This window comes from Anser anser, assembly GCF_964211835.1.
Source record: "Anser anser genome assembly, chromosome: 19".
NCBI lineage: Eukaryota > Metazoa > Chordata > Aves > Anseriformes > Anatidae > Anser > Anser anser.
This window is the reverse complement of record NC_139740.1, coordinates 12,836,203-12,978,049: the sequence shown is the minus strand read 5'-3', so window position 1 is coordinate 12,978,049 and position 141,847 is coordinate 12,836,203. Positions and strand designations below refer to the sequence as shown.

The window sequence follows — 141,847 nt, the reverse complement described above, 5'->3', positions numbered from 1 at the left end:
GAACCACGAGGGCGGTGTCCTGTACCCGTGTGCCAGCCCTGGGGGCACACCTCTGGCACACACCGGCTGTCAGCTGGATTTGGGCACCCAGAGCCACGGGGCTGCTGCAGGAGCTGAGCTTTAAAGCAGCTGCCAGCTAGGAGGGGGGCTGGCTGGGGTGCTGGGTGAGAACAAGAATATTAAATTAGGAATATTTTGTTATTGTTATCTACAGTGAAACAGCTACGCTCGCTGTTGTCATGCTGTAGCAGGAAGAGTATTGAATTATTAATTCCTGACAGCTAATTAATAGCAAGGATGCTAGAAAAGTCTGCAGCTAAAGCTTCAAAGCCTGCATGCCTGGAGCTGTGAACCACTGTCACCTGGCCTGGGCTCTCGGTCAGCCAGTTATGTTGTTTGGCATCGTATGCACATCCAAACAACACCTAAAATAATTACACAAACACACTAACCAGGCAGCAGAGAGCTTTTGCTAGCAGCAAAACACATCTGAAAGATTTTGATTTACAATCGATTACCAAAAAAATAAAAAAATAAAACAAAAGCCTCTTGCCAGCTGTTCCTTTTAACCAAGCCAATTCAGCACATGATACAAAGCAGATCACCCGAAGTGACACAGTCTGAATTTCTGATCCCTAGACTTGTCCTCTTCTTGACAAGTGCGACTGAAATCTAATTTAAAATGTTGTTATTTCTGTAAGGTAAAGATGTTGCTGTAATTAAACTGCTGCAGTTGTAAGTAACTGTTAACTTCCTTAACTTGCTGATTCACTGCCATGCCTTCTTCTGTAAGCAAGGTCCAGAGAAATGATGAGATTGCAAAACAGCATGTGCTACAAGAATGGAATTTGCCTTTTCTGCTCAACCAGCGCTGCTTCAGCCAGAGCTTTGGGTTGTGCTGGCTGCAGCTCCCCGTGTCCTGTAGGTACAGGATCCGGAGGGATCAGGAGCCGAGAGCAGTGGGAGGAGGCAGCAGGAGGTCCTCAAAACCGAGGCTGCTGCTTGCAGCCATCCACTCTTCCTCCTTCCCTGTGGGTATTTGCAACCCAGAGCCACTCTGCAGCAGCAGCAGCCTGTCTGGCACAGGGGGTCAGCTTCTGGATGGAGAAAACAAGCATCCCTGCTTGCTTGCAGCTCAGTCCCCACTGGAAGTCAACAGGCAGTGGGGTCCATGCCCCAGCTGCTGGTTCTGAGCCGTGCTGGAAGGAAGCAGGCTCACCAAGCGCAGGGTGACAACTGCCCTGCTCCCCGCTGCCCTGCCTAGCCCTGCTGCCCCGCACAGCTTCCATTTCAGTGCAACCACCCTAAAGCCACGTGCGTTCCTGGGAGCATTTCAAGGGTTCAAGGAACTCAGAAGAGCTCTTCATAGGGGAGAATATTGCCCTTTTTCATTCAGATCTGTTATCAAGCAATCACGCACAGCTTACAGTATCTACAGCTGATGATAACAAGGAGTCTGCATCAAAATCCATCAAGGACAGAAAAACGTTACCAAGGGTCAGAAAGTCATTTAGAGTCAAGGAATAAATGCTTCTTACCTGAATGAACAAAATGCTAGAGAAGGTGAGGAAATGGACTCAGGCAACTATAAAGCACAAGCTGGAGCTTGATCAGAATATACTCAAATCACCATTTCTCACCTTGTTGCTGCCTTTTGGGATGATCTTGTAAAACACCATCTCTGGCTTTGATGGAAGGGCGCGTAGAGCTGAGACAAAGTTATGAAAACTGAGACTGGGGGATTTGCCTTTTGGATAAACATACGCTTAGTATCAAAAGAATGAAACAAACTTCTTGGGTGGCAGAAGAAGGCATTAGCATCCCTTACTGCTGGAAATTGTAGCCACAGGGCACTGCCTGCGGCTCAGGAACTCCGTGCAGCGGGACTGCGGTACAGAACCAGAGCCCTATCTGGACTCAGAGATGCTAATGTTCAGCAGGTTATTTTCTTGATAACTTCAAAAATACACAGTGCAATAACCATGGGGAGCTACACGTACCTTGTGCCTGATTATCCTGGGGTCCCACAGCCACGATGCAGTGTGCAGGGAAGCCAGCCCTGGCCGTGAGCGGGAGCACGTGGGCTCCGAGCACTTTCCTGTGACTCCGATTCCCCTTACAGATGTGCCATATCATGTGTTCACACCTGCAGGTATCGAATCAATTTAAGAAGGAACCTAATCCATCCCTATCAAAACTGTGTAAGCAGTGGCAGCATCCGCAGTTAGAGCAGTTTAGCTTACATTTATTTTACATTGAGGAAATTTAAGACAGTAAAAGAACATATTTTGGCTAGCCTTAATCCTTAGCAACCTCCTAATGATTTACACAGCTGCTCATTTCTGAAGGACGAATGCATCTCACAGAGTAATGGTTAATATCTGTGAGAGAAACTTTTTTTTTCCCTAACAATATTTTCTTTGCCAGATTTTTTTTCCAGATGGAGACTGTTTGCTTGTTTGTTTGTTTGTTGCAAGTTGTACCCAAGGAAGAGGTTAAGAAGGTTCTTGATTTTTTTTTCTTATTTTTTTTAAGGAGGAGGGGAACTAACAAAGCTAAACCGAGGAAATCCAGGCAGCCAGAGATGTCTGGACTATCCTAAAATATGTCGTCCTGATTTCTGCAAAAACAATAAATTTCACAAAGCTGCATTCAGTTGACAGAACATATCCAAGGGATAGAAATTTCTTTATCTTGGGTTCAAGGATGCTTCAGCCGAAGGACTTGTTTGAGATTTATTCCAAACTCTGCTTGAATATAATCTACTTCACCACATATCATCTGATAACACAGCAGCTCAATAGAAGTATTAGATAGTGGTGATCTTCTGTTCTTGCTGCCCCCTCTTGGTATGTTTTTGATGCCCCATGGCTGGAGAGTTCAAACGCATGAGGCGTTTCAGGCCTACCTGTCTTGCCTTGGTTTCAGTCTGTGATATGGGATGAAATCAGAGCCTGAATGCTCCCGATGGAAGCTCCATGCGTTCGGACCAGCCCTTCTTTCCTTCTCCAGGACTCAGGAGCCAGGTTCCACACCAGAAAATCTTGTCACCCCTCTCCTTGGCAGTGTGACAAGGGCATTGCTCAACAGCTGTCACTGGCTGCTGCTGTTCTGGCTGGTTTTCCATGCAGAAGTTGCTGCTGCAGCACAGGCAGGACAAAGCCAGGAGCCCTTCCTACCTCGCTTCACTGCATACCCCCTGCCCGAGCTGCGGGCCACTCTGCTGGGATTCCCCTCAGCACAGCCCACAAGGCACTCCATGGTGCCTCACCAGCCTTTTCCCCTTCCTCTCCTTCCTTCAGGCTCCTTTCCCAACCCCACCGTATGTCTCCGTGCTATCTCACAAGTGAAGGTGCTGGAGAACTGGCTCCTCCACCCCATCAGGCACCACTCAGGAAAACCACAGCCACAACGCAGAAGGCAACGCCCATGGATGCAGCAGCTCCTTGGAAGGTCAGACCTTCACTCATCCAGTCGCAAAAATTATGGAATTTAGGCTGAAAAGCAACTGGTATAGTCATGGAAAGTAGCAGTGGGGATACGGGTTGGTAAATTGAAATGGTTAAAAATCTCCTTTGAAGTGAAATTACATCTTTTCTTTACAAGTACCCTAAAATAAAAAGAGAAGATCACCAGGGTGAAGGATCTTGCCTACTTGTTTGCACTGAATGAAATGAAAATGCACTATGAAAAATAGAGGTTTTCTCAAAGACAAAAAGCATCAGCAAGAGGCTGCCAGCACAAGTTTCGTAAATGCTGTATGAGAAACATTTGAAAAAATATCATGCAAAGGTACTAGAGGTGGAGGTGAGGCAAGCCTGTTTCCTGTCACTGGGAAGGCAAGTTGTATTTTCAAGGAGAAAATGGAAAATGTCCGATTGTGTATAAAAATTTCCTCATGTCAGGAATATTAGCAGCTTGGATAAGATTGGACATGCTGAGCTGATCTTTTTTCTCGGTTTTACTCCAGTCAAATCACTGGATGGATTTGAGGGGTTTTCACCACCAAAATGCAGAGCGTGGTCTGGCCCTCCAGCTCTGAGCCACTGCTGCTACTGAATCCAAAAAGAGGGGGGATGAAATGCCAGCAAAGCAGACCCCGCTTTGGATCGCGTGCTGTTACCTCCCCGTTGGAAAACAGTGCAGTGCACCTTGGCCTGAAGACATCAGCCCTTCGGAAATTTGAACAAGTAAAGAGACAAATTTGAGAGGAGAAAGGGGACCTTGAAAGCAAAGACTGCAACTTGGAAAAAATAAAGAATAAAATAAAACAAGAGAAAATTGATCTATGGATCCATCTGATCAATGGAAATAAGGAAAAAGTGAGATAATCAGGCACGTGATGGAAGAGGAGGCAGGTTGCTTGATAGCTCATCTGAGGAAGATCTTCTTGTATGTTATGCTCCATTCTGGAAGCTGGACGAGGGGAGATTGCTGCCAAAGGGGAGGATAGCTGGAGTAGAAAAACAAACAGAAAGCATAGGAAACATGTCAGGTTTGACTTGTGGAGCCAGGTCAGCAGAGGTACAGATGTCCTTGGCTGGGCAGTGACGAGGCTGCATGGAGCTGAGCAACCTCAGGAGAGTTACAGGGCACAGGGAGGGATGCTGAGGCCAGCAACCATCCTCATCCCATACAAAAACCCGCACTAACGCAGAGATCCTCGTGTAAGGCAAAGTGATGGTCTGGATGCAAACCAGCGAGGGCTCCAGTAGGACCATGAGAGGGAAAAACAGCCAGTATTTGGGACAGAAAAGAGGACAGAGACATGGGACTGGGCCACCAGGCTCCTCCCGACACGGCCCTCGCCCTGCTGCACGCGCTGCCGCCCGCCTCGCTGGTGGACAGGCTGATGGGATCCCCATTCCCACACTTTCCAACATACATCTGCAAATCCTAAGAGGGACAAATGCAGACCAGCTGCCAATTGGCCTTGCAGATTTGAGGGCTAACATCCAGTTGGCGGCCCGCGGGTTATTCACGCTGGAACAGGAAGCAAACTTCTTGCTGCAATTACCCTCCAATTTCTACTGTTTACCCCAGGAATAAACTAATTGCTGCTGTAAAACACCCCTCCCACCAGGTCCACGAGGAGAGCATGGAAGAAACGAATGTCAGCCAGTTGGTCAGTGGCCAAACGACTGGCCAGCAGCCAACTGGCATCCCATGTCTTGTTTGCAATGGAGGAGGGCTTGAGTGCCTCGCTGCCGATAACCTGCCTGGCATTTTCTCCTGCATGCACCAAACGTCACATGCTAAATCAGCGTTTCCCTGGCAGCTTGGCAGAAACACAGAAACCAGCACAGGTCTTCATTCTCCCACTGAACAAAGTGAATTCATGCGATAGCTATGCAGGGCGTCCGAAAGGGATGTGCAAGCAAGCTGGGAAAGGCTTAGATAATCCCCATGGAGATGTACAGTGGGCACCGCTCGGTGCTTCAGCCCTAAATGTCAGCTCCCACTGCATCCATCAAGTCTCTTCTTCTAGCAGCTTCGCAGAGTGCCCGTGCCAGCGGGGTGGCTGGCAGGAGAGCTGGCTGGCACGATGCTGCGTGCCCGGCTGAAACCCCTTTTACAGGGCTGCCTCCTAATTGCCGTGCACGCCATAATCACTCCTCTATTTCTGGCTTTCTAAATGCTGCTCGCAGTGGCAAAGCCAAATTTGGACACCGGGAGTAAATATCACTTGTTTTTCCCTTCAGTGTTGTTATCCCGGCAAAGCGGAACAACAAAAGTGAGTGAGTCACCGTGGCGTTTTGCAAAATATCCCAGGAAAAGTGTTTGTCTGAAAAAGTGAGAAATCCAGACCCAGGGGAGGCAACAGGATCCTCTGGGGCCTCTCAGAAATTATAGGGATGGAATATTCCAGAGCGGGTGGGCAGCGATAAGCAATAAAAAGCAGCGAAGGCCAGAGCTGAGTTTTGCCTGGTGGATATTAGCAGTTGTACAGGATCGCAGGCCTGGCTCTTCCTCAGTTTCCACAGGTCCCTGCACCAGCCCCTGCTGTGGGCTGAGATGCTCTGAGCACCCACACCCTGCTAGGAGAGGTGCTGGGGCTGCCCCTGTGCCGTATGAGTAGGGGCACAGAAACCTTGCAGGTGCGAAAAGGCTGCTAGAAAAAATAAATAAATAAATAAATAAAAATCCAAAGGAGGTTAAGGGTAAAAAATTACCCAACCCAGTTAACCCTAAAGCCAGCCTTGTGTCCTTTAAATGGTGCTTTGTGTCACTTGTTCTTAACACTGCAAGCACCTTAGCCTGGGGTTTTTTCTTCATCAGATGTATAAGTTCCCTTAAAACAAAAAAGAAAAACCCACAATAGAACCTATGTACATTGCTGCAAGACTGTAAAATTTAATAGCAAACAGATTACATACTTAGCAATAGACTAAGCACAATTAGGCCTCACATTCCTCTCACTCCTATAAATAACTCTCAGTTTCCTCTCCATGTCTGCAAATTTCATTAGTATGATGGAAAGAAAAGAAAAATACACACACACACACACACAAAAGCCCCAAGCTCCCTTTTCTTGCAAAGTCCAGAGCCGATCTCTCAATCCAGGGCTTTGTTCAGCCTGGGGGAGGGAGCGGGGGAGTTAAACGCCCACCCCACCGCCCTCGGGCCATGTGTTCCTGGCCACGAAGGGAAAATTTTCTGCAGATGGCTTAGGAATTCACCTGCAAGAAACAACAAAAAGAAATCCCCCTGCCTTGCTGGTCCATGCATGCAACCTGCAGCTCGGGCTCTGGGCATGGGGCAGTCCCTGCGGGGATGCTGCCTTGGCAGCATCCTCACCGCTGTCCTGGGGGCATCCTCACCACTGACTGTCCTCAACACCCTGGGGAATCGCAGCATTAGGGACAATGGATGACATTTCTACATCGAATTCATCCCCCAAAAACCCTGTGCTGTAACCGTGCCTTATTTGCAGTCCATGCCTAGGCTTCGGTGGGAAGGGAAAGGTTCCTGCAGCCCAGATTCAGCTGTGAATTTCATACCCGATGAAGGAGACAAGTCTGCAACTGTTCACTGATTATTCAAAGCCCAGAATTTGGTGCAAACCTGTGCACATCTTCAGCATCTGCATCTTATCGTCCCTGAGCTGAGAGCCACCAAACAGCCCATGCACTTGGTGAAAGTAACTATGGGCTGTAGGAGTATGGGGTGTGAGTGTGTAGTGCTGGCCTCTTCTATCCATCCTGTGCTGAAATGACCACAGCTTAGTTATTAAGAGAATAAATATCTAAAGGGTTCTCTTAACTGCAGGGAAAAGTAAATGATAATAATTAATAATAATAATAATAATAATAATAATAATAATAAAGATCCAGCCTAGACAAGACTGTACAAAGCTTTGGAAGCTTGATGTAGTCAGCACCATGACTCAGCTGACAGAAATTGGAGGTTTCCTCAGGTCCTCATGTTTCCAGTGCTGCTGTGTTGCACTGCCTGGCAATCTTCGTCCAGGGCCGTCTCACGCAGGTTGAAATTAGAGTGGCTGAGGTGCAGGGTAGCCAGGACTAATGGGCTTATGCCATGAAGAAATGGAGGCCGTGGCATCCCAACGTCCGCATGAGAACATGTGACTATTTCTTCCATTATAGGGTATCTGAAACTCTGTACCAGGGTAAATGTTGATTGTTAAAGCTCCTATCATGTTTTGCAGGAGAGAGCTTTGGAGAGTTACACCTATGAAAAGCTCTCAAAACCCAAAGCTGGTGTTTGCACAGTGCAGGACTCACATTGTGCAAGGCCGAGCTGCTGGGACACAGGGCTGAAGGAGCCCAGACAGACAGACAGCCTCGGCCCTGAGTCGTTTCAGCACAAAGCCCCTCTCTGCAGTGTTCGCAGTGCTGTTTGTGTGTCTCATCCTGCGCTGGCCCGGGGAGCTGGGACCACGGCTGCTGCCACCTTTACACCACCCGCTCGGCAGTGGCAGGATGCCCAGCTAGAGCTACCACCCCTTCACTCTGTGCTCAGCTAACCGGGCTCTGCTCCTCTGGGCATCCTTCTTGCTCCTTCGTAAACCATGTCAGAGGTAGGGGGAGAGAAACAGGGTGCTGAGAGGTTTTCTCCCTTGATAGCAGAGATGTCTTTATTTTCCCTTCTATATGTTCTCAGCTCACACGTTAGTACCTCAAAGTATGTTGCATAAATAATAAAACCCGTGCAGTTGAATGAATTATTTGCTCTTTTTGTAAGAAATAAAAGCAAGATTTCTTTCCCTTCCCTTTCCTTCCCACACCCTTCTCCTTTCATCTTTTGAAGAAAAATCCATATAAGAAATGATGGGCAGCCGTCCAGGAATAATGAGACAAAGATGATAATGTAAACCTCAGAAGAGAAAGAGCTGGCTATTGCAGTCAGACTTTTTGCATTTGCAGTGCTATATACAGCCAACAGAAAGAAACACGGCCTGTCAAGCATGTAAAGCAATCCAAGATACATTAAAAGAGCATGTATCAGCTGAATGTAAGGCATAGACACGCACCTAAGTCTCCATTTAGGTGCTAAAATGTAAGCACCCCAGCTCTCAGAAGAGCTGATCTGAGCATCTATAGGTAGGTTCAAAGTCAATAGGTAGACTCTCCTAAGAATTTTGGTGTTTGTCATTAAGACTTCTCATCAAAATCATTGCCAGCCTCAAAAGGGGAGCACTTACCAGCTCAGACTTTGCCACTTTTCCTCTTTTTCCTATGTCAGAACCTCAGCAACACCAATTTAAGCCTCGCACTGTTATCTTGCTCAGACTTTATGAATCCCATTAACTTTTTACCAAAGTGAAATAATTGCCTAGCTTTTTCCTGCCTCCAGTCCATTGTTGTTTTAGTCTCCAGTGGCTGGAGGATGCTGAGATTGAAAGATCCAGATGAATCTAAGGAGTTAAGGGCTGTAAAAGCTTATTGTTCTGCCTCAGCCTTTAATGAGTTCTTACCCAATCTATTACTTTGCCTCATCTCTCCACTCCTATCAGCCGACGAGCAACGCTGTGTGTCTGCAAATAATCAGGTCCCGGTCCTAAAGCCCATAATGAGTTCATCCCAATGCAAAAGACACGTTATCTCTAATGTGCTAAAAAGCCAAATTGCTGCGTACCTTTGAAGCAGTGTACAGTTCCAATCAACAGTATTGAGGAAATGAATCACTTGCGGAGCCACACGTTGGATGCCACGTCGTTATTATTAGAATGGGGAAGCAGAGCTGAAGATAAAGTTTGATTTGACACAATGGAAAAATACTGTACAGCGGGAGAGGCCTGCCTGCGAAATAGATAATGCTGAGTTTGATGAGAAAATGCTTTATATTTCCTCTCCCTTGAAATCCGAGTGTACATTTTCCAGGTCGATTGGAAAGAAGCAGGTTGTAAGATGTCACTCAACACTTGAGGACAGGAGACCTCCCTTTTCCAGATGCACTTACACAGAGGCAGCATGCGGCGCTCACCAATATTGTTTTACACGGTACTAAATGTTTCCATCTCTGGACTACCTGAAAAGTGAGGCTAACCAGGCAGGCTGGCATGGTTCTGACCCATGTTTCAGTCACGTAGCTTTCGATGATTTCTCCCTCCGTGGGGCCCTCTAGAAGAAGGACTTTGTTCTGATTTCACTGTATGCTCCCTTCCCTTGCTAGGTAAAGAAAGGTAAAGTGGCCCTGGCTTTGCCTGCCGTCCTCAGGAGTGAGTGAGCCCTGAGTTTTGGGGAACCCATGGATTACTCTGAACCAGACACAGACAGAGGCTGTGGTTTGCTAAGGTGTGATTTCTGCAGAGCAAATCACCTTTGCTTATACAGCAAGGAAAGCACAGTGGGCTTCTCTCCTTGCACTCAGTGAGCACGGAGCAGTGGCAGACAGGGGACAGAGCTTAGCAAAGTCCCTTTTACACTCATTTCCCTGCCCTGGAAACAATCACTTTTTTTTTTCTTTTTTTTTTCTTTTTTTTTTTAATGCACAGTTCTCAAACTGAACCTCCTTCCATAGCTTTGAAAGGATAATTTTGCACTTGATGTATAAAACATAACACACAAAATACTGTAGACAAATCTTTCCGTTAAATAAATGACTCCTTCTGAATAGGTTGTAAAACTTGGTTTCCTTCGTTCTGGACTCAGTTCTCCTCACCTCCTCGCCGCCCGTGGCAGCGGCTGCCGAGGGAGCAGAGCTAAGCAGAGATGTGCAAACTGTTTTCCCACTTTCTGGTCTTCTTACAAACGTAATGCTGACACCAGCTTCACGGATACACTGGCTGAGATCAGGGACACCTCTCAAACAACCTGACTGAGAGCCTGGATTTGCCACAAAGCACAGGAATTTTGACCAAATTCCCATGATCCAAGTCAAACGTAAGAAGTGAGAAGTGACCACTGAGCAATGCCAAATAACATTCCCCTGGGCTGAAACTCACCCAGAGCAGAAGAAGCTATCTCAGGGGCCGTTTACTAATTACACTGCTTTTCATCACAGGTGTTAGGAGGTGCTGGTGGGGTCTGTGAGCGCAGCCCCCTGTTGGGGAAAGCAGCAGGGTGAAATCCCGGTGCCTGTACACCACCTTGGACCGCGTCCTTCCAGTCCCAAACTTTACATCAGAAGGAACCCAGCTGATTCCTACAGCCAGCTCCTCCACAGCTGCAGTGCCGGCTCCACTGTTTTTGACAGGTTGAGCATCTGCTTTTCCTGATGTATCAGCAAGAGAACACTTGTTTCACAGATCTCCAAACACCGCTGTCTTTTAGACAGGAAGGCAGAGCAAACAGGTACAGTCTCTCCTGTGGCTAAAACATAGCCTTGTTTCTTCACTTGGCTTCTGCTTTGGCAGGACAAAGCTGGGTTTTTCGTTTTTGAACGTTCTCTTTTCACTCATGTGCTAAGTAATGTTCATGTCTTTTTCAACCAAGGGTAATTGAATCTCCAAAGCCCATCACCAGTATCAACGTTAAATCTCCCCTGACATATATCCACTTAATTGAATTTTATTAAAGTACATTGGTGCTTCACTAAAACCACAAAAAACCATCTCCTTGGAAAACTAAATCTTTCCCATGAAACTGAAAGTCTGTTTTGAGGAGCCCAGAGCAAATGGTGGCAAAGTCTCATTTTGCAGGATATAGGTGAAAAGATATTTCCCCTGTTCTGGGAAGATGCACAAGAAATGGAAATTTAATTTTCTTCATAGTGATTGCAGGCCCACATGGGCAGTTAGAAGGAAAAAGGCGAAGTAATTCATATCCAAATTAGGACCACAAAGGCCTTCTGGGCCACCCAGTCCATGCTGACCCTGTGCCCCATGACTGCAGGTGGGTGTTTCCCAAGATGGGCTCTGGAGTTTCCTAGTGGCAAATGATTGCTCTGGTCTTTGGCACGACCTTTGGGCTCCTCCTCACACACATATGGCTTTCCCATAACTTACACCCTGAGCTTAGCATGGTATAAATAATGCAGAAGAGCGTTCCTTCTGATCCCTGAAACATGTCGTCAGAGAGGCCAAGAGAAGAAACAGCTTCAGCCATGGCTGTCAACCTCTAATTAGAAGCAAGCAATCCGGCTGAAGCAACAAATGACTGGCATTTAAGTTCCTCTGCAATTAATAAAGTTTTAAAGGCATTGACCTCCCTAATGGGTTTCTTTACTCACTCTTTATGCACGGGGCTGGAAGGAGGCCATGCCAAGTGTCTATTGCATGTGAGCTTAATCAGCAGTGATGTAATGTGATTACACTGCTAGACGGGTGCATATTATATGAGGCAGAACGTGCTCAGTAACAGCAGACTGAAACCACAAAAAAAAAGAGCCTTGACAAAGCTTTTAGATTTGGGGTCTGAGACTTAATTCTTATCCATTTCTGCATGGCACCTAACAGTGTGAAGTCATCAAAAAACTATTTTATAGAGGAAGGAAAAATGCCCATTGTTGTTTGGATTTGTCCTAGACAATCTCAATAAAACCTGCTCCTTCCGATATTACACAATGGAACGTATTCTTAAATTTATATTTTTCTTTCTGTGAAGCTGCCTTAAAGATACAGTAAGTTCTGTAAAAAATAATAATAATAATAATAAATAAATGAAACAGAAAACTTTTTCCCTTTAGAAAGCCATAAACGGCAATATGTAATAAAATGCTGTCCTTGACAATGTGCCCATTCTGCAGAAATGAAGACCAAGGAGAAGAAAAGAATAAATGATCTGAATCAGTCACTGAGTTCTGGTGACTACAACAGCTCCATACTTAAATGGGAAAAGAGGGCTTTTCAAAGGCCCCCGACTGTCCCCATCAGTCTCTGGGAGCACTTTTCCCCTCACCTGGTTTTGAAAAGCTCAGACACCGGTATCTAGCCAAGGGTTTCTCTGCAAGCCATGGAGAGAAACGGGAAATTAGGGCTGTTTCTTCTAGAAGAGGATGAATTGCTCCTTTGAAGAGTAAGATGCAGATCACCTAACGGCCAGCATCATCATTGTCCATGTCCTGGAGTATCCCAAGGGCAGTGGCTGAGTGTGTGACACAGAGTGCAGTTGTCACCTCCAGCGAGGATGCTGTGACATCTCTGAGCACACAGATACTTTACAAATGCAAAATACTTACTTGTGAAGTATTAATCTGCTTTCGCCTCAAGCTCTCTTTCAAAAGAAAATATTACTTTTGCTTCACTAATCTTCTGTAGACTTGGTAAAATATATAATATATTCCATTAAGCTCAAGTTAGTTAATTACTAGTTAGGAAATCCAATATATTCTTAGGGTTATTTTCCAGTTGTCATTTTGCAAGAGAATTTTGCTTTGACGTCACTGAGAGACAAAAAACACTCTGTGGACAAAAGAAACCACAAATAGAGGAAAATACATCAATATTGTTTTTCTTATAGCCTGCCACTCATTGGGTGGATTTTTTTTAATATTGTGAGCCTGCCTCTGGCAAAGCTCTGTTTTCAACCCTAATGTGTGCAATAATAGAAGACAGCTTATGGAGCCATTCCTGGAAAAGTTTTGTGGATCATGCAAGTCCTCTAAGGGCTATCTTCAGGCTATTGACCTATATACCGAGGAAGAAACTCCTCTGGAGAAAATACATATACATATATAAATACGTGTTGAAAGTTAACACTATCAATTAATTTTGTTTTTCTTAAATTCTATTGTGTTCCCATTGAGGTGTAAATCTGTTCCATGACCTTCATCAGCAAACAGGAATATTAGCATTACCAAGATGCCATACTTCAGAAACAGAGAGATAATTATGCTCATTAATATTAATCTGATCATCCACTGAATCTATTAGTCCTGCTTCAACATCAGACAAGTGTTTTTTTTTTAAAAAAAAAAAGTTCATTATCAATTACAGATTGACTCTACCAAGGTTTCTAATCTCATTAATTACTATCTGATTTATTTACGTACAAAATCATAAAAGCATCTGTCAGGTCAAAATATATGGCCATTTGTTCTGTACATGATGCGTGTTTGTGTACAGAAGCGCTGACTGCAAAAGTTGCTACAAAAAAAACATATTCCTTTCGATTCTGCAAGGCTGAAGTGGAAGTTAAATAGAAATACACACACAAAAAATGATTTTTTTTCCTCTGGAATTTTGTTTTGGAAGAGAACCTGAGGGAAAAAATTCTGACAATGTCAAAATATTCTGTTTTGACTATTTCAGAACAAAATGTTTAGAGTTTCCTTTTTGCAATGGCTTTTGTTTTGGATTTTTTTGGTTTTGTTATATCTTTTCTAATATTTTTATATATTAAATGTATTATATTATAGAAATAAAAGTTAGAAAGCTAAAATGAAAATAATTATTTTTATCTACAGAAAACATTTTCTGGATTCCTCCTCTGGAAAATTTTACTTGGGAGCTTTGCACAGTCTCTGGATGGTAACAAAGGACTAAACACTGCCTTGGCCTTGAGGGATGCAGTGAGGAACAGCCACAACACTTTTCTTAATCCCGTGGTAGGACCTAGCAGACATACGGTACCTTTCCTAGTGTACATCCAGCCTGGTTTGAAAATACCAGGCACTGTTTTTTTGAAGGGTAAATCAAGGCAGACTGGCGCATGTGAACCTCGTCCTGGCTGCCCTTTGCTTCCCTGCCGCTCACCAGCAGATGCCTCCAGCCTTATCGGCCGCACTGCCAAATGAGGAGTTGAATGAATGACGAAAGAATAAAGGACATCTGTGGACCATTCTGCACCCCGATATGGATGTGACACTTTACCACCCCGTTATTCTGATGGCTGTGGCATGGCCCCAGGCGGTATTTCCCTCCAAAGGCTGCACCCAAGCTCTGTGCATCCAGCCGAGCAGGCTGGTTGCAAGCAGAACAACCCTCCGAGGAGCCTAAGCTTAATCCTCTTTTCTCTTGGCTTCTTGTTGCTCATTATTTTAAGGGTTCGGTGCCTGGTTTGGACATGCAGATTTGAAGGCCCAGGACTTCAGTGACAGAGCCCTGTCAATGTTCATTCTCTAAGGAGTCAGCAGGAACGAAATTAAAGGACAAATGGATGGTGAACTGCGTGCTGTAAGCCCGAATGAGTTGCACATTTACTCTACACAAACAGGAGCTTTTATTTTTAATGAGCCTTTAAAGGAAGAAAAATGGTGTACAGACATTTCTCTTTTGCAGGTTGAAATGCAGGCATGTCTTCCAGAAAGCAAATGCAGATCGGTTAAACTCCTTCCTTGCATGTTCCTCACAGTGCAGGGCTTCCTGGGACTCCCTCTGCTACTGGACAACAAAATACCAGCACTCTCTGTACCAAAAAAAAAATATATACATATGTACTGCATTAATAAAATTATTTTCCTAATCACTTTTGGGGGTGGAGGGAGTGGGGAGAAGAAAAAAGGAAAAACAGGGTTGGTTCACGGAGAGGGAATTTCATTTGTTATCATCTGCTGCTCTTACTTCACTTTGTAAAGCATCTGGAAGGTCGCAGGGAGGCTTCCCCTCCGAAAAGTTACAGCATAAAGGCCTGCAGGAGGTGGTAGCTCATTTTTAAGGTATTGAAGAGCAAGCACAGCGTGACTGTGCCCTGGCTCCCACCTCACAGCAGAAGAGGTCTCAGCGGCCCCGGGCTGATGCCCCAGGAGCCCCGCAGGGCTCCAAGGATCCTTCCCCATGGGGTCCCGGTGGGGGCTGGCCGTGCCCAGGGCTGAGCAGGGAGCAGCCACGCGGGGAGCAGCACCCTTGGCCGGAGCATGGAAATTTGGAAGCTCCTTGCTATAATCTGTGGTTACGATTTCCAGCCCTGCCAGCAGTGCCGGGAATCAAACCACAGTCTCCTGAGTGCAAAGAGCCTTTATTGTAATCCGATAAAACCTTAACAGCCAGTCGTCTTCTTTTTATGGTAAATTAAGGGCCTCATTTACTCTGCAGTGGCCTCCTTGCCCTTTTGTTTCAGCCTCAGTACGAGCGAGGCCGGGGAGCACGGGGAGGGAAAATGGATCCCAGATTCCCCCATTCAGCCTTGCGGCTTTGAGGAATACAAACAAAATGCTGTTTTCTCAAGCTATCTGATTTCCAAATGGCACTTTGGCACCTCGCTAGAGCACCTAGACGCCGTAAACACGGCCGGCCGTGAGGTAGCTCGGTGTGAACTCCAGTGCACCTACGGCACCGCCGTGGCCAAGTTTCCCTGTTTTGCTTCTTGGAAATGCAATCAGCTCTGAATCTTAGATTTCTCCCATACTGGCAACTGCGAGCTTTTGCCTCAAACGTCTTGACTGGAAGCCTTCCAGTGAAGCTGTGCTTTCAGCTGTCTTGGTTATTTCCATATTAAACGCTCCCACTCGCAGAGTACTGTCCGCGCAGATGGAGACGTACGAGCGCCGCGCGCATTTGTGATAAGTCATGGCACTAATTACAGGTATCCGCTGCTTTATGGGATACAGATGGGCTACCCAGGGACGCTGCTGCTCCCCTGGTCCCTCCACAAAAAGGATCTGCTTCCATAACTCTGGGGTAATTTATGAACTTCCTTCAGTTTTTTGGCAGACTGTCGTACTCAAGCTGATCAACTGCAACCCACACTTCCAACGTAATGCAGTCATGTAGCTGCAGCAAGGGATGCAGGTTCATCCATCAACCCTGCATCCATTTAAACACTCAACCTGTTCAAAGTCATCTCCTGACCCCTGGGGACAGCCTTTTCTTCTGAATTAGCTCGTGGTTGGGTTTCGCCTTCACAACAGCCTCTGTGCTCTCTGGTTAACTCCTCGGTTTCAGCCTGGCTCTAGCCAGAGTTTTCTGTCCATCACTGTGCTACCGTGATGGGACTGAAATCCGTGAGCAAAATATTTGGGAATGGTTATTTCTGGCTGCTTTATTCAGCTATCATGATGAGGCACATGAGTGTTAATGGACACTGGTTACAAACACCAAGACCCAGCTCAGAGTGATGCTGCCCACCAGGCGATCCCCCCTTATGTGCCCACCCCCTTATGTGCTTTAGAAGTAAAGGAGAAACATTTTCCAACAACGCTTTTTTCTTCATTATCAATTATGTTGAAAAAAAAAAAGGAAGAAAGAAAAAAAAAAGCAGTAGCTAACAATACTTTATGACACAAAATAAGATTATCAGTGCACAAAATTAGATTACGAGTTCATTCAGGGCAGTAAAAAAAGACAGAGGGAATTAAAACTTGAATTTTGTGCCCAACAAGACAAATTTGGGTCTGTTTTTAGGAGTACCTTCAGCTTGCAAGGAATTCAAGCACTGTCAAACATTTCTGACAATCAGGCCTGAGAGAGTTCAGTCCAGATTTCCAAAAGGGAAGATACATGTCAGGCACTGCAGCCTGGTGGCCTTGAGCCCTGTCCTCAGCTCCTTGCCCAGTCACCTCCTCTGCTTGCCCTGAGCACTGGTTAGGTTGGAGCTCGCGGTCATCCATAAGGTGTTTCCAGTGCAAAAGCTGAGCAGGGCTGGAGCAGAAGGGGGCAATCGCACCGAGCATCCTCCGGTGCTGGCTGCGCCTGCGGGATGAGCCAGCCCCAGGATCTCAGGCAGGAGAGGGATGCAGGAGAGTGTGAATCTCAGAGACTTCATAATAAAGCAAGAAACAAAATAACCTCTGGCTAAGAGAACTATTGGACTAAACGCCGATTGCCTAACAAATATCTCTGCAAATGGCTGCTTTTCGTCAGGTTTTTTCACTGCAGCAAGTAGATCTTGCTCACTTTGTGATTGGCTTCCAGGACAGCTTCAAAAGGCAGAAACAACAAACAAAAGAAGTTGGAATGGACAAGATTTCAGGCATCATAAAATGCTGAAAGCACCGATGGTTTTCAATAAAGCCATCTTGATTTACGATTTCTTTTTAAAGAACTGCAGATCTTGATTATTCCTAGGATATATTTTAAAAAAGAATAAAAAACTTGAAGGTATTTTTGTCAGATATTTTCATTCCTTTTCCAGAGGAAATAGTTGATTTTATAACTGCAGATGCTTCTTCGTGAGCTGTTCAAGAAAAATCCCATGATTTTCCATTCATTAGCCAACCCAGGCTCACTTGTGCATCTACAGGAGACAAAAGGTGTTGCCATGCTAAATCTGGAACACAGTGTTTACATTTTTATGATGTGCTCATAATTAGCAACTTTCTTCGATGTCCCTCTGGTTACTAATTAAGGAGCAGCTGACACTTGATGGAAACTTTGAGAACATTCTGTTTTGAGGTTATTTTGCTGGTATGTTGCTTATTTTCTGCTTTTTCTTAAGGTTAGAGGTAATCCGACAAAAATAGCTCATTATTGCTGGGGATGAGCTCTGCTGCTTCCGTATACATCCCAGCAGAAGTTGTCACGTTGCTGTATTATGTCATAACACTACCTACAGCAACAGCTCTGATGACAAAGTCGTAGAGATGTGATCTCGGGTGGGAAACAAACAGCTGTAGCAAATGAAATCTGAAATTCAGTGCAGCAAATAAATGAACACTTGAATATGCACGCATGCGCACATACCCAAAGGGAAGAAGCAAATAAACACCAAGCAAAAAAAAAAAAAATGTTTTCTCCTAGAAAGTCCCAAGAACATGGATTTAGAGGGCAGTTTTTCACCGGTCAGATTTCCCAGTGAACTTTCTCAGATGCAAAAATTTCTCTGTGCTCTTGCCATGCGCTTGTTTCCACGCTGCTCCCACAGTGCATGCACGAGCAGCTTGACTGTGGTTATTTCTGCACTCAGGGCATCTTCATGCACAAGAAAGCAAGGCAAACTGTTTCCAGGAGAGGAAAACACATCTCTGAAAACACCATGCACCCATCATGCTAAAATTAAGTCAGCTATTTTTCATATACCTTCATAAATGGAAATTAATGTAGAGCAAGGAGGGTATTTCCCGTATTTCCCTCACACGGGTGCTCCTTGTTTTCATTCCAGATCAAGCCTGTGACTCCAGCAGAGGCCCTGATCCTGCAAAGTACCAAGAACCCCAAAATCCCATGGGTTTCCACAGAGTGTGGACCAGCCTGCTCCTCACCATGATCCTGGTCACCAGAAGCAGAAGACCCTCTTGGCTCACGCAGACCTCTGCTGGACCCTATGGGCCCCAGTGGGTACTGGGGTTGGAGACCCTCGCTGGGTCTCTCAAGAAGCCTTTCTGATACCAGCAATTTGTCATCTCAGGTCTGCCACGCAAATCTGATGAAGTTTGTCCACCCCAAAATTTCGTGTCTGCAGAGAGGATCCCTGTTTGGCTAGAAACTAGTGAAATTTGTCATAAAGTTGGATCCCTTCCACATAAACACTCGCATGTGAAGAAGAGGAGGGCTGTTAAATCCATTTGCCCGTAGCATGGGGAATTTTGCTTTATGTGCTGACTGTGTTCGGGCTTCATGGCTCCGTTGCCTGCCAAAACAAAAACCAAGCCACCCTCAAAGAAGTCGTGTGATCGCTCCAGGGTCCCTGGTCCAGAACATAATTCAGAAGTAAATGATGAACCTTTCATTTACCAAAGGCTGGCAGTTGCTGCATCACAGCCTTTTGTCTTTCCTCTCCTGATGGATTATTCACTTCTAGCACGCTGATCTTGTTTCCAGGCTACACATGGTACAAAATTGCTCCAACGTAGTATTAGTGTCACCTTTTACCTTAGCAATTTTCTTGGAAATTCTCTCTTTTAAGTTGGTTTATCCGACTGTCTGCCAGACACCAGAGGTAGGGACAAAGCAAGGCGTAGGCAGAGTTGCTTTTTTTTCCACTAGTTGACAAACTGCAAGCTTCAGAAGGGCTCACTCTGGGCACAAACTCAACTCTCTGTACGGTTCAGAGTATAGAGCCTCCCTTCTCCTCAAGCTCCCTCAAAGGGGTTGGAGGTAGGGCCATCTTCCAGGGAGGCATCTCAGCCTGACAGAACAATATTGAGGGAATTTCAAAAGGCTCCGCCACTTCTCTTTCCCTTTTGCTCCCTCCTGCAGCTATTTTTGGCTTCACGGGTGTTGCTGTTACTGATTCTGGCCAGGGCTGCCTTGCAGGAGACTGTTTCCCTACGTATTTGCCGAGTGTAAACACAGTCTTGCAAAACAGAGTGTGTGCTTCCAGGAGGGCTGAGGAATAGCAGAGAAAAGGAGAGTTGCTCAGAGTGTGTCTGATGAGAGATCTTGTATTAAAAACAAAGAGTTTCTCCAGTAAAAAGTCTGGCTGCAAGACTGAAGCGTCTCTGGCTACCGGAGCAGTTAATGAGTGAGGAAATAAATAATGGATGGAGAGAATACGCCTTGCAAAACAAATCGGTGTTTTATGCAAAATTTAACTACTGCATTTAGCATCCTGCTATTACGCTTCCCGTCTTGCAGGTAAATTAAACATCAGTACCCCTCTGGTACCAGCATATCAGGGAGCTGTATCCCAAATTCACACGCCTGGGTTGCTGCTGAACAAGAAGAGCCCAGACAAGCCTCCAAGAAGCCGGTCAGTCCAGAGCAAACGTAGTCCTGCCCCGTGGCCAGCCTGAATTTTCTGAATGGTCCATCCAGGCTGTACAACACCAGAGCTACCCTTTGCTCAGCAAACATCTCGCCTTTCTTTTGTGAGGGCAAAGTTTATTCTCCTTTTTTTTTTTTTTTTTTTTTTTTTTTTGCCGTTGCAAGCACATTCAGCGACCACTTAAAATTTAAAAATAAAGCACAGGTTCTGCAAAGAAAACAGGTGTCCGCTCATTAATTCCTTATCACACGGATTTTGCGGCAAGTGAAGGGACAATGAACACATGGGAAAATATACGACTCTGATGGTGCATTGTTTCTTATATTTTTATATCGATAAACACTGACTCACCTTCAAAAACATAATACAAAGACAATAAAGGGAAGTACATAGGGATCTCATGGTCTTTGCTGACTTTGTATTGTTTATGACCCCAAAACACTCTAAAAGAAATATCCATAAGTGTCCCCTACGTCTGCAAAGTATGGGCTGCGGTGCTGAGTAAGAACTGAAAAATCATCTCCAGCCCCTGCTGCCTGGCACAGAGAGCTGCGAACATCGCAGTGTGATGGCTAATCGCTTTGACTTTGCACATACAGGGGATTTTTTCTAGCTATAACTTCTTTCAGAGAACGAAAAAGTACCATATTTTTCTCATTTGTCTTTTTCTTTCCCACCAAATGCTGCATTTCATAACATTTGAAATGTTGGTAAAATGTATTTCCGATTCTTAAAGGGGACCATGCATGAAATCAGCTCCAAATGGGGCCAGCAATGCTCACAACTAATAAACATCAAAGGGAAACATTCTTCTTCTTGCACTGCTTGCTGTAAAAGCACCAAAACTCCCACTTCAAAGTGGCTTTGCCATGCTGCAGTGGAGCACATTGGGAACACGTCCTGAACACGACGTACCAGAGCTTTGACGAAAGACAACGGAGAAGTGACCCTAAAAACACCGTGTAACCACATGGAGAGACAAAGCTGATCAGGTCTCGATTTGCGAGCCCTGATCTCTTCTGCAGGGTGTGGGGAAGGACGCCCAGACCTGTGTGACAAGGAGAGGGTTTGAAGCTCACTTCCTCGCGGTGCTGGTGCTTGGCAGAAGCATGAAGCCAGGCACCTGCATGCAGCAATGCTCTGCTTTGCTACGGCAAATCCTTCCCTGACAGAGTATTATTTGATGGGAAAACTGTTCTGCACCCCAGAAAGTCAGTGGGACTTTCGTGTTATTCCCACTGAGACCAGGGTATTACCTCGCCTGCCCTAAAGCTTACCAAAAACCATCCGAAGCTTTCTCGTTACAAAGACAGGAATGAAAAAGGCAAATCTTTTCCTATGGGTGTTATAGGCTTGCGGCACGACAAACCCATGCTGCTGGGATTTAAACATTCCCATTTAACAGCCTTTCTTGGAGCTCCTATTCCCGCATTCCCAGGGTAAGCGTGCAGCTCTGAGGGGGTTTGGCGCCACCACAGATGCTGGGGACAGTGGGAGGAGGTCCCCCACCAGCCCGTGCCTCTCGGTGCCTGGACAGGTTAGCCGGACACCTGGCTAGCAAAACCTTGAGGGATGCTGGGCTGGGGCAGCAGGGCTTGGGGCTGCACCCTCACAAAATAACCCAGCGGGGAAGCTGAGCCCCTCAGCCCCCCGGCAATAGCTGTCGATCTGTTGTTGCATTTACCTGCTGCTCCAAAAAAAAAAAAAAAAGCAGCTACTTCATTTTCCTTGATTTTCCTTTTATCAAGCATAAACATCCCGCCCCAGTTTCTCTACATTTTTCTCTGTCTTTTTTTTTTTTTCCTGGTTACCACATAACAAAAATGTTTCTCTTATATTAATTCTGTTACTCAGGCAAAGTAAACCATCGCTCCTCAGTATGCCGTACAAAAGCCAGAAACGGAGTGACTCAGTCATGCAGGATTTTATTTAAACCATTTGTCCTGTGGTCGGAGTAGATTAAAGGCAGATCAGGTTGCCCTCGGAGCAAGGCTGGGACAGTGAGAGTGAGAGATGTTGGCACTTGCTCCTGAAACCACATGCGGCTCGCGTGACTGCGGCTTCCTCTGGCCTCTTCTCGCCTCCTGGAAACTGGTCCCAGTGCGGGAGCACCTGTGTGTGCACAGGCAGAGGACTGGGACGTCCCCAGCTACCAGGGCACCGTGGCACGGGGACACCCAGCAGGGTCCCGGTGGGATGGGGCGGCGGAGATGGGGACGGAGGCGGTGGGAAGGTCCAGTCGGTGCCCCTCGTCCTGCCGAGGGACCTGCTGGAGCTGTGTCCTGAATCATCAGAGCTCAGAACAGGGATGCGAAGCCTCAAGGATCTGAAATAAAACACACGATAAACAGGCTGGTCCCTGCGGTGACATCCCCACCGGACCTACCACAAAAGGATCCAGGCTCGCTTCAAACAATTTCTTCCACTGTTATTGCAGTGTCACATCCATGTTCTCGGAACAGACTTGAGATAAGGTGAGAAAAGGTAAAAAGCAAATGCAATGAGGTGCCATCAGCTGCAAAGCGGCCGGGGATGATTTCGGGTCCTCTCCTCCCTGTGGCTGCGTCCGCCCGCCCTCCCGCCACCCCGCGCAAGGCTCTGCCCTGTGCCAGCACAGCTGGCTGCGCAGACCCGACCGGGAATTGATCTGGCTTTAAAATAATCCAAAATAACTACAGCAAAATAACATTTGGTTTAATTTTAAGGAGCATCATTTCCCTGATCTGGCTCGCAGAACGTGCCAGCGCTAGAGGAGCTGGAGCTGCGGGATGGGGAGGGAAGCAGCGAGGGATCCCCAAGCTCCAGTAACATTAGCAATTTAGTTAGAAATTTAATTTAGGGCTTTATTAGCTCTAAACAAAGCGTTTACAAACCTGAGCCTTTCTCCTTTCTCTGTCACATAGTGACTCTAATAGAGGGTGGCAAAGGGCTCTCTGTCTAAGGAAAATACTGAGAGGGTACCGTAAAAAGAGAGAATAAAACCAAACACGCAGTGCGGCGTGTTGCAGACTGTCCTTGTCATGGCTAGCGAGCTAGATTTCTACACGTAAATGTATATACATACACGTGCGTACATACATCACACATAAATAGCTGGAGAGCTCAGTCCATGCAGTGCCCATGCCATGCACTGTAGATTTTAGCAAACCTTTTCTCCCAAATGCATCAGCCACTTACATAAACAATAACAATCCTCTGTATTAAAAAATATGTCAAAGGCTTTGGTTAAGTGCCTGGCTTTCTGAATCCAGGTAACGGGGCTGCAGTCTGGGATGACTTCTGCTAATGCCAAATCGACTCGTTACCCTAATCCTCTGAGAAACAAAGCCTGGAAGCCTTGTGTGGATTTTTTTTTTTTTTTTTTTTACAGATTACAACTCTTGTGATCAGTTAATCCAAGAAATTACTCAGTTCTTCCAGTTTACTAAGTCAAAATATGATTGCTTTTCAAAGAATGCAAACTTGTATGAATTAATCTCTTTGTCTAGGGATAGAAAATTTTTTTTACTAATTTTATTCAAAAATATTGCCATGTGTGGGCTCCATAAATCTGTCTCACCCTGTTCCTAGTTACTTTCCCCAGATGCTTTGAACTTTTACAAAAAGTTGCCTAACCAAAAAAACACAGCTGCCACATGTTGTAATTTCCTCTTTGGGGGCATCTGTTACCGTCTTTACAAAGGTTTTGCCAACTTTCCCGAGGATTTTTCTCTATTCCTTGTATTTCTCAGTATCTGTTTAATTTTGTCACGGAAAGCAAAGCTGTTTGTTGTGTTTTCAGCACCTTGCATATAGTCTGAAGGATGCAGTGGCGAAAACTCCGTTATATTTACCGCTCGGTAAAGTAATTACATTCCCCAGCCCTTCGAACTCTATCAGCAAGCTTTCCATTGCTTGTCGAGTGTCTGACTTTTCATTTGACCAACTTCGGTGTCGAATTCAGGGGCAGGGAGGAAGAAGGGAAGAAAACCTACACTGAGGCAATAATTTAAAAAAAAATAAAAATGAAAAGGAAAATAAAAGAAAAGGATAAAGGTCACGGTGTGAAATTTACCTTTATGTTCTACTACCAAGTGCTTCCCCTTGTGACCGTGAGTGCTTCTCCTGACTTCGGAGGGGCTATTTTTGGAGAACGGGAGTAGGGCTTGCCCAACTTGTGGTAAAAAACACTGGTATTCCTCGGGTGGCCGCTCAGCCCACCACTTCAAAAGTTCAGCTTGAGCTGCACCTACAGGATATATCTGCAGAGGCTTAAACAGCTTCTCTATTGTAAAGCCAGCAGGCAGGTGCCAAAGTATAAAGAACCATAGAACCGTATAAATCTTATAAAGCAACAAGGAGAAGGCCGTGAAGATCTCTGCTCTTCCAAGGATGGGGTATTTGAGACGGGAATAAACGAACCGGAGGTGGGGCAGTGTGTGCCGTGAATCATCTTCATAGAATCAGCACAAAAAGGCTTGGGCTGGGAGGGACCTTGCAGACCACCTAGGGCTGAGCCCCCCGCCTTGGGCAGGGATGTCACCCACTGGATCAGGTTGCCCAGGGCCTCGTCCAACCTGGTCAAAGCAGTGTGGGAGCGGCCATCTGGAAGGTGCCTGGCCATGGCCGGGTGGTGGTGACGTGGTCCTGATGCTCTTAGGGTCTCTGCAGGATACTTGGGGTGCTGCAGGAGGTGGGGGAGGCACTGCGGGGATGCTCTCCAGCGATGCAGTGGCTGAGGATGCTCCTCAGATCATCACCACTCCTGTTCTTTCCAGCCCAGAAATTTGCCTGGTATTAGAAAACTAACCAAAGTTTGGCAGGCAGGGCACCGGCTGTCTTTCGGTAACCACCACGTGCTCCTCAGCCTTCCTGCTAGGTTCGCTCCTGCTCCTCCGCCACCGCCACGTGCGGAGGTGAGTCACGGTGGGTTTCCAAGCCCCACCGCAGCACGGAGCTTCGACAAAAACAACCGCACGCCCACGCACCAAATTGGCTCCATTACCCCATCCCTTCTGCAGTTCCCATTAACTTAAAGGGGCTAAATAACCGTGCCTGTTTCCGGACCTCGGGGGCATGGATGCTGCTCTGCAGCAACGTGCCGATTCCCAAGAAAATACAGAGCAGTTCGAGAAGCTCCAGCAAGGAGCTTGACTCACTGTTTTCTAACTATACTCATGGATTTGTTTTACTGTGTGGCCTTCTAAAAGTTTGTTTCTCTCCTGACTAATATGAGGAGTTAGTGAATGATTTTATTTGGCAAATATTGCTCATTTCTCCCATTGTTATTTTTTTTGCGGGGTTGGTTTTTTTCCTTTTTTTTTTTTTTGGTTTCTTTTTTAAACCACAGATAAAATTAGCTGAGCTTGAGTTTTGTTTTGCCTTTTGCAGCTTAATTTTAAGTGGAAACCTTGTCATCATTCCCCTCCCCTGAAGACGTGGAGCAGAGAGGAGTGTGAGTAAGCCAGCAGTGATCTCCTCCTTTCACGGAGATGTGCCCCAGGTTGTCAGAGCGCTGGGAACTCAGATGAAACACCAGCCAGAAAGTAAATGTTTGACTTTTCCTCCTGGCTTATTCTCAAAGAAACCTACCTTTTTCATCACGCGTAAAGTGAATTTGATGTACAAGGTGGCACGATTCGAGCATAATTGCCTGTAACAGGAAAGTGAGGGTGCTGAGCCTGAGTGATGCAGGAGGAGCCTCCCCAGCCACGGGGTCCCCAGCCTCCTGCCCGTGCCACTGTCAAGGGCTGTGGGCATGATTTGTGGCTGGTATTGCTCTTTAGAGCTTGGGCGGTAATTCCCAATAAGAGCAAAAGGAATTGTTAGACATCTCCTTATCCCACACGACTGGTCATTCATCATCCTCCTAGGTTTATTACCTGCGCTAGCTCAGCTCTTGGAGAAATGCAATATACTGTCAGAATTGCAGCAGGATGCTTTTCAAACACATTTGCTGGAATGCCAGCAAGAAAAGAAAGGGGAAACAAGGAAACGGGTACAGAAATGCCGATCTAAGCTCCAGGAACTCAGCACCTCAATGAGTTGGGCCCTTCAGAAGCACCATGCTAGCAGTGATCCCTGTTATCCTTCTTTTTTAATGATCCATTTGACTACAATTTACAGAAGCAGAATGGTAATGCAATTAATCTTTCACGGTGACATACCTGCTGGGCTGTAGTAAGGCTGAGAAAAATACGCCTTCTGGAAAGTGCTTTGCCTTACAATATGCTGCTCTCCTAATATGTATTCTAATAATACTGCAAAGGGGAAAACCATTTGGAAGGCTATGTTATTTCTTGGTACTTCGTGTCGGAATCCATGTTACTGTAGAAGTTATTATTGTAATAAAAAGTAGAAATGAGTTCTCAAAATACACTATAGCATATTATTCAGGACAGCCTGTAAGCACAGCCTTAATGTTAAGCACATGCGTGGATCACTCTGAAGTCAAACCAAAGGCTTCTGCTGTGTGCAGGGATGAATTTAAGTTAGCTGTTTTCCTGACTCAGGACTCCGCACAGACCCTCAGATAATACGAAGAGACAGACACAAACTCTTGGGGGAAAGAAATCCTAATCATATTAAATCAGTGGTAAATTCCCCTTCACCGTATGGCAGCCCAGACTTCATCGCTGGTTTAGGACAGGGGGAATTACTGCATTTGATTGTAGGAACATTTCTGTGTGAGCTGCAATGCCAGGCGTGTATGTGGCACCGCATTTTTCTGCTCCTTGCGTTTGCACCTGATAGAGCCACCTATTAGAGCTTCTCTGAATCCATTCTCATTTAAATTAATTACTCTTCAACAGAGTTGTCAGAACTGCACAGTTTTTAGAAAAGTCTTTATCTAGACTTTGTGCAGTGACAGGAGTGATCCTTCATCTCCCTTGGAAATAGCTGGATGGACACAACAAGAATTGCATTTGCTCTTTTCATCAGTGCATCATGTCACAGACTCATGCCATAAAACTGTAATATTTCATCTCCTTTGCTATGGTTTCTAGTAGACAAAATTGCTTCTTAACCTTACGCGTGTGGTTTTTCTCTGCTTGCACCTTATCTTGCTCCTGCACCAGCTTACAAAGCCAGCACAACAACCCCCAGTACCTTCCTGTGCAACAGGAGCCTGCACAAGGTCACTCCAAAATAATCTGGTTTTTAAGACTGTAGTACACAGTTTGAGAATGATGCTCTCAGAATTTGCAGCAGGAGATGCTAAGCTCTGGGTGAGGTGTCCTGCTGTTCTCATACGTGTCTCAGTTGGTTATCAGATTCACACTGGAAACCTCTGAATGCAGAAAGCAATGTCACACACCATGTTGGGCTTGCTTGAAGTGCTTCACACTGTCATTATTCAAATCTTAACAAGAGGGAAGGAAAAACCTAGCCTGCAATGATGCACACGCTGCATCTTGTGCTGCCTGCTGCTACCCCGACAGCAAAATGCGCATCTGCCGCCGGCGGGGACGGCAGCTCAGATACAGAGAGCTGCAAATGGGACAGGGCTTTTAACAGAGGGGGAAGACAGCATTGCAGGGATGTTCATTTTATACAGCGTTTCAGATGCATAGGCATGAAATCCGGGTCTCTTGAGGTCTTTGTTTACCAGAACAGGAAAAGGGTTTGTTTGGGTGTTGTAACGCAGCTCTCACCTCTGCTTTACACGTACTCCTGCAGTAGGCTTCCTGGAGATTTCCCCGGTTTATTACGGATTTACTGTATTATTTTCACGCACAGAAAAACAGGATGCCTTACACTGCAGAGAGGCTAAGAAGACCACAACAGCAGCCCCAGCAGCAGGATCTTATCCCTGGGAGGCAGCTGCAGAGGGAGGACAGGGACCTGGTGGCCCACGGGGACGTCGCCAGCTTTCCCTGCTGCTCCCTGATAAGGAGCAGGGAAGCATGGCCTCATTGTGGCCACCAACAAAAATGCAGGTACCCTCAGAGAGAGAAAAAACTGTCTGAAACACCAGGAGACCGCAACTGCAGCTCAGGACCGGGTCATTCAGAGGGCTTACAAAGTCAAATAGTAGCTGATGCAAAACATTTTAAGAAACCCTTTGCACGGAGTTTCTCATCCAAAATCCCCACATATTGGAGTCAGCACAATGTATTTGATCTTTCAGCTGGTTCAGCTTCCATCATCCTGAATTCAGGGGAAAAAAATGTAGTTCTTTGGAAAGACTTCCCAGCACCGCAGCTTTTTGAAGAGCATCACCTGGCATACAGCTATCCCTAGCAGGGACAGCTGGTGCCACCTAGGCCAGGAGAGCTGCTCTGGTGGACCTAGCAGTCAGCAGACAAACTTTTTAAATAAATATTGAGAAGAAAATAACATCCACAGATACATCTCTGCAAAGTTATTTGTGGCTTTGACACCATATATGAATTAAAACTTCTCTTTTCCAAAGACTTTTAACTTGGACCATGAAATAGGGCTGCAAAGTAGATAGAAAACATGCCAGCGGTAGATTGTCTGCTTTTTGCTTTTTATTTTTAAACATAGTTGGTTTTGTAATACTTCCCCAGAGGTGATGCAAGCCACAACTGACCCATAGCCCCGCATCAGCTGAAATCTGCCAAAATCACAGCTCTGTGAAATTCATAACAGGTCTCTGCTTTATCAGGAAATATATTGTGCAATAATGCAAGCTATTAATTAACACAAACAGAGATGTATTTCTCATCCTTTCCATCTCTTCAAGATAGTCGCTCATTACAAGGACTTATTCAGGCAAATGTCAAACGTGAAGTGGCCTTCCTTCCTTTCATGCAACTTGCCGAGATACTTGAAGGAATTTTAGGAAAGCAAACCCTCGCTGAGCATCAGGCTGACGGAGGCAGAGAGCTGCCAAGTTATTATTACAGCATTTTGCTATTATTTAATAGGAAGCATCCCAGACATCTTAACAAATAGGAGTCCCTTGCGGCTATTTTGCACAATATTTCTTGGATCGTGTGACTCAGCACTTTATCGGCACAGCAAAGATATAAAAAATAAGGCTTAAATTGGCAGCGAGCAGCAGTTGCAGCAGGTGGGAGGTGCTGGGTTTGCTCCTCAGGACAGTGCCACAGGAACCCTGACCCTCGGGGCTGCTCCTTCCCAACACGAAATTTCCCATCCCACTGCCCAGGCAGAATATGCCCCGCCGCTGCCGGGTGAAGGAGATAACTTCTCTCTCAAGGACTTCTCCGGGCGTGCTAATGCGTTTCCCAACCTCCTCATGGTGGCCATATGAGGGATGAAAACTGGTTTCACACCAGCATTTGCTGACAGCAAAATATAATGAAAAACATTTATATGAAACAATGTAGACCGCATACTAATTGGCATTTTATGTAACCACCCCGAAGATCATAAGATTTCAATTTAGCATAGCTAATCACGGCATCGATCGCGTTCCCCTGGAGCCAGGCATTACTGGGAGCGCGGACGGCTGCGCTGCTGCCCCGCGCCTCCAGATCACGTCCCTGGATGCGTTTTCTCCTCTCGTCAAACCCATCAAAGCAAGAGGAATGCTGGGCGCAGGAAACCCAGCGGTGCTGGCCACGAAGCAGGTCGCTCGGCAGAGTCCCGAGAAAAGGAAAAAGGAATTGAACTTCAGCCCCATGCGCTGCGCTGGCCACCGGTGTGTCGGTAGCTGATGGGAAGCCTGAAAATGTCTTTAATGTTCTTTACGGGTTCACAGGCCCAGGACCTTTGGACTTTACATCTTAGGTAAAGGCACATATAAAGAAGGGCGAATCCACGAACAGAGGAGGCCGTGTGGTGGACAGGAGGACACCCCGGCAGCACCTTCACCTGCTCTTTCTGAGGTTCTGCACATGACAACATCCCAGTGGCCAGGCCAAGCTCACCGATGATGCTTCTCGAGCACTGCAGTGAGCAGACATCCCAAAATGAGAGCTGAGCTGCTCCTTTTCCGGTGTTGAATCCCTCTTTTCAAAACCGCGGGTGTTTTAAAACATCAGCCCATCCTCTGGCTGGCTGGCAGCAGGGCGAGCTGCAAGCCCTGGGTGCTGCCGGAGCCGCGCTCTCAGCACAGCTCCTGGCACTGCCTCGGGACCTGGGAATGGGACCGCTCCTGAGCATCTTGCTTCAAAGCTGCAGCTCATCCTGGTTGTGTCCACGAGCCTAGCGAAAGTGCGCCATGGCCCTCTTCTATCACTCCCTTCTTTCCACCAAATATTTGCTGGGAACCCTGTGCCAGTTCTGGACTGAATGAAAAAACTTCGTGTGCGGGTTGTGACCTGCCACTGCCCTTGTGTGTAAACAAAACCAGTTGCATCACACTTCAGTTTTTAAACTTCTGAGTCATTTCTCTCTAAAACGTCATTTTTGGCATAGTACCTCTGGCATTTTCTACCTTTAAAGGTGGTGTGGTTTTGGTTTTTTTTTTTTAGTGTTCAGGAAGAACAGCTACTGTAAACCCTCACTTCTCATGCAGTCACGGGATGGCAGAAGCAGGAGGGACACTTCTGCTGCCTGCTGCAGGAGGGGAAGGCGATGCAGCATCCCGCTCCCACTCGGAGACCCCCGAGCCTTTCCCAAGCACCAGCCTGCTCCCCCAGCAGCATCCCCCAGCCCTCTCTGCTCCGCTTCCCCAGAGCCAGAGGCTAAAATGATGCTTTGGGAGATGCCGGTGGATTTTCCCAGAGCTCTACCACCGGCTGCATCGCCCTGCCCCAAGGGACCAGAGCATCTGCGGTGCCTCCCCAAAACCCCTCCACAGCTGAAACCTCCCCGGCTGCATTTCACTTCCCTCCTCTCCTCCCCCTGCTCCGGCCCAGCCCAGGATGCTCAGGCATAAAAACACCATCGGTCACGCAAGAGAAACATTAAAACCCCACAAAAGCCTCCGCGGCAGCGCGGGGGAGAGGGTGCCGGCGTTTGTGGGCGGCCACGAGCACCAGGAGAAGTAGGTCCAAGGTAACCGGAGTTAAAAACAAACCCGCCACGTCCCGTCCCGCACCCGGGGTTGTTGTTTTCTGGGCTGAGGTTACTCAGGAAGTTTGCAGCAGGATACGCCGATGACCTCTGCTCGCAGCAATCGTGTTAACGCTTCGCTTACCTTTTCTCCCACAATAAGCTGCATGCTTCCTCCCCGGGAGCACGGCTTCCTGTGCTGGGGACCTGCTGGGGCTGTGGCCCCCCGGGGACATCCCATGCCCTGCACCCCCATGGCCAAGGGGCGAGCACAGGCACCCCAAGAGCTGGCGGGGCCGGGGGGAGGCTGCAGTGGGGACCAGCGCCAGGGCAAGGAGGGACGGAGGGCGGTGGGGCCACGGTGCGGAGATTTGGGCAAGGGAAGGGATGTGGAGGGAAAGGGGAAAATCGGAAGAAACCAGGGAATGGCATCTTTGGGTGATGTTTCCAGGTGGAAAACAAGAGAGGTCTCAGCTGGGGATGGAGGGAGGTGGGCAGGAATCAGCAGCCAGTTCTCATCCAAACGACTGCAAAATAAATGTGGGAACAGGTCGTATCATGATCTGCTCGGTTATCTGTGCTTTAGGGGAGGAAAGGAAGGAATAAATAATGAAAAGCACATGAACAAGTATTTTATTTGAATTTGAAAACAAAATTAAAATCATTTTCAGTTGGAAAAAAATAAAAAATAATCAGGGTCTATGCAGGGTCTACGCAGAGGCTAGAATACGGGAGGGTCTGATCCAGAAATATGCAGAGGCTATCCCACCTGGATGCAAAATAAAAGTCCAGTAGCCAGCAAACCCATCTTCATCTTCAAGAGAACCCCCAGGGAGGAGCCTCTCTGGAAGAAGCATGAGCGACTCCTCGGGGAAGCTTTCCATTTGTCCCTACGTCTCTGTCCCCAGTGCTCCCTGCTGCCTTCCAGCCCCTAATAAGCTTTGGACTAAATACTCAGGGCCTGGGGAGGGGCAGAATATCGCCTCCTTCCCCTGCATTTCAGCCACTCTGAGACAAGATACAGCCTGGAACAGAGCAGGGAAATATCCTTACCCTGTGCTGCTGCTGTACCTGCCCCTGCTGGTGCGTGCAGGGCTGCAAGGAGCAGGGCAGCCCCATCGCTCGGGCTCGGAGGGCTCCAATACCTTGTTTTAATTGCATTTTGTGGCGGGTGGGGGCTGGATGGGGCTGCAACAATGGCTCAAAAACAGGCTCTGGAAAGAGCGACTCACTTGCTGAGCCATTGAGGATGTTGTTTATATGTTAGATCCTGTTTTCTTCCTCGAGCAAAGTGCCTCTCCTCCCAGGTGCATCTCCCGCAGCTCCCCGCCACGCGGGGCCATGCAGCATCCTGCCCGCGGCAGGAGCCTCTCCCAGCCTCGCACCCAAAAACACCTTTATGGGGCAGCCATGTCAAGAGGGAGATCCAGGGCAAGCTGCAGCACGAGAAACAACCGCATCATCCCCACCCCATGCCCGCAGGGTGAAGGCAAGACCCGGGTTAAGCACGATGCAGGCTGCTCCCCCTTGGGTGGGTGCTTCGGGTGGATGCAGGCGTGCGATGCTGCTGCGGGTGCTCCTGGCATCCTGTGGCCTCACCTGGGACCTATAGGGCAGCAAACGCAAATGTCAGCAGAAGGGAAGACGTCCCTGGATAGATGGGAAGATGCCAGCACCATGAGAAACTCCATGGGTGGACAATGGCGAGGACGCAGAGACACCTGCGGGGACACTGAGTCAGGGGGAACGGGCCAAAATTATTGTTATTTTTGAATTTTACCCCAAAGGAGAGCAACCATAAGCCTGGGGAGGCTGCAGGGATGACACAGCCATCCCACACATGAAGGCTTTGCAGAGCCACCAGCCCAAGGGGCTCTTTCTCCAGCTGGTGAAGCCGGTGGGGGGGGACCCTTGGGGACCCCCCCAACTCCCACCCTGCCCCTTCAGCATCCCCCAGCGAGGACGCTGCCCGGGCTGACACGTCCCCTCGCCTGGGGAAGGGGGACGGGAACCAGGACATGGGCCGGGGCGCAGCAGCTGCCAACATGGGAATGTTTGAACAAGGAGCGAAACCTCATTTAAACAAATAAATAAACAAGCTGACATCCTCTGGGCCCGGGTTTATGATAATAAAAACAGAGCGCGCAGCTTGTGGGAGGAAAATACATCGTGTATTTTCACATCTCCCATTTCCTCCTAGACCGTCGCAAGAATTTCCTCCGAGTCCATCACTTCCTTCTGACATTTTCGAGCTCAGAAACCCGTATCAGAGCCCAGTGCCCTCTCCTTGACGAGTGACGCAGGAAGAAGGGGCTTTGAAGGATACCTCTCGGCCAGATTTTTGTGCCCGGTTGTCTGAAGTGTTGGATGCAGGGCAGGGACCGTGCAGAGCCAGGGATGGGAGCCCACCGTGGCCCAGCCTGGTGCTTTCCCGATGTTCCAGCGTTGTAACATCCCCAGAGAGCTGTGCACAGCACGGCTGCGGGTTCTGCTCTGCTGATTAAACACCTCCTTTGCAGCTTGCACTTGCAGATCAGGAGAGGAACCCTGCTCACACCGGTGCTGTGCTCCCCTATCCTGCTCAGGAGGCAGAGGATGGGCTCACCCCGATGCTCAGCAGGGCAGGAGCTGCAGCCACTAGGTCGGGGCAAACTGATTTACAAACAGGTAAACTGAGGCACCGAGCAAGCAACCTCCTCAACCAGCCCCCAGCTCCACAGACGCCAGGAGCCTTTATAATTATTTTCACATGAGGGGGCTTAAAACCACCCAAAGCAGCTGTCAGGGTGTCCTCGCTTGCCACGCTCTCGTGTAAGTGCTGACACAAGCCACGGTGCACGAGTGTCCCCGGTCCCCGCAGCAGGGACCACGCCGGAGTTTTCCTGGTGTCCCAGCGCCTCCGTGCTAAAGCAGCCTGAAGTTCCGCGCATCTGGCTGTGAATGAGCCCGAGAAGCTCACGCTAATTCAAAGATTACAGTAAACAAGTTGTGGGGATGTGAGCTGGGATATCCTGGAAAACCTCAGCTGCCCTGAAAAGGAAAAATAATAATAATAATAATATTTAAAAAAAAAAAAAGTCACTAGTGCATGCCAGAGGGCTTTAAATCGAGGTGAGGTTGCCCTAACTCCGGCTCCAGCCAGGGCAATATTTGTTTTTTCCCAGGTTGGGGATAATTCGGGCACCTTTGCCCTAAAGCAGCGACCTGCAGCTGTCACCTCGGGGCCGTGTCCCAAGGGCAGCACCATGCATGTCCCCGAGCCTGAGAGAGACCCAGCAGCCCTATCACAGGGGAAAAAAATAAAGTCACCTTGGGAAGAGAATGCTTCCCATTTTTTGGCTCTCAGAGGTGTCAAAGGAAGCAATCTGACGTCGAAGGGCCGGAAAAAAACAGCTTCTTGGCTGATGTTGGTCATGTACCGCGAGGTCACTTCGAAAGCTATCAGTGGCTTAAAAATAAATGCAGCGTGGAGGTTGCCATTCAGCGATATCCTGTATCCGAAAGCTGCAGGGGTGTAAGCAGGAAGAAACTGGAATGACCTTCCCCCCCCCTCCCCCAGTCCCACATTTTTTTATTTATTTTTTTTTCCTTTTTCACAGTCCTGGTAGTAAATCACCGACATTTCTGCATTCAACTGACCGTGCTTTATTACAAACTGCCCAGCGGGCGTTGCGCTGGGTGCCGAATTCAGCTGGGGCAGGGTTCTGGTGGTGCTGGTGGTGCTGGTGGTGCTGGTGGTGCTGGTGGTGCTGGTGGGATGGCTGCAGCCACCAAGCCCCCTCCTCGCACAGCTGCTGCCGGCACGCGCACACAGCACGGCCACGCTCAGGTCCTGCTGAGGATGGAGATGGTGGCCATTACCAGCTCGAGGTGGTCAGCGGTTCGCAGGCAGGCACTCGGGAGAAAAGAAAATCCTCTGTGCAATCGATTTATTTTTCCACAGCCTTCTGCAGCCAAACCCATCGATACCTGCCTCGTGTAGCCAGCGGGGATGTGGAGGGCGAGCATCCCCGCAGGTTGAGGGGATGTTGAGGGCTTGTTGAGCTGCAGGATGCTGAGGGAGAGCAGCAGGGTGATGAACGAGATGCTCATTTCTGCACACGACGGGTCAGTGCTAGGAAGCACTCTGATATTTTCAGATCCAACTCTGCTCGCTCCTTTCTTTGTACTTCGCCTTTCCATCAACTTCCAGCCTCCCCCTGCTGCCTCCTGCCTCCGCGGTGAAGGCAGCTCCGAACGAGACACCCGGGCCACGTAGGGGACCGAGTAAACCCTTTGGGATGGGAGTCCCCAGCTGAGGTACAGGCTGGAGATCTCAGTCCTTTATACCCCATGGTGCCCACGGTCCTGCTCCCAGGCCACAGAAAAGCCCCCCACCCACCCCAGGGACGCTCACCGAGGGAATGTCTTGGGGTGGGTTTCCCGAACCAGGACCCTCACTGGACGTACAGCCCCCCCCCCCCCCTCCTGCGTCCAGTCCTTTCCAAATGCCACAAAGATAACTAGTGATACAGATCACCTGGGTGCGAGGCTGTAGACAGAAAATCAGCCAATAAACCCGCTTACGTTTTCTCCTGAGAAACTTCCGAACACAGGAAGGGATTGACACCCGAACAGAGAAAGAAAGAGGAAGAAGATTTATGTCTTTTAAAGGATCAAAAAACTGCCGTGATGCAAAACATGATCGAGGCTACAATCCCCTTTTGATGTCTGCAGGAAGGAAAGAAGATGCTGAGAACTTTCTCAGCTCTGTGGATGCCAGCCCCTTATTTCCACGTCCAGGGTCAAGAGGTGGTGGAAAGAAAAATAAAGTCCAACTGGGAAATAAGTTGAAAAGAGCCCTTTCCTTGCCCGGGGTTCCAGGGTAGGGCGGGAGGGAGCCACAGCCTCACAAATTGCATCCCCGCAGATTGCATCCCCGTGCATCACGTCCCCATGCATCCCAACCCCATGCGTCACATCCCTGCACCATCACATCCCTACAGCACCCGTGCACCCAGCACACGCCCGGCAGTGCGACTCCCACTCTGCGATGGAGCGTACAAGTGGCCAGAACATTTCCTGAAGTCACTTTGGAGAGTCAATGCCATCCGCCCCTGCAACAGATTGACCCGAGTGTCCCCACCACGGCCGCGTCCCCTCAGACAATAGTGCGTGCTGCTGGGACACCGTTCACAGCGGCTGAAATCCCTAAATTTAGATATACCAGCTGTGAGCGGTATGCAAGGTATTTAAGGGCCTATAATTTTAGACTAAGACGTATTTAATCATGTTATAGCTGGGGCTGAGCGACGCAAAATATTTTCCACAGTTATTCATGTAGATCTTTACACGAATTAGCAGTAGCCGTAATCATCCCTCTCCAGAGTCCTCGCACCAGGGAGGGCAGGCGAAGCTGGACTTTCCCTTTGCACCAGTTGGTGTTTGCGAGAAAAGCACTCGAGCATCCACCAGACCGAGGAAAAGAAAAATCCCCGGGTCGCCTGGGACCGGTCACGGGTGGGCAGCAGCCCTGAGAGTGGAGCAGATTCAGCCCATCCCCGGATAAACAGAGATAAATCCATCAATGAAGGGGGTTTACGGAACAAGCCGAGAAATTTAGGGAAATTTTAATCCACTCACGGATTTTCCACAAACAAAAAAGCGGGCTGCTGGGGCCGGGTCAGTGACTGGGGTGAGTCGGCAGAGCGCCCTTGATGTCGGTGTGCTAATTTTTAACAGCTGGGGAAAGCTGGCGCGGGGTCCTCGCGAGTCGCGGTCAGGACCGCTGAGAGCACTGCTCCCTCCCATCGCTGCGAGCAGCCAGGCAGGCGATGGCACTGGCGGCCCAGGAGCATCTCAGGAGCATCCTCCCGACACCCCCTGTGAGCAGCAGCTGGGCAAAAAGGTTTTGTTCTCTGCCAGCACGGCCATTCCTGCTGGAAGTTGCTGGAAAGGGAGCTGCGACCTTCCTTCTGCAGGGATGGATAACACAGTCATTCATTTTTATGCCATTTTCTGGGCAGCTTGGGACGATTCCAAGATCTCATCATCCATTGCTGCTCTTGGTGCTCTTTGGCGCTTTCTTCAAAAAAATGGAAATCTGGGAAAACTTAAACCACTGGGTTTTGGCAGGAATGGGGATGGGCTGCTCCAGTTTGATAGAGTTGCACCAAACCAAAAGGTGTGATTTGATTTATTTGAATTGCTCATTGTGTCATCGTCAGCACATGAACCACAGGTACAGGCAAAGGCGTTTGTCTCTCTTAGGAATAACACTCCTTCCTCAGCTGACTGAAACTGATTGACTTTTAAAAGCCCAACTGCTTCTCATTATTAATGCTCTACCTGGGTGCCCGTATTGTGAATAAAATAAATCTGGCTTGTCTTCAGAGGTATCTTCAGGTGGTTTCATTTCAACCGTTTTGGAGATGAGCAGTGGGCTGCAGGCAGAACAGAGATTTTTTGTGTATTTTTAAAACCATAGAACCTTTTTATTTTCAGCTGCTGAGTTTTGATATTTGCTGTTTGCTTTAAATAAAGCCAACTTTGTTGGATTTTTTTTGTTTGTTTGTTTGTTCTTGTGATTCAGGATGACTGGAAGTACCCGGCATCTGTGTGCGCATGTGGTTTAAACCTGCCTCGGAGTAGTTGTGAGTGTGTTTTGCATATTTATCATGGACAGAGGGATTATAATATAATTATTCACTACTAGTCAATAAAAAAGGAATTATCGTAACAGCTTCCATGTCACACATGGGATCACACTGCAATTAAGAAGGAAGAGCCCACGGTTCATCACTGGAATTGCTTTCTTCATATTCTACAAGGCACAGGAGGGAGCATTTACGGGGAGGTGATGCTGCAGCAAAGGGAAGGTGCCCGGAGCAAACCTGCGCTGTGCCAGCAATGCCTCCTGGGCAGGGGTCTGCAAAGCAATCCAGCCAAGCTCACCTTGCCATGGGAATCACAACCAAGAGACACAGCAAAGAGGATTTAGGAGCTGAGCGACTTCTGCAGGTCTGGGCAACTCCCAACTCCCCTTGCATGAATCCCACTATGGAGAAAGATTGCTCCCCGTTGTTCTTCTGCTGGAAGATGAAGCACTGCCACACTCAGTCCCCGTGTTAAACGTCAGGTTCCCCCCTCCCTGGTGTTCAGGAGATGACGGCAGCGCCCATCAGAAAGGGCAGCAGTTCCTAAAACGGCCGTAGCTTGATCCAGCGCAGCGCCAATGAAGGTGCTGTAAATGCTGCTGACAACTGATGGGGTCGGTGAAGGATTCGGGACCCGCTTTTCTCTGCTAGCTGCTCGGGTGGTTGCAAGAGAAGTCACTCTGTCGTCACCCAGGTCATGTCCCTGTGCCCCGAGGGAATGTGTGCTCCTTTTCCAAAGCACGCGCTCCTCCCGTCGCGAAGCACATCTAGCCATGGATGCGATAACTGTCATAACTGCTGCTGGCTCCGCGTTGCCTCGCTGCTGCTATAATAGAAGGGCAGACCCCTTCCAAGCACAATAAATATTGCAACCACCAGGCCCTGAAGTCTCCCTTCTAATTAAAGGCTTTGGGTATGGATATTCCAAGAGCTGCTGAGATCCGGTGGAAGCGGGACAACGTAAACACCTTGGAGAATGCCTCAGTTTCCAGATGAGCTCCCCACATGAAAACGCGCAGCCTCTGCTCTCCCGGAGCAGAACAGCAAAGCCCCCACGTTGGCCCTCGCCGTGCTAAGCCATCGGGGAGATGGAAAAATACAGCATATTCACTCATTCCTGATCATTACTGATCAGCAGTGGTCCAGAAACTTGGTAACTGATAGCTATTATTTTTAATCCCAGCTTTTGTGTATGAGTGTCTATTCCTGCTCTTGATTCTTGCCCTCCTGCACAGTTTCACGTTCCATAATAGTTTACAGGACCTAAAAAAGCAAAAACTTTCCTTGTTCTGGGGACAATGGGGGTTGGAAATGTCCGACCCACCTTTTCAGTGTCCTCTGTGGATTTGAGCATCTCTTCTGTGCCACACAGCCAGCGCCTTACTACGGAGCCTGCCTTCGCCTCTCCGGGAGGCTGTGAGCTGGGCATTTGCCATTGGGAGGACCAGGAGCCATTTTGCACCCTTTGACATTATCTTCCACCGAAGAAACCCCACTCATTTATTAAACCTCACACGGAGATAGATACAGGTTACCCACTTTAATTTACACAGAAAAAGTTTAACTGACCCACTGGAGCTCGCTGGGCAGGCCAGCAGGTGCCCTCCCATCCCTGCCAGCTTCCAAAATATCTGGGAGCCAGGAACCTCACACCGGTGCCTCTTTCTCCTGAATCCCCTCACAGACCACACAGGGGAATCAAGTGAGCAATACCCCAAAACCCCTCCTGCCTTTAGCCATTGCCTTCTTCCCGTCTTGCTTTTCTTAGTATCCAGAAGACAGAAAGAAAAAAAAATATTTAAAGGCAACATGAAACCATTCCACACTCCCAATGAGAAAATAAAAATGGATGTTGCAGGCTCATGTGTTCTATATGTTTCCAAATATTTCCATCTGCTCCTGAAATTTCCATTAGGAGTTGCCAAAAAGTCTTACAGAATTGTTAACACGATGGTAAATTTAGATTCTTTTTATGGAGAGACGTTTCCCCACCCTCCTAAAAGTCTGGTATCAATTTGTCCTGTCACTGATAAGCCAAAGGTATTGCTGCATTTGCCCTTTTGCCCTGCTCGTGGCGGAGTCGCTGGCTGGGACGGGACAGGAGGGGGTGGAAGGGGACGGGACAGGATGGATGGGACAGGATGGGACAGGAGACAGGGAGGTAACACAAGCAGCCACGTACGTGGCACGGTAATCACAGTGCCATAGCACCTCCAGGCAGTCTGGGACACAAACAGCCCCAGCGCAGCTCCTTTGATTCAAGTAAAGCTTTGTCAAGGGTGGTTGGATCAAAACACCAATGCTTTTTCATTAAAACAGGGATTTCTTTCCTGCCGGGAGGTGCCTTGCCAGGTTGGCTCTCGCATGTGCTCCGTTCAGTGGGTTAGCGGTGGCATCACTCAGGGCTGATGTCCCTGCTCTTACGTGAGCTGAGAGGAGCACAGCGAGCACTCTGCGATACAGTTTTAAAGCAGTCACTCTCTGTGACCGTTTCATAATAGTCCTGTTCAGGCAGCATAGCAAATAAGGGCCATTTTCCAGAGGAGGAACTTAACAGGGATCGAAGATTCCTGCCCAGAATGCACGAATCCTACACCCCACAGCAAGGCTGGTGCTGATGGAGAGGGCAGCCCATGGTCCTGAGCCTGGAGATGTGAACCCAAGTCCCTGTGGCTCAGGGCAGCGATCTCCCTGCCACCGTCCCAGCAATGATATCTGTTCTGCCAGGCTGCCTCTTCCAGTGACCGTCCACCTCCCTGTACTAAATGCACTGCAAAAAAAATAAATACCCACACAGAAAAGAAACTTTAAAATGCTTTTAGTTATGATCAAACCTGGCTACAACACCTAGAGAAGGAAATTGCTAGATGGACACTGTAGGGACTCCACAGCGACTCCCTACAGTGACTCTTCTAGGGCACTGGAATGCACTTAGGGATGCAATAAATCAGAAATTAATCCTCCTTAAGGAAGAAAGGAGAGCTGCAAGTCTGCGTTCTTGCTCCCAGGAGAACGGCACAACAACGAGTCCAGGGAAGGAGAATTACAGACGCCTCATTTCATCCTTTCTACCCCTATGATGTTCCCTGACGTGCCGCTGAGCTTCGCCCACCTCGGGGGATGCTGCACCATGAAGAGCAGCGGCGCACGGGCTGGGGGGGAAGCAACGAACTCGCAGCAGCCGCCTTCAGAAATGAGCCCGTCCCACCGAAAGGAAACCTGTCTGATCTTCTAAACCCTTCCCTGCAATTATGCTTATCGTATTTCCCTCCTGATGTGTTTCTTCTTCGAGAGCGACAGCCTCCACTCTGAGCTGTGGGCGAGCTCCGGGGCTCGCACATCCGTGCATTGCCACCTGCAGCCTGCTTGGGAAAGAGCCGCGCTCGGCACCGAGCCCCGGAGCTCGCTTCTGTGCTTGCCTCAGGTCACCCAGATGTCTCGGAGTGAAGGGCATCAGCTTGTCTGGCCTCATCACTGTATAATTAGTCCACTTGTTTTCGAATTTTAGAGCTCGACCATCGTCCTGCCGAGAGCTGGAAAGAGATGGGAGCTCTCAGAGGAAACAGGGGAGCTCCCGTCTGCTTGGGCAGGATGAATTATTAACTTCCGTGGGCACTGTTGTTCAGACCTCGGCATTAAAAAGATGTGGTTAACGTCTTCCCTAATTTTCTCGTCAATTTTCAGAGCGAAACTTCCTCTCTTCTCACACACAGCAGTGTGAAAGCCAGGGGAACTCTGCTCTGCAGAGCCAGGCGGAGAGCGCGAGTTTCTGCTACCAGGCGGCTGAAGTCGTTTTATCTTAAACCGTTAATATTTCATAACGTTGCATTTTTTATGTATTAGCGACTGAGCTCTCAGCCAGATTTTTTTTTTTTAATATTTGCATTTTTGTAGGAATAAAATAAATAAATAAATAAATTATATTTGCTTGAAGAAAATGTCAAAATTCGAGCAGATGGGAGTTTTTACAAAAGGAAGACTCTTTTGCTCAGAATTCATTCCATTTCCAAAACCTCAAATAAAGTTTCATATCTTTCAGCAAATCTTGGACCAGGATTATAAATTCAAAATAAAAATACAGAAATTTCCTACGTTGAGCTTATAAATGCTAGTTTATGACATTTTCTGGTGTCTTAATGAGAGCCATGTGACCAAAGTTACACATTATAGGAAATAGCCAAAAGGCACATATTATTTTACAGGTATATTTTTAACTGTAGAGGATTGCTTTTTAAAAGTTTAACACAAGATGTTGTTATCCTTTTTTAATTAAAAAATTACTGCGGTATTTTTCCATTTTTAACATGCTCTGCGCTGCACCTCAGCAGTGCGCAGGAGAACCGCGTCTTGTCCCCAGAGTCCTCCATGCACTACAGATGTTGGCACCAATGCTATTTATTGTCACCTTGCAGTTCCCAAAAGCTCCATCTTGCTGATTTTCTTCACCGCAAGCCCTCACAGCATCATTTCGGAAAAGTTTTGTGCGTACAGAACTGCTGATGTTGGATAGTAACAGCATCACTAAAACACTTTTGTTTTACTTAAGCCCAGCAAACTAAGACAGTGACAATAATGGCATGTGATGGTATCGGAGGGGAAGTCTCAGGCCTTGCTACACCTCACCTGTTAAATATTATTGGCTTTAGTGCCGTAGGAGGTCTGAGCTCTCTGGACCTCACAACACAGCCTTAGTAATTATCCCCATTTCCAGCCCCATCTCCACTGTTTGTCCCTATTGACAGTGCTGCTATTGAATACCCAGTAATGGGTTGCAGCCTCCAGCAATCCTCCCTCTCATTTTCCAGCTCAGGGGAAATACAACAGATGAGCCCATACTTGAAAAGGAGGGGAGGCAAGGCTGTGGTTCTCTGTGAGGGCATCAGTGGCACTTGCTCAGGTCCTGGGCGCAGGGGACACACACCACCGATGGCCCAGTGGTGGCTTCTGTCTATATGTGTGGTACTAAACAAGGTTCAGTCTGCAGCCAAATCCACCAGGTCTCAGTGCTGGGGGGCAGCTTGAGGTTGACCTGGGGAGGAATTGCATTGGGTCAGCCTGGCTAGCTCCCCCCAGGAAGGAACCATGGCCAAAAACCGTCCTGGCACCTCAGGTCTCTGTGTGCTACCCTGAGACCAACAAGTATCCCTCTGACAGTCCATACAAGTCTTCAGTGGCACCAATTTCACTATAAAATATTTGCATGTTTTCAATTACAGTGTAGGCCAGGCAGACCCGCGAGGCTCTTCGCAATGCCGAGCCTGTACAATGGATGCATTAGGCCGTTCTCTTAAGCATAGCCTGGTGGGCCAGAAGAATCCTGGGTTTACAAGAGTTAAGGAGGGGGGGCAGGGAATTAATTGACATCTTCCATCTTCATATGATCTCAGGTGGATACTTTATTTTTTGTCTGAGGAGGTTTATTTTCCTCCAGCTTGATTGGATGAATTGTGTTCCCAGAGATCAGAGAGTTCAGATGGCAGAGGATCCTCTTACCAGAAGATGAAAGCCAATATAATCAACTGCACAACTTCAAAACATGCAGCTTGTTCTTGTTGGCTGCGCCTAAGTTTTCCCTGCAGAGAAGCTGTCGACAATGATTTGATATCAATCCAGTAACAATCCCTGGTTTCTAATAATAATTTGCACTTCAGTAGAAATGTTCATGTGAGGCTCTGAGAACATTTAGCAGATGGTCATTAGCGAAGCTCCCCAGTTCTCCTGCAAGGAAGAGATAACAATTATTAGCCTTGTTTTACAGATGGTGACACCGAGGTGAGGCACTGAAAGGTGAAATAACTCTCCTAATTTTCCATAACGGGCCGGTGGCAACAGATCTATGAATGAAACCCAGGCATCCTGCTGCGATTACTCCACAAACCCCATATCCTTATCTCTTACAGGAAAACGTGGTCAAAGAGGTGAGCCTGGAAAGCAAAAAGCAAATGACTCAAAGGCAGGCTTCATGACACATTTCTGGAAATAAGGAATTAGGTCTGGGTCAATAAATAACTGGAAAACCAGGGGGACGCAATCTGAGAGGCATGTGAAATGAGGATGGATGGAAAAGCAAGAAGATAATGGAAGGGAGGGGAAGGAAAACAGAGAGCGGGGCTGACTTTTTCTTTCCACTCTTGGTTTCAATCAGCATTGTAAAGCGAAAGGTTAGGGCCCAGAAGGAACGGAGAAAGCGAGCGGCGTCTGCCCCCGCGGGGCTGTGCCTCATGAGGGAGGCTCCCCAGGGGCTGTGCTCACCAGGCCCATGGCCCACAGCCCTCAGGCCTCAGCCCACAGCCCTCGGCCCACAGCCCAGGGCCCTCAGCCCATGGCCCATAGCCCTCAGCCCGCAGCCCAGGGCCCTCAGCCCTCGGCCCTCGGCACGGAGAAGCCCTGGCAGCGGGGGTGCCCCTGGCAGCCGCCACCCCCTGGCCTGGCGAGCGCTGGCCCCGCTCCCTGCAGCCAGCAGCAGTGGGAGGGCAGGCCGGAGGTGCATGGACGGGCGCTTCAGGGACTAATTTTAGCTTTCCGTTGTCCTGCCTTTCCCTTTCTCACCCAGGACGTCTGGACTGCTGACACCGATTGACTGGCTGATGCTCCAAACCGCCGCGCTAACATCACACATACGCGACGAGGGGAACGCGGCCCAGCTAGCTGGCCCAGCGGTGGAGTTTATAAAACAGCCAAATGGAAGCCAAAAGACTCGAGTTTAATCCCTCCAGTTAAGTCATCTAGATTCCTTCTCGCCACCAGCCATCTGATCTCAATCAACAAATCTTGGCCTTCGTTTCCTAACCTAGCAGAGTCCCAGTGCTGAAGCCTGAAGTGATCTGCGTGCAAACTGCTTTAGTAATGATACCTTCAAGAGGGATTTATTATTATCATCATTATTATTATTATTATTTCCCAAAAGCACTCTAATGTGAAAGTGGTATGCAAACAAGAAAGGTGTCTTAGTAAGGTTTGCTGTTAGTAATTTGTAAGCACTCTGTAACGTTCTTACATTCATTTTTAACATCTATAGCTATTAGGAGTATATTGAAATAGATGTACTAACATGAATATATTATATTATAAATATATAATACCCAATCATTGGGTATTAAAATGGCATGCTTTTTATGACTAGAAATACTTCCGATTTGTCTATTCCTCTCATAACATTACTAGGATTTGGCAAGCAGATCAAACCTGGACTGCTATGTCCATATCTTTAACATCAGTAAGCAGCACCACCTCTAGATGCAAGATACTCTCATGAAACTCTGCCATACTTTTGTTTTCAGCATCATCCCACACACACTCCAGCACCAGAGGGCCTGAGCACCAGACCTGTAACCAGAAGTGTGCTGGAGTGGTAAAATACTGGCTTTATAGCAGGGAACGCCAGGGCAGTTCCAGAGAGCAGATGGCTGCATCGGCCAGCTCAGAGACAGCTCACGGCCAAGAACGGACACTGCTGCTGCTGCGGGCGCTCCTGGGGGGCTCGAAGCAAAGGGCTTCATTCACCATATTTGCATTTTGGAAGTAAATACTGCTGCATGCCCAGAAGGGATCCCAAATGTGGGGAGAAAAGAGAAGACGGAGGAGGCGGGAACACTGCGCTGCTCTGCCTGTGCCAGCTATGAGCACGTTTTTCATGATACAGAGAAGATGGCAGAGCAGCTCATGCCAAGAACAAGTGTGTGTCACCTCAAATACTCTTTTTTCCATGCCCCTTTTATTAAACCCAGTCGCCAAATTTCCCATGCCTTGTCACAGGCCCAAGGAAATGAAGTGGCAGAGGAGCCAACCTGCAGAGCAAGACCTGTGTTTGAAGAGCACCGTGTACAGAAAAAATCCTGCGGGTTCTCCTGATCTTTGGATCTTTGGTCCACAGTTCTGCATGATGGTCACTGTGGAGGAATGTTAGGGAGATGCCATTTGTCAGGCCAAAGTGTTTCCCAGCAAAAGTCAGGATTCACAACTGGATTCTAGATACTCAAGGCTATCTTTAGCAAGTGGAGTTGTGAAACATGTCTCTTCAATTTTGCCATCTCTCATGACTACAAACTGTTTATACCTCAACATTTGTTTTTTTCTTATCGTCTCTGTCCACTTCCAGCAAGCACTGAGTACAACCAAAATGAGGGAGCATCCAGGGGCCGAGGTACTTTCCACAGGGACAGGGATGTGTCTCCCCAAGTGCCACTTGCTGCGCCAGATGATTGATCACTCTTGTGCCACATGAAGAGAAATGTATCCACGAAACTGTACAGATATTTGCCAGCAACTGCTGAGAACCCAGTGCCATCCCTACAAGGGCTCACAGTTGACCTACCAGTCATGTACAGCGTGAGCAACTCAGATTCCTCCCTTCAGGAAAGCAGACCAAAGAGAGACCATTTCAAGGCATGTTTCAGCATAGACACATGATTAAGTACTGTCTTGTCCAGGGCTGGAGCTCCTGTTCAGCTGCGGACCCTCAGCTTTCACTCCTCCTCATTTCAGTGTGACGTTAGCTGTGACAATGCAGGACCTTATTTCACAATTTCTTTTTCTGAACATGCATGAGATACCGTGTAGTAGAAAGGGACGCAGAGGGAACAAAATATGCCATTTTGCCAACTAAAATAATTGTATTACAAAGCTCAGTCCGGCTTACATTACTGTGCCGTGCTCAATCAAACGCTATCCCAAAGGTGCACACGTATCTCCAGACTATTTTAGGGGCTGGCAGCTGCTTCAGTACACTTACTCTTTTTTATTTTTTTATTTTTTCATCTTGGGGCTTTTAAAATTGATGGGAGGCTGAAGGCAAGAGCTGATGCATTGTAGATGACAACAAAAGAGGCTCCATAAAATTGCTTTTGGCATCTTGTGTGCGTTCCGTCTACATCTTATAAATTACCGCTGCATTTCAGCGATAAAAATAGTTTTGTATTTGGAATTGATTACAGTGAGATAAAGTTCTAATAAAAAAAAAAAAAAAGTACTGATGCATAAATATTCTGAACATACAAGGGTAATTTGATTTGATAAAATAGAAGTAGGGCTCTTAATTTCTTTTAAATGGAACACGCATCCACACACACATACCACAGCATGGATGAAACTTCAGCAGCTGTTTTACTTAGGATTCCCAGAAATGGTTATGTGCCTCTTGTAGCTCTTCTCTTCAGACGTTTTTATGGCAATCTTCATGTCACTGGCATTCTCATCCCCGATGCTGGGTAACGTTCCCCTGCAATCTGAACATGTTCAACCCAGGACACTGTGCTTTCTGCTATGCAATAAACATCGATCCCTTTCCTGTGCCCTTAAGGGTGATCATATTAAGTAGGCTATTTTTATTTAGTTCGTTCCTTAGCGCACCAGCTCTGCAACCAGTGCTTTTGCCTTAACTGGGACTGCAGGGTCAGCAGAGGGAGCTGATATATTGTTTTCAGCAATTCTTATATAAATGGAAGCATCATTTTATTTACATGAAAAAGAGGGAAATAGCTGTTCATATTTCAGTACGATCCAGACCAGCATGCTTTACTCAAGCAAAATGCTATTTGACTTCGACTAATAAATTAAGGGTGAAAATTGGCTCTGCATCATGACAAATGCATAGTTAACCTTTAAAGAAACAAGAGGCTTAATTGCAGATAACAGGGCCGGATGCAGGACATGGTGAAGACAGAGCAAAGCGCCAGGGCTGATTTTGCTGAGCCCCCCCCACCCACTCCAGCACTGGTGCAAGGCGCTGCCCACGGGCACGAGCGAGCCCCCAGGTCCCCAGCCCCAGCAGCTCACGCTGGTGTCAGCCCAGCCCCGAGACCTGCACCCGCAGAGGCCGTGTCCGCTCACAACCCACTGCACCCCCCGTCCAGGCTGGAAAGAGGCTTTTTGGGGGGGCAGGAAGCCGGCTCCTCTGGTCCCACCAGCGCCCTGCCAGAGCCGCGGCGGGGGCCGGGGCTCACGCCTTTGATGTGGGCTGGACGGGATGTGGATGCGTCTGCTCGCGCCAGCCGCGCTAGCCGAAGCGCAGAAAGAAAAACCGACGGCAGAAAGGCGATCGTTTCTGTAGAGCAGCTTGAGCATTCCTCAGTTCTCAATAATGTACGATAAGCTGTTACAAGATCCTTAAAAATCTTCCATATGAATAGCAAAAGCTGTACAAAATGTGTTCCCAGCAACTATTTCACAGTCCCGGGTCGTGCTTCCATGTGGTAAATGCAGGTAGACTGACAGCATGTTATTTTTAAATTTCATTTATTTATTTTTGTGTACATTTTTCTTAATTTGACTGACATAGCATTGCTATAAAGATGCCCTGCTCTTTGAATATTTAATCCAAGACCACTAGTTCAAGTGTGGTTATGAAAAGTCACGGCAAACATATGACTGGAAAGAGGTGGTTGGTTTTGACTTCCAGGCAGTTGTTTGAAGCATTTCTTAGATGCACACAATATTCAGCAGAACACACGCACACACAGTGCTGAGTTTAACACACACACGCGCGCACACACACATCTGGAAAACGGTTACAGTGGTTGAAGTTTCAAAAGGTGTACTGTCCCCTTCTCTCAGCAGCAGTGATAAACCTTTGGATATCCTGAGAAATAAAATTGAAGCGTAGTAAAGAAGATTAACTTATTCCACCAGCAGGGTACTTTTTTTTTTTTTCAAGTTAAATATATTCTCCCAATCTTTATTTTTTTTTTTTTCAAATGAAGAGGGCAGAGGGAAAGGTCCTGGGGCAGCCAGGGTTAAAGAATACCAGTTCAATTGTTCCACCAATGTCCTTAATCCAGTACAACACGGATCCTAAAAGCATCTCATTAAAACAACAACATTAAATAAAAGCCTATCTAATGTTACGCACATGGTCCTACTGTCAGTTTCCTACTATTTATCATCTTCATAGTACGAGGAACAGCTTTGAGATGAATGAAGACAACACAGGTTAGGAGAAGTGCTTCAGAGAGCACGGACGTGAAGCCGTAGGGGCCAGCAGCCGGGGGACCACCGATGCGCTCTGGAGCATGGGGGCACCCGGGGGCTCTGCAGTGCCTGCCTGCCTCCCATGGGAAGTTTTGCCTGCCTCCAACGTGCAGTTTTGCCTGACTGCAAACCTCATTCGGCACTGGGGAGAACCCAGGTGGGATCTCACGAAGACGACAGCACCTGCTTTCTGCTCAGTAAACCCCCAGCATGTGTTCGCCAGCGCTGGCCAAGCCAGGGCGAGAAGTGTGGGGACTCAAAGCTTCCTATCCCCATCCACCCTCACCCACAGCTACGATTTGGGGTCTGGCATTGGGATGGGGACACTTTTGATTCTCATGAGCTCCGGCGAGCTGCCCCGTGCCACGCACTCCCTCGCAGCCAGAGGGGTTGTGTGAGGTGACGGGCTGCCGAGCAGCAGCGAGCGCTGCGGAGGAAGCAGGCCAGCAAAGACTTAGACAACAAAAACAAACATGAAGCAATTAAAAGAAGGATGGGAGATGTGGTCTGATGCGTTTTTGCCAAGAAATAAATATTTTACATTGCCCTTTTTGAAAACACTCGCATTGTGTTTTTTAAATCTCCAAAATGGCAGCTGCTCGCGGCACCCACCCCTGCACACACACACACCCCCAGCGCACGCACGCTTCCAGCCTTGGAGAGCTACCGGATTTACTTCGAGACGAGTTCCTGGTGCATTTTGACAATTTACTTTGAGACAAGTTATTCGCAAGAAGGCAAAGTTCATGCGTGGCTTTGACAGCTCCACTTTCTCATAAATGGTATTTGAAAAGCAGAAAGCAAATGAGGGCCAAAGCTCCATTTAAAGTTCACCTCAGATGCCTGAAAAGCATTTATACCCACATCCTTCTGAGGTCCCTGCTTTATGAACTTCTAATGAATTCCACATTCTGCTACCCAACGTTTCTTATACATAGGGGGAAGAAAAAACAAACCAGAAAACCAATGCAAGCTGTTAGAAAACAGATGCACCACAGCAAGGCCGGGGAGGCTTTGGAAGCAGCAGAGCAGCAAGGCACCTTTGCGAAGAGGGGGACGGGAGGAAAAGAACAAAAAGCACGTATTTGCGAGATGCCAGTCCTTACAGACTCACGCAGGGCATACATACGGGATTTTGTCTCCTACAGAGCAAGCACAGCCTCTCATGGGCAGGCCTCGCGGCCTCCTCACCAGGGCAGGTGTTTGGCCAGAGGCAGGCCTCAGCGCCTCGCTGCCCCGAGGGCTAACACAAAACTCCAGGCTTTTTTCTGATGAGGCTCGGACAAACCCAGGCCATCACGAGCCAGGTGTTATTCCTCAGGTGGAAAGCGATCCTTTTCCTGGAATTCCAGTGCGCTGCTGGTTAACGAAGCCGCGGCACTGAGCGTGCATGGCAGCTAAACTGACCCTGATGCTAGTCAATGCCCTCCTGAAGGAACAACTACAACCCGACCGGTGCTTTTCTTATTAAAAACAACACCAAAAAAGTGAGTAGGCTTATTCAGAATACCCCAAGACATTTAAAGAATAAGTGGAAAAAATATTTAAAAAAAAAAAAAAAGCTTCATTATCTCCATCTCCAATTCCAGAGCAAACCGGGTCACTAAAAGAAAATCTGAACTGCTCTATATATAATTTAAAATAATAATTAGCCACCTACTGACACTTACTATCCCAGCTGTCAGAAGACACGAGAGTGATTCAATATAGCTCGAGGGCAGGCTGGGAGATACCTTCAGCACATCTTGGGCAGTACCAGGAATGGATAAATAATAAATAATAAGAACATGAGAAAGAATAATCAGCTTTCCACATGTAAGGAAAAGCAGAGACTTTCACAGTTATGAAATAAATGATGGTACTGAAAAAAAAAAAAAAAGAAGAAGAAAAAGAAACACACCAAAAAAATAGAATAAAATAAAATAAATAAAATAAAATAAAATAAAATAAAATAAAATAAAATAAAATAAAATAAAATAAAATAAAACAAAATAGACTTGCATTACAGTAGGTTGGAAGTTTTCTCTTTTTAATGTGTTCAAAACACAGCTGCTTTGCCTTTGTCCTCTTCAACACCAGCAGACCACTGGGAAGTGGTTGCTTTTCCATTCAGCTCAGTTATTTTTTATTTTTTTAGTGGAAGTACATAGAAATATCCTTGTTACATATTTCCCACCATTGCAAGAAAGCACATTTCACACGCAGAGAGACAGAAACTCTAGAAATTTCATATATTTTGATGCCAAACATGGATCTTCACGAATAAAACTGTCATTCCTTAAATTGAAGATTTTGGACATTTTTAGGCAGCTTTTTTTTTTTTTTTTCTGTGAGAAATGACAAGTTTTACTCCAGCATATCCCCAGTTTGCAAGACGCTACATGTAGCAGCTTCCCCCCAGTGTATTGCTATTGAAAAACAAATGCCAAATTCCCACCGTTTTGCACGTTGTGCCGATTTCCAGCAGCCCCGCTGGCACGGTGACAGCCGTCACCAAACACAAGTCACTTGATTCACCATTATGGAGAAAGAGAAATGGTGGCAGAGCTCTGGAAATGCACTACATACCTAGATTTATGGGGTATTTCGGAGCCATATCCTGGGTTTGGTGATACTGTACTTTGTACTGGGCTTTTTTCTGCCTGTAGAGCCCCGATTTCAGTTAAGACCACCGCGCAGCATGGGCTGTGTTATCAGATATTTATGGAAGACTCATGACTAACTCTGGGCAAAATGTGGATGGGGAGCTCTGCAGCTGCACCTGTAGATGTGAAAATTCGATCCTGACTTAACAGCTACAGTGGAGGCTGTAATTTATCTTTAAACACACCTTTCTGGCTCTTACAAGGCACTTAATCTACATCTCTTCCCTCTGGCTGCCTAAATCAAGGACACCTGGTCCTTTCTGACTCTTCACACCGTACCCTTCCTGGAAAAAAAAAAAAAAAAAAAGAAAAAAAAAAAACCAGCATACAACTGGGCTGAGAAATACCGAAGACTTTCAGCTATTGTTCCTGGACACCCCGAGACGGCTGAAAGCTCTTAACTAGAGAAACAGACAGCAAAAGGAGACGTGACAGAGCCCAATACCTCCATCACACGCAACCCTGGGGAAAATCTCTCTCTCTACATTTTTGGAGGCTGTGGGCACACTTGCTGCCAGACTGCTTTCCATCTCTCAGAGTTGGCCACCTCTTGCCGTAGCACTTATCTCCATCCACGTTCTGGCACAACGTGGTTCGCACCCTTGCGTGACGGGTCAAGGCGTTTCAGAAACACCATGGACTGATCTCCTATTTGCTTAAAGAATAAAAATCTGGGGCAAAATGAAAATGAATTAGGATAAACCCTGAGCTGGCCTGAATTCTCCCTGCATGAAAAACCAAACACAAACCTTCCTGATCGGTTCAGCAATACTTGGGGCGGGTGTGTTTATCCTCTATTTTAAAATTACACTATTCTGAGCTTCCTGGATTTAGCTGGGCCCAAAAGCGAAAGTAACATACCAAAATACCCTGAAATAAACTTCTAGGAAGGGTTTTCAGGTCTGGCTAAAACCACACAGCTTTGGAAATTGCCGAAAGCCGTCTGATCTTTTGAGATTTCCATCTCTATTTCCAGCGCACTTACGACGCTTCCAAGCATTTCCCAGCTTATCCTCGCGGCACTTCGCAGCCACTGGAGTCGTGCCCCATCGTTTAGAGAAACCCAAGAGCCTTTCGAGGAAGGAAACGCCGCCCGGCCCGCAGCCTGGCTGCCGGCAAGGGCGAGCCGCCGTGCCGCGAGGCTGCTGCAACCCCGGAGCTGCTCTGCTTCCAGGAAGGGATTTTTAATGGGATGGCAGCGAAGCATGAGAGCGTGTCAGAGAGCAATCCGACAGCCCGGGGAAGCTCTCGCTTGGGCTGGATACCCGCAGGGTAGCTAGGCCCTGGCTGCGGCTTCCCGCAGGCAGGCGCTGGATAAGAGGCAGGCAGCGCCGTCCTCTCCCAAAGCGCTCCGCCGAGAGCTGGCCGGAGGCCCCTTTCCCTTGCCTTCACTCTGCCCAACCGCCTAGAAAAAAGGCTGCTAGTAAAATCCCAGACACTAAAATGCAAAATTTTAGTGATAAAAATAACGGTGACTGAGATGTAAGGGGTCGATGGAGGCTAAGAGCTTTCTAGCAACCCAGGAGTGCACTAAAGGAGGCCGTATAATAAATGTCATGAGCCACAGTCGTTCCTGGGAACAGCGCTGCCCGCAGCATAGCTCCCTGCAGAATTCACTTGCCCCTGTGGTCAGTAAATTAGATGTTCCCATTTTTCAGTTAGTTACAAGCCACCTTAGGATGTTTACCCTCTTCTTTCTCAGCTACAGAGGCATTTCCCAAGCTTTTTCCATCATCTATGTCCAAGGAAGCTCACTGACGAGCTTGGTAGGGGAAGCAGCAGTGCACAAGGCTGTGCAGCAGGCAACAAGCACTGATTCACTTGCAGTTTTTCCCAGCCATTTTCTTTTGAGTTTTAAATTTTGTTTTTCTTGCAAGAAGTGGGGACGCAGTGGCAATCTGGGACAGGTGACAAAACCCATGCCCTAAATCCATTCCTCTCTGTCTGCTTCACTCTTCTCCACCACCTCCAGACCTTCCTTGGCAGAGGGGACTGAGACCAGCTGCCTAGCAGAGGACTTATTTTGTCCCTATGCCATTAAAACCACCCTTGCAGTTTACTACACTCTCTTTAGAGTCCTCTTCATTTCTACAGCACACAAACCTTTGTGTCCAGACCACCGGCGCCACCACCTCCTAGCTGTGCCTATGCTCACCTACAAATACATAAAGGCTGAGACTAAAATGAGCTTTTTTTTCTTGCCCTCCTTAAGAACAAAATCAACTGCTTTTGTGGCGTGGGGTTACATGAAGGAGCTGCATTCTTTCAACCTGCAACAGAGCTGCATACAGCACAGAAAGCATCTCCTCCAGCCACGGTCCAGAGAGTGAATGTCAGTGTGCTGCAGAGCTCTGGCCTGCCAGAGCACACGTCAAATTTCATAGTATCCATCTGCTCCAGTAAAGGCTGAGCTGAAATATTAATTAGGAGATCTGATCCCTTCTCACCAGAAACAATCTGGATTTTATAGCTCAGCCAGAGGCCAGAGAAACAGACAAAGCTCTGTGATACATCCTTTGCTGCTGGTTAAAGGCTTTCAAGGAAACAACCAACTTGGGGGAGAGGACACAGACTGTCAAACACATGGACATCTGGTCTGTTATGTCCACCCTTCGTCTGCCCCAAGCTCAGCCCCCTCCTCCTAAGTGCATGTTCAGAACAGAGAGAGATGAGTCCTCTAACATAAACAGCTATAATATGGCAATAAAGATTAATGAGTAAAACTTGCCATTTTATGTATAATCCGCGGGGATTTACAATCATTAATCTTTATTAGTGTGTAATAACTGTTTAGACAGTAAGGACAGATTCTCAGCTGGACAAAACTGGCCTTTTTCCAGCAAAGCCAATGGAGCAATGCCAGTTTACACCCTCCATGACCCTAGCTCTAAATGAGACCCATCCCCATCTGCAGGAATCATATCGCTAGCAGTATTTCCCCAACAGCGGGAGCAGACCAGTGAAGGCAACTATTTGTCTTTCTCTGTATCTGAAAAAGAGAGCCGCATGAGTCCAGGAAGCTCAACAATAGACATGTCAATAAACATGAGGAAATTCAATGAAAAAGCAACAGCAACAAAAGGAACCCCAAGGAGCAGGGAAGTGGATGATTTTTGAGGCAAGACTATAAGATCTGGTTTGGCAGGAGCATAACTAAGAGGGATGTAGCAATCTTTGGCATGTGAAAGAGTGAAAGCACCAAGACAGGCTCCCAGAGTTCCTCTAAGAGGAACAAGATGGAAGAGAGAAAAAAAAAAAGAGCATCTTGGCTGGCTTTTCTGAGAGAGGAGTTTGGGTTTTGTTTTTAATAAAAAAGAGGTCTATTAAACAAGGGAGCTGGTGGGAACCTTGTCTGAACTACATCAGACCAGCCACTAAAGCAATGCTGCATTGGCCGAGCTGGATTTCCTCTTCCAAAATGTCTAGGAAAGAAGGGAAACGTGCAGGTACATACTTAGCTTCCTGCAAACACGGAGAAGTCCTGGCTAAGGCTGGGAGTGCTGGTGTTCCTGCCCTTGGAACCGGGCACGGCACTGCCACAAGGTGCACCTAACGCTGACCCAGCAGGCACGCAACCACCTCCCTCCACAGCTGCTAAAGAAGCAGGAGCTCAACTTTATATTTTAAGATCCGCTTCTGACCCATCAACTGCCTTCCCCGCCGCACAGGGGAGGCCAGCTGCCTCCAGAACTGATGGTCCCACCTCCACAACAAGTCAGAGATGCCTCCTTCCTTGCCAATAAGACCAACAAACGGCAGGAAAAATGCAGAAATACAGTACGTGGATATCTGTGTAGTTTTGTACACCCAGAAAATCTCCAGAGAGGATGGGCCTTCCACCCACCGCAGCAGCAGGAACCTGGCATTTAAAAACAGTAACCAGCAAATGCCCTCCGATACCTCCATCAAGTTTAGGGACCAGCAGGGTCCCAAAAAGTAGCTTTCAGGCTTGCCACAGTTCAAGGCAAGGCCTCAAACATGCAGGAGGCTCCAGGCACATCAGGAGCTGTAAGGAATTTGCATGTCAGGGGAAAAAAGCGGAACAACATGCCCCTGTGGTCTCCCTCTTCCTGCCATGAGGATGGGCCGTGCATGTCTCCTGCAGCCCCTCAGCTGCTGCTGTGGCTGAGCAGAGAGGAGCAGAGAGGAGCAGAGAGGAGCAGAGAGGAGCAGAGAGGCCCTCGCTGCTCTGCGAACGCCTCGCTGTGCTGGAATTAATTCCCACTGCTGGTCCAGGCCACGGCTCGGTGCTGAGCTCCGGGCAGCTTTCCTCTCCTCTTTGCTCCCTGGTGTGTTTTGGTTTGTTTCAGGTCCATGGCATAAGACCTGCTTCTTTCACACTTTAAATATCCTGACTCAGGACAATCTAACACCCTGCGTGCTGCCCGCAGCGCTGTCGGAAACAAAAAAGCCTTTTGGAAAACAGCTTCAGCTCAGCACCAGGACTGGTCGGGGGGCATGGTGGTTAGGAAGGGCTTGATGTCCCACAGTTCATGCCTGCCGCAGGCCAACCTGTGCTCATGTTATAGTCTAACAAGATTTTGAGCATTGACCAAAGCCTTTTCATCTTTACAGAGCTCACAATCAAAGGAAAGAGAAAAGAGCCTGATTTTTGTCTTGCAACCCAGCATGTTTTCAGCTTTTAAGCACGCAGGAGTCCCTGGCTCTCCTCCCTGCACTGAGGCCACCAGCTCAGGCTTCTCTCTAAGAAAATCCTGGATCAAGCCAAGCTTTGTGTCCACACATGCTACAAGAGAGGCAGAGGCAGAGCCTCCGCGTGGCTCTCCAGCCGTGAGTACCTTCCGCAGCGGTGATCACGCGGATCGCTGCTTTTACTCACACTGGTCATAAGGATTCACACTTGCTCTGGGCTGACGTAAATGACTTTTAAAGGAACAAAGTCATGGAGAATCAAGAGGGAAGTGAAGTGATTTGTTGCATGTTCTATTGTAATGTCATTAAAACAAAGGGATTAGACGGCCCAAGCACTGCAAGAGCAAAAAGCATAAAAGAAAGCACTCAGCATGTAGTGTTGAGGCATGCAGGAATCGTTTTAGAGGGTTACTAGCTGCAGACAACACTGACATTAATTTTCTATTGGAAAACGCTGGTGACATTAATATCTGCTATTAATACTGAACTTTGACAGTATCTCATAAATTCAACCTGTCAATTACAATGGCACTGAAATAAAGGTGCTGTGAGGTCAAGGAGATGCGGTGTCCAAACGAGACTTATATTCCAGGAGAAAAGCAGCAAAAACAATCTTTAACAAAAGCATCAGATCCATATGTAGGAAAACCAAAGGGTGGTTTTAAATGTCATGTTTTTCAAAGCGAGAATTGATGCTGGAACCAACTCTATAAACTGGCTGGCCGGACTTTCAGCTGCAGCTGAGGACAATCAATCAAAACAGCTCTGTGACTCTGAGAAAGTGAGAGAGAGAAAACACATACACACACACCATGGAATATGAGAGGGCAGATTATGAGCCATGCGAGGCCTTTTAAAATTACACTGTGAAGTAAAACATCTTTTGTGTTTCATCCGCAACGAAATGTGACCTGAAAGGTTCTCCTCGACATGAAGTGGAATACGGAGCTCATCGTTACTGAGGCTCAGGCAGGCTCGTGAAGCAAGGGCTGAGGAAGGGGAACCTCCACCCCAAAGCCTGCACGACCCGTGAGCTCTTTGCAGCAAGGAAACTCCTGCACCTTGACCCCTGCGAGCCCGCCTCAATCCACCCGGTTCCGCAGCGGAGGGGCACAAGGATCAATGAATCCTCGGGAGCGATGCAGCCCTGTCCCCTTTGATGCTGGCCCCAGGGCAGAGCAGCACGGGTTTAGGGTTCGCAGTCACCTCTGTGGGCACCACCAGCCACGGCCGTGGCGGTGACGGCGGCAGCCCAGGCACTGGCGGTGTCTGCACCTCTTTGAAGTGGTCGGCATGGCCCTAGTGCTAGTGGTACTGCCGCTCGGGGATCCCTGCTCCAAACACTGCCCTCCTCATTGGCCTTTCCAAGGGGTCGCTTCCCAGGTGGGTGCTCAGGCTAGTCCAGAAGCCCAACCTACTCCAACGGACACCAACGCCGCTAAACTGGGAGAGAAAGGGCAGGATCCCAGGCTGAATTACACCCCGTGCAACTGAAATGTTGCAGGGCAAGGCATGCTTCCAGTTGGGATTTGGCTCCAAGAGCCTGTGCAGAAGTGATGGGTGGGGAAGGGAAGCACGCAGAGGGGCACAAGGCACGCACGCACGCTGCAGCTCAGCCACATGCAGGCACTCTCCTTTGCAGGGCTGTGGGAAGGAGCCACAGGCAAAGGCAAAGGCCTCAGAGCCGAGCAAGGCAGCTGTGCAGGTTTGGCTCAGTCAAACCAGCATCAATCTGGAGCAAGTGGCCTTGCTCCAGACTCACGGCAATGTCTTGCAGCGCACAGTTCCCCCCTTTTCTAGCAAGTAACCGCCTTACCTAAAAGCAGCGTGATACGCTGTCTTCCCCAACCACCCAGGCAGCCCCCGTGCTCCTGCCCTTGGCTCGCAGCTTTTCTCTGAGGACCTGGCCAACAGCAACAAGCTCCTGGTACGGGTGGGCTGTGGTTTCCCTGCGTGGTTTTCCCGGCTGCCGCTCTCACGGGGGACACCTGCAGCCTGTGCCGGAGCCCAGCACTCCCAGCTGCCTTCAGCATCCCAACCAGCGCTGGACACGGCCCAAACCGCACACCGGCACAGGCTCCAGGGGAGCTCGCTAGCACTCCCAAAGTCTACGGGCAAGCACAGAGGGATTGCTGCCGAGGCAGCGCTGAGAGCCCTGGAAACTCGCGCCGAGATATCCCTGCTATGCAGACTGTTGGCCTTTCCCATCTGGAGAAGGAGAGAGGAACACCCTTTTAGACCCAAAGCAGCACATCCCCAGCCCAGGTGACCCCAGACACTGCAACGCTGCTGGGCACAAGGGCAGGTGGGGACCAGCCGCCGCAGCCTCCTCCTGATCTCTGTGCAACTTACTGGACAAGCCTTTTCCCCCCGGGGCTTCGATCCCAGCCAGTCTCCCACAACATCTTCCCACCCCGGACCTCATCACCTGCCTGCTATAGCAGAATAAGTGGCTGGGACACAGGGCAGGGGCTTTCCCCGGGCAGGAGGCTGGCAGAACACCGCAGGCACCAGGCTGGCCGGGCCGTGCTGCCCGGGCTCGGAGCATGGTCTCCGGAGGAGAGGAGACCTCGCGGGACGCCGGGGCCTCCCTGCCTTACAGTGACGCTGCCTCGCACCCCGTGAAGGCAGCTCGAGTAGCTGAGCTGAGATCCTTGTTTATAAATTCTTTTTAAGATGCATGTTAAATATTTTCCACGACACAGACACTTCTCGTCTTTCTCTTCTCCTTTGACACCTTTACCCCAGCAAAGCCCTAGAACTATCGCTTGCTGTGGCCTCATTTAGCATCATCATCGTCACCACACATTCATCCTCATATAAAACAGAAATCTATTCCATCAATGGCAGTGTTTGGAGCAGGGATCCCCGAGCGGCAGTACCACTAGCACTAGGGCCACTTAACATAAATATTAAAATAATGGAAGGGACAAAATATAAATCTACATACAACTTCATGACTACCATAGCACCTATTACCATGACAAAGCAAATTCTGGTTCGGGAGGAAGGGAAGGGGAATAAGGAGAAAGTTAGGAAGAGGGATTTTGACTGTCATTAAATATGTAAATCACTCTTTAAATTTTTTTTGTTGTTTTGTTTTTGTTTTAAGGTTACCAACCTTATTAAAATTCATTTCACTAACCAGCTCGTTCTATGTCACTATGGATACCAAAGAACCCTTTTAAAAACTTCGGCGAGGCGGGGGTTTCTCAGAATAAAAACAAAACAAAACAAAATACGGCTACTTTCTGTTGGTGCTTTCATGACAAGTCCTGCCACGCGCCCCTCCCCTGCACCCACCAGTCCACAGAAGGGCAATTCATATACAAGTCCAGTTCTCAGTCTCCCAGGATGAGTTTGACAAAAGAGGCGACGTCTGTCTCTTTGGATTCGTGCAGGGTGAAGAAAGGATGTTGCTAGGAAAGAAGAGAAGAGAGAAAGAAAAAAAAAAGTTTATTATTCACGACACCGAGGACCAAACCTAACCCCTTTTCAGCCGGTCTTCCAGACAGTGAAAAACACTTTGTCGCTAGCATCATAATACTGGGCTTTCCATGTTTTGCAGCTGCAGGGAGTCTAGGAAGCCCAAGGGGCCACTTCATGGAGGCTGCGGATTCCCTCTAAACCCTGCCCTGGCTGGGAGGGCTGACCTGGGCTGCTCTTGAAGCAACACAAGGTATTAAAAACACTGCATCTTTCTCTGCTATGTCATGCCCTTCAGCCCGAGCTGGCTCGCAGCATTGCGGTACCCTGGGATGAGAAGCGCGGCTCCTGAGACGGCGGTTACCCACCCCACCACGCACCAGCTCCAACAGGAGCAAGGGAAAAAACCTTGCAGGAAGGCTGACTGCAGTGGGTTTTCCCTCAGCTTCCTGCTTTATCTGTGTATTTACCCTCTGGTGACTTATGAGTCTCATTTCTTCCCTGCAATTGCTCATGCTCGCAGCAGGAGATGGCTACTTTACCCCTAACCGCTGCAGAGAGGAAAGCCATCCCGGCTGGAAAGCCATCCGCAGCTGTATGTTTAACTACTTAATCGTGACCAACATGGGAAGACATCCTGCCAGAAAATCTTGCCTACATTTCAGCGCAAATGGAAAAATATGTGAAAGGAGAAAAAAGCCCACAGCCGAATGCCCCCCCCCCAAAAAAAAACTCCTCTCTGCCGGCACCGGTGGCTCCGTTTGCTCCCGGGGGCTGCAACGTATCAGCTGAGATCAGCCAGCTTCCACCTGAAATCACCGAAACACACTTTCCCACACACTGTTTTGGAAGTTAATTACATTTATTTGTATTGAGGGTGTCGGAAAGGGCCAAATAGCAGCTGGGGCTCTGTGGGGCTCACAGGCAAAGCTCTGCTGTGTGTAAAATGCTGTTGTACTTCCCATACGCGGGCCGGGGGAGCTCAGTTTGGTTCCTGACCCTCTCAATTCAAGCCAGATTTTTAAAGATATGTTGTAGTTTACAGGGTTTTTCACAGCTGCCACCCCCCGTCGCTGAGGGTTGGCTATCTCAAAGGTCATTTATAGCAGTGGCCACATGGAGGGAGGAGAGGGGCAAAGAAAAGAGACTTTCCAAGGTGGGCTCGAGCGGAAAGTTATCCGGTGAAGAGAGAGGCAGCTCTGAGCAGCCGGGAAGCAACCCAAAGACACAGCAGCAAGGAAAAGGAAGCACAATTATGTGGGAAATAGAGTTGAAATGGGTTGAGGCAAGGATCCAGACATAATTTAAGGTCTCCCTGGGTCAAACAGTCACGGGAATTGGAGTGTCCTGAATAACTCTCAGAGAAGCGGCCCAAGCGGCCTGCTGTATCATTACCCCAGCGAGATGCCACTGCCTTCACACCCAGCGAATTCACACCCAAAGCAGAGCTACCACAGCCTGGATGCACCCACAAGCGTGACATGAGTGGCAGTGGTGGCCTCCAGCCCTGCCTCTCAGTGAACCCAACCCCTTCGCAATGGCTGAGGCTGGTTATGGCACAAAATGCCCCGTGCTGGGTGGGCACTGCTTGCTCCTGCAACGTGCAGACCACCGGAGAGAAGCCCTGCAGTAGTTTCATGCTCCACTTCACCTGGGGAAGTGGGTTTTTAAATGAAATTAAGCACCGGTATCAGTTTTCCTGATGCTCAAGATAGCATAGCGTCATATTTTCCATGAGAAACCTCAATTCCACAGGAAAGCAAGGGAGCAGCCTTGGTCTAAATGACAAGTCCAATCCAGTACCGCAACTTAATGCCATAAGAGAGAGAGGAGGAGAAAAGAAAAGAAAAAAAAAAAAACACAACAAAACAGCAACCCTCAACCACAGGACCTCACAACATTCATGTCAGCCATAAAATACCACAGCATTGAGATACTCTGGAGAGGTGATCCAAGAACCTAATTCAATAGAAATGCACTCGCTTGCCAATGGGTATTAATGCTGCAACAGACGGAGCTGCTCCGGTGAACCTTTTTGATAAAAGGCCATTTGGCAAACTTCAGAAATATGCTTAAAATATATACGTATTTATTCAATAATAAAAAAAAAAAAAGAAGAAAAAAAAAAGCCATAAACCTCGGGCCTCCCTTTGTCTGAAACCAGTATTTGGGCAAACTGTGTGTAAATCAGATCTATATATAGACTAATTGTATGACAGGGCCCAGCAAGAAATGCCACAGGAATCATTTATTGCTTACAACTCACTTTTGAAAGGTGTGTGGATTTCTAGCACGTCTTGCAGCCAGAGAACACCTTAAACCCTGGTGCTTTCACACCATGGAGGTCCCAACACCTCCAAGCACACAGACTGAGGCAGCGATGAAGCTGACCCCATGGATGGCATCACACACATCCTACAATTATGGGGCAGAAGACACCGATGCCTGAGGATATTCTGCAGCAGTTTCCACCCCTTAACCAGAAGACTCCCTTTAGCAAGCTGTCAACCAGATGACAGTAAAAAAGGGACCAGATTGTTAGGAGCACCAGCTGTTAGGAGCATCAGGATCAACACCAGAAAGTCAGACTAGCCACGAAGCCATGGATATCTGGCAGAAAAATCTCATCTTAGACCCTCTTCTTGCCAGCTCCAGCCTAGAGCTGTGCCTGAGTTTATGCCAGTGTCTGCACTGCTGGAAGTTCATCAGCAGTTAAGTGCATCTGACCTCGACCCCCTGCAGTGCTTTGCATTTCCCCAGTCATGAGTCTTTATCAGCATTTTCTTCCTCAGTTATTCCTCTGTCCTAGGCGTGCTCACAGCAAACAGTCTCTAAGCAGCAGACAAAATTCAATAACCGGAATTATTAGTCACAGACTTGTCTCTGTCCCTAACATCCAGGAATCACCCTGTCCAAAAAGTCTCCTCCGTGGCAATGAAGCTTAGCAGACCACTCAGCTCCTGCAGCCCATGTGGAGCATCCGTGCTGCAAGCATTTGGCTTCAGTGTTTGAAGCCATCACACAAACTCCAGAGGAGGATTTTACCCTTGCTAAGTGATTTTCTGCAGCCTCATTCTTATCCCTTAGCAAATATGTTCACTGTTTTTACAGTTTCTTTTCCCTTGATCTGACTGGAATAGCATTTGATTGACTTGATCTCCAAGAGCATCTCTGTTTTGCAGCACCTTCCCAAGACACTGAAGTGCCAGGATTCTCGTATCTGTTATGAAAATTCAGATGTTGAGTATCCCAAATCACCACTCCCTATTGGAAACCCTGTCTTCAGCATCTCGTGTTCTGAACCAATACATTAAAACATTGTTTAATCCAGGCACACTCACCATAAGCTCTGGGTATGTTGGCCGTTCTTTGGAATTCTTCTTCAAGCTTTAATGAAAAAAAAAAAAAAAAGTTACATTCTTTATAAAATTTAAGCAAGGTTTCAAGTCCTTGTAGAGTGAGTTAAATTACTCATCCACGTTAAGCAAACAGCTTAGGTCTTGAGGACACCCCCAGCCACCACAGCCTGCACACAGGCCCCAGCTGGCACACAGCGCTGGGTACACCAGTGCAGTGAGCACAAGGCCACAGATCCAGGGACACCCTATATACCAGTGTATATACCCTATATACCACTGCCTATTGCTGGGGACCGGGCACAATCGGTCTTTTGGGTACTATCTGGTAGGTCAGCGACTAAAGGAATGGATACAGACTCCAGTTTCTGACTGGGAGAGTTGACCAAGCGGCTCCGAAGCATGTGTACAACGATTTGTTTATCACCGTGCTGTTATCAGTGGGGACGGTTTCATGGGACATCCTTTTTTTCTCCTCTCCTACAACAGATGGCTCTGGAGGGTTGTAGCTGGAAGTTATTTTGGTTTCCCTCCAGCAGAAAATAGTTTTTAAAAGACAGGACGTAATCTCTACTCACTTCCTGACAGTGTATTTAGGGGAAAGACACTTGGAGCAACTTGAAAAGATCTTCACACACGTACACGTCGGTGGCGGGGAAAAGGTGTCACACTGAGCAAAACAAAAGTGAGAACCTCGGTGATGATAAGTCGCTCCTCTGCTGGGATTTGCCGGAGCCCAGAGGAAGCGGAGGACACACACTGAATAGATATTTCCTGCTTGCTGTGTGTAGCGGGCTCGTGTTTAGTGTCATGTTGTGAATGAACAGAGGAACCTAGTAACGATACGTGCCAATATTGCCGAACTGGAGGTACGGGATGTGTCACATCCTCTGAGCTCAAAAGTAGCCCAAGCTGAGATGCTAAGGTGAATTTTAAGCTTGGGCATGTCCAGAAGCAGGATTTGGATATAATCCTCTTAATTTAGAACCTCTACAAACAAAACCTTTTTTCCGAGGTTATTAATACCAGGAAATTTGGTGACAAATTACTGAAATTCATGTAAATTTTCCGGAACAAAGCGCCATATTAGATCTGATGCTAGCTCAGACAGGTCACTGCAGCTTCACTGCCCCAGACAGCAGATGGTGTGTTCACCCTGCGACCTCTTGAATTGCAGCTAGCCTTGATACACTGTCTTAACGTGACCTGGTTTGGTGTCAGAAGAAATTCTCAGACTCTGACACCACAAAACTAGTGCAACATGCAGCCAAAGCTCGCTCCTCTGATTCCATGCAACTCCATTGGTATTTAGGGGTCTTCAGTAATCCTAGATGACAGAGTTTGCACAGAGAGAATCTGCCATGTACCCTCCAAAGCATGAGTTTTCAAGATACGAGTGCTGCTCAGTAGGGTCATGCTTCTCACTGCAACCACCATGAACAGCTGTGGCTATCTTAATCCTAAATCAACCCAAGGCAATAGCTGCAAGACACTGCGTCTGCAAAAGCAAACTATGCCTCTGTTCAGTGGGGAACAACAGAGTGCCTGGCACAAACAGGCAAGTCTGCAATAACAAGCAGTGAGCCAGCAGCACAGGAGAAAGGCAGCTGGTCCAAAATCTCAGCGTGGGCCTTGCAAAAATGGTGGGCATTATGTGAGATGGTTTTTCCAAGCCAGCTCCCACCTCTGACAGACACAGAGCAGTGTGGGCATGTGCAGGTATTCCCCAGCACGAAGCGGTAGAGAGGCGTGCAGCTAAATCCAGGGACCTCGAAAACATGTTTGGACAAGACTCCAAAGAATCTGAGCGTCGGTACTTAAAGTCCCTGGGCAGGAGTGGCTGATAATCCCCTTCCTGGGTCACAGCAGAGCCGGCCGGACTCCAGGCCCTGACACTGGCAGCTCGGGAACAGTCTCACATTTCTGTATTTGTCGATCTGCCGTCCTTTCTTGGCTACCCTGCAAACCACCATCCACCTGCCAACTTGGCAAGCCGCAGATGGCACTGCAGCGCCTGGAAAATAAAAACGCCTCCCAGGCGGTTTCCAGGGAAGCTGGAGGGAGAAGCAGTCAGGAGCCGCGGGGCTGCTGCCAGCTCTCTTTGAACCATATGATGAGGGCAGCTGCGAGTCTCCTCGGGTGCTGGGAGAGCCTGCGCTTTCATGCAGCACTCCCAGCCTCCAGACAGCGCGCATCTGCTCCAACCCTTTTCCTACGACGCAGCCAAATTCTCCCGCTGCTTCCAGCTCCGAGTCCCAGAGAGAGCGGAGCAGCAGCCGGAGGGCCCGGCAGCGGGACAGCCGCAGTCGGGGCCATCGCGGGGCGAGCTCTGCGCCGGGCCTGCCCTCAGAGCTGCGTCCCCCAGGAGCGGGGTGGCACAAGGGGCTGCTCAGGGCCCAGGTGCTGGAGGATGTGGCCATTCCTGAGCCTTGCTCAGCTTCCCCACCCTGCCACAAACAGGCCGTGATATTCATATGGGGACGACTGGCTGAGATATCCTTCTTATTCACTTCTTCCTGTACGTCCCCCAAATCACCGAGTCTGGGCCTCAAGCAGAGAAGGCCAGCCATCGCTGGCCACCACACGAAGGCCCAGCCATTGCCCTGAGGGGTGGTTGCTTCACAAATATCAGGCTGTCCCAACTACTGTGGGGGACAACTGTGGGGATAGGGACATTGTTGTGGGAGGCCACCGGCACCTGCCCTCCTCATCATCAGATGGCCAGGGCCAGAAGGGCCAGGTCCAGCTGGGCCAGGGCAGCAGGGACGGGGGAGGTTTACCATTGCGAGGTAAAATCGACGAACTCCGACGAAAACTTGTCTGCCGGGAGCTGCGGCGATGGCTCCTCCACCACCTGCTTGAGCTGCTGGAAGGGCGTCCCCCAGGAGTCGTAGGGAAAGCGCAGGATGGCCAGCTCGATCTGGGGAGACAGCACCCATGCTTCAGTCCCGGGGGACAGACACCCCAGGACTCACCTTGCCACTCCACGGGATTTTGGCACCCAAAATGTTTACCCACCCACGTGTGTGGTATTTTTGGGCCCTGCACAAACACGTGGCATTTCCTCACCCCACCAGGCCACAGTGTCTTGCAGGAAACCTTTTGTGTTTAACCTCCCCCAGCAAACAGGGCAGGCCTGAGGACGCCCAGCAGCCTCCATGTCCAATCCTCCCTGCTGCCCTCCTGTTGGATATCACTGGGGAGAGGTTAGAAGTTTAAAAAAATACATATTGCAAAGGGTCACTGTGCTATAAAATGGCAAGCAGATGGATTCCCCCTAAACACTGCTTCTACCGGTGTGTGGGACATGCCACCGATGCCCCCTCCTCTGACAGGGACTGTGCTAAGTGCGACTTGTTGGGATGTTTTTTCAGGTTTGAAATCCAACCTGCTCCACAGACAGACGCGCGGTGCCGGATGCCCTCGCCTTAGCCCATGCTGCCATCTCCCGGCAGCCTGTGGCCACCACAGCGGGGCTGTCGCCAGCAGGGTGGCAGCCCCAGGGACAGCCGCAGACAGAGCCTCGGGGGTGTCCCAAGGGTGGGACATCCTTGGAGACCAGTCCTGCCACGCCGACACAACAAAGCCAGCAAGGCAGCTCCGTCCGCCTTCCCCTCAACCCCGCAATAAGCTCGCTGGTAGCTGCAGAGCTGTGTGCCCCTTCCAACCCTGACACCTTCCCAGGGAACCAGTACCACCGGTGCCAGGGTGCTACGGGGAGGAAAACGAATCCACAAACCACACCCAACACCCCAACAACACTGCCAGCCCCCAGACTGCCCTACCATTGTGATCCCCAGGCTCCAGATATCAGATTTGACGCTGTACCCCTTCTGGTTCAGCTCCGGGTTAATTCTTTCAGGCTGTGAAGAGACACAAGGACAGTTAAGGACCAGGGATGGACCCAGTGTGATGCCTGCACCCAGGGCTCACCAGCCTCAGAGGGGTCTTTCATGGGTGTCAGGCCAGGGCCGCTTAGCCCATGCTGCCAGCTCCTTCCCTTGGCCATCTTGGCATCAGATCGAGCCTACATCCTTGCCAGTAAGGGCAGACAGTGAAATAGGTCACCAGAAGGAGATGGCACCCGCACCGGGTTTGTGGTGGTGCAGCTGACCCAGCACATCAGGCAAGAAGGAGGTGACAAGCCTTGAATCTCCAGGACCGTGTTCACCCCGTGCGACTACTTCGCAGAGAGCAAGTCCAAAGGAGTGTTTTTCTCCCAGAAAGAAAACCCTGTTGTCCCCACAAGGCAAACAGCAAAAGTTCAACACGGAGTAATTACAAAGCCTTTCCCAAGGTCACAGGGAGGAGATAAGGCAGCAGAAAGCCGTGCCCAGGAGACCTGATTTGACCCGTGAGATCCTTCTCCTCCCTCTACCCCTTTACAAGTAACTTCAGGGATACGTCTTACAAAATGAGGCCCCGGGACATGCTGGTGGCTGATCCTTCCCCCTTTAGGATGACCCGACACCCAGGCTCATGTTCCTCTGGCTGCCCTGCAGCAGCTTTCACAAGCGGCTTCTCCGCGGCTCAACTTACAGCCATGTAGGGTTTGCATCCCGCATCCATGGTTTTAGCAACCGAGTCAACGAGGTAACCGCTAATTCCAAAATCGCACATTTTCACCTGCCCCTGTGTATTGATCAACACGTTAGAGGGCTTTACATCTGCAAGAAGGAACACATACCACAGTCACTGTCATGCATGGGCGGCTGCGCCAAGCCAAAAAAAGCCAAAGAGCTTCCTATCAGCAGAGGGCACCAAAGGTGCCCATGCAAACCCCGGCGCTCCATATAGGACAGAAACTCGGCCGGTTGTGGCTATTGCAAGTTCAGGTGACTGCCTCGTGGGCCTGTCATATGTCCTGCAACTGTCCTTTCACTTGTAGGCTCCCCTCGTTGATTTGGGGGGTGGGAGGTAACCCGGCGTGTAGCCACCATGTCCTGGCGAGCTGGGGATGGCCATGGCCATCAGAGTGCTCACAAGGAACAGCTTGGCAGAGCTGGGGCCATCTCCTGGGGACATCTGAAAGCCTGAAGCACCGGTGAGTCCCCAGCTGAAGCTGCTCTCTTGCCAGCACAAGGAAAAAAAAACATGGGGAAAAGGATAAAAGATGGGCAGGAAAGGGCGAAGAGCCGTGAGGATTGCAGTGGAAGAAGGGAGCAGGAAACTGAGACAAGGATCAAGATTTCAGAAGTGGCCTCTAATTTTAAGGATACCAAGCTTGAAGGCAATGAGAACAGCAGCAGGCGTGTGGGTGCTCCACACCTTATGGAAATCAGTCCAGTGTCTCATCTATTTATTACTGCCAGATTTATCTGCTTCCCATCACGGCCTTATAATCCCTGGTGCATTCGCATTTGCATCATTCTCATGAAGGCGGTTATAATCACCATCAGCAAGGGAAATTAAGGTACAGAAAGAAGTCAGAAGTGATATCTGCCAGAGCATACAGGGGCTTCCTGGCTAGGCTACTCCCAGATGAAATGTCAGCACAAAGCCCATTTGCTGAGCTATTTAAATGCCCGACACAGGCTACCCTTCTCTCATCTGAGGACTGAGCCTCAAAAGGGAGCAATCCTTCCCCTGTTGACACCCAGAAATAAGAGGTCACTTCTGCAAGAAGGCCATCTACCTACATGTGATAAAGGATTAATTATAAGTGCTGAAACACCATCTGAGGGAGACCAGAAGCTGTTTTTGAGTCCTGCTCTTTAGCACTGGGTGGTTTACAGTTCATTAACATCTACTCTTTAATCAGCGCTTTGCAATCAAGTGCTTCAGGTATCTGAGATCCTCAACCATCTGTTATTATCCTGAAATAAGACAATTTTCAGTGGAAATCAAAGAAGCAAACAGAAATTCAGAAGCTGAGCAGCATTTTCCACCCACTGCAAATGACACAGAAGGCAGGAACTCAGTCCCCAGCCACGTGCAGGACCTACAGCACATGACAGCCTGCTGGAGCTGACCTCTGTTCACTTCGGACACTCCTTCCCCCCACAGCCACACTCCGGAGAGGGCTTTTTCCTCCTCATAACAAACTGAAAATAATCCTTTAGAAATAAAGGTACCAAGCAGCAACACTGCAATGTGTTTTTCTGAGCGTGTTCATGGCGTATTTGAGATCCAAAATGGGAAAAATGCCGGAAGAGTTTAAGGAGGGTATTCAAGACTACGTTTGAAGCTGTTTTCGGTATTGAACCATTCTGCCCCGCCAGCATTTGGGGAAGCCCACAGAAGGGGCTGCGGATAGTTAGATCCCTGCCAGCAAGGAAATGCCTCCCACTGCACACCAGCATGGAGCTGCTGAGCTCCAGGAGAAGCCTGCACAAAGCCTGAGCGCACCAAAGTCAGAAGGGAAAGTCTGTTTTAATTTTGCAGAGGTGTTGAAGCACACCATGGATTTAGACCATGGATTAGGGAAATGTAATGCAAGGGAAACTGCCCTTTTCTGCCAACACCATCAGGCTGGAGCCCACTTCTCCTCCACTCCAGCTCCAGCATGGAGTCAGCAGCCTTCTGCCATGGCTTTTGCTGGTCGTGGGACACTGGGGAATATTTTTGCTGTCCAAGGCTGATTCTATATGGGCGGATTTTATATGGGAGCCCTGTGCCTGGCTGCAAGGTCAGCCCTTGCGAGACTGACACCACGGAGCATGGGACGGACAGACACCGGCACGGCCACGGCTGCGTGCCTGGCTCTTACCTCTGTGGATGACGGAGAGCTTACTGTGTAGATGTTCTAGTGCTTTTACGATCTGAAAGAACAAACCTAGAGTGAATCACAGCTGGCAGCACCGCAACGGGGAGGGAACACTCACTGGCTTCACCCCCCATCCTCATGGACCTGCTCAGAGGGGAGGAACTACGTGCGTCCTGCACCCCGAGGTGACAGCGGGTCCCCAGGGATCTCCAAGGGCACCAGGACCCGACTGAGAAGGCAAAGGAGCTGCAGGGACCTCCCCACATCTCACACAGTGCCGCCTCTCAATTACAGGGTGTACAGGCACATTTGGGGGTATTTATGGCTTATAAATAGCATCACCCCAAACCAAAAACTAGAAGCCACCTAGGAATGTCCACATGGGCTGGCCCGTGGACCATGCTCCTCCTAGCACAAATACTGCTGGGAGGCTGGGTCATGCAGGACCTGGCTTAGAAAAGAAACACCCTTTTTCTTCCCCCCTCGCCCCGCTAATACTCACAGAGACAGCTATTTTCCCTAAGATGTCCTCAGGAATCGTCAGGCCTTTGTCAATGACGTGTTTGTAGAACTTGTCCAGTGAGGTATCCATCAGCTCCATGCAGATCCACACGTCTCCCTGGAGGATAAAGAAAGCAAACATCTGCCCACTGGAACGGACCATCCTTGCCTTTCATGTACAAACGTCTGCTTTGGCACTTGCCCTTTGCTGGCCTGTTTGCTTCTTCCCTGTCTTGTAAAAGTTATTCAGCAAAACTCTACTGGGCTTTCTCTTTCCCTCCTCCCCAGCTGGAATTAAGTGCTGTCCACCTTCCCTACCACTTAGAGTGCATTTTCTGCTGTCTCATCCCAAAGCAGAGTCCTGGTGATTTAGGAGTCCTGAAAGTTATCAGGACTGAGGTTCCTACGTGCTCAGGTCCCTCAGCAAACGCTCAGCCAGGAAAAGTTCAGCTCTGCAGGGCTGGGCTTAAACCTCTTCAATAAATCGTGCTCTCCAGACCTTTCCACATTTTTTCTCCATGTGGCTTTCTCATCGCAAGTCAGGACAATATTAACACAAACGGACCAGGCTGTGAGTTGGTGTCCTCGGCACCCAGCCACCCCCATCACCACCAAGCCCCAGCGTCCCAGCACAGGGGCTCGGATGCTCTCAGCTCTTCCTCACATGGCAGCGTGCCACTCCTCGCTCACCACGAAATAACTGCACACGACAGCCCTTAGGCCAGGATTGAGCAAATTCAAATTCTACCATGTCTCATATCCAGATCAAACCCTTGGATTCAGAGGAAGGCAGGGGAATTCAGAGCCTGGGAGGGGATCCAGCCCCCCAGGGCAGCGCAGCCGGTCTCCGGGATGCCGTACCTCTCGGAAAAGTGCCCCGTAAAAGGTGACAGTGAAGGGGCAATCTACCGTCCTCATGGAGATATCCAGGTCCATCAGTAACCTCTTCTGCTCCTGGCTGTTCACCGTGGCTCGGATGCGCTGGAACACAAAGCAGTTTAGCGTTGGCTGTCAGCACGGCTGTCAGCACGCTGCTGCTGCGGGGACCCACCGCAGCGGTGCCGTGCTGCCCAGCATGTCCTGACATCATGCCTTTATCTTTTATCATCCCTATTTGTCATGGGCGCATCCCAAACACAGGCACCGCGGTGCCACAGAAGGCCACGGTGGATGAAGAGGTCTTTTGACCTCAGCCCAAACTGCAGGGGATTTTGCATGGCAAATGCCACGTTTTTTTTACAACAGCCAAAAGTCACTGGGGCTTGGGAGAGCAGAAAGGAGTAGGGAATCGAATTCTAGGCTGGTGGGAACCCACGGCTCCTGGAGCTGCAGCATCCATCTGTGTACATCAGCAGCTTTGGTCAGGAGAGAAGGCTCCATCCCTGCAGCCCAACACCATGTGTGCCTCATGGCTTTGAAAAGTGGACGTTTCCCAGTCTCCTGGGGAAGAGATGTCATTTATGTGACATACCTGCAGCCCCTCAGCTGGGAAGCACAACAAACAGGCACAGCACAACTCAATATGGGGCACGCACATATCCAGGCTCTTTGGCCAAACACACTTGAGGTCAGTAAATGATGGAGTTACACCGTTTAGCACTGCAGATGCAAGTAAAAGCCCGAATGTGCCTGCTGCACCCCCTTCACGTCATGCTCAGAGAGGTCTTTTGCAGTTTGGTGAACGAGAAGACAAAATGCGGAACATGGAGGCCCTGAGACACATCCCAGCATCCACAGCAAGGTCCAGCCATAACAGAGGAGCTAAGAATTTCCCTTCAGTTTGCTCTTGGCTTCCAGCTCTGCATCTTTTTTTTGCCTTTTTCTTATTCTGAAAGGAAATTTGAGCTAAAATTCAGCCCTGTGAAAACTGGCCTTTCCCAAGATACAAATTTTCCCATGACTATTTCCTTAAGCTGCAAGCTTATGAGTCAAAGCTGCTGTTATGAAAACTTTTCATAATAGCATCTACAAACCTGTCATGAATCAAGACCCCACTGCAGCAGACAAAATGTGAAAAAAAAAATAATTCTGTGTTCCAAGGAGATTAAAAAAAGTCCCAGTTGAAGAAAATGATCTTATGCAACTGAATTTACAGTACAGTCCTCTTTACAATTACAGTTACTGTGCAGAGCCCTGAACTGAGGATATATCCATGCTAGAAAAAATATGCATGATTAAAAAATGATGGCATATAGCCTCTAAAATCCTGGCAAAATCAGGCATATGCAGACACAGAAGAACAATATGTTTGTATACACCACAATGCAGGAAACACACTGAGCATCCCACTTTTTGAACACATCCCTTTTCTTTGGTCAGCAGGGCCCAAATCCACCTCGGGATTCCTTGCCCCTGTGTAGAAAGAGGATTCCACTTGGAAAGAAGTGGATCCCGGTAAAGGCATGCGTCAGAACAAGCAAGATTAGAGATGCGCAGGGACGAGGGCGCAGAGGGCGTCCACACACAACGAACACACAGAAAGCAGCTCGGGAGGCTCACTCTACCTTCACTGCCATGATCTGCCCGCTAGGCATGTGCCGCATCTTCTCCACCACCCCGTACGCACCTCGTCCCAGCTCGGAGATGGGCTCCAGGTCATCGGCTTTCACCTCAAAGTTCTGCGGGGAGGAACCCGTCAGCAAGAAGGCAGACGCAAGGAGCAAAACACACCCCAAATCTAACCCAAATCCAACCCCGCTGAGCACGTGAATTCATCCCCCTGCATCCCCCACCCTGCCTGCTCCACGAGGCTGGAAACAAACCCATGGCCCTCAGGAGCTGACGGGAGGATTAACTACTCTGAAATAATTAGCAGAGCTCTGAAAAGGGCTGGTGCATGAGCGGGGAGCCTGCACGGACAGCACCCTGAGCAGGATGAGTGCAGGGAGGGTGCTCCTCGGCAGGGTGCTGCAGCCACCCGCACCCAGCCACCCCTCAGCCTCGCCACGAGATGGGATGGAGAGCGCCCCGGCAGCCTCTCCCCTGGGAATCACCTTCAGTTTCCCTTCTTTCTCTTTTTTTTTTTGTTTGTTTCCTTCCATCCTTCTCCTCCCCCAAACAATCATGGAAGTATCTCCAATTTTTCTTAAGGCCCGTAAATTCTTATTTCTGCATCCCTGCAGATCGGCCAAATACTGAGTGCGCCCCATTTTTAAGCCACGAAGGATTTATTTCGTCTAGCACTGGAGATCTCTTTCTCCCGGCCTTACACAAAGGATTACTTTGTTTGCAGCCCTGCATTTTAACCTGCCCCTTCTCCCTTCACGCCGCGATATTGTGCAGCAGCTCTATTTTTTGCTTACTATTATTTTTGGATCTTTAAAACATGCCTTTGCTACTAAAACCGGCCATTCTGTTTGCTGAACGCGCAACCACATCAGTCAATCATCCTCCAGAAAGAAGCGGCTTATAATGAACTGATTCACGGCGCATAATCCCACACCGTTTTTTTGCCTGCACAGCAGAAAAATCCTGCAGCCTGGTCCGTGCCGGCCGGGGGGGCTGCAGCGCACGGGGCCCATACACTGCGTTACTGTGCGCTCAGGCTCCGCTGCCTGCTGAAGGAGCCCTCACGAACATTTTCTGCTTGATTTGAGCATCTCTGACACTGCTGCTACTGCTCCACGGGACCCTCTCCATGAAGGCACTTCGACTCTCTCAGGGCAACCCATAAAATTAGCAGCAAAGTTTAAAGGGAGAAGGGGAAAGTGGCGTTCTCCAGGGATTGGGGTGAGTGGAGGAAGGCTGGTGGAAGAGGGGAGCGCATCCTAAAGGAACTAGACTGGACAAGTAAGCACTGAGCCCACAGGACATTCAAGCCCTGACACATCAGTCTCTCCGAGATAGCCACATCCATAAAAAAGACCAAGCTCTGTGTTTTAGAAGACTGCCTCTCCGCACCGTCCAACACGGGCTCTCTGCCTCCATGCACGGAGCCGTTTTGGAGCTCCTGGACTTTCCTCGTCCCTGGGACTGCAGGGGAGAAATGATTTTCTTGGATTTGCTCTAGCAGCAGGCAGTTGTTCTGCCTTGGTGCTGCACCATTTTGCTCCAGAGGCATCTCGCACTCTTTCCACCTTCCAGCCCCTGCTCCATGCCAGGGAAAATACAAAGTCCAAAATGAAAGAAAAGCATCCAAAGATAGACAGCATAAAACGCCACTGCGTTAGTATTCCACTTCATAAATTAACTTGCTGACACCGAGGTCTATCTTTTGCACCTAATAAATTTATTACCTGGCTTTAAAGTGTTTTTTAAATTCTGCTGTGCCGTTTTCTCCTATCAAAATAGCTGCCCTCGGTTTTGTTTTTTTCCTGCTATGTTTTTATAGCATCAGGTGGACCGCTTTCCATGCTGTCAGAAGGATTTGCTTCCAGGACAGGAAGATCTACCCTGAGTCAGGCTCTTGAGAAGGCCTTCGGTATTAGCGAAGGGAAATACTTTGGACGAAGGCTTTAAATCAGCAGAGCAACTGCAAAGGAGAGTAAGATCTCATGCTAGTAATCCCCTCGCTTTGCAACGGATATTTCCAGGGGATTAGTTGCACCTCAGGCAGGGCAGGGATCTCCGAAGTGGAACACTTGAAGGAGCCCCCGGTGTGATGGGAAGCAAAGGGCAAGCCCCTGGGGGCACATCGGAGAGGGGGGGACAAGCAGCAGGTCAGAGCCAGCTGCCCACCGGTGCTCTGGGGACAGCCCTTGCTGGAGGAGCACCACCAGCAGCCAGCAGTTGGCTCTCCAGGGCTGGAGGTGGCTCGCAGGGCTCACAAAAACCAGGAGGAGCAAAATCCCAGCCTGGCTCTTCTCAGCTTCCATGCATCCAGCATCTACCCCCCTGCTTCAAGCAAAATGGGCCACATTTTGTAAATAGCCGGTGTTTGTCAACCTCCCCAGTTCTGGCTGCAGTTAAGAAGGAAGCAATCCCAAGAGCAGCCTGCGTGGAGAAGCAGCCAGCCCTGGACGGGCGCCTGTCCCCAAAGGTCTTCTTCTCATCGTCACTCCCAGTCTTACCTCCTCACCAATAGAGATGCAGGCTTTGGAGTCTAGATCCCTGGGTGGCCTGCAGGAGAGAAAAGGGAAGGGATGTGAAATGTTCCTTAAAAGGTGAATTTTTCCCTCAACAAGTATTTACAACCCCCAAAGACCCCTGTCCATCCCCTTGCTGGTGCAAGCTGGCAGCCCTTGCAGCCTAATGGTCTCCTAGCTTTGCAGGATTAATAAATACAACCAAGATCCAAAAAGTCACCCCAAAAAGGGATCAGGAAGGCAGCTGCTGGAGCTGGCATTTCTCACATCCAATCCCCTGTGCGGGAACCCAGAGGTCTGTTCCTTCAGCAGCCTGCGCTTGGGCAAGGCAAGCGAGGTGACAAGCACCAAATCTCTGTCAGCCTGCATGAAATATGGACTAAGTGGGCATAAAGGTCAAAAGCAAAACCTGGTTTCCGTTAATCCTTTCCAGAAATAGCTAAGACAAGATGGGGAGGGCTCAGCCTCTCGCCACATCCTCCCCCTTCTCCCCGGGCAGGGAAGGTGTCAGCTCGGGGCTGCCCAGGGATGGGGCTCTCGGGGAGCCCCTCATTTCCAGCACTGCAGAATTGGTTGTTTTTACCAAAAACATTGCCCGTACCACGCTCCTCTGCTGGACACGAGGTATGGGGTCCATGCTGACCTGCCCCACTAAACCCCAAAAGGGAGGCTTGGGCATCAGCACGGTGTGCACCCAACAGCTGCTGCTCCGAAGCACCCAGGGGCAGCAGGATGGGGCTGGGGCTGTGAGGGGCAGGAGGGAGGGAGGAGAACACCTGGGGTTTTGCTATTTTATTTCTGGAATGGGGTGATCAGCCTGAAATTATTCCCATGTGAGGGCAGGTGGAAAGTACACAGCTACAGAGCTTCTTCATGGAGGTGAGCTCTGATACCTGCAGCCTTCACAGTTGAAAAAAAAATGCCCTAAAAACACAAGGTTTTCTTTTGCAGGGCTGAATATGTAGGCAAGGGGTTCCTTTTTTTGCCTTGACCAGCTGCTTCTCAGACTCGATCTGGGTGGCAGAAGTGCCACGTGGGTTAAAACCAGGTGCCCACCCTGTTTTTTTTTTCCTTTTCCTCGGCACATCACAAAGCAGCAAAGACATGGACCAAGGGTAGAGCGTGATGGACGGAGACCCCTGAGGTGCAGCTGGGGAAGAAATCCAAGGGCTGTTGATTCTGATCCTCCCCAATGGTGCCACAATGAACCTAGGCATTTTCCTCGCGAAGGGTTCCCGTTATCCCAGCCCTGCAAGGACGAGCCCCGGCTGCTGGCTGTGACCGGCCCGGCCCCAGCAGCGCAGGCACTGGAAGGCAGCCGGGGCTCGTGGTTTTCTTTTTATTCTCCCTCAGTGTTTGGCGACTTACGTGGAGCTTGTCTGTGGTTGCTCAAATGCTTCTTTAGGAATTTTCAGCCCAGGGTTTCTCTTCTTGCCTGCGAAACAAGAAAGAGGCAGAATTAAAGAAAGGCCTTTTTTTTTTTTTTTTTTGGTTTTAATTTGCAAAATGCAGCTTGTCTATATTTGTTGACCTTACTTAACATAAATGCCAGGCCAGGCTGGTGGTGTAGACTCAGGGCACAGAGTTCAAAACATAAAGTGCCTTTGTTCAGTAATGCTTCATTTAGACCTGCAAGGTCTGGCTGCCAGCTTGGTACAGAAAACAGGCAAGAGTCCTAGCATGCGAAAAGGCCATGTGAAAACGCAAAAAGAAAGGTATTTCTCCTTCGTCAGCCCTACCCATGTAGGATCCCTTAAAATGTTTCTTAGACAGATTTTAACCATTCCAGATATATTACTGCAAACCCTGGCAGGATTAAAAATCCTTCTCAGATTGAATCCGAAAGTCCCGAACTAGATTCTGATTCTGTTTAAACTGACGTTTCACCTCCTGGCCATTAAAATCGTGCAAACCCAGCAAAAAATACAGCAGAATGAAGTCTGCAGGCTTCAAAGCCATTTGTTTCTGTTCACACTGACCAGCCAAGCCTTGCTGAGCTGGATGCAGCTCAAGCTCTGAAGCAGTTCAAATGCAGGCTCTCCTGTAAAGGGGGTCCAAGCCGGCAGACATAAGAGCCAGGCAGACTAGAGAAATACAAGAACCTTTTTATGACTAAACATATACAGCCACATTTCAGCACGGGGTTTTGGATTCATGGATAAAATAACCTGAAAACATAAGTCATGTCACCAAAACCCCAAGGTAAACATCTGGCTGGTTGAGCGTGTAATAAAATCCCTGGTCCCCCAAAAAAGGCACAGGCGGCTAATTTAGGCTTTAAACATTTTCAGCCTAACAATTTATATCAATTACTGTCTTTCTTTTAAGCCTGAGCTCTACTCTTTATTCCCAACGCTCTCCTTCAAACTTCACCTATACATGTTTGGGTTTGTTTTTCCCCTTGACACAAACCCAGGTCGATAGATGTCTGCGCATCCCAGTGCCGGAGGGGTGCTAGATCAAAGCGCAAGCACCCAGAACTGAAAATGACCTTTTTGAAGTAATTAGTCAATTCACATTGCCAACCTTTTTTTTTTTTTTTTTTTCCTTTAACATTTGCTCCAAAAGACAAGATCGTGCTCGCTCCGTTTGGCAAAGAGCAATTCCAGGATGGGACAGGCTGCTACAACCCAGCTGATGACACCTCGTGGGAAAAGCATTTACTGGAAACCACTGTGCACGCTCGCTATTGTCATTAGAAATCTGCAGAGCTGCAAACTTACAAAGCAAAAAAAAAAAAACAAAAACAAAACAAAACAAAAAGTTCTCTGCTCCAAAGAGCTTCCAGTCTAACGCAGAAGAGACAAAATAAAAGATGTGGGGCCACTCAGAAGCATGAGGAACAGCTCTCAGATTTTCCAAGAGGTAGAAGCTGGTCTGTAAGGAAGTACAAATAATTGTAAAAACAAGTGCAGGAATTTCTACAGCTAGCGGAGCTGTTCTTTGACCCTTTTGCTACTTTTCTTGCACACAGAGGTCTCCAGAAGGCCCAGCTGAGAAGCAGCCCCTGCTGTACCATGTCTTGCCCAAACTGCCTCAAATGCATTTCGTATCCAACAAGATGCTAAATCGGTAGCGGTGTTCTCGATGTTGTCATCTTTTAGCTAAAAAAAGAATCTCCAAAACACAGGTCCTGCAGCGTGAGCAAACAACCCCCTGTTTCCCTGGCAGCCTCTAAGTCTGCCATCCCCGTGGCCTCTCTGCCTCCAAAAACCTGTCTGCATCCTCTCGCAGTTTAAGCAAACAAGGCAATCACGGGCTTGTGAAAAATCTGCATTTTCATCCTTATTTTGCACATGGGAATGAAGACAGAAATTCGCTCAACTGCCCACGGAGGCAGAACCTGCCTCTTTAACTCTAGAGCTGAACTTTTCCTACTAACATGCACCAGCCATCCCTTGGCATGCTGCTGCTTCTGCACATTGAGCATCCAGCCAGCCACACTGCTGCAACGATACGCACGCAACCACCAACATAAAAGGGAAACAAGTGGATATTTACTCTCTTTTTTTTTTTTCCATTCTATTTTTTTCCTTTGTAGATTTGCTTGCACAGTCCCAGGTGCTGTACCTGCACCTCAGGAACCTGCTCTCACGTAGCTCTGTGAGGGTGTAAAGGAACCAACCGGAAATGGCCCTGCCTTGAACACGGACCAGGATAGATTATGAAGCATTTAATCTTCCCGTGGTTCACAAGTGGTGTCAGCAGCAGAACTAGGTAGCAAAACGCCAAACCCAAATAAATATTAAAAGCCTTCCGCCTCCTGGTGAAATAAAATCTGCACTTTGGGGAGTTTATTTTCCTTGTCTCTTCTTCGCAGAATACAATATTTTGAAACTTTGCTATTTTTCTGAAGCACAATCTGCTCGCATATTCGAGCTGCCAAGACACAGACGCAGTTTAACGTTCTTTGGGGTTTTCTTTTCGAGACAGAAGAAAGCAACAGCAGCGGCACGGAGCGCACACGGCTCGGGAGAGCACGGGGAAGGACCGCGAGTGGGAATCACCACGGGGGGGGGATGTGCCCGCACCTCCTGCGGACCCGCTCCCCATGCCAGGGTGTGACGGGTCACCTCCGCACTGCTACCCCCCTGCTGCTCGTGTAATGAATGTCTCGGGCTGCAAGCGCAAGTTTTCATGCCTCTCCACCAGATCAAAGGGTCTCGGCTCCTTTTGTTTTGACGGGTGCAAACTGCTCGTCCCTCCAAGCCTCCTGGGGTTGGGGGCTGAAAGTGCCTCACGGGTAGCATCAGCCATCCTGGCCACAAAGCCAGGTAGCATTAGCCACCCTGAGCATGAAGCGTTAGCCATCCTGAGCATTTGAGCGTTAAGTACTCGCCATCCTGGCCACAAAGCAGTAGCCATCCTGACCATGAAGAGTGAGCCACCCTGGCCACAAAGCATCAGCCACCCCGAGCATGAAGCGGGCTCCCCCCTTCCCAGCTCCCAGCTGCATGGGGGATCTCAGCTGAGGCTCTGCAGCTGCTCCAAGACACAAGCCCTACTAAATAAAATGTCCCGCAAAGACAGGGAAGGACCCCGGCAGGCGAGCAGCGGGGATAAGAATAAAACACCCGGTGCCCAAGCCGCTCCTTGCGTGCGGGTTTGCAAAAGAAAAGAAAAAAAATCCTATTTAAACTAACCCCGATCCCTCTGAGCACGCACATCGGGGAGGGTGCAAGCAAGCAGCGTGGCCTAGGCAAGACCTGCTCCCAAGCAAACAATACGTGGGAAAGTCACAGCAAGGGACCCAGGGAAGGGGGGCAGCACCGGGTACCCAGCGCACCCGCGGCCGCGCGGCTCCAGCGCCCGTGCCAGGGGCAGCATCCAGGTCACGCTTGTCCCCAGAGGCAGGCACTGATGCTCGGAGGGCTCTTTTTTTTAAAAAAAAAATAAAAAAATAAAAAATGGTAGTTCCAAGATCAGTACTCTGCAACAACAGCTGCCAAGCAAGCATCTCGCTGTCAAAATAACAGCCTCCACTTCACCACAGCAGACGTCGCTTTCGAAAGACGACGCTGTGCGGAACTGCAGTCTGCAGAAAGTCATCTGTGCAGGAGCTCAAAACGTGGAGGCAGCTTAACAGCACGCAGAATTGGACGTTACCTGCTCCAGCCACTAGAAGGACGGTGTTTTTCGTAGCGTTTTTGTGAATCATTGTTATTTTTAGCTTTGTTTCCTGAAGAAAATCACCGCACGTGTATATATCCGACTGTCTGTGTCCCTCGTGGTTAAGTGTAAGTCCACTGGCTGACTTCAGCTGTGTCTAACAGAGAAACTGAGCTCTTGGAGACTGCAAATCCGGTAGAAGCAGGTGACTGAGGAAGTCCCCAACTCAGAGGAAGGCTGAAGCACCAAAGCCCGTGGGGACACCAGCCACCCAGCTGCAGCCCAGATGCCTCAGGCCCCAAAATACTGGCACAAGGCTCAGCCCCGGGCACAAACCAGCTGTTCCTGAGCGTGGGTGCGGGCGGTTTGCTGCCTCTCCCCGGGATCTGCAGTGTGGAAAGCCCCAGCGATGCATCGTACAAAGCACGAAGCCTAAACGTGGCTCCTTGTGCAGAAGGTTCGCGGTCTCAGCTGGCGGGCAGATGGGATCACGCGTCTGCCCCCCAGCACCCAGAAATCGGGAGTCGCGTGCCGTGTAAACAGCCCCAGGTGGCTTGCCGGTCTCGGAGCCTGCATGCTAAAGCTCATTTGAAAGCTCTTCCCTGCAATTTTCCACGCGGAGACTTTCACAAACACTTGACTCAAAAGCCAGGTTTTAAGAATAAACGCGAAAAAAAAAAATAAATAGACTGGTTTTGAGCAGGGCACGGAGATCTCCCAGCCCCGAGTTCTGATTCAGCGAAACATCCGGGGTCTCAGCGATGCTAAGCGCAAACTTACATCCACCTTCTTTAGCAAAGCACTTGCTAAATGCTGCCCTCGCCCCCTTTGGGAGCCCTCGGTGCTGCCCCGGGGGGCGCAGAGCGAGCCCCCTGCCCCAGCACCCACGGGAGCGAGGTCCGAGAACAAACCTGCAGCAGGAAAAAGAAGTGACTTAATGAAAACACATTAAATACTTCCCTGTGAAGGTCTTAAACCCAGTTCCTGAGGGAGGGGAGGAAAATACAGCTTCCAGGAGGCCTGTTAACCTCTTCCCACCGCCGCCGCCCGAGCGCGCGGAATTAGTGTCGCTGCCCCCTTCCAATTAGAGCGATGTTAAATAGCAATACCGGAAAGTGAGACCTCAAAGTTTCACGGCAGAAGGGTAGGAAACATAACAGAAAATAACAAAGAAAGGGAAGACAGAGGAATTCACTGCCCGCATACGCTGTAACAGAGAATAAACCTTCTCTTCTGAAGGAAAATCCCTTTCCCCAGTCTCCGGACTTCTCATGGCAGTCAAAAACTTTTTATGATATAATCCAAAGTAAATGGTTCCTTGCCACAAAAAGCTCCTATTTCCTTGAAAGGATATTAACCAGTTCTGTCTTCACCACAATTTATTATTAAAGCCGTGTTTAATAGCCATGCAGCAACACTTTCTTTCAAATAACACTCCTTAGCATGCAGTCTGCTGGTGAAATTTCACAGGAGGGAAATGCCTCTTTCTGCCCCTTTTCTGAGAGATAAAAGTGGCTCATTACTATTCCTGTCTCTTTCTTAAGGATTTGGGGTCTGACGTTCCCGAAAGTTTTTGAAAGCCAAACAAGCCAAAAAGGAGCACCCGGTACCCCGTGGCTGCACGCCCCCGGCTCGCCTGACACTGCACTCAGTGGGCGAGGACCCCTGGCCATGGCTTGGTGCAAAACCTCAGACTGAGACGGGTCTTGCAACAACCCAGAAGTGAAGATTTTTACTGTTTTTTGTCCCAGATGTGCTGCAAACGCGCCTCGTGCAGAGACCTGGTGTTCAGCTGCAACGGGCATCTCTTATTCGTACCCCAGTGCCAGCCAAAAAATGACAGGGTCAGCGCTATGAAGGAGAATTTCCAGCCTTGCAGGCCAGGAGTGAAAATACCCAAATTCTGAGGACTTCACCCATCAGCATGGGCACATAAACACGAAGGTGTCCCAGAGCTGCTGACGGCACCGGGAGCGATGCAGCTCCTGCTGCAGCCGATGTCCCAACCTCGTGTTTAACACCAGTCTCCCACGAGATGACCAGAGAAGGGAACCAAGTCTGATTTATTATTTTTTTTAACAATGATTAAAGACCATCTCGCAGGTTGATTATTTATGCTTGCAAATTACTCAAGGTCAATTATTCAGTGGTCAGAGCCGACACGAGCTTCACGCACAGGAGCGCACCGGGGGGTTATTGGCAGGAACGGTTCTTCCCAGGGGGGGCACCTGCCAGCAGCCCCCCAGCAGCCTTCCCACCGGCCATGGGAGCGCATCCACAGCCCCAGCCACGGGCTCCTGCATCGCCACGGCCCTCCGTGGGCTGCAGGAGTGCCTCGAAACTACGGCACGCGGGATACCAAAACAGGGGAGATAGGGATCCTGGCGTGCCTTTTGGGTTCAGGGGTTTTGGCACAGCTCCGCAGGTGGCAGGGAGGCTGCTGGTGGGCTGCACACCCCTGCTCACCCCTGGGGAGCTGCACAAAGCCACGGCGAGACGCTGGGAGCAGGGAGCCAGGGGCAGGGTGGGCAAGCGGCTGAGGGGCACCCACCCCCGGTTTGTAAGTGCACGGCTTTAGCCAAGCCCTGGTTTCTGGAGAAAAACAAAAGCTAGGTGTTCATGTAAGCACTGGTGACATGGAAGCGGGCCTGGAAATGTTTTCCAACCCCTCACTGAGCCACAAAAAAGGAATTTAGCATGCAAGAGGCTCTTAAAGGCTGTTAAAGTTTCAATCAAAAGCCAAGGGAAGGGCTGAAGCGGATGCTGTGCTTTCTTTGCCTCCTCAAAACATAATTCAGCTTCTCTCTCCTTAGCCCTGGCAATAAACAGGCTCGGCCAAGTGCCACTGGCTGCTCCCCCATCGCTCCATCAGCACCTGGACGGGCCGGAGGCAGCCAGACGGCGCGATGGGGAGCGTGGTGCCGCTCCGTGCCCGGCGGGGACAGCTCCTGCACCTCTCCCATCTGCATCTTCCCTCACGGCCGCTTGCAATGACGCCTTGGAAACGGCAAACTTGGGATCCGTTTCCTTAACAACTCGGCACGGGGCTGCTGGGGGAAGGGGCTGAGCTCATGGGGCTGCAGCAGCTCCTGGCTCACGGATCCCAGATCCCAGGTCCCAGATCCCAGGTCCCAGATCCGTCCTCTTCCTTGCATTTGGTGCCATGGAGCTTCCAGCTCCTTTGGTGGCCATCAGCACATCCAGGACTGGACACACCATCACCACAGCCAGCCCCACCACTGAAACATTCTTCTTTTCTTTTTTTTTTTTTTTGTTTTGTTTTTTTCCCCACAAACTGCATTTTGGGACAGGAAGCAGGAAAAGCAGGGGCGCTTTTACAGCTGTCATGGATATGGCAAGATCCGGCACCAGGATATGCCCGAAACACGGCGCAGAGATACCACGGGACAGCCCCGGCTTCCTCTGACCTCCCAGCCCTCTGCTTTTCCTCTTGTGCTTTCCTCCAAAACAAAATCAATCAATCAATTAGTCCTGTCTAATAGCGAAGCTGGAAATGCCAGCAGGCTGAAGGGAGTGCTTGAGTCCTTTTCCCTTGCTCTTTTCCTCTCCTTTCTGGCTCTGACTGAGCGGGGTGTCCGGCTCCTACAGACACCCCTGGCACCCAGCCGCAGCCAGCCCATCACCCAAATTCCCCTTGGCGAGGAGATAACCTCAGAACCGCAGCCTAGAAGTGGTTAATTCCCTCTTCCCAAAGTCAGCCCGAGCAGTAAAAATACGGAGACAGGGAGCCCTGCACCCTGCGTCCCCATGGGGAAAAGCAACAGCTGGAAACCTGGAAGCGAGCAGAGGATGGTGCAGTCACCTCCTGGGTTAATTCCTGAGGCTTCCAAAGCCCAGAAGGACACACCATGCCATGGGCCGGGCACAGCCGTCCCCCCAGCCCCGTGCCAGGACACCGTTAGCACTGCACGGCGCCGCTGGGACCGGAGCGCAGCAGCCGCCCCGTCCCGTCCCGTCCCATCCCGTCCCGCTGCGCCCAGCCCCGGGGCCGCCTTGTCGCAAGGCTCCACTCGCTCCCGTGACTCAGCCCCGCAACCTGCAATGAACCCAGCGCAGGAGAGGCCCCAAACCAAAATAGCAGGGCGGTTGCAAGGAGGTGCACCGCGTGAACCGGGCGGCGGAGGTTGCGCAAGGCTGTGCCCTGCTCGCGCCGGGGTTAGCTGCGGCTCGGGGCCCGTCCCCACTGCAAAAGAGCTGCGTTCCCAATTCGCAGCCGCCGACGGACGTCAGCTCTGCCGAGCAATGGAGACAAAGATCTTCGGTTCTGCTGCGAGGTGAATTCACCGCCAGGTCAGCCCTCTGAGCCTGCCTCCAGCAGGGGACGGTTTGTGGTGAGCAGCGCGGGAGCAAAGCGCTGGAAGAAGGCGAAGCAGAAAGGCCGGCAACGAGGGCTCCAGCAGGGTAATCTGCGTGTCCCGCAGCGCCGAAACATACAGAAACGTCGCCCAGCTGTGCCAATAGCAGAACCCATTTGCTTGCCATTCAATAAGCTCTGCGTTTCGGTAATTCAATTTTGAGGGTAATTTCCTGACTCAGGCTGATCTCCCCCGCTCTGCCCATTTTTCTCTTAATGCACCCTGCAAACGGGCTGCAGTCTGCTGCGTTTATCTGGGCCGATGTAGAAACCAGAGGGATGCAATTTCTCCTTATCTGCCAGCTTATTCTGGTTACGAGAGGCTGTTGGTCCCTCCGATAAGAGCACCTCTGCATTTTAGAGGCGTTCAGACCTTCTGAGTGCGGCGGGGAAGAGACGCTTTGATCGGGACCAGGCCGCACGGGAGAGGCTGCGATGCTTTAGGACGGTCTTTCCTGCCCCATCGCAGGTGCTGCAACCTTGCTGAGCTGTTTTATGGGCTTCGGCACCATCCTGGACTCTCCATTGCCGGGACCTTGGACTTCCCTTCCCAACCTGTCTCTGCCTCGACGCGTTCCTTGCACCCCGCTGCAGCGTCTGCTTGCAGGAATACCCCCGTGGGAGGAAAGGAGAGCTGCAGCACCTGCTGTCAGGCTCGCAGACCATCAGAGAGCAGCCACGTGCTCTTTGCTGAGGCTGACAATTCAGAGGAAATCGGGTGGTGACAGCAGACAGCTCTGCCAGCTGTACCAGCCGCAGCCAGGGAGCTGCAGGCAGCGCCGGGCGCAGCGCGGGGCCACCCCGACCTTCCTGCCGAGCTGCTGCCAGGGCTGGGCTGGGACCTGCAGGCATGATGAGGCAAGACAGAGTCCTCCCCTGACGTCCTGCTTTTCTTTAGAAAACAGATGCGACGCAAACCAGACCGAAATTCATCATACTTTAGGTGCTAGTGCAAGTAGGAGATGGGAGATAGGAGAGTTTTGCTTGCCTACGGCTTTCAGCGTAGGGCACAAGAGGCTTTAATATATATATAAAAAAAAAAAAAGCGGTTACAACACTTTGGCTGAACCCATCCCACATGTGCATCCAGCTGCATGAACTTCGGTGGCCCGGGGGAAAGGGCACGGCTCCTTGCAACCTCTGTGCAGGCGGTGGCAACGTCACCGAGCAGGACAGAGACACGCCGGGAGCACAGCTGGGCACATCCCCTGGTGGGCAATTGCACCCTGACTGCCCCGAGCTGCCCCCAGCACGAGCCTTGCCCCTGCCCAGCTCTGCTCGGAGCAGAGATGGCCCAGGGGGGTGCAAGGAGGAAGCACGAGGTGCTCCAACGACGCCCTCCCGCAGCCTCCTGACCCACCACGGAAAGAGGAGAGGAGGTGGTGGGCGGCAGGCACCCGGCCCCGGGATGTGCACGCTCCGGTTGCGTCCCCGGTGACCCCGTCCGTGGCCGTGGGCAGGTTGCACAAGCCTTGTTTGTGCGCGTGTGCCTCCCCGCCTGGCGCTCGGCTGTGCCGCAATAACGAACGGAGGCAAAAAAAACGCCGGGTGCTCAGGGCTCTGAGTCACCTCCGGGACCAGGAGGCTGGCAGCCGGCGGAGGAGGCTGCCCGCGTGGCACAGGGGCACGAGGCAGCAGGGGCGCACGCGGCAGGCCCGTTCCCCCTGGTGCCGGTGAGCACCAGCCTGAGCCTCCCTGCAAGGGCTGGGGAGGCGCCTGCAGAAAATCGCTGCGTAAAAAGCCCAAAATGCAAAATTTGACGGCGTGCCTGCACACACCCCATCTCCAGCAGTCTGATGGAAATCCCACAGGGGCCAAAGCCTCTTCTTCTCACCTTGTTTCGCCTAACTATTTTTTTACCCACCGATTTGATTTGCTTTGGTGGCTGCGCAGGTGCTGATGCAGTGCTCCGGCTCCGCACGCAGCCCCCGCGCAGCAGAAATCCTCTGCCACCAGCCTGCTCCCGCCCCAAATGGCCTCAAACCCCACAAATCACTTGCGGCTGCCCCAGCACCAGCTTGGCCCTGGGTGGGCATCAAGCCCCCCGTGCTGCACAAGCGGTAACAGCTTGTGGAAACCTTACTAGTGTCCAAGCGGTGACCAAGGGGATTTTGCTTCCCGCATCCCCGCTGCATCCTCCCATTGCCCTGGGAAGGATGCGGTGGTGGTGGAGAGCCCAGGGAGCAGCAGAGGCCATCGGGAGCCCGCCTGGGAGCCTCGGGGCCTCTCCTCTCACCCGGTTATCACGAGAAATCACAGCGTGGAGCTCCAGGGAGCCGAGCAGCAGAGGGAGTCACTCCCTCGAGTCACCGATACGCCGTAAATCACACCGGTATCTTCCCCCTGCCAAGGGCCGCTGGCTTCGCTGCCTTCCCATCGCAGAGCCCGCGTGCTCTGCTGCTTATCTCCGGCTAGGAAATCCACAGGAACTGCCGGCCGGGGAGGCCGTTTGTCAAGAGCCTCCAGCCCTCGCTGGGATTTTGCCAAGGGACTTTTGGTTTAGTTGCTGCTTTGTTTTCAAAACCTCGGCTGCCTGCTTCCAGTGGGAGTTTGCTGGAATCAGAACTGGAGAAAAGCTCTTGGAATCCGCCCGCGGAACAAAAGGCCTTTTGTGCAGGAGGGTCTGGAGGACGCGGCGGCTTTCAGTGCTGCTACCTTCGCTTCTCTTTTCTCCCTGCCGGGGAGCACCTGCCGGCGGAGCAGGGGGCACGGGCTGCAGCGCACGCCGGGGACACACGGACACGCGGACAGACGCCTCCCGCTGCGGCCAGCAGCAGGGCAGAGCGCTGCGTGCGGCAAAGCGCTCTCCAAAAACGCATCGTGGTGTGCAATCGCATACGGGTGCTGGGTGGCCTCACCCACGCCTGCAAACCCTTGGCTGCACTCCTGCATTTCCCCTAATTTACTGAGGTTTCGCCCCAAAACCCCACTACGTGTGACCACGCGCAGCCCCGGGCTCTGACCCCCTCCCCATCATTTAGCAGCAAGCCTCTTACACACAGCATAAAAGCGGGTGTCCTCACGGCCAGGGCGGGAGCAGGATGCATTAAACCACCTGCCCCAGCCCAGCCACAAACACTTCTGCTCTTCCTAACCCTGGAAAACTCAGCAGAGGAACAAAACTTTCCCCATTACTCTGCACAGCCCCCCAGAAAAACAGTTTTCTTAAGTCCGGCACGGGTCCGCTCCCCATCAGCCCACGAACACCACTTTGCTTCAGGTCTCACTCCAGTTCCAGTTTTAGTTTCCAGGCTTTTTAACACACTGGCACAGCACTGGGTGCTGCGAGGTCTTTTTCAGGCGTGCTTAATAATTCGGTAATCTGAATTACTGAGCAGGTGAGCTGCCCGCAGCCTGGGTGGCAGCGTGGCTCGGGGGCTGTCCTGCGGGGACAGGGGGCACCCACTGTGCCCCGTGCCCAGGGTCTCCCCTCCCCGAGCAACCTTTAGCGGAGGGAGATTTTGTGAGGGTTCAGACAAATGCAGTTGTCGACGCAGTCGGGATTGCCACCAACCTGCCTTTGTGCTCCCCAGCTAGGCAGCCCTCTTTTGCTATTCTTTTCTTTTTTTCACTTACGAGCTTGTTTGCTTATTTTGTACCAAAATAACCGACGGTGAGACTCGACAGCTCTGGACAGCGCAGCTGGCAGGACCTCACTCATGCTCCCTCTGCTGGCAATGCCTCCAGGCACCCAATGCTTCCCCCGACTGCCTGCAAACACGCGGGGGGCTCAGGGCGACCGCGGGCAAACCCTGCAGCACCTTTGGGTGCTGCCCAGCATCGGAGCAGCTCCGTGCAACCACGACCACGAAGTCTCGGCCTCGCTGTCCTTCAGCGATGTGTCTGAGTGTGCAAAAAGCCTCAGGAAGCTCCGAGCAGTGCTGGCGGAGGTGTGGAGGGCGCGGAGCAGCTCCCAGGGGAGCTCGGAGCCTCGGAGGGGTTTGTGCCAGCAGTCAGAGGGCACGAACATGTAGCTCGTCCTCCAGCCACCTGCTGAGAGCACACACGTGCTCGCACCTCACGTAATAAAGTAAAGCGAGGGGTATGCGAAGAACAAAAGCCTTTCCTCAGCTCTGGTCGTGCAGTTTTATTTCAGTTCGGAAAGCATTACGAACCTCCTGATGGAGCAGCACCGTGGCAGAAGACGGCACTTCTTGCCCTGTTTTTTTTTTTTTTTTTCCAGTCAAGTGTCCCTGACACAACCGGGCAGATTTTTCTCTACCCACATACGTCCACGTGGATCAAACCCTGTTAGGCTACATCTCTCCACCCAGCCTTCTAAATCAGGAGCTGTAAGTACAAACCTCCCTTTATAAGCCCTTCTGTCAAAGCCTCTACACAAGTCCCTGTGCGAGGTTCCAGGCTGCAGTTTCACTTACACACATAAACGCTCTCGAATCCGATACCGCTTTCTAACTTGCGAGAACGGACAAGCAGAAAGGGAAAAAAAGGAGCCAAGGGAGAGGAGGGTGGTGTAAATCATCCAGGCAGATCCCTGATGTCCACCCCACTTGGCACCAGGTCAGAATACACCCCCAGCCTCGTAAATCCTTACGCGTGTGCTCAACTGCGAGCACACCCAGTCCCGCTGACTCCTGCAAAAAAATAGGCTCGTCCGCTCCGAGTTTAACGCATGCATAAGGAGTTTCAAGATCAGAACATGAGAAAAAATAAATAAATTTAAAAAAATATCAGCTTCTATCGTAAGGGGAAAAAAAAAAAATCTCCAGACCCGTCTCCCATCCAACCTCCCAGACCGCTGCCTGCGTTCCGCTGCAGCGAGGCCTTTTGAAAGCAGAAGGAGGTGCTGCCTGGGGAGATGCTCGCACAGGATGGGCCCGAAACGCCGCGCCGGGAGGCGAAGTGAGCGCTCGCTGGTGCTGGGAGCGCTGGCATTGTTCTGAGGGACGCACAGGAAGAGTGAGAGGAGGAATGCTCGGCGATTGCAGGAAGCTGTTCCAGCCTCTTATCTGACAGAAAGCTTCTGATTTCATGCGGGGGAAGTACCAAATGTTTTTTGAGGGGGAAAAAAAAAATATCAAAAAAAAAAAAATCACGTGGTTAGCTCTAAAGGAAGCTGCCCGATGGCATGAATGAAGCTGAAGCCGGGCTAGGTGGAAGTGCTTGCCCAGGTGCCCGTGCCACCGCATCCTGCGAGCCCACGGGTCCCGCTGGCTGCCGAGAAGGGACCCGCTGTGAATTTAGGTGCTCTTATCTTCAGCGAGCGATTTACTACCGACAATCTTTGAATGCAGCATCTGTGTCGTCCTCCCCAGCTGCCAGGGGGTTATTTTGGGCTCTTCCTGCAGCTCAGATGCTGGTGCCAGGGGCTGCTGTGCGACGTCCCCCCGTGCCGGGCACGGCCCCGAGCTGCTCATTGAGTTAATTTGTAAAACCGATTCCTTGGCAGGAGCTCAAGTCCTCCGTAGAGACGTTCCAGGTTTTATTAGCATTGAGCAAATTACTGGCGTCCTTGGGAAAGGTAAGGAAGTCAGTCTGTTAATTGCCTTTATTGTTTTTTTTCTAGAGGGTATCTCCCAAAGGACGGCTCCACGCCACCCAGAGGAGCTCTCTGGTTACACAAGTGCCCATACAGGTACTGGCTGCTGGGGCTTCTTGCACAGGTACGTGAGGAAACTTCGGGTTTAGGTGTGCTAACTGCTTTATCAGGCTTTGTGCTCTGAGCTAAGCACTCGTCATCTCCAGCCTGGTTTCTCCTGGTAGGTTATTAGGGGATTATGGCTTCCAAGCCAGAGCCGAAAAAGCAAAAAAACGCTTCAGAAGGGGTTGGAAAACAACAGTATCTAGAGCACTGCCTTTCTTCTCCTTTAATAGGTTACTCTGTCAACCCCGTGCTTGTTAAATAAGAGAAAAATCTGCGGGCATGCAGTGAAGGTCAATCTTGTGGTTTTTGAAAACATTTAATTAGTACGGCTAAGTACCGAGGTCCTCCTGGGAGCGAGCTTCTGCGTTAACCACCAGCACGTCGCTGAGCAGAGGCACAAACCTGCAGGAGGGGCCGCAGGTCAGGTCTGCGTCCATCCCCAAAACTTCAGTGGTGGCCCAGCTTGCAATGAAAGCTGTCACGGTGTCTCTGTCCTGCTTCTAGCTCCAAAATCCGCATGCGGTTTGGAAATCCAGCTCAGACCCTGCTTGTGCAGGAGCTGGGTGCCCCCGTCGCTCCTCCAGGGACCCACCGGGGCTGCCCGAAGCCCTGTGCTCCTTCAGAGCCGTTCCTGCCAAGTGCTGGGGCTTCCTGCTCAAACAAATCGACTCAAGACGTGGTTTTGCCCAAAGGGGTTTTGGCATCCTGATGACAGCACGTCAAGTCCCTGCTTTTTTCCTTCACGGTGCACCCAGCTGGAAGAAGGGGGACAGCTGCTCTCGGGTCCTACAGGTGTTCAGCTCCTTGAATAAAGCCGCAATAAATGTCGGGCATCTGCTTCAATCCGCGGGCAGCAGCGTGCAGGAGTGCTACGATCACAGCCTGGCACCTCCTTTACAAGAGGCCACAGCCTCGGCTGCCTGAAAGGAGAAATCAATCCCAGTCCTCGCGAAGCCAAACTTGGCTTCATTTCTCGGTGTTTCTGCAGCGCCGGAGACCCTAATTGTAGGCAATTAAAGCAGCACTAGAAAGAAAGGGCTGTGTTGAAATCAAAGCTGGAAAGCGTGCCTCGAAATGGCTTCCAGTTGCGGGCACTGGAAAAGTGCCTGGGGAGCAAGGGGCCGGTGCCAAGGGCAGCGCTAGGTGCTGCACAGACCCTGCCCGGAGCCGCTGCCAGCAGGACCTTCTCGTCCCGTGCACCCTTCTGCAGGGAAGGCTTCGTCTCCTGCACGCAGGTACCTGCGTGGGCATGCAGGGCTGCTCGTGGGGCTCCCGTGCTCCTGGGGAAGAAACGGGATGGGATCTGCTGGGAGCCTGCGAGGGATCGAGGCTGGGGAGAGGCAGCCATCGATGCCGATCGAACCCTTCTCACCCTTTCTGCTCGGTGCTGCTGCTCGGGGCAGGGCCGGATGGGGACTTTTTGTTGCTCCGATAGCTCCAAAGTAATGACTTTATTTTTATTATTTTTTTTTTTGAGTCATTCTCCATCTGACCTTGAACTCCTGGAGAAGCAATAAACGTCCGTAAGAGGAAGGATAATAACGCGGAGCGAAGCTGTGATTTTCATAAAGCAACTTGCTGCTCGAGTGTCAGACGAGCCCCGGTGACATCGCGCGAATGAGAAGTGTCAGGCTCGGACCCCACCGCAGGAGGAAAATAAGCACAAAAACATGTTGCTTGAGACGTCCGCGGCAGAGCCGGCACACGATGCTCTGAGGCCATTTGGCACCGGCGAGCGTTGTTTTATTGAGTGCAATTACATATTTTTGTTTAGAAAAAGATTCTCCTTCAAAAGCAGCTACGAAGCCTTTGCTTATTCAGCCTTCATAAAAAGCCTCTCGCTGCAGACACAGTCAAGTGTTGACTCCTGTACTTATTTTCTATTGCTGCCTTATCTTTGGCATCTCATCTGCAACTTTTACTGTTTTTTTCCACTGGTTTCATCAGAGTGCAGTAAAAGTGGATGTTTTTTGGGCTTCAATTCTGCTAATGATTTTTGATCTGCTCGGTGCAGGCTAGGAAAATCTAGCCGTGATTATAAAATTGCAAGCTAAGTAGGCTAACAAAACAGCAACAGCAAGAAACTGGATCAGCTCTGCTCAGTGGAGTTTTCCTGCTTGAACAGGGGGAAGAAAAAAAAAAATGCTTTTTCTCTGAAATCTTTCTTACAAATATGAAACCGCCTCAGCCGTAGAGGCTGCTCCCTCCGGCTGCTTGCACAATGCTCCTTGGGCTTCGCTGCACTCGGCTTTTTGCAGCAGCCTAATAAGCAACGGCCATCGCTCCTGGGGTGATTAATGGGGAGCAAGAGCAGCCCGAGCAGCTCCCACCCCAAGCTGCTCTCCCGATGCGGTCGGATGCTGCTCTCGCCGTGCTCAGCCTCTGCGTGGCTACAGGGTGCAGATCCTGAGCGGCGCCGAGCCAAGGCTTTGCCAGCACCAGCAGACCGAGATGCGCGAGCGGCTGCCTGGAGCTTTGACGAAGGATGTTGAGCATCTGTTTGCAACATCTCCAAAGTCAAGATGACTCAGAAGTGCTTTAGCACCCCAGAGACTTTAATGATGGGATGAACTCTCTGAAACGTCAACCAAGTGTTTGGGATTTCCTGCTTGAAGGGAAGGATAGCTTTAATTTTGGCTTTGAGGCAAAAAAAAAAAAAAAAAAAAAGCCCTACAAACAAGAGTGTCGGGCTTCCCCCCTCCAAATGGCTTTTTACTGAGCCAGGGTTACTGTGCAAGGACGCTTTTCCATTTGTACTTGTCAACATGCAAAATAACGCGGATTTGGAAGACAAAAACAAACAAACAAACAAAAAACCCTTTTTGCACAATGAGCAGGTCTGGAAATCATACCGAATGGCCTTCACCGCTCTGCCCCCACAGGCCATAATACCTGGCGCAGCGCAGCTCCGGGTCCTCGACCTGCTTTAGCGCTAGCATTGCTCCAGCTGATAATGGTAATTTCTTACACTAGTCCCAGTCGGGCCCTAAGGAAGGGAGCTAAGCAACCCTACAGGTAATTAAACCTCTATTATTTATAGCTCTGGCTGTGGCTAAAATGAAAAGAGCGGCGCCGGGGGTTCTCCAGCCACCAGTGACCCCACACGGTCGCACCATGTCCCACGGCACCCGCCGGTGCTGCCGTGTCCCCTGCGGCTCCCCAGGCTGGGAGCAGGGACACGGAGCAGCCCACAGCCCGCACCAGGACGAGCACCGGGCTGCAGGCTCGCGGGGTGACAGCAGGTAGCCCTGGAAAGGGTTTGGGAGCACGGTGCCCAGCCTTTGGGGTAACAGGTCCTGTCCTCCCAGTGCACCCACAGGGGTCTGCAGGCATGCTCCTGCTCCTGCGCTGTTTAACTCTACGCCTTTCCTCATTTTCCACCTTTAAAAAGCAACGGGAGCTCGTTTTAGATGTGATCCCTCTCCGAGAGCCTTCTACAGATGATGTTACAGTTCTTTTCAGCAAGAGAAAATAGACGAGTGACCCCAAATGCACGTGTTTAAAAAATAATAATAAAAAAAAAAAGCTAAACAAGCAAACGAAAACAACTCTGTAGTCATCTTATGTATTTGCAACCACAGCACACAACTGACAAGTCTGCCTTGTGACTTGCAAGGTAATTGTGTTCCATTAATGCCAATGCTCCTGGAAGAATGAAGTGTCTCATCCCTCTAAATTACGCCTGTGGTTTTAATTGAGTATCATTTGCTTCACCTTAGCAGCTTGCGTATGTGTCACGGGAGGGAATTCACCCCAGAGGAAGATCCATTTTTTTTTTTGGCGACTAAACGAAACGAACGAGCACCACGTAGTGTGGCGGTGAGAAACCCAAACTTTTTTCAGCTGGGAGGAGAAAGCACTTCTTTACTCCTTTTCCTCTGCGACTTATCACTTTTATTGCTATAATTACTTCTGTAGCTTGAGCTTTTAAATGCGTATATTTTCCTGCCCCTGCTGAGCAGCGTGCTCAGCTCCAGGGAGCTGCTGCCCTGACCACGCTGCTGGCTCTTGGGCCACCTCGGTGCCAGGACGCGGGACAGGGCACCCCAAAATACATTTGGTTTCGGCACCCCAGCACTGCTGCCTGCAGCAGAGGGTTGCCAGCACCTCCAGCAGCACTGCAAGCAAATCCTTCCCCGGTGCAATGCAGGGAGCAGGAAGCAAGCCAGCGGCCGGAGGCACTCAGCTGGGTGCCTCGGTTCCCCCTCGCTCAGCTGCACCGTGCAGCAATTTGGCTCGTGTCAGACATCGTTTCTAGCCTAGCACTTTCCACCCCGGCCATCTGCTTTGCTTTCACCCCGTGCTACTCAATTCCTCCAGCACTGCATTGCACGAGACTTTTAAACTCCTTTGTGTGCATCTGCCCGCTCCGAACACGGGCAGACTCCCACCACCAAAGCAGACAGGACGTGCAACAGGGTGAGAGAGCGACTCAGCGGGGTCTCTTTTAAAAATAAAAAAATAAAAATAAAAACAGCATACAATTTGCACTGAAATGGGTTGCGTTTGCTGCTAGGCCAAGCCTTGCTAAGCTGGCACCTCCCTGGCCGTGCCGCGGCGGAGCCTCCCCTTGCCAAGCGCCGCTCAGCGCGGTAATGGCGAGGCGCTGAGCTGGTGCTGACGAGGCACGTTGCACAACCTCCAGCAGCCTCCCAGTGCTCACGGGTTAATTTTATACCAGCAAAGACCTGCCACCTACCCGGGATGGCAGCAATGGTGGTGGTTGTTTTTTTAAAAAGCTACCATTTCGGATTTGCGTTTTGTTCCGTGGCAATTTCTAGCTGGAAAAAAAAAAGAAAAAAAAAAAAAAAAGAGCATTTTGCACGAAATGTGTTATTCTGCATAGGTGCAGGGCCTTTGGTCAAAGTCCATAGGGTACACGCTCAGCCAGCATCACGTGGGATGTGGTTCTCATGAGTGCAGGATCCCTTTGCAGCCAGAGCGCAAAAAATTGCGTTTGGAGCAACAAATTGTGAGAATTCGGAATGAGATCAATGAGCAGCAACACTCAGTAGTTAGACGTACCTCATTTCCATGAACTGTTTATGAATTACTGCTCTAATGGCCACTGTTTCCCCTTCCTTTCTCTTACTTTAGCGGAGAAGTTTGCATATTTGCAGGTTGCTCCTCTGATGTGGGCTTCGCAGGTGAATAATTCCCCCGTTACGACGAATTTGGGAGGCTCCCGAACGTATCTGCTGTCACGAGAGTTCAGATTTATAGCCTCAAACTGCATTTAGCTTGTAATTAATATGGACTTCCGCTTTTTTTTTCTTTTCTTCCAGAATAATATCCTATTAGTCATGACAGCCAAATGCTCCACGTTTGGGTGAGGATTCAGCCCCCGAGCCACCGCCACAGCCCAGCCCCATGCTCCGGAGCGGGCTGAGGGACCCTCGGTGCTCGGGGAAGCCTTGTTTTCCGTGGGCTGTTCCATCCAACTAAAAGCACCATTTTGCAACTGAGAAGAGGACTGGAAGCGGAAAAGAGCAGGCAGCAAAACGCAGGCGCCTGCGCCCGGTTGCATCCTGCGGATCTGATCCATGTTTTGTTGCCCGCGAAGCCTCGAAGTCCATCAGAGCGCAGGTGGCACGGCTGAATATTGCAAGCACGATGCTGCAAGCATCTTCTGCTTTCTGCTGCGGCCAGGGCCGAAGGGAAGTGCAGTTTCCACGCTCCAGGCAGAGTTTTGCCTCCTCCAGCAGCGCCGTGGCCGTGCAGAAGCCGATCTCCGCGCAGCACAGGTAGCGGCCGCGGAGCGGGGCTGCGCTCAGCCCGGCGAGGCTCTTTGCGGGGAAGAAGTCTTATCAGAGAGCGGCCCTCTTGATTACCGTCCCCCCTGACAGGCAGCACTAAAAAAATTAACCTCTGCCAAATTCTCAGAACAACTTTGGAACCAGTTCAAAGCAGGGAGAGGGCTCCGCAGCTCGGCAGCTGGCTGGAGCCCTGCGCTGTATTTTAGAAAGCTGCCGAGCAACCTCCCCTGCAACACACGTGAAAGCTGATCCCGAAATGCAGATTGTGGCTCATCTAATTCATCCCGGAGAGCGATACCTCGGGTGCAAGCCCCTGAGCTGCAGCCCCTTCCCAAGCAGGACCTGAGCCCGGACAGCTGAGCTCGGTGAGTTATCTGCGCCAGGAATTCCGGCTTCGGCGCTCGCGTTGCAGAGCAGGAGATGGACGGAAAACGGATTCAAGAATGATGCCATTCATTGAGATCATGTTTTGTGGGTTGGCTACTCGCGTTTTCCCATTTTCCTGGTACTGAGGATGGACAAGGCCGGCGTCGGCGTGCGTGGGGGCTGCGTGGTGCTCTGCGGGTGGGCTGCGGGGACACCCACGGGTCCCTGCCCGGCCCCGGCTCCCCGAGGCCACGCTCTCCCACCCCAGGCTTTGCAGGGACCCCCAGCAAGCGGCTGCTCCCCACGCAGCTCCTGCCCCCGTGGGTCCTGCAGGGACCCTCCTGCGAGCAGCAGCGAGCTCCGGGTATCATTTTGTTCAAATTTTGCATTATCAAACTTCCTTGGCTCTTCCTATCGGAAACTTTTACAATTCTCTGCTTGGCTGGAAAAGATGACTGCAGCAAACCCAAATTAGGAATAAATTATACAACAACTTTACATTTTTCTTACAAAGGAAAACTGTGTGGCAAGAGCTGCGAAAGCACCTCCTTCCTATGTCCTCCCAGCAAGGCTCGCAGTGGATGGCCACCGACTTCGCAGACGTCTCGGGAAAACAACGCAAAACAAGCCCAAAGCCAGCCCCAGTCCCAGGCTGGGGGCTGCTGTCCCCCCCGGGGCGTGCATTCCCTCGCCCCCCTGCTCCCCACTCCGCGTGACGGCTGCAAAATGCACGAGCAGGCAGCTGCAAGAGCAAATCCCCGCGTTCAGAGGAGCTCGGAAAGCTGCATCTGTGTGGCCGGGCGCTGACATATGTGCAGCTATTTTCACAATGAATGGCCGGAGCAGCAACTCCTGAAACATCTCCGCCTGCTCCTGCAGGGACTGTTGCATTCCCACAGCATTTTTTGCAATATTCAATTCCCCAGCTCCCACCCCCCCCCCCCCGACACGCAAGCCCTTGCAGGACACAAGGCAGAGCGAGTCCGGAATAGCCACCGAGTTAAAAAGCAAGCTCAAGCCTTTCCCACGCTGCTGGCAAAAATCACTGCTGTCCCCTACCCAGCCCTGCCCCTCCCGCTGCATCCCAAGCACCGAGCCCCTGCTCCGAAATGCCAAATAAAGCCCCCCCTGCACGCTCTCAGCGACCCGGTGCTGCAAAGCACACTGCTGCCTCCGACCAAAAGTTACAAAATATTAACGGGGGGGTGAGGAGGGGGGGGGAGATCGCTGGAAAATGATCTCAGTCCTGGCACAAGAACAATACTTTCCCATGGAAACATAGGTATATATTTAATTCCTGGTAACTCCACTCAAGTTTCACCTTTCATCTCGTCCACGGACTCCTTTAAAAGTTTCATTTAATTTTGCACTTGCAATTAGCTCTAATTCTCATGCACCGTGCCCATTTTGCATGCACACATCCAGCAGCAAACGCAGCTGCTCTTCAACACCCTTTATCTGTCCTGACTGTGCAAAAGGCAAAAGAAAAAAAGGGCTCAGCAATCCCCGCAGAAGAATTCAAATAACGTCAATGCACAGCTGAACTGCGAGCCCTGCCTTACAGGAACTGTGTGTGTGAGTGCGTGTGTGGCTGCAAAAAGGCACACGCTAAACAGGAAATGCAACTGAGAGCCACTGAAAAAGCCTCAAACTTCAAAATGCAATTGCATCCCGACAAAATGCATGCATGCACTGCGAAATGCATGCACGCCTTCTTGCACGTTTTGCAACGAAACGGAAGCAGGAGCCTTACCTCTCGCCTGAGACATTTTCCCCTTTGCTTTGCTGGGGGGGAGGGGAAGCACAAAAGACTTTGCCTTGCCTCTCCTCTGGAGCTAGTTTTGCAACAAAGATGCGGACTGCAAGCGCCCAAAAAATAAAAATAAAATAAAATAATAAAATAAAATAAAAAATAAAAATAATAAAAAAAAATCTTCGTGCAACGGTGGGAGGTGGGGGGGGGGGGGACTTCTCCCGCCCGCCTGCTGCAGCAGCAGCAGCAGCAGCAGCTCTCCTTGCAGCTCGGGGGGGGGGCCGTGCAATTGCACGCTTTGCAGGGCAGCTTTGGGGGCGGGGGGGGCGGCCTCCCCCCGCTGCTTGCACGCCGAGGGCAGGCTGCGCTGCACCTACATGATGGGCCAGGGCTGGCAGCTCGCAGCTCCAAACTTGGGAGCTGGGGGGGGGGGGGGGAGTGGGGGCCGCACTGCGCACGCGCGCCGCCGGCGGCCGCCGCGCGGCCTGATGGGAGTTGTAGTTCTTGGGACCCCCCCCGCCTCGCGGCGCCGCGCTGCCTGCAGGGGGCGGCGCTGCGCTGCTGCGCGCCCGCGGAGGCTGCGCGGGGAGGGGGGGGGGGGGAAGGGGGAAAGGGGAAAGGGGAGGGGGGATGTGCTGCTGGGGGGGGGGAAGGGGGGTTGGGGGAGGTGCACGGGGGTACAGTGGTGTGGTGCGTGTGCTGGCAGGGCTGTGCCGGGGGTGGGTTTTACCCAAATTGCGGTGGGAGCGGGGAGGGGGTTGTGTGCGCTTGCCTGCATGCAGCCCTGCGGGCGTACCTGCGTGCACCTTTATGCAGCCTTCCCTGCACCCCTGTCTGCATCCCCGCGTGCATCCCTGCATGCACCCCTGCCTGCACCCCTGGGTGCATCCCTGCTTGCATCCCTTCCTGCGTCCGTCTGCACCTGTCTGCATCCCTGCATGGATCCCTGCATACATCCCTGCATGCCCCCCTTGCGTGCAACCCTGCCTGCGCCTGCCTGCATCCCTGCTCTCATCCCTGCCTGCACCCCTGCGTGCATCCCTAGCTGCACCTGTCTGCATCCCTGCATGCATCCCTGCTTTCATCCCTGCTTGCATCTCTCTGCACCTTTCTGCATCCCTGCCTAAATCTCTGCTTTCATCCCTGCGTGCACCCCTGCGTGCGTCCCTGCTTTTATCCCTGCCCGTATCCATGTGTGCACGCTTGCCTCCCCCCCGCGTGCGTCCCTGATTGCATTCCTGCTTGCATCCCTGCTTGCCCCTTGCATGCTTCCCTGCCTTCACCCCTTGCATGCACCCCTGCTTTCATCCCTGTCTGCACCCTGCTTGTCTCCCTGCCTGCACCCCTGCCTGGATCCCGGCCTGCACCCTGCCTGCGTGCCCTGCCATTATTCGGTGCTCCCAGCCCGGTGCTGGCGGCAGGACGCGGTTGCTGCTGGCACAATTCTGCTCTGGAAGTTACCGGGTGCGGGGAGAAAGGCAGTGGCTGCTTAGCGTGGGCACTTCCCGGATGGATTCTGGGGCTGCTGTGGGCCTGGGGAAATGATCAGTGGGTTGGCTGCAGGCGGAGGTGAACGCAGTGGGGTGGCATGGCCAGGATGCAGGCAACGGGGGGGTGAGGAGGTGGCACCAGCAGGGCCCTTGCAGGCAGCCCCATTGCCCCCTCCACGCGGTGGGGTCAGGCAGGTGCTGCTGACCCCCTGCAGGACGGGGAAGCCTATCGTGCTGTCCTGCTCTCTGCAGTGAACATGAGAAACGGGGGTGTAAAAACGTGCCGGAAAGAGCAAAAAAATATGCATGCCGTTTTGTCCCCATTGCTTTTAGATTTTAAGGCACCACCGGAGACAACCTTCTCATCCTTGTGTTCGTACGGTGCCGGGGGCACCGCACCGTTGTGCGCAGCACGGCAGCGGCCTCGCGGCTGCTCTTAGGCACATCAGACAGCATTAAGGATTTGCAGCCTTTTTGTCTTCTCCCCTTGCGGGCAGAGCAGATGCAGTGAGCGTGTCCCAAGCCTGCGGCGGGTTTTCTGCAGGGCCCTGAGCCACGTGGGCCGCTTGGAGAGTTCCTAGGGAAATAAAAGCTCTTGGCCTTCCTAAAGCAGCCCTTTACAATAAATATTTCATTATGGGAACACTGGAACAACAACAACAACAATAAACAACACCTAAGTGATAAGAAACGTGCGCTTTAAAAATATTTCCAGCTGAACTAGTGGCAAAGATGCTCGTTTATACCCAGCGAAATGCAGGTGCCAGAGGTGTGAAATCCTGAGCAGAGGCTGCCGGAGGGGCACCCGAGGTGGGAAGCAGCGCTGCCCCTTCTCCGGTGGGTTTCCCTTGGGCTGGGCAATGGGAATGGTCATAGAGCTCTGTAGAGCTTTTCAAGCTCTAGATCCTGCAGGCTGTGCCCGACTTCCCCTTGTTCCAGGCAGGATTCACCCTGCTCCTCCCCAGCAGCAGGCTCAGGCCCCCAGCCCTTCTGTTCACACCATCTCCTCCTCCGGCGTGCGGCGCTTCCGAGCTGGGGGAAGGAACGAAGGCCTTTTGCCTTCTGAGGACTTGTTAAGTCATTTTTTAAACACCGCGGGAGCTGCTGGCTGCAGGTTTTGTTTCCAACAAGACGCCTCGATTTGCCACGTAGCAATTAGCTCGCCGGAGCAGACGCCGAAGCAGAGCAGAGCGATCTGTCCTCCAGCGGCTGCAGACCTGGGAGCTGCGGGGAGGCGGCCGGAGAAGCCTTGTGCAAGGCTGTGCCTCCCAATGCACCTAATTACCTTCCCCAGGAGCATCGCTTTAATCATCCTGTTGTGGCAATAAGCGGTGTCCTGCCGCCTGCATACCTGGGCAGTGACTTTTTGGAGAGCAGCTCGCGAGCTGGGCTGCAGGACGCGTACAGGAGGTGGGTAGTTGCATTTAGCAGGGTGACGGAGCCCCTGCAGCACCCCGCCGTGCTCCCTGTGATGCCTGGTGTGCCTGTGCAGCTCCAGCGCTTGCAGGAGTCGGTCCGGATCCTCCCTGGGACGCTCACGCATCAAAGCAGTGGTAACAAAAAGCCACGAAATCAAAGCTCCCGGAGACAGATCAGCTCGCAGGGAAGAAAGTTCGTTGGATGATGGATCCACGAGGCTGCACGAAGAGATCTGATTTCCAAGCCTGGCCATAACTTTTCCTCTAGCACCGACTGTCTCTACGTCGTCCTTTCAATTTTATGCATGTTTATGGTTTGTTTATTCCTCCCCTCAGCTTGCTCCCTCATTGCTAAGAGATGAATTTGCTGCAGAAAAAGAAAAAAAAAAAGATAAACATGCCATGGTTTCAGGATACAACTGAAAAATCTCATCTGTGCATTTGTAAAGAGCTGCTTTGCACTGAGGTACGGATTTGTTTTAGGCTCGGCACTTCCCGGCCCGCGCTTTGATCAGGGCGCTTGGAAGGCACGCTGTGCCATGGGGCGGTTTTGTCCAGTAAAAATACAATTAGAGGCTTCGCTTTCGGTGTTTGCACCAATGATTGCTTGTAAATAATCTACAGGCCAAAAATTAATCCCGGCGCTGCGTCCACAAACAATGCCGGCTCGAGGAGCGCCGCTTCTCGGAGCCCTCCTGCTTTGCTCCTCCATGACCATCACCGGGATTTCTTTATCGCTGTGTTTCCATCTCAGCCACCTGGGTGTTCAGGATATGTTCCTCCCTGTGCCACAATCCTTCACTGCAGGTTGCTGCACTGAGTTTAGCAGGTGCAGCCCCCGGCGCTGTGCGTGCTTTGTAACCTCTGAGGCGCAGACAGTGCAGAATGGAGAGGAGCGACGGGGTGTCTGCAGCCCCGCTGAGCTCCTTGTGCCGGGGCTTTTGGGCTCCAAATCACGCTCTGCCCAGCACCCCGGGGTGCAGAGGCACTGCCACTATTACCCTAAAACCGGTGTGTATTTTGGGTGATGACCCTGTGCATGGCAGGACAGCAGTCACGGTGCCTGGGAAGCGGGACCTTCCAAAACCAATACACTTCGTGCATGAAGGATTCAGGCAGAAGGAGCGTGGCCGGGCAGCATCCACGGCAGGGAGACGTCGAGCTATCCTATCCAAGGCGATCCTATCCCCTGGGCAGGATCTTGGGGAATTTGCCATCATTTTTTAGCTGAGGTCGGCCCCAGCGGAGGTGATTGCACGAGGACGGGTGGACACCAGCTGGTTCCCTCCTGCTGCTGGGGCGCAGCGCGCACACCTCACCTCTCCTCCAGAGCATGAAAAGTGTCGGTGCTGAGCAGGATGAGTGCTCTGCTGGCCGTGGGGCAGGCAGATGGGGCTGGGCTCAGCTCCAGCAGGTGAATTTGCCCCAGGAGTTTCTCCAGGACGAGAGGGACCAGCTGGGCAGAGGGGGGCTCCGCGGGGACGGCTGGGGACGGAGCTCGAGGAAGGGCCAAGGCGAACAGCGGGTGCAGATGCTGAGGAGGAGAAAAACGCTTTACGAGCGAGGAGGTGAGAAACAATGAGCCGTCCTAAGCACGGCCGCTTCTGGGAGCAGAGACCATCTGCTCCTCGTCCTGAATGGTGCCAGGCGATCGCCCCCCTTCTTTTGTTCCCCGATTTAAAGGGGATTGCAGGCTGGGAGCGCTGTGAAAGCCCAGCGGAGTTCCTGAGGGTTCAGCTCCGCCGTGGCTTTTGTTCTGCCTTGCCTCTGCCACTTTTTTCCCCGGCATTTTCCCTTGCAGCCGCTTGCATGCCACGTGTTGTCCCACCTCGGATGGGTAGAAGTGCCGGGGGACACCGCAGCCAGCAGCGCGCTGCCCCCGGGCAGGTGGGGAGCTCGGGGGGACACTGACCAGAGGGGCATTGACCAGGGGCTGAGGGCTTCACAGCTCTTAAACGTGGTGGAGGCCGATATACAAAACCTGCTTACAGCTTAGGAACTGAAGAAATAATAAAGTGTTAGAGCTACAACCCCCGCTGGATAAGAGCATGGGCTAGCACGCTTTTCCAGGCAAAACGAGGGCGGTGCTGGTCTCTTTTAGGCTAAAGAAGAGGGGTAGAGATGAAGGTGCTCTATCTCAGACTGCTAAGAGCCATGCCATGTAAGCCAGGTAGGATGTTGTACCATTATTTTTGAAAAACATGCGGCTGATGACAAATTAAGCAGCCTCATACCGCTGGAAATCACTCACCTGGGAGCCGCGTTTCCTTTGCATGCTGGTGTGGGTTTGGATGCTGCGAATATTGCTTGTTTGTTTCCTGTTTGGACTCCCTCCTATCTGCACTCCATTTGTATGCATATTTTACATGTGTACAATTTATATCTATGTAAAATATACATATATACGTATGTAAAATAGCTTCTCTGATTACTTTGGTGAAGCAGTTGACCAAAACACATCCTTCGGGCACCTCAGGAGCACTCAGGGCAGCCTGCAGCCCGTGCCTTGCTGGATTTACAGGGTTGGCGCTGCTCCTGTGGACACGCTGGGCACTGCCAGCTGTGCCAGGGGCGTTTAAATGTCTTTTGGGGTCATGCACAGCACCTTCAGGCTCGGTGGTGGTAAGATTTTGCAGGCATCCTTCGGAGACCCGGCAGTGCGGGTGGGACAGGAGCAAGAAGCAAATCCAGACTTTCCTAAATTCTGCCCCGGCATGAATATCCAAGCCTTTTGGTAAGGTTTAGGCCAGCACCGCTGACGGAGGTCGGTGTTTGCACAGTTCAATTTTAGTCTCCTTATAGCTCACAGAACGAGGCAGGCCACTAAATTAGGTGCTCTGATTTACTGCTGAAGGGCTTCCCAGGCAGGCAATCTGGGCTCTAGCACTAGATGATGCATTTGCATCATCTTTATGCTTATATGCAGGCTTATTGATGCAAGCACATCATTTCCAGTAAATACGGAGTGTATTTTCTGTCTTACAAGCCATTGCTTCTGCTCTGGGGGATGGAACAAGAGTTTATAGACAAAACTACCCTGTAGCTGAGGATGCGCTCTGAGTTTAGCCGTTTACAGCAACTTATCTGATTAATTAAACCCCCAAAATTCCAGCCCGCCTGCTTTTTTAACAGCTTTGCTTTGTTTCTGTCCGGATGAAGCTACAGCAGTGAGCAGAGCTGGGAGGCAGCCGCAGCTTCTGCATGCTGTCCTGCAGTCCCCAAAAACCATGCGTGGAGCACAGAGGCTTTGTCCTCCCCAGCACCACCGGGCACACGGGATGTGCTGGCTCCAAACAGAAGTGGGACACGATGGGGAACTCGAGTTTTGCACGTAATTTGGTTCTAGCTGGCACAGTCTGTAGCAGCAATCCTTGGAGGAATTAGAAGAGCAGTTCTTCCAGTTTTGGATGCAGGAGGAGGCTTTTGTTGGTTGAGTACATCCATGCCTTCTTATTGCATGAGAAAACCATCCATGATCTACAGTATAAATGCTTTTTTTTTTTTTGTACTAGTGCTTTCTGGAAAGTGAAGGTACTCTCAGCAGAGTGATGGCACAGCAAGGCCTCCCAGCAGCCGAGGTCCCAGTCCCCAAGTCCCTGCCGCGGGGGACAGGCACAAGCGTGACCAGTGCACGAGCCAGCTCTGCGCACGAGAAAATAGGCCTAAACATTAACAGGCAGCAGGCAAGGAGCAGGACTCGAGTCAGCTCACGAGCAGGTGGTGAGTCCAAAGGAAAATGCAAACCAGAGCTCGGGTTTATCTGGGTTTGAATCTGAGCAGTTTCTGTGGCAGGCCTCTGCCTCTCAAAGGGCTCTGCAAAGCTTTGATAAAAAGAGAAGCAGTGAGGGAGCAGCTGCCCACCTGACGGTTCTGCATCGCTGAACAAAATCATTTGAGCATTCCAGGTTTTTTTTTTGCAAACTCTCTGCTGGCTGTGCGGAGCACTCGGGGCATGCGTGCTCCCTCCAGCCGTGACATAAACGTCACGGGGGACAGAAGGGACACGTCCACCACACCGAAACGAGAATAAGCTTCCAGCTCGGGCCATTTGTCTCAGATGCTGAACTCGTTCTTTTCTTTGAAAGCAGCGCAGGAAGGGCTGGGTACAACTCCCCGTTGATTGCCAGCAATAAAACCTGCTCTGACGTGGGCGTCTGCCTCCAGCCCTGCTCCACGGCCAGGTGCAGCAGGCACCGCGCAGCCCTTCCGCCAGCAGGCTGAGCAGGGACACGGCCCGAGTATTTACAAATGGCCCTTTGCAATTTTAACTCGTTTTTTTTTTTTTTTCTTTTTCAATTACAGGCTGAGGCACTGCCTACTCAAAGAAAGGAAATTCGGTTACTTCGTGCTTCCTTTCCGAAACGCATTGTGTGCATTAGGACTGCAGAGCACTGAGCGGCCGTTTCCGTAACATCCCGTGCACTGAATTCCCTGAGCGAGGGCCCGGCGGCCGTGCACGGCTTTCTGCAATTCACAAGATCCTTCAAAAAGAAAGCGGAAGAGGTGTCATCTGTGCCTGGTGGGGCACGGTGCTGCTTGGCACGCTCTGCGGCAGCCTCAGAGCTCCCCGCGCACGGGAGCCACGAGGGTGAGAAAAAATTCCCCCTGCTTCAGCACAAGCCAGCGGGCATTTGTGTACAAAAAACAAAGGGGGGACAGCGTAAACACAGGCAAAATACTGAGTTCAGGTGGTCAAGGTGCATTTGAAGATTGGAATTCTGCATTCCAAATCCAAACTCCACTTACGCCATGCAGGAACAGCGCAGAAGGAGCTGAGTGCCAGCAATCACGCTGCCGTTAGCCTCAGCGGGGCTGTGCCGGCCCCAAGTAGTGGCTTCTTTCTGCAGCACCCCGCTCAGCCTGTCCCCTCTGAACCCTCTGCTTCCCTGGGGACAGATACCAGAGGCTGAGGACAGACAGGCCAGGGGTGCGAAGACACATGGTGGGGCCGCGCCACGGCCAAGGACGGCAGCAAACTGCACCCCAAGCGTGGTCTTGGTGCGCCCCTGCTCATCTCCCCGCCTTTTCGAGAAGCTCAGCTCAGGCTCACGTCTGAATTATTTGTTGTCATCAAACTCACATAACTCAGTGGAAGCAACAACTCTTTCAACTGCAGCGTGTTTGCACTGAGCAGCGGGAAGAAACGTCCCAAAGTCTGAAACAAATGCGTAAATGTCTCTGCTCCCTAACGCTCGTGTCTCCAGGTGCGAACTCACCTCTTGTTTGTCACGGACTGTTTTGTACTGACGGAGAGAGGCTGCTGCAGAGGGAGAGCCTCGCCGTTTGAAGTAAGCAGAAACTAATTTCCATAAAAGAAAACAGAATCTGTACTGCCAAGCCTTCGCCCAGCCATTCGCGTGGTTTTGTTGCACGGTGCCACTACCTGGGTTTGGCTGCTTAGATCTTCACCCCAGTCAAACAGATGGAATCGCTTTCTTTTGTCTTCAAAGATCTTTTGCTAAGAAGTAAAAGCTGGAGAGGTTGCTGGTGAGCACTGTTTGCACTGAGCAGTGCCCATCCCCGCCTCAGATGCGGGCTCCTTTTGGTTTCGAACAAATTACATCACCCCTGCCTTTCTGCACCTACAAATGGAGATCGTGTTTGGGGCATTCGAACGTACGGGGCTGTTGGAAAAATTAATTCGGTAATGGTTTCAATGTGCTTTGAAGATGAAAAGCATTGCCCTACGTTAGGTGGTAACTGCTCTCCGCAGGCTCTCTCCCCGCTGTGGTTTGACTCCCTGGCACGGTCGGTGCCGCGCGGGGCTCCGGGGCTGTCCGGCTGCAGCAGCACCCGGTGCGAGAGGTGTCCCCTCTCTGAACACAAAATATATTGTGGGGGGTTATCTGCCCACGTGGCAGAGCCCAGGAGCTCCAAACTCTGCAGCTAGAACATAAATATGAGTGGTTAAAACTCTTCAAGCATAAAAAGAGACCACAACAAACATCAAAGTGACCAGAAGAATTCAGCCCCAGCCGGGCTTCTCTGCTATTTAATGCTAGTTGGATGACGATAAGAAGTTTGCTTTTGTTTTTATTTTTTTTTTATTGAAGCTCGAGTTATGCCAGTATATTTACTCAGTATTCATTAAGCAAAAGAAAGGGCATTTTTTTAAATTAGATTGCTTGTATCTACTGCTCTTTGTTAAGGTGGAAACAAGAAGAAAAATGTTTCCAGTTAAAACAAGCCTTTCAGATGGTTGTTGCTTTTTTTTTTTTTTTTTTTTTTTTTTCCTAAGGGATTGCTAGCATAGAGATCAGGTGGAATTTGATCATTTTGTGTGTGTGAGGTATCCCGAAAAGCCTGGCCCCTGTGCTGCCCGGCCCAGAGCCACACTGCTCTCAGAGGACACCTGGTGGAAGCAGCTTCTTCCTTCCCCCAAACCAACTCCCTAAACCAGCTCCCCAAAACCAGCTCCCCAAAACCTGTCCATCGCAGCCCATGGGATTTCTGCTGCTCTGGGGCTGGCGGCAGCGGGGAGCGGAGGGGAGGTGGGGAGAGGTGCCAGGGGTCCAGGGGGAACACGACAGGGAGCAAAACCTGCAGAAGGTACATGATGAGTTGTGGATATTTCCAGTCGGTGCAGGTAAAAGTGTGAATGCAAAGGCTTCTGCATGGCCATGCTAGCCACACCTGTAAACCGAGCTTTCTGCTTAAATATGGTGCTTTGAGGTCTTTTTTCTTCTTCCGGACATGGATGCAGACTCCTGATCTCAAGTAGCAATGTTGAGCCCAGGCTGTCATTACACTGCTGCACTTCAGTGCAGGCGTACACGATGCTCGTGCAGCTCCTCAGGTGCACAAACCCAGCTCTGGCAGAGGCTTCCAAGCGCTGGCTCCAAACATCCCCCACCCAACGCCGCGCTCTCCCGGGGGAGAGGCTGCTGCCCGCAGCCGGTGCTTGCTGGAGCACCGGGAGCTGCAGACACCCACGGCGTCCCTGCCGCAGCCCTCCGCGACACCCCTGCCTTCCCTTTGCAGCTCGGCCGCCCCCAGGAACTGGGAGGCAGATCGCTCTCGCCGTGCTGGGACCGTTCGGGCCTCGGCGTTTTGGATGTCCGAGCATCCCGTTGGGCAGCACGCGGCCGGGCATGGGCTAAGGCGAAGGCCTGGCCCGAGGATGGCGAGAGCGCTCGCCGCAGAGGGAAGGGCTCGGCGGGAGCCATCACGCGCCAGCGAGCCGCGGCGGGCGACGACACCCAGCCACAACTCAGCGTCTGCATGCAGGGCAGCGCTGCCAACGCTTTAATTCCATTTCTGATAACGCGAGCAGGCAGCGGAGCTCTCCCCGAGCAGGTAGGAAGCAGTGGCGTGGGATCAATCACGGCGGCTCCCTCTCGCCCCTAAACCCCCGGGGCGTGCTGAGGACACCCCGGCATCCCCCCAGCACCCCGTTTTTTTTTGGCTCTCCCCGCCTTCCGAGCGGCGGGGCGGCTCCACGAGGGGCTCCCCCGGGACCCCCCGGGGATGCGCGGTCGGGAGGCTCCGCTCCGCCCCGCTCCGCCCCGGGGCGGCGGCTACGGCACGGAACGGCCCCGAGCTGCGGCCCCGCTGCAAACGCGGCGTTCCCGGGCCGAGCCGAGCCGAGCCGAGCCGGGCCGAGCCGGGCCGAGCCGAGCCGGTGAGTGCCGGGGGGAGCGGGCATCCCCGCTGCGGGTGGAGGTGGGGGGCGGCGGTGGCTGCACCGGGGGGGGGGGGGTCGACCCCCGAGGTGGGGAAGGGGTATAACAAGGGGGGGGGAGGGAGGAGGGGAAAAAAGGAAAAAGAAAAAGGAAAAAAAAAAAAGGGAAAAAAAATGAAAAAGGGAAAAAGGGAAAAAAATAAAAAAGGGGAAAAAAAGGGAAAAAAAATAAAAAAGAAAAAAAAAAAGAAAAAAAAGAAAAAAAAAGAAAAAAAAAAGGAAGGAAGAGGAGGAGTTTTGCTGCACCTGTGCGCGTCATCGCTGTCTAGTAAATGCTGTGGCGTGTTTATTTCGTTCTGCGTTCTTTCCTTATGCACTGCTTATTTCATTGTGCACCGCGTATTGCGTTCCGCATTTGTTCGTGACGCGAGGGACCCGCTCGGGAAGGGGCCGGGGGGGGCCGGACCCCCGCAGGCAGCGCCCCCCGAGCTGGGGGATTTGCGCTGGGGGCTTTTGGGGGGCGCTTGGGGTCGCCAGCCCGAGAAACAGCTGCTTCCCTGGGGCTTCGGGCGAGGAAGGAAATTCAGCCCGGTTTTTATTTTTATTTTTTTTAATAAGCATAAATTTAGCATTTAGCTGAAATGGTGTAAGACCAGTAAAGAGCACATCTGGAGTTTTTCTTAAGTATCGTTTAAGCTATTGTCTTCTTTCAACGAGATCTTGTGCTCTTGCCTTTCTGCTGGTATTGCTGTTCACCGACAGACTTTGTTTTCCTGGAGCCACAGCTCAGTTGGCTGAGGCTCCCCCTTTTTTACCTAAGAAATAAAATCCAAATGTGACATGCAGCTGTCGAGCATAGAGGTTGACCCTTAAAGAGAATTGTGAGCTTGATGTCCAGGGAAGAGAGGGAAGCCTTCCTATTAGCTGATCGTCCTTTTCCCCCTGTAAGAAGCACAAGCATCTGCAGTGTGGAATTAAAGTATGAATGCAGTAATTTCCTTGAGATGCCCACGAGCAGTTGTGTTTCAGCCGCTTCTCCTATCAGCGCAAGGCCACAGGGAAGTGGCTAAATTGATGGGGACATTTGCAGGTTAAGAATCTTTTCATTTTGTCTATTGCACTTACTCAGATAAATGCCTTGGCAGCCTTTCTCTTTTCCTGTTCAGCCTACGTGTTCATTTTCCTGGCCTGGACTTTTTGGGGAGGCTTTTTCACCGAGCTGTGGTTCTTCACCATTCAAGTGCTGGTTCCTCAGCGTTCTCAGTAGCGTGTTACGTAGCCTCACCAGCTTCTTTGGAGATGGCAGATGTAGTACCAAGAAATGAATTAGCAATTTTAAAACGACTCTCCCTCTAACCTAAGCGATGTAAATTGAAGGATGGAAGCGTTCCAATGAAGATGTGGAATTGCTATTGTTGGTGTTGGTTTTTTTTTTTTGGTTTGGGTTCTCTTTTTTTTTTATTGATGGGTAGAAAATAATTAAAGAAGCAGCAAATGGCCTCGGTGGTTGAATGTGATTAAATCAGCTCTGTCAGTTTTCTGTATTTCATTAAAATAGTGAAGTGGGACTGAGGGAAGGGTTCGCTGCTTTAATGCAGCCGCGTAGCATTCGGTAAGGACCTCAGTGGAGCTTCTCCTCTTGTAAGTGCTCTTAAAATCTGCTCCTGAGAGCAAACAGTGGAAGTCCAGGCACTTAACAAAGAGTGTTGCGAGCAGAGGGAAGAAGCACTTTGGTTTTTATGACCTATATGCGACAGCTGCTCTTCTGGATTGTTTCTACATCTCTGCCGCCATTTTGCATTATTTTTTGGTTGAGGGTATCTAGAGATGCTGTATGCAATCTCCCACAAGGGTTAGTTATTAGCATAAGTTGGTATTTAAGCATTTCTTTTTTTTTTTTTTTTTAATCAAAGAAACATTAATTTTTAAAGTAGGTTCCCTGGGCTTTTACTGGAAGCACTCGAGGCGGTAGGCGGGCTCCCTTCCAAGGCATCAGTTTCAGCGCTGTGCTGGCGGCTCTCCTGCAGGTCCTTGAGCCGCTGGTGCCTGCTACAGCCACGGCCCTATGCAGGACCCCAACCCCACTGCTGCAGTCCACCTGCACTGAGCTTGAGGAAGGGGCACGCGGTAGGTTTGGTGGCAGCAGCTGGCTTTACCCCTCTTTTCTTATCGGATACACGTGCTCCGATGCCGCTGTCCGCGTATGAGCAGTTTGCTCGGAGTGTTTCAAGCTGAGCTGATGGCAGCAGTGCTGACATCTGAGCAACCTCATGTGTTTCTTCAGTTAGATGAGGCCAGCACTCCAAAAATAGATTTCCATATTAATATGCTGCTGAGGGAGGAAGCTTAAACCGTGTGTTGTCTGAAAGATAACAGAGAAAGCATGTCCTGCTTCAGAGCTGCTCCCAGCGTGCAGTCACCAAAAACAGGAGTCTGCTTGTTGGAGAAGTGTCGGTAACGAAAAAGCCTGGAATGCAGATAAATTCTTAACATTTAAGACTGGGTTTTGGGCGAAATGTTGAGAAAAGATGCAGTCGCTCACCTGTGGCCTGTAGGCATTGCAGCAGGTGGGACACGTGGAGCTGGAAGTGGTGGTGACAAGCTGCTTGGAGCAGCTCAGTCATCAGGCCTGGTGGAACCCTGCACCCATTCTGCTGTCGGTGCTGAGCAGCTCACGATTGTATTTCCACCTGCAGGTGAGGAGATGGAGAGGGACGTGCACGGAACCGTGACCCCGAGCCGCTGACGGCAGCCTGCTGGGGGTAAAGGCAGCTGCTCACCAGCTACATCTTGGTGGAACGGGAAGAGCAACTTCAATCGTCTTCAGTTTTTCCAAAAGCTCCCGTTCAGCACCAGTGCAGCGTGCAGCTGGCCTAATGAAAAGGTAAATTAGGAGAATAAATAGTGCTGGATCCGCTCCAGGAGTAAAAGGGGTTGCTCATGGTAAATTGAACAGTTAGCCTGGGGTGAGGTGTCTCTTGTTTTTTGATGCGTCGGTCTGGCTGGCTGCCCTCAGCTCCCATCTTGGACACAAGAATTATGTTCTGAGATAAGTACTTTTGTTTTTAATTTGTATGTCACAAAACGAAAATAAGCCCGGTTTGGCTTGGATCCCATGAGCTTGCGTAGAGCTGACCCTGCCTTTGGGTGGGGATCGCTCAGATGGCATCCCGAGGTCTCCCCCAGCCAATGTGCCCTCTTGTTGGAAATGAATACTATCAATCTCTTGATGTAGCAGGCATCTAACATACACGCTAGTGGACATTTTTAGAGATACTAAATGATGCAGCTGCCTGGCTTTTGCTTTTTAAATTATCTTGTTACTTCATGTTAGTTTGTTGTTGTTTTGTTGTTTTTTTTTTTCTTAAGACTTGAAAAATGGCACCAGATGCTCCGAGAGAAGCAGGAGTATGGAGGCAAACCAGAGCTCTCTTGTTCAAGAACTGGCTTGTTAAATGTAGGACAAAAAAAAGCAGCGTTCAGGTGAGCGGAGTGCTGGCTGGCTGCTGGCTGCCTGTCTGCGGTTATTCTGCACTGAAGTGGTTCCTGAGTCGAGGGCAATGCTCAGTTTTATTACAATATTTCTGAAGCTTCGTGGTCTGCTCTGAGTTTTGGTTTGAAATAGGCTTTTTCATAAAGAATTTCATGATCCTTTGGCTGGAAAATTTTCCCAAGAATATAAGCATTATGCAGAATATATCCTTGTATTAATAATGCAATCTCACTGCATTTTCAAAAACATTTGCACCGCTCCTAGAGGTCAGAACTGGCCAGGGTAGCAGGACTAGACCTCTCCAGAAGATTTTTCTATTGTAACTGTCTAGCCATTGCACAGGTGATGTGTACAATGAGTTTTGAGGTGAACAAGAGTCAGTACAATGTTTGACTAATTGTTTAATGGATTGTGGGTTGTTTTGTTTCTTTCCAAAGTGCATAAGCTTGCTGATATTTGAAGCATGCAGAATTATCCCTTTGTATCATAAAATGGCTTCTCAAGTTACCAATGCATGCGATTAAAATCCTGCTTCAGTGCCAGAGAAGGATTTGGCATTGAAATCACTGTTACACTGAGGACATTCAGGGAACTTTTCGAGAACGTTCAGGGAACTTTACAATCAAGTAATTAAGCCCACAGTCTCTTGTCTAAGCTTTGTATAACTCAGACAAATTATTGGTAATTCTTGTTTCTACAGCTGCTCTTGGAAGTTTTAATTCGTCTCTTCCTTCTTTGTGCAGGAGATCCTTTTCCCACTCTTCTTCTTGTTTTGGCTCATTCTGATGAGCATGATGCATCCGCACAGGAAGTACGGCGAGATCTCCAACACCAACCTCGGTACTCTGGACACCTCCATGCTGGTGAATTTTGTCGTCGGATACACGCCGCCCACCAGAATGGCCCGAGAAATCATGAAGAAGGTGGCTTTTGATAACTTCGAAGACGGTACTCGGAACTAAGCAGTTGTTTTTTCTGAATATATCTCACTCTGTGGCTTATGTTTAGAGAGGGAGCTCGCTCTTGCTGCTAATGATAAGATAAAAAGTGTTGCTTTTCCATCACAGATAGAGAACAGACTGTGAAGGCAGTTTTTGCTTTGTTGGCAAATGTTCTGGCACTGCCTCCTGCAAGTGGTTCCCATCCTCCTGTTGCAGACAATGAGTGTTTTATGGCTACAAAAAAGGGTTTCAGAGGGCCCAAATGCAGAGCGCAAAAAGCCCCTGAACCACCCTATGGCTGGTTACACCTGTCCGTGACATCCCAGTGCAAATTCAGGAGATGATGCTGTTCTGCAGATATTTTAGGTTGAGTTTTCTATCCCGTAGATGCTATCAAAACAACTTTTTTTTTTTTTTTTTAATGATGATTCCAATTAACACTCTCACCTTTTCTTTTGAAAAGTACATATATATATTTAAAGTGCTGTGCACAGCTGACACATCTAGTCGGAACTGATATATCCCAAACCATTCTGATGTATTTTTAGTTTGGTATCTTTCAATCTCTTCCTGGTGTTATTTGCACTTCAAAGGTACCGCTGAGAAGCAGCACAGCCTGATGCCTGCGTTTCATTACGGGTATCCTCATCTGCTTTCTGCCTTCGCAGTCCATCTCCCTTAAAAACTGCGGCTTCTCTTGGCATGCAGAGAGCTGCAGTCCTCTGCTGAAGTCGGTGGCAGAATACCCTCTTGTCTTAACACGTAGCCCTCTGCCCCAGTTAATCTGCCCGTCTTGAAACACAGTGGTACCCGAGGACAAAATGTTGGGCAGGTGGTGGAGATGTGGGGCAGGGAAGTTGCTGGAGCATGAAGGGTGGGGAGAAAGGACTGGGGGGAAAACTCAAGGGCCTTCAGAAGGGGAATTCACATTTCCCTTTATATTGCCCACCCCAGTACTGAGCTTCAGTCTTACAGGTTCCTGTTCAGGAAAATTCTTCCTTTACTAGGAGAAAAATACAGTTCTCTATATATCCCAAACCAAATAAATCATTAATGATTAGCATGGCTTTTTTTTTTTTTTTTTAATAAACAGTGTTGCACAGTTTTTCTTCCTGTTGCACCGTTACCTAAGTCAACATGATAATCTCTTCCATCTCACAGGCATCATCACGGAGGAATATTTAAGCGAAGAGGAGCTGCAAGAGGCCAGTGCTTTCAAACCCTCGAACTTTGTGGGCGTCGTGTTCAACGATGCCATGTCCTACCAGCTGAGGTTTCCCGATACGGTGGCTATGACTTCTGTGTACACGGAATCAAGAGGTAAACTATGCCTCGCTTATACATACTCCGTAAGGGGATGAACTGGAAAATCAGACCCTCTTTTTTCTCGGTTGGTTTGATAGTGTGTGTGTGTGTGTGTCTTTTTTTGGAAGCCGTTTCCACCTCTTAGAAGGTGCGGCCTCAAGCTGCACCGTCTTTATGTTGGGGCTGGGGCAGCTGCAAGTCCAGCTGCTTGCTCTTCAAAGCACCTTACTTACTCTGCAGCCAGTTGCTCCAACCTGCGGAAGGGTTGCGAATCGGTGACATACTGGAGCTCAGGATTTACAGCTCTGCAAGCCTGCATCGATGCGGCAATTATACAGGTCAGTCCGAACAGATAACGCAATGAAACCACTGGGGCTTGGCTCCGTGAGCTGCCTCAGTTCTGAGTTTTTTGCGATGTTGTGTATTAACTGTACAATGCCATACCAAAAATTAGCTTGAGTCCGACGAGCTGGCAGACTGCTTCACGTGTTTTGCCATATTTTATACAGAAATGTTCTTGTCCTGCTGAACAACACCGACGTTTGTCCTTGTGTCCAGATGAGCCCAATGCATCAGAGCGGGCATTAACTGCAGGGCTCGGTGGCAGGCACCTGTGCTGCTGCTCGGTGCAAGGCCGTGAAACCAGCCACAGCATTAAAACGGCTCTTCCTTTTCCTCGCAGCTGAGGACCAATCAATCTGTTTGGGAGCAGCTCGAGCTGACGAGAGCAACGGTTATGGGAGAGGCGGCGGTGGTGGAAATCGACAACTTTCCTCGCGCCATCATTTTAATTTACCTAGTAATTGCTTTCTCACCATTTGGATATTATTTGGCGATTCATATAGTGGCAGAAAAGGAGAGGAAGCTAAAGGAATTCTTAAAAATATTGGGACTTCATGATACTGCCTTTTGGTACGTGAGTATTTGGTATAGCCCATTCTTTAACGAAGAAATATAAAAAATAACACTTCCTAGTAAAACTGCTATCCTACCCTCAGTTTACCAATTGTATTCACTTAATCAAATTAATATTGCAGCAGCTTAAAGGTGAGGTGCTCTGCAAAGTCTAACACAGAGATGTGGTATCATAAAAATAGGAATGTTTCAGTAAATAACTACCAGAGTAATGCTGCTGCATTTATCCATACCAAGTAGCGCCAGATTTGGAGGGATTAAAGGAGTTGCAGCATGGTGTTTTTACGTAGTTTGCTTTTATCGTTGTCAGCACTTTGGCTCAGTAACTCCTTTCCTGGAGGATCAACAGGTAACACGCAGTCTTTCTTCGGAGCCTATCAGCAGCATTTCCCCAACACATAATTAAGCCAGTCTAACTCTATAATTTTAACGTGCCACGAAGAGCAGTCTAAACAACAAGTTTTAATTTGCTTTCTTACTGTGAGGAAATTTGTCGTACGTAGCACAAAGCAGTTGGCTTTGTGTGTTTTTTTTCCAAATAAGAGGACATACTAATTCAAAAACATTGATAATTGTAGTGATAAAAAGGGGTTTGCTTTCTGCTTCCCAGCAGTTGCCTACAGCAGTTTAGCATCGTGCCCCACTGCACCATGACAGCCAGCTGCGGCTGTCTTTTTTTCCTCCTGGTTGTTTTTGTTGTGTTTCTGTACCAAAGCCCTTTCCTGACGTTCGGTTCTGTTTTTCTGCGGTGCCTCCTTGGTGACAAACCTCATTTCCCACGGGTTGGATCCTTTGTGGCCGTGCTGGTCGGCTGCGGTAGCAGGCTGCACGTGTCGCTCTTGAGCATTGCGGATGTTGAGAAAAGTGTTTTACCTTTCTGCTTCGGGGACTCCCCGGGTGAAATGGGTGTGATCTGGTAATGCAGCTTCTGTAGGCCACTGGAAAAAAAAATCAGAAACATGTTTGGGAGGAAATGCGTTATTTTTACTACCTGCTTACAAACTGCATCTGTTTGCTGAGGTCAGAGTTGCTCACAGGCTTGCAACACCGCTGTCAAAAAGGGAAGGATTTTATTACCTGGCGCAGCTACTGGAATGACTAGTGTGTTAAATTTTAAATAGAAATTCTTTAATTATTGAAACCTACTGCTCAGTTACCCTCTTTTGGTTAAACTAGGAAATTAATCATGCAAGTTCAAAAAAAAAAAAAAACCTAAAAATCATGAATCGTCCAATTGTTCATCTTCTGGAAGCAGCGGGTGCTGATGTCTGTGCCCTGATGCTCAGAACAGTCTCAGGGACGTTTACAAGAGCCCTTTTCATTTAGGGGCTCTTGTTTTGTTGCAAGCCTGGCCTGTGGTGCAGCTGCCCGGAATGTGAAAGAATTGTAGTTTTAGCTGGTTTTGCATGTGAGTAGTTCAGGCTGCAAATTCATTCACTGCTTTCTGTTCCTTTTTTCCACTTTTGCTCATAGGCTTTCCTGGGTGCTTCTGTACACGAGTCTGATCTTCGTCATGTCCATTCTCATGGCGGTGATTGCGACGGCCTCCTCGCTCTTTCCCCAGAGCAGCGCCTTTGTGATATTTCTCCTTTTTTTCTTGTATGGCATCTCTTCAGTAAGTACACCTGGTCCTGCTGAATTTGGCCATCCCATCCACAGGTTTTATCCCCTCTGAACTTGTTCTCTCTACTAAACAGTCTGGAACAAACATCGCTTTCTTAGGGCAAGTGTAATGTTAAAGCCCTAAGTAACAGAGAATTGATTTATACAACAAATTGCATGTCTGAGTTCATAAACAAATATTTTTACATTGGTTGCTTATGATCTGTCACAAAAAAAAAGGGGGGGTTACTAACTGGAATGTACACACACACTCAGCAGCATGGCTCCCTATTTCTCTGGTTTCAGTTTCTTTTCTGTGCCATCACCTGGTATCTTTGGGAAATCTGTTGCTCATGACTGTCTGTTTTTGAAGGAACTTGGGTAAATGTTGTCGTGGCTGTACCAGGAAAATTGTTTGATTAGCAGAGGCAAAATGAAGCTGTGGTCTTTCTAATTTAATTTTCTATACCTTTTATTAATATATTTTTTAACATACTGCTCCTTTCTTTTTTAATCTGTTCTTAGGTATTCTTTGCACTTATGTTGACACCTCTATTTAAAAAGTCAAAGCACGTGGGTATAGTTGAGTTCTTGGCCACGCTGGCTTTTGGATTTGTGGGCCTGAATGTCGTCCTGCTGGAAGATTTCCCCAAGTCTTTCGTGTGGGTTCTCAGCCCCCTGTGCCAGTGCAGCTTCTTGATTGGTGTCGCACAGGTAAAGAACCTTCTGCTTGGACTGCAGCTTCGTAGTGCTCATTTGTCTTGCATCATTTTTGATAGGTAGTCATAGAGATATTCTTTAAAAGTTTTATTTATTTATTTAATAAGCAGATGGTGGGGAAAATGCATGCCTTAATAGCTTCCCGTGGCAATTTTAATATCAAGTAAAATACAGCGCACCATCAAGCAACTTTATTCTTTATGTTGTTGCTGTGATCTTGGTCACTTTTCGATTTTTTCTGTTGCTACATTCTGCACCCTTCTTGTTGTGCCTTGCCAAGCTGATACAATATGGGTGTGTAACATCTCGGTCCGTGCATATTTGTTGGCAGGTCATGCATCTGGAAGATTATGAAGATGGTGCAACATTCTCAAATCTAAGTCATGGTCCTTACCCACTCTTTATCTCACTTATCTTACTGGTGCTGGATAGCATATTTTATCTGCTTGTAGCTGTCTACCTTGATCAGGTTATTCCAGGTATGTTCATGAGAGAAATTGAACTGAACTGTGTTAATGTCATGAATTCCCAAAGTACTGAGCCCTCTGGCTGAAATCTCTGGTGGAGCTGGGTGTTATTTCTGAACTCCTGGGTCCTTTCCTCCTTCCCGCAGTGTTGGCATGCAGTGTTTGGTTTGATTCTAGCTGTGGAGAAGGGAGATGGTGCTATTCTTTGCAAGTAAAGTTTAAACTGTGACTCGGGATACTTTTAGCTGAAATAATTTATATTCTGTGAAACTGCGAGACGGGAGGAGGAAGTATTAGCATGCTTAGAATTGATGGTCTTTCTGTGTGGCAGCCAAACCTTGTCTCCATCTTTCTAAAAGGCTTCCTTACTAGGCTAGCTTGGGTCTTAGCCTTTGCAATTTGTTCATATGGGATAAAAAAAATGAAGACTACTTTGCCTGTTCCAAACCTTTCCTTGTGACAGCAGTAATTGAACATGAAACGTAGAATGAAATTGTTCCTTGTGTGACTAACGCCTGGGTTAAGCCCTTCCGCTGCCTTTGCCTGTGATCTCCATGGCTTTCTAGTGCATGTAGTTAAGTTACCGTTCCTTCAGCACTGGAGATTTTTCTCAGATAAGAAGAGATTTGCACATCTATTGAAATATTTAACAAATCCAGGACCTGCTAGCAGCACTGATGGAAACCATGGTTTAAATACAGATAATGTGGACTTGGCTGGTGTAGTCCCTCCAGAATTTGGATGTGGGCTGGCTCCTAAACTTTTAGCAGGATAGCTCATAGCTTTTATAGCCAAATCCCAAAAGCTGAGGAATATTTACAGTTATAGTTAAGAAGTTTTCTTTTTTCCTGTATTACCTAGGGGAGTATGGACTACGCCGATCATCATTTTTCTTTATGAAGCCCTCGTTCTGGTCAAAGCACAGAAAAAATTACAAGGAACTGTACGAGAGCAGCATCAATGGCAATTTAAGTTGCAGTGAGATGGTTGAACCTGTGCCTTCCGAATTTCAGGGAAAGGAAGCCATCAGGTATGATTCCTGCCCCACGTGCAGTTTAGCAGATCACCTGAGTCTCCGATGTTTAATTTGTAATTTCAAAACTACTTCTGTTTCTCTAATCTGCTGATTCAAATAGCATATGGTATGCATTGCGGAGAGTTCTCCGCACACGCAGCACAGCTAGTTTCCATATTCATTGAAGCCCCACCATCAGCTACATGGATGCTCTCCAAGGGTAAATCACTGGGCTTAAAGAAAGGGTTTGTTTGTGTATTGTATTCCTTCAGCTGGAGTCCTCTCAAAAACGGCCGGTTTTCCATTCCTTCAGCCTCACTGAGGCCGCGAGAGGCGTAAGTGATTGCAGATGCTGAAACGCCTACTCTGCTGGGAGAGTTTATTTTCTGGTAACGCACATTTGGGGAGAGAGAGCTGAATTCTAGGTTTCTGCGAAGGCTGTTATGTTCTCCGTAGACAAGAGGGGAACTTCATGGTGGTTTTACCAAGCAGTCATAGGCAAGAGGGTAAAACAAAACTGCGAAATAGATGTGCTTAGTCTCATCATTCACTCTTCATTTTGCATTGCCTGTTGTCTTGCACCCGGACTGTCTTGTGTTTTTAGTGTTTCTCAGATATTATTTTGAGAATCTTTCCTTTAGTTTTTGTTTTCATCACTGTCCAAATGCATAGCCTCACGTGAGCTGAGAAACTCTGTTTTCACTCCTCTTATGGCTCCACTAATCTCAAATGAGTTTTTGAGCTTAGTGACTAGAATGAGTGTTGTGCTGTCCGTGCTCTCCATGTCTCTTTGGGTGTCTGCCATAGGTTGAAGTTTTAATGGAAATGTTCACATGAGGATGCTGTGGTCATTTTTTGCCTTATTCATCTTTCCTGGACTCTTTCCATAGTGTCTCTCCACCAGCTCCCCATCATTCTCCCATTGTCTTTGCACATACAGGTTTTGTTGTCTTTTGTACCCTGTTGCACATCCCATTCTTCATACTTGTAATTTCATCCCCGACCTCATTTGCAAGGTGGTCAGGCTTCCAAAACCCATCCTTTACGTTGTGCCTTCAGGTAAACTGGTGTTTGGTTTTGGTGATGTTGGTTTTTTGTTTTGAAATGCAGTAGGGCTGGAAGGAAGGCTTTTACCTCTCAGAGAGAAAATACCTGTTGTCTTTTGCTTAATTTTGGTGGAGAACTGCCAGTAATCATGTTTTCAGAGTCTCATTATATTATTACCTCTTTTCTACATTGTGTCTATTGAATCTTCTGTCAGATTGTGAATTTACTGGGGAGTAGCCGTGCCCTTATCTAACTTGGGAAGCTTCTATTCTACTGTGTGAAAGAAACACTGACGTGAAATAATTCAGTCTGTCATTATAGGAAATGCCTAAGAAGGCAACAAGGAAAAGTTTTCTGATACCAGGGTGGAGATGATTAAGTTCTGTGACAGGATGTCCTGTCTCTTGCATTGCCTCTATGGCTCTTAGATGTGTTTTGTGCCACTTTAGCACAGTCGTCTTGCTGTGACTGTTGCAGCGTGTTGTACATTCAAAACGACATATAAAGATCCTAAAATAGCTTATAAAATGACATGTCTTCTTTCAGAATCAGCTGTGTTCAGAAAACATTCAGGAAAAAAGGGGAAACTGTGGAGGCTCTCAGAAGTAAGAACATTTTAGCTTTTAAGCTGCTTATCAGATGCAGAGAAGCAATAGCTGGATTGTTGAGTGATCTTTTTGTGTTTCAGTTTGGGCTTTTTGGTTTCTTTTACTGGGGGGGGACTTGGAGCGTGAATGCCAGACGTGCTTGTGTGCGCCTTTTCTCACCGTTTTGGCAGTGATCTATAAACCGGTGCCCCGGTAGAGGAGCCCTTCCCTCACTAAAGAAAGCCTGGTGACACTGTCTCCGTCACTTCTCCTCCTCCCCTGTCGTCAGGCGGCACGACCTGCCTGCCCCATCTCCCCAGCCCTCTCCTTGCCCCGTGGCATGAAGCCCCGTGCCGCTCATGGCCGCGGCCACCCCGCTGGTAGGCCGCAGCACAGCACAGAGGCCGGGCGTTCCTCCCAGCAGAGCGCAAGGCTTACCCCATATGTCAGTTTTTGAGTTCATCTCTCTGGCACAAACTCACTTGGGGTGCCACGAGCTCATCACCAACCTCTCCTCTCTCTCCTGTCCACCTCGTTGGCTAGACTTGTCCTTCGACATCTACGAAGGCCAGATCACGGCTCTGCTCGGGCACAGCGGGACCGGGAAGACGACGCTGATGAACATCCTCTGTGGGCTGTGTCCGCCGACAGACGGTGAGGCTTCCTGCTGCCGGGAGCTTTGGCCACCCTGCTTTTGAAAACCATTATCCCTTCTGATTATCTCAAGATGCACCAACTTTTTTCTCTGGATAATGTCTGAAAGAGTCTACTTGAAATTCATGCCCCTCTGTAACTACCCAGGCCAGCCTGCTTTCTGGCTGCCTGTAAAAAAAGAAAAAAAAAAAAAGTTGATTGTTTTGGGCTTTTTTCAGGGTTTGTCTCTGTCTATGGGCACCGAGTCTCTGAAATTGATGAAATGCTTGAAGTGCGGCGAATAGCAGGCGTGTGCCCCCAGTCCGATATCCACTTCGACATACTAACCGTGGAGGAGAATCTCTCCCTGTTTGCTGCAATTAAGGGAATACCTCAGAATGACTTGATACAAGAGGTAAGTCGCTTGGACAGCCTTATACATGCAGTCTTATGTGTTCATTTTTAACCTATACAGGACTATAACCCTACATTGCCCAGATGCTTCCTGAAGGCAGGTTTGGAGGGGAATATTACTTTACAGTACAGCAGATGGAGGCAGAGTACAGACAGACATATTTTCACAAGATTAAACTGTTCGTTTTTTTGTAGGAAACAAATGCATACAAAATATATAAAATCTTAGCATTAATTTGAATGCTAAAAATTGCAATCTGGTTTAAAAATAGCCTTGTTTTAAAATAATAAATCTGTTTCTTACATTTAAAGGTGCAGAAGGTGTTGTTGGATCTGGATATGCAGCCTATCAAAGACAATCAAGCTAAGAAGTTAAGTGGGGGGCAGAAGAGGCGGCTGTCGGTTGGAGTTGCTGTCCTTGGGAACCCGAAGGTGAGGGTGACTGAAGTGCTCCCAGCTGTGTGTTACTAACACACCTAAGTGATGATGTTTCTTCTCAAAACCAACTAATGCATTTAGCGTGTAAGATGCATAAGTTGATACTGTGAGCAACTGTTACTTTTTTCCCCCCTTATTTTTAGTTTTAAACAATCCAAGTAATTTTGGTTCAGTAGTCCAGCCTCCATGCCTGAAGGTGTTAATGCCTTAGTATTAGCTTAGTAGTAGCTGTGGATTTGATCTCTTTATGAAATAAAGAGCTGAGAAGCTTTATATTGTTCCTGGCAGGTAATATTTAGCCCCTAACAGCAAATCTGAGCAAGACTCTCCTGCAAGCAGCGCGAGCCCTTGGCTTGGGAGCAGAGCCACAGAGCTCTCTTGTGTTACAGATCTGTTATTTCTGCCCTGTAGGAACTGGGGCTGCTTTTAGATAAGTATTAAAAAAGGATACATCTGACAGTTCACTGGGATTTTAAAAGCATATATTTAAGCGTTCCTTAATAGACAGTCAATGCATAGCTAAATGTAATTGCACTTGAAATAGAATAAAACAGATTATGGCATTAACTTACTGAATGATTTTTCCATTTGTCACAACAGGAGATATGTTTATTCAAAACAAAGGGAAGATATGATGTCTCCTGTGTATTTTGAGCAAATAACTAGCAGGCTTCAAACCAAAAACCTGTGTCTGTCATTTAGATAGGATTTCTGAGGCTGCACCTTGCACACGGATATGGCTTTGCAAACACTTCTCCTTTTGCACAAAGGTTTTGCTGCTGGATGAGCCGACTGCAGGCATGGATCCGTGTTCGCGGCACATCGTCTGGAACCTCCTGAAAAACAGAAAAGCGAATCGCGTGACGGTTTTCAGCACTCACTTCATGGACGAGGCAGATATCCTTGCTGGTGAGACCTGCTGCGGCCCTGTCCGCGAGCGACGGTTGTGTTACCGAGCCTCGGTGGTGCTCCTGCAGCCAGGGATGCACCGCTACGTGAAGGGCTTACCTGGGTTCTGGGGCCCCTTGGCAGTCCTCTCACTCAAAGGGCCTTCTTGATTCCTGTTTCTAGATCGTAAAGCTGTGATTTCTCAAGGGATGTTAAAATGCCTTGGATCTTCTCTCTTTCTGAAAACCAAATGGGGAATTGGCTACCGCTTGAGGTATTCTTTTTGTGTGACTTCATCCGTCTTTGTTTTCTGTGCAAATCAGTAAGACAGCACCCCCACCCCAAGAAGGACCCTTTTATCATGCATGGTGCTCTGCAGGCTAATATTTCTGATCCGGGCATCAGGACAAAAGCTGCCTTTTTAAAACCAGTTTCTTGTGTGTTTCTTTTCATAGCATGCACATCGATGCCTATTGCAACACAGAAGCTACAACCTCGCTGATCAGACAGCACGTACCCACAGCCAGCCTGCTCCAAGAGACCGACCAGCAGCTCGTGTACACCCTGCCACTCAAGGACATGGACAAGTTTGCAGGTATTGGTGCAGGGTGGGATGGCCATCGAAGGGAAATCCATCAAGCATGGCTGTAGCCTGCAGTACTTGTCAAATGGTCGTTTCTGCCTTTGTGCATTTATACATGCTCCTTGTTGGGCTGTGGTTTGGCTCAAGATCAGTCAGTGAGGTCTTTGCTTTAGCTCTCACCAGTTTCTCAGGCGAGTGAGGACCTTGTTGTGTTCCTCAAGGGGCTGTGGTGCAGATGCTGAGGAGATGCCTGTAGCAGAAACGTGAAAAGACCCTGTTGTCCAAGAGTCCCGTTGTCTGGCACAAGCATCTTCTTACTGCAGAACATTTCAGTGACCAGGGCTGGCCTCCAGCAGGAAGCTGAAAAGTCCTACAATAATCCCCCTTGTTGTGAGCCACAAAGAGCATTGTGGCCCTGCATTGAAATTCACTGTTGAGAGAAAGAGAGTGTGGAACAAATGTGTTAGTTTCACTAGATGGCAGCAATTATCTGATTTTAATTGTACACAGCGCTCCTTGTTTGTTTCCCAGCAGAAAATGGAAGAAACAGTGTGTCCTTTTCACTATTGGAAAGGCTAAGGGGGAATCAATATGGATGTGATTGCAGCTCATATTTCATAAATGCCCTTTTCCCGTTACACTTAACCAGTTAATAATTTATTAGCTTTACCTTTAGCAGTCACTGTGCATACTTCTGAAAAAGAAGCATCTTTATGCAAGATTGATTCAATTCCCCCAAACTGTTTTTAGGAGAAGCTGAGGTTAGGATGTGCCTCTGCAGCGGAAGCAGGAGCAACTGGGGAGACCTGGCGAGTGTTGTTGGGTGTCCAGCAGCTCTTCCCATTTTATGAGTTTGTGTTTCCCTTCAGTGTGGCATTGGCTCTGAAGTTACTCGTTTTGTCAAGTGCTTCGCTTCATAGGCCTGGCAAGAGCCTGGTAGTGGTTTTTACCCTGAGGCACTAATAAGCGCGCTCTCTCTGTACCTAATTTTGGTCACCAAGCTGCACATATCATCCACGATCCCCTGCGTAATTAAGCAGACTTTACAGATCTGGGTGACTTTTTTTTTTTTTGGAATGTGCAATTATTCTTTTTTTTTTTTTTTGGTAAAATATCTTTGTACCTGGGCACAGATCTAGGTGGGATGAGGTGTCCTGCAGTGCTGTGCCCAGGAGAGGGGCTCTTGGAGCCAGCCAGGAGGCAGTGCTGAGCTCAAGAGGATGCTGATTTCTTGCACCACACACCACGTTTCCCTGCCTAACCACACAGGATGAAAAGTGCTGTGCTAAAATGAGCCTGTCCCCACCTTGGTTCTTGTGCCATAACCTGTGTTCTTCAAGATGAGGTAGCCACATTTACGTAGCCACATTTACACACTACGGTCTGAAGGCCTAAGGGAAGCGGAGTGCATCTGGCTTGCTTGAAGGTCTCTCAGGAGGACGCTGTGATCCTGTCCCAGAGCAACCAGTGTGCTTCACTTCTGTCTGCAGGCTTGTTTTCTGATCTCGACACCCATTCCCATTTGGGCGTTATTACTTACGGCGTTTCCATGACGACTCTGGAGGATGTCTACCTGAAGCTGGAAGTTGAGGCAGAAATCGATCAAGCAGGTGGGGCAGCCCATGGTGTTTCCCGTTCTCCCTCATGTTTGGTTTAGTATGAGGTCGTGTAGATGTGGCTGTGCCACGTCGCTGCTAGGAGGCTTGCTGTGGAGGTAAGAATTAAAAACGCCTCACAGAGCGCTGTGTCTGGCAGCACAGGGCTCCACAGGCCTCACGTTATCCTAGGTTTTTGAAATATTTATCAGGAAAAACACACACAAGCTGTGAGCTGGGTGGGGAGAAATTCTGGGAGGATCAAGAGAAAAGGTTTTTTCTGGCTGTCTCTGCAGCAATTTAATTTTCATACAGTGTACTTACATCTCACTTCTTCGCTTCACAGCTGCACTTCTTATGTCTATCTTACTATAATGTGCTCCATTTACCTCATGGAGCTTACTTTCAAGAAATTCATGACATAAAATTTATTTCCAGCCTTCTAGGTGAGCAGTAATATTGGTAGCCTGCACCTAAGGCTGAAGCTGAGCTTGTCTTTCTTCCCTTCCTTTAAATTTCAGCCATCTGGAAAGCTGGGACCGCCGACTGTTACTCCAGAGCTGATCAGATCTTCTGATGTCAGCTGTGAAGGGTTGAAGCTGCCTTTATCTTTATAGAGCTTTTTTGCAATGCAGAGTAGTAAACTATCCGTGCTGCAAAGTTTTTGAGTGGGTGTAAGGGGGTTTAACAGCTGAGTGTGCTGATGCTGAGTAACGCAGGTATGTGCCTGGGCTGATGTAGTGGAGCTGGAGCAAGGCTGCACCGTCTGAGTGCTTGTAGGCTGTCAGTTTTGTTCTCCCCAGGGAAGAAATTTGTACCATCTGCCTTCAGTGTCTGATCTGTGTGCTTTGGGGTACATTAGTATCATTGAACTTGGGGCTAAATTGAGAGCCGGGGTGGGACGAGGTGGTTTCTCAATAGCAGGGGCCAAGAATGGACTGCAGCCGAGCTTCCTCCAGGCCTACGATCTGAAACCACATAGCTCTGTCAGAGCAGTCCAGTCCATACCCTTTTGCTCTCTTCTGTTCCAGATTACAGCGTGTTTAATTCCCAGCAAGTGCAGGAGGAGGCGGACACAAAGTCGCTCGACGACATGGAGCAGAGCCTCCTGATGCTCTCGGAGACCAGGTCGCCCCCGATGAGCCACGCAGCCCTGTGGAAGAAGCAGGTTTCCACCATAGCGAAAGTTCACTTCCTTAGTCTCAGGCGAGAAAATAAATGTGTCAGAGTGATGTAAGTGTTGAGGCTTTCTGGTATGTATACCAAAATCTCAAAACCTGCTTGAATGACACCGGAGAAGTGGCAGGATGAGATTTATTTATTGTTTGTAGTTACATTTAAACATAACCAAGTGTGAGGTTATTCATTGCTGTTGAATAGCTGCATTTTTGAGGTGGGGGAGGTGTTGTTTTAACTGACGTGCACATAAACTGGGCCTGCGTTTGCTGAATTTTAATAAAACCGAACCTTTTCTTTCTTTCAGGTTGTTGCTTTTTCTGATTTTCCTTGTAGTTCAGATTTTGTTGTTTCTCACGCACCACTACATCAAAAATTCAATAGCTCCTGTCAGACTCTCCCCGGATTTGTACTTGCTGAAGCCCGGGGAGGAATATCACAAGTACAGGAGTCGGCTGCTGCTGCAGAACTCCACAGGTAGGAGAGGGAAGGAGCTCTGCAGGGCTGGCTGCTGGCTGCTGCATCCGCTGGGGCAGGGAGGGGAAGGTGCAGGATGAGGGGGGGAAGGTGGCGGGTGCAACTTTTTGGGTTCGGAACGACTTTCCTTGAAGTGAATCCAAATCAAGCAGTTCTAAGTGGCCAGACACGGTAGAGAGTGATAATCCTCCGTGTCGTAGGGTTCACTTCAGAGATCTCCCTTCTCCTCCCGTGTGTGGTGGTGCTGTGCTCCCTACACAAAGACGATCCGTGTGAAGGAGCTGGGCACAGAGACACTTGGATACATCAACGTTAAAATCCTGCTACAAAGCGCTTTGTAAAGGTCCTTTCTGTTTCAACTGGAGATGTTTTAAGAGTGGCTAGCAGCAGCAATCTGGGCAGTAGAAATAAACATCTTTTTGAGCTCTCGGGAATTTGTACATAATACGCCTTCAGTCCTCCAGATACTGCATCAAAGTGCCTCCGATTTTTGTCTGTTAGCTAATTCCCTGTGCAGCTGAAACGCTGGGTAACCTGATGATGCTCCTTGGCACCTCTGCTTCCAACTGTTGCATTTGGCCTGTGCGACTTAATGGTATAAAATAACCGAGTGTTTCCTGAGCTCTGGGGAGGCTGTGGCGGGGGAAGCAGAGACAAAAACATCTGCGGTGCTCAGAACAGCAGAGGACTCTCTTTAGCGGGCACGTGTAATGAAAGGGTGGTCGCTATCGTAGGGTCACATCAGGGAGAAGACTGCACCACTGCTGACTTGAAAACGCATCAATAATTTTATGTAAAATACTGCAAGCTGGTGATGTCTTTTTTCCTCTCTCTCACCAGACTCAGATATTGATGGCATTGTCCACTCTCTTGGGAGCATGAACGTACTGGTGGAGATGTTCAATGACAGCGACTACGTTTCAGCTGCCCCTCACAGTGCAGGTTTAAATGTGTTCGACCTTGAATCCAGACAGGTGAGACAGACAGACAGACAGACCTGTTCGGTCATATCCCAGAGCAGCTGGCCAGGGGCTGGTTTTGTTGCTGTGTCCTGAAAGGCACGCTCAGGGTGAGCCTGATGAGGTTGATGCTGATCGTCCACTTGAGGTGATAGGGTTGAAATTTCATCTCTGCTGTTTGTGTGAACGTTTGGGGACCAGCCTGTGTATTGAGGCTCTGGGTTGTTATCAATAAGGAGATCAAATTTTTAAATGTCTAAAGTATTGAATTATATAATCAAATAATGTCATATAATATTGCTTATGCAAGAGGCCTGCAAAGAGGACTTGTATTAACAGAATGGAAATATGCTCAAAATAAATTCATTCTTTCATAATGATAATTATGGTAGGTTAATAAAACTTCCATTCCTCTTCTTTCCTCACAAACACACAAAAAGCCAAGAGAAATATTTTACTTCACAAGAGACCTGGCATATGAACTTAGTTCTTACTTGCCCTGGCTGAATTACACAATTTGACAGAAGTATAATTCCATGGTGCTCTCATGTGTAAAGAAAAATGAGTATCTTGGACTGGAAGTATTCATTTCACAATGGTCACTGAAGGAGTGTCAGGATGACTTGAATATCGGGGTTGTATTTAATTTCCAACAAAGGAAATGCTTTGCAGTATGCCAGCTCTATCTCTTGTTCCCTTTTTTATTTGTTGCAACCGCTAATAGTGGCGTGACAGTGCAGTCCTTAGCTAACGTAAATTTTTCTGTTTTTAAAATACATTAGCAAGAACTTATGAGTGCAGCTCCTTGTGTATTGTTTTTCAGGCTGTAATTGGCAGGAGCATCACTTGTCACAGTGTAACAGTTGCATAAAACATTTTGAGGATTTATTCCAAATAATTTGTTCTCTATGAGCATGACTGTATTATTGAATTAGGTTTTGTGTTCTAACCACTCTGAGCAGCACAGAGCTTCCTGCAAAGCATCCTCTGTCGTGCAGAGATTTTTTTACCATTGTTCAGGTTTAATTAAGCCCACAGGAGAGCCCTTTCAGGGCGTTACCCTTCAGGCAGACTAATTAATGTAACAAATACTTTTCTTTCCAGAACTATGTTTTCACAATCGTATTCAACAGTACCATGGTGCATTCCGTGCCAGTTTTGATGAATATTGTCAGCAACCTACTGCTGCGCACTCTGAACGTAAGCGAGAGCATTCAGATCTGGAGCAACCCCTTCATCCAGGTGAGCAGGGCTGGGGAGAGCTCATGGCAGACAGCAGAGCTGGTGCTAGGGTGGGCTCAAGAACTCATGCTTTTGCACTTGCAGTTATGTTCCAATCATAAATGCATTTTTTTCCCGCATATGTTCTGGTATTGAAGAAATCTGATGTGTATTTCAGGATCTTCCAGACACTGTTTTCAAACTAGAGATCTATTTCGAAGCTGTGCTACTGGGAATCATTGTCACGGGCATGCCACCCTATTTTGCCATGGAGAATGCAGAAAACCATAAGGTAAACTTCTGGGTGTGGATTCATAGACACAGGAGATCTTGAAAACCTTGGGATTTTTTGGAAAGATCTTCAGAGGTGTTTTAAGTAGTATCCTTTGCCTTGCGAGGCACAGGGCAGCCAGAGCAAAGCAGGTGTGACTCCGGCGTTGGTGGCATTGGGTAGAGCAGGTTTCAGAAAAGCCCTTTTGCTTTCCGTGGAAATGTTACGTACTTTGGCAGGTAGGATCAGCAACAAGTGGGCAACATGCTCCGATACCATGTCTGTGTAAAAGTGGTGAGTTGTAGCAAGAAATGGGAGCCCACCCGTGTACCACTGCAGATGACCATCGTGGGCATTTTCTTTTCCCATTGCAGATCAAAGCATACACACAGCTGAAGATAGCGGGGCTTTATCCGTCTGCTTACTGGGTGGGCCAGGCTGTCGTTGACCTCCCGCTGTTCTTCTCCATCCTCGTCCTGATGATAGGCAGCCTCTTTGCCTTCCACTACGGCATCTATTTCTATGTCGGCAAGTTCATGGCTGTGGTGAGTGTGGTGGGGACCTGAGGGCACACAGGGGTGTGAGGGTTTGGTTCTGTTATTTTCCACAAGCATTTGTTTTTCTTAGATGGTTCAGCAGAGTTCTCCAAAACAATATATACAGAAAATGCCTGATCAGGGTTCCCTGTGCAAAGTCACCAGCCTGAATGCACCAAAGGCAAAACTGCTTCTTCCCCTGGAAAAAAAAAATATATATATATATGTGTATTTAGGATTTAACTGAGAACCAGAATAAAAAGAGCTTTAAATTACCAGAACCTTCCAAGGAAATGCACTGTCATTCTTTGCTCAATTTGCTCTGCACTGTTGCTGCCATTTGATAATTGCGCCGCTTGCATCGGCACTCTGCTAATGACAAGGTTGCGGTGACTTTGAACACAGACCAGCTCCGCAATGAATTGCAGCATATGAATAAATTGAGGAGGCTACAAGTCGTCGTATCTTTTATAGTCGGAGCTGGCTTTTCTGAGATCTCGGCTGTAATTGAGAAGAATCGGATTTTCCCAGTTTCTTTCCCAGAATTGGTAGCTGTGTGCTAATCAGGTTTGGGGTGTGACCATTGTGCTGCCCGGCTGATCTGTTAGTGGCGCATCCATCCCTTGTTCTAATTGTTGCAAAAATGCTAAGGTTGATGGTGGAATTCCTAATATATTTGATAAAATATTCAGGTAGATATTTATGGGAGCCTGTATTTTTTTGTGTTTTTTTTCTTTTAAATAAAAGCAAGAGGAAATACAGTAATCATGGAGCTTCATTTAAGGGGGTTCCTATCCATGCATTTATTTTTGTATTTAATGACATATGCTGTATCCAGAGTCATGTACCACCCTAGGATAATCACAGCTGATACACACACAAAAAAAAAAAAATTTCAAGCCTGGGTTCATGCTGTATGCTTCCTGAGAATCCTTTCTTGTCTTTGCAGCTTTTTTGCCTGATTGGCTACGTCCCGTCAGTTGTGCTGTTCACTTACGTGGTCTCCTTCACATTTAAAAAAGTCCAAAATACAAAAGAATTTTGGTCATTTATATTCTCAGTGGTGAGTAACTTTCCCTCAGCTTTGGTTAACTGGGAGGACTGGTTCTCTCCAAAGCCACGCTGGCCTTTCCAGCCTGGTCATTTCACTGTGTCCTTAATGCACAGGAAATCAAACATTTACCAATGTTTCTTTATTACTGACATATACTAAATGCCAGAAGCTTTAGAAATGTGCCTCAAATTAAGTAACTTACACTTTTAGAGTCAGAATTGAATGAAAATGTGTTTTTTTTTCCTTTCTTTTGTATAGGCAGCTTTGCTGTGTACGGTTGTCACCGAAGTGGCCTTTTTTCTGGATTTTTACACAGTGACCACCACCCTGCATTATGTCTTCTCTATCTTCATTCCCATCTATTCCCTTATTGGCTGTCTGATCTGTTTTATAAAGGTAAGGGCACAAAGGAGATGCTCTCCAGAGTGCTTGCAAATGGCTGGAATTGGGTGGGCACCTTTAAAGATGTGACTGGGACCTGGGTAGTGCCGTCAGTAGCCAGTTAATGCATGAAGAAGGGCAGCTGCTGGCGAAAAGTCACCTTTTTCCTGCAAGCAGAGTGTTGCAGGTGTAACACGAGGAAAGAAACAAGTCTGCCATTAAATATCGAAAGGAAAACCATGTGTTGCTCGGCCTGTGGGGCTGGGCTAGTTTGGCACATTGATCGGGATCTGCACAGAGCTCACAGGATAAAGTGCAATGCAGAATATGCAGTCTCTGGTAGGGAATTATTTCCTTAAACAGTTTTTTTTTTTTTTTTTGCATTGTTAGGTCTCATGGACAGACAAACAGAAGAATGGAGAATACCACGACCCATGGGACAGGCTCCTGGTGGCAGTTATAGCTGTAAGCATCATTATTTGCCATAGAAAACTGCTAACTCCTGCTGGGACACCCCTTCTTTTTGGGCATCTGCATTAGTAAAAAATTGATCTCATGCTCAGCATCTGTGGGGTCTGCTGCTTTGCAGGCTGTTGCAGCAGAACAGTATCAGTAAAACTTGTTGTGCATACCAACTCAATATCTCCTGCTTCACTAGTGTAATTAACAGTGCTGTTATTAATCCTGATTATTATGGGAGTCCATACCGATGGAGGACGAACTCCAGAGCAGGGGACAGTCTGTCTCTCTCCTAGAAGCCAAGCAATTGCCATTAAATCAAAGCAGACTTTTCTCTTCACTGCCAGCACTTTGTGGCTAAAGCAGGGACTTAAGGATATATTTCATCTTCTCAGAGCCATCAGCATTTCTGTGGTGGTGAAGAACTGGTGCTTCTCGTCACTCGTCACACCGGTGGGGCTGCCTATAGGGTCACCTGTAGGATCTCCATCCCCGGAGGGCTAGCAGTGCTCTGACAAACAATTTCTGTTTGTTTTTAGCCCTATTTGCAGTGTGTCGTGTGGCTCTTCCTGCTGCGATGTTTTGAGGTGAAGAATGGAGGGAGAACAATTCGAGAGGATCCATTTTTCAGGTGTGTTTCTCTGTTAAGCAGAATTTTTAAAAGGAGTAAGTCCAAGGAAGCAGTTCTTAAAAATCATGCAGGTGGTTGAACTGGAATATGTAGCATACAGTTATGGGGGATACTGCAGAAAATAAAATAGCTGTGTTATATATCTCCTCCCAAGTGTCTAAAGAATTTGTTCTCTTAATTTCGGTTACCTGAAATTCAATAAGTGCAGAAATACAGCTTTAGCTTACTTTTAAGTTATCTTTGTTCAGAATAAAAAATTTTGAGGACAATCTGTATAAAACTAAGGTTAATATGGGGATTTCGATGTCTCTTCTGATAATGCATGACTGGGAGCACAGCTGTGAGTGCCCACCAGCGGGAGGGCGAGCAGCACCGCAGGGGCAGCAGCGACTTGCCCCCAGCGAAGCAGAGCTGCTGCTTGCTATGCAGCTGTGAACTTCCCTTCCCACCGCATGATCAGAGATGTATGCTCTAACAAAGAGCTCAGCGTTAAAATGGCATAATTGCAAGCATTGACAGCTCCTTCAACTCTTTTGGGGCTTCTCGGATGCGCAGCATAAACACATTACTCCGAGGTTTGGCAAGCGCAAAAGCTTTCTGTATCAACTCGGAGAGCAAATCTGGATTGATTTCTCAGGAAGCTTTGCTCCACCGGAATGCCGAGCGCAGGCCTCGTGCTGTTTTCTTCCCCTTAGAAAATGCTTCACAAAAGTCAAAACGTGGAAGCTGCCGGATGCCCCGCGCGACGAGAACGAGGATGAAGATGTGAAGGCGGAGAGGCTGCGGGTGAAGGAAGCGCTGAGCAACCCCAACGCTGAGGAGGTAACGCTGCAGTCCCAAACCCCGAATTCAGGGGCTGCTGGAGCTGCTGGGGGCTGCTCCCACCACGGGTCCTGGGGACATGGTTCCCGTGCAGAGCGTGCCAGAGCGTCGCTGCTCCTACCTCTCTCCTTTCGTAGATGCCAGCGATCGTGGTCAGCAGCCTGCACAAGGAGTACGACGAGAGGAAGGAGTTCCGTCTGGGGAGGAGAATAAAGAAAGTGGCAACGAAACACGTCTCTCTCTGCGTGAGGAAAGGTTCGAGTTGGATCGTTTGCTGCTGAGCTGCTTCGGTTACAAAAATGACTCTTGGTTTTGTGAATTAATTTGTCTGACCTCACAGGCAGTGTTTTGTGTGTTGTCCTGCCCTTAGGAGAAATACTGGGATTATTAGGACCCAACGGAGCTGGGAAGAGCACGTTAATTAACATGCTTGTTGGAGAGGTTGAGCCGACCAGCGGGCAGGTATATCCTTCCTACAAACCAAATAGAAAGTGAATCCATGTTTAACATTTGTCATTACTGCTGCCCTTCCTGACTGTCTTTTGCTAGCTCTTTAACAAAACCAGTTCTAAAACTGACAATATTATCAACTGAAGCTGTTACACTTCTCCTGCAGGTTCTGATGGGAGATTGTTCTTCGGGAGTGAACAGCGACGATGACTCGGTTAAATTTGTGGGGTACTGTCCTCAAACTAATCCACTGTGGCCAGATATTACACTGCAGGAACATTTTGAAATTTATGGTGCTATCAAAGGAATGAGTCAGACTGATGTTAAGGAAGTTGTAAAACGGTAAGTAGTTTATTATAGAAACATTTGAGGTTTTAACTGCTTTTTTTTTTCTCACTTTTTTCTAACGGTATTTTTTTCATTCAAGTTTATGATCAGATCATTTTAGCAAATTCGTCAAGTTTTAGTTTGTAGCTTAGGAGATAAAGATTCAACCACACAAAATTCAATTGTTTTTTGTATTTTATTATTTTTTAAAAACTGCGAAATGCCAGTGACAACCTTGGCAGGGGTTGCGAGGATGGGGAGGCCAGGGCTTGGAGCCATGTCTGGGTTGTCATCGCAGGCTCCACTGGGGGACACGGGGCCTGTGATGGACAGCAGTGCCCAGCTCTGATGCTGCCAATTGCTTTGCTTTTTCTGTACAAATATTTGTAATTGAGTTCTTTAAATGGGACTGGTTGCTTCTGGTATGATGAGAGGAAAGCTGAACCATCGCACTCTGCATTACCTGGGCTTTTCACCTGCAGTTCTCTTTCCACAGCATCTCAAGTGCCCTGGATTTAAAAGACCACCTGCAGAAGACAACAAAGAAGCTGGGAGTCGGGCTGAAACGCAAGGTATGGACGAGCTCCTAAAGCTGCCGTGGCGGCTGCTTGCGGGAGGCATCGTGTCGTTACCCAGCTCCTTTGCTCTTCTTTCAGCTCTGCTTCGCCCTGAGCATGCTGGGCAGCCCGCGGGTGACGCTGCTGGACGAGCCCTCCACCGGCATGGACCCCAAAGCCAAGCAGCACATGTGGTGAGTGCCGTGCTGGCAGGGGGCTCCTCTCTGCTCGGGAATTGGTCCTGTCTGGGGAGCAGCCCCATCGCTGCTGGAGCTACCAGCTGGGGGCAGGATGCACGCCCACTGCGTCCTCTCCTGGACAGGGTGAAGAACGTGGAAGCTGGGAGAAAGAAATCTTCAAAGTAAAGGAATGCAAGGAGTATGAGATTTGAGTCATCTTTCTAAAACGAAAAAAATGTTCAATTGTTGCTGCGAGGAGAGTATTGATCCACAAAATAAAAGGGGTTTGAGCATCGCGGTGCTCTTTTCCCGCTAACCCAAGGTTACTGTTCCGTGCCAAACCCAAGGGAGCTCGGTGGGGCACCTTGCTCTGCTGTTAGTCCACAAACGAGCCCCGGGCTGCTGGGAGTCACTGCACACCTAACGGGAGAGAAGAAACGTAACGTGCAATGCATGGTCACTTGGTGTCGGGACAGTCTGCCTGTGCAGCTCTCCGCAAAATACTGACATTCAGCTGTCTTTAACCTACACAGTTGTAAAACCTCAGTTAACAAAAGGAAACGAAGACTGAATTTGGTTTTCTTTCACAGAAGCGTTATTTATTGATTCCCCTCCCGGTATCTTCCTAACATTTTATGCCCAGTTGTTTTTTTTTTTTTTGCTGTTGCTTCAGTAGTGTTCTGGCTGGGGATTCATTTTTTCCTGTTTTGCAGGCGGGCAATTCGAGCAGCCTTTAAAAACAAGGAGCGAGCGGCTATCCTGACCACGCACTACATGGAGGAGGCGGATGCTGTGTGCGACCGCGTGGCCATCCTGGTGGCCGGGCAGCTCAGGTACTGCTGGCGGGGGGCGGTGGGGCACCTGCTGGCCACGGAGCGTTGCTCTAAAAATGCAGGCAACAATTGTCTCAACCTGGAGCAAAATTAAGTGTATGGAAAGGGGCTGTTAGATGTTAGTCTGCTTTTTGAGTGTGGAGTAAAGCGCGTACCGCCCTTTCTCTCTCTGCAATTGGCAGGTGTATAGGCACTGTTCAACACCTGAAGAGTAAATTTGGCAGAGGATACTTCTTGGAAATGAAATTAAAGGAAACACCTGATGTACAGCAGCTGGAGTATCTGCAGAGGCAGATCCTGCACATCTTCCCAAACGCAAATCGTCAGGAAAGGTAATGTTTAACAAATAAACAGAAAACATTGAGATTAATACAAGTCTCTGATTTCTCAGCAGCTCATTGGTAATGAGTAAGGAATGCCATAATGCTAACATTGACAAAAAAAATTCCCATACAGCTTAAAAAAAAAAAAAAAAGTTTTGCAAGTCAGCAAACCCGAAGTGCTCGTGCCACCGACCAGGGCCAAGTATCTGAATCATGTGTGCAAAAGTGGCACAGCAGAAACAAAAACAGATTTCTGCATAACTGTTGCGTGCTGGCTTCCTTCTCTGTCATCCTGGAAACGGGGTAAATTCTGAGGCTCTGAATCCCTGCCCTTAGCTGGAAACACTTGGTTGAACTGTGGGGACCTTGGGTTTGAGGGTGGGTTGGTTGGCTTTCCCCCAGCAGCTTTGAATTCCTGGTGACTGCTGGTGAGGATGTCGGAAAGAGCACTGCAGGCATTGCATAAGGCACATCCCTCCCATGGGGGAGATTTGGAGGAGAGTTTGTTTTTCACAAGCCCGTGTGCAGGGTAAAGCAGGTCCCTCTTCTGGAGTGCTGGGTGCAGCGTGACCTCTGTCAGAGCTGGTGTGAAGGGCAAAACTTCATCGTTTAAGCCCTGGCAGGAGTTTTTGTGTGTCACTTTGTAGGTAGAATATAAATGCTTGACTCTCAGCTGAAGGGCATAAAAAGCACCGAGCAGTCCCAGGTGACTTTCAGCTGAAGCATTCCGACCAGGGTGCTCCCAGACTGGTTATAACCCCTCTGCTCTCCTGGAGCTGGATCGTCCCTCTTTTCTTGTGTGTGGACAACTGGTCAAAATGCCTGGAGTAGTCTTTAGTAAATGATTTAATTTTGTTCACTTGGATGTTTGTATTTTTGCTTTTTACCTGAAGCTAATTTTTTTTTGCTTTGATTGTTTCAGTTTTGCTTCTATCTTGGCGTATAAAATTCCTAGAGAAGACGTACAGTCGCTTTCACATTGTTTTTCCAAGCTGGAAGAAGGTAACTAAGCACTTGCCACCCATCATGTTCGGAAATCTTTCTGTCTCCACAGCTGATGCATTTCCCTTCATTCCACGTGCAGAGGCACTTTTGCATTTGTGTTTAAAATCCACTTAATTTCCTTTCTTCTATTGCTGTTGCCAACCCTGTTTCTTATGAAGTCAACAGTAAGCACACGTACCAGCTAAAATGCTTTAAATCCAGTTGTCTCAGATAGTGAAGTATTCTTAAATATGCTTTCTCTTGAATTCTTTTAACAGTAAAACACACGTTTAACATCGAGGAGTACAGCTTTTCTCAGGCAACACTGGAACAGGTATGTTGAAGCAAATGTCATTCCATGGAAGTAAATCGTGCCAGGCTGGGGCATTAAAGTTTTCAGGATGGTGTTTCTACAGCAGTCTGGGGCAGATTCGCTTCGTGTCTGCTGCCCCTGAGCCGTGCATCCCTGCGGGCATCCCTGTGCCCACAGCTGGAGCTCGGTGCCCAGCTCCAAGGGCCCGAGGCCGCTCCGCTGGTGACTTCTCTGGTGTTGGGAAAGTGGGACTGCACTTCCCCAGAACGTGAATTGGGACTTTCAGTTCCCCTTATTCCCGTTTTTCCCCTTTCATTTTAAAATAAGTCAGGCCAGCTGTGCTGGCTAGAACAAAGAAAAAAATAATTGTGGCATTAGTGGAACTATCACTGTGATTTCTTAGAAAGATAGGCATTGCTATTTTTTTTTATGAAAAGGGGATAAAACTGAAGGTTATTATTGCTTAATCTGGATTAGTTACTGCTGATGACAAATGCTTTCAGCTCGTATTTGGTTCAGCTTCCTTCCCATTGTTTTGAGGTGGGAGGGTAGGAGCAAAGAGGAAAAAATCCAAAACACTAAAAACTTCCGACTCGGATCTGCAGCAATATGTTCTGTATTTGTAAGGCTTTTACCATAAATTATGTTGTGACTGAGCGAGTTCCTCCAGGGAACCTGGCACATTCATCTCCTTTATGTCCCTTCAAGGTCTTTGTGGAGCTTGCTAGGGAACAGGAGGAGGAGGACAGCAGCTTCGGCACCCTGAACAGCACACTGTGGTGGGAGAGGACGCAGGAGGACAGGGTCATTTTCTGAGCCCCTCGCCATCCCGACGGCTCGCCGAGCTGCTGGTGCTTTGTGCAAGTGATGATCCCCTGCACCATGTCGTGCTGGGGGGGCCGAGCTGCCAGGGGTGAGCGTGGAAAGCGTCAGCACTGGGGCAGGGAAGGAGAACGGCATTTGGGAACGCTGAGCATCCTGGCCTGAGCGATGCCGCTGCAGTAGTGGTGGAAGCAGTGAGGATCCCCACCGTTATTTTGCCAGTTGTGACATTCCTCCTCTGCTGCTTGGTTCCTGGTTCGCATGGAGTGAGCAGACGCTGCCAGGACACTTGGGCATCTCCTGGAGTTGGTGCCTGCCCCAGCGATACCGCTGCTCGCCGTGCTCTGCCAGTGCCGAGGTTGGGCTGCCCTTGCTGCAAGCCGGGCATCTGGGCAACGCCAGCCCCCCTGGAGCATCCTTCCCCTGCAGGCATCGCTGTCTGCCCAGCGAGGCTCCGTGCATGTCCCCACAAGGTCCTGTTCCTGTGGCTAATCCATCCCTGCTCACGCTTAGTTGATGCACCTGCTTTGGAGAGGGGGGAAAAATTGCTCCGGTGTAACCGTATTCACTGCAGGCAGGGTCCTGAAGTACCCCGCGGGCTTAGCTTGGTGTCCAGCCAGCCTGGAACTGCTCACTTACAGCTACGACCCAGCACTTGCCAGCACTCGTGGTCCTTTCTGCTGCAGGCTGGCAGGTGTGGCTAGCTCGTGCTGCCAGGCGTGGTGGCACTGCTGTGTGTAATGCATGCACTGTAGGGTTAAACAAGGTACACAGAAGTGGATGCTTCCCTCCCCCCTCCCCCCAGCTCGGTGAAAGTACAAAGACATAGCTGTGTAGTTATGGGATTTGCAGAAATGTGTTTCTAGTCTGTGTCAGAAACAGTCCAGTTCTGTTGTGGGGTGCGACGGCATGTATCCTGCCGGCTGGGCTGGAGACAGTCCCTTTTAGCTGTTTCCATTCTTGGCGGTGAATCCATAAGCACACGCAACACGATTTCCTAATCCTTCCTTGTAGTGATCGCAGTAAGTAATGCCATAGTGTGCTCAGCATAGTGTGCTTTGTCCCAGCGTGGCAGTTTTTCATACGCCTTCATAAACCCAAAAGAATAAGATCACATTCACAACCTCACACGTAGGAATAGTGCCTTTACTTTGCATAGAAGCACTACGAAGAGAAGAATACATAGTTCTTTATCCCAAGATCCAACAGATGTATGTTTAAAATATATTATTTTCTACACAAAGCTATCATCACTTTTTTAGTTTTATACGTGAAATTAAAGATTGTTAACTGTTCATTGTGTTCTGCAATGAGCAAATTTAGTGATGCATTTTTATCAAAACATTGGCTTCATAAGTCATATCAATTGTGCGTCTTCACGTTAAAGTTAGAAAATACCTTTGCTTTTCTTGAGGAAATTCAGAAACCGAGGGTTAATGACGACTTCTGTGGCCCAACCATTTGTACATAGTCTGTGTAATACTGTTTTTTCATCACGTTGAGAGCCCGAACCTGTTTTCCTTTGTCATCATGGAAACGTTTCTCACTCCAGCACGGGGAGATGTACAACTCTCGCTTCCTCCTCCGTACCCTCGGGCTGCAGCTGTGGGTACAGATTGTGCTTTGCGGTGAAGCTGTGAGCCCAAGAGCTGTGGTAGCACCAGGACCGTGACCTGAGTTCATCCCTTCTGCACATGCAGCCCCATTGCTGCCCTTTTGTAATTTTAGTCCCTTTCACTTAATAGGCCGTAAGGTAATTCTGTACAATGATATTTCTGTCTGGGTAACATCATCCTATTTCACATAGCTTATTGTCTTAACATTTCAAACAGGCCCTACGAAAACTTTGTTGGCACCTGGTGTTCCTCAGCTTGGTTCTCCTGTTCTTCAGCCTGGTGTAACCCAGGTGATGTGGCGCTGTAGTCGTGCAGCTACCCCTACAGAGGATCTGGCACGTTGAGTTAACTGTGTACGTGGGTGGGATCTTTTTGGTGTTGTGGCTTTGGGTTTCAATGTGGCATAAGGTGCCACCCCAAGACATCTCCGGAATTATAGTATGCTATAGAAAAAGTCTTCCAAAGTGTCGGATGATGTCTGTAACTGCCAGAACAGGGAAAAAATATGCAAAATTAAACTAGAATACCCCAAGAAGTCTAGGGTTTTATTCCTGCAGATTAAGTCCTTTTGTTCAGCTGTTGTCAGCGACGTACCAAATCCTGGCCATACTACCAGAGCCCCAGTTCGTGCTGTAGGAGGTACAGCGCCTGGAAGAGGATGCAGCGTGGGGTTTGGGCTTGCTGCGGGTATTGGGGCAAACCAGTTTTCTTCGTGCTGCCTTTCCCAGGCATAATGATCCTTAGCTGCTTTGGAGGGATGTTGTGATGAATAATTAGCCAGTGTATCCAGAACTTTGAAGATGCCTTTACTTTGTGGTCTTATTAATAACGATGTATTTTTATACGAGTGAATTTAATGTGTCTGATTTTGTTCATGTTACCAAGAAAACCTGTATTTAAAAACACCTGTGCAGTGAGTGAACCCTAACGTAGCTGACATCCAGTGTTCTGGTAGCAGGAAACAGCAGGTTGTGGGTCTAAACACGTTTGTAACACTCCTGATGTCACAGTCAGGCACTTTGAATCATTTGCAGTTTATTTAATACTTTTTTTTTTTTCCTATTTCACCATTCTGCTGTATTTGTAAAGTTGAGGTTTTCCATTTTCCAGCAGAAAGTACTACCAAAATAAAGATGGATTGGATTGTTAAATGCTCGTCTATTATGCGTGTGTTTTGCTGCCCTAGAAGCAGGGGCACTGTCTCAAAAGCCTGGCCCCTTCCCGGAGCGCAGCGCGCCGTGCAGGTGAGTGCGCAGCATTCAGCACGGCTGGAGCCTTCAGGGTTATTTTAATGCAGGCCTTAAGATCATATTTTTAATTGAATTCAGGGAATTGTGGTGTTGCAACACTTGGGATTCAACAGCGTGAGGATGTCGTGTTTCACAGCCAGATCGATTCAGCCCCGGTCCGGGCTGTTGCTAAAAGTGACCCCGCAGCAGCTGCGCGCTGCTGGCACGCGGAGCTGCGCATCTGCGGCGGTGAATCATCTTCATCCACTTGAAAATGCACCCCACCAAGAAAAGTAATTCATTTTTCCGGCTGGATCCGTGCCCAAGACAGGCTCACTGGGTGGCTGGATGGGTGCTCGCTGCAGGCGAGGAGCAGCGAAAGGCTGAGGGTGATGGGTTGGGAGGAGGAGGAGGAGGAGGAGAAGAAGGGGAAGGTCATCCACCTCCAGTCCTGCGGGTCAGTTAAGGACATAATGAAATGAAAGGGGGTTGTGCTTGTGGCAGGGAGGAAAACAACCCCGAAGAAATATAATCTCAGTTTAGTCAAAGTTCCCAGGTTTTCATACTAGTTTGTATTTAATGGTGTCCTAAGGGCAGCATGACTTTTTTCTTTTTTTTGTTTTTTAAGCTTCTTTTTAAAGCTGAAAAATGAATTAATTTCCCTGTAATGTTTCCTTAAAAGATCTTCAGAAAGTCCCTAATTCAGTATGTTGATTTTTCTCCTTAGTGAGAGTTTCTTGGAGCTTTCAGTTCTCCTTTTTTTTTTTTTTTTCCCCCAAACGAGTTGCTTCAAGCATCCTCTTCTCAGCGCCTGTCCCCAGCGTCTCGCCTGCCCTGGTAGACACGGGCGGGCTGACGCCAGCCTGGCCCTGAGATCCCCCTCAGGAATCGTGTGCAGTGAGTGCTTGGAGACCTCATGAGCAGCACTTTGAGGTGCTTCGGGCTCTCTTGTTCCTCTCCAGTGGCACCCCAAAGGGCTGCCTTGAGCTGGAGGCCAGCAGCAGCACCCGTGTGGGATGGGAAACCCGAAGGCGTGCTCGCAGCAGGTGTCCCCTCTCTATTAAAATGCATTCCCTGTACGTAACCTGCAAGCATGCTGGGAGGTCTGCTTTGTGCTGGGTACAAACACCCTATAGCGTGGGGGATGTGCTTATAATCTTTTATTTATTTATTTATTTATCGGTGAATTTACTAAAAATGAGCTGTGCGTCTCTGCTGTGCCTTCCGCAGCCCCAGTTTGTTGTCTGATGGGAAGCGGTGCAGGAAAACGCAACGCTCCTCTCCTAAGTGGGCTTATTCCACGAAAATAAATAAATCGGCAGCCGCAGAAGAGCTACAGCCTCT

At 49.3% G+C, this 141,847-nt stretch overlaps 2 protein-coding genes across 3 annotated transcripts; one reads left to right on the top strand and one right to left on the bottom strand.

The window, feature by feature from the left end:
- Positions 1-42,327: 42,327 nt before the first annotated feature.
- On the bottom strand, positions 42,328-98,089 carry MAP2K6 (mitogen-activated protein kinase kinase 6). Of its 2 annotated transcripts, XR_014574094.1 has the most exons (14): positions 97,712-98,089; positions 76,116-76,182; positions 74,733-74,781; positions 72,228-72,341; positions 70,585-70,704; positions 69,725-69,841; positions 69,226-69,277; positions 67,056-67,183; positions 66,302-66,379; positions 65,297-65,436; positions 62,502-62,547; positions 59,038-59,153; positions 46,544-48,047; positions 42,328-43,189 (listed from the first exon to the last, which is right to left on the bottom strand). XR_014574094.1 is itself a non-coding variant. In XM_083805736.1 (13 exons), exons 1-12 carry the CDS (start codon positions 97,725-97,727, stop codon positions 59,076-59,078), a joined length of 1,005 nt encoding a protein of 334 aa, XP_083661862.1. In that variant the 5' UTR covers positions 97,728-98,089; the 3' UTR covers positions 42,328-43,189; positions 59,038-59,075. The 2 variants fall into 2 exon arrangements, 1 of the variants encoding a protein (XP_083661862.1); XM_083805736.1 differs by lacking the exon at positions 46,544-48,047.
- Positions 98,090-108,102: 10,013 nt separating this feature from the next.
- On the top strand, positions 108,103-140,425 carry ABCA5 (ATP binding cassette subfamily A member 5). Its single transcript, XM_083805217.1, has 40 exons — positions 108,103-108,240; positions 110,937-111,124; positions 111,610-111,723; positions 112,477-112,681; positions 113,836-113,994; positions 114,220-114,317; positions 114,662-114,891; positions 116,368-116,509; positions 117,022-117,210; positions 117,548-117,695; positions 118,545-118,713; positions 120,292-120,350; positions 120,876-120,986; positions 121,205-121,380; positions 121,692-121,811; positions 122,588-122,726; positions 122,889-122,979; positions 123,161-123,300; positions 124,779-124,898; positions 125,915-126,116; positions 126,367-126,536; positions 127,377-127,510; positions 128,600-128,737; positions 128,895-129,008; positions 129,362-129,532; positions 130,473-130,586; positions 130,836-130,973; positions 131,349-131,423; positions 131,957-132,048; positions 132,744-132,870; positions 133,008-133,125; positions 133,241-133,332; positions 133,487-133,662; positions 134,144-134,219; positions 134,304-134,398; positions 135,097-135,216; positions 135,399-135,548; positions 136,462-136,541; positions 136,802-136,857; positions 137,545-140,425. The coding sequence occupies exons 3-40, from the start codon at positions 111,619-111,621 to the stop codon at positions 137,650-137,652; spliced, it is 4,947 nt and encodes a 1,648-aa protein (XP_083661343.1). The 5' UTR covers positions 108,103-108,240; positions 110,937-111,124; positions 111,610-111,618; the 3' UTR covers positions 137,653-140,425.
- The last annotated feature ends 1,422 nt before the right edge of the window (positions 140,426-141,847 follow it).

Coding starts and splice junctions, on each gene's coding strand:
- ABCA5 (XM_083805217.1), top strand. CDS start 111,619: ATGGCACCAGATGCTCCGAGAGAAGCAGGAGTATGGAGGCAAACCAGA. Junction 113,995..114,219: donor TGTGTACACGGAATCAAGAG/GTAAACTATGCC, acceptor CTTACTCTGCAG/CCAGTTGCTCCAACCTGCGG. Junction 131,424..131,956: donor TCCTGGTGGCAGTTATAGCT/GTAAGCATCATT, acceptor GTTTGTTTTTAG/CCCTATTTGCAGTGTGTCGT.
- MAP2K6 (XM_083805736.1), bottom strand. Junction 72,342..74,732: donor GCATCTCTATTGGTGAGGAG/GTAAGACTGGGA, acceptor TCCTCCCCGCAG/AACTTTGAGGTGAAAGCCGA. Junction 69,842..70,584: donor ACGGGGCACTTTTCCGAGAG/GTACGGCATCCC, acceptor TTTATCCTCCAG/GGAGACGTGTGGATCTGCAT.